The sequence below is a fragment of the Saccopteryx leptura genome, chromosome 2, assembly GCF_036850995.1.
Source record: "Saccopteryx leptura isolate mSacLep1 chromosome 2, mSacLep1_pri_phased_curated, whole genome shotgun sequence".
Lineage (NCBI taxonomy): Eukaryota > Metazoa > Chordata > Mammalia > Chiroptera > Emballonuridae > Saccopteryx > Saccopteryx leptura.
This window is the reverse complement of record NC_089504.1, coordinates 332742519-332865264: the sequence shown is the minus strand read 5'-3', so window position 1 is coordinate 332865264 and position 122746 is coordinate 332742519. Positions and strand designations below refer to the sequence as shown.

Here is a 122746-nt window from a genome sequence, read left to right as displayed (position 1 = left end):
CCTTGACCTTGATTGCATGATGTGGGGTGGTGCACTCTCATGAGGAATCCCATTATGCCTCAGATAAATGACTTTGTATCAGAGACTTCCTTGTTTGTATATTGGATTAAAGGTTTTGATTTCTACACTATAATATGAGGGCAGATTGGGAGCTTACTCTCTCTCAGTTCCTGCTATCACGATTGCAGGGGCCTCCCTGATCCCTTGCCCTTCATGGGAAAAGCAGGTTTTCTGCTTTTCCCTTGTCTTCTCTTGTGGCTTGCCTGTCTTGGTGAGACACCAATAAACAGAATGGCCCACCATCCTCCGACTCCACCATTTCTTTATCGTCTGCCCGAATCCAATGGGGACCTGCATGTGAATGGCTATGATGGCGACTCCTGGCCTTTATAACCTGTATTCCTATAAACAGACTGCTCAGTGCTCTATTGTATTTTGTATGTGTGTGACAGAGACAGAAAGAGAGACAGAGGGAGGGACAAATAGGGATAGACAGACAGGAAGGGAAAGAATGAGAAGCATCAATTCTTTGTTGAGGAACCTTAGTTGTTCATTGATTGCTTTCTCATATGTGCCTTGACCAGGTGTTGGGCAGATAAAATATATTATGCTCACTTTGTTAAAGTGGGCACTGCCCACATGGAAGCCTGTCGCCCAGGTGATATTAATGTGTATTGGGGGCAGGCTGTGGGCAGGCAGGATCCTTGTAGCCTAGGGCTTGGTTTTAGGACTAAGCCTTTCCCACCCTTTTTTTTTAATATATTTATTTATTTATTAATTTTTAGAGAGAGAGGAGAGAGAGAGAGAGAGAGAGAGAAGGGGGAGGAGCAGGAAACATCAACTCCCATATGTGCCTTGACCAGGCAAGCCCAAGGTTTCGAACCAGCAACCTCAGTGTTCCAGGTCGGTGCTTTATCCCACTGTGCCACCACAGGTCAGGCATGTATTTTTCTGGAGGTGGAAATGGGGAGGCAGTCAGACAGACTCCCGCATGCGCCCGACCAGGATCCACCCGGCACGCCCACCAGGGGTGCCGTTCTGCCCACCAGGGGGCAATGCTCTGCCCATCTTGGGGCGCCGCTCTGCTGCAATCAGAGCCACTCTAGCGCCTGAGGCAGAGGCCACAGAGCCATCCTCAGCGCCCGGGCAAACTTTGCTCCAGTGGAGCCTCGGCTGCAGGAGGGGAAGAGAGAGACAGGGAGGAAGGAGAGGGGGAGGGGTGGAGAAGCAGATGGGTGCTTCTGCACACCAGGCCGACGCTCTACCACTGAGCCAACTGGCCAGGGCCCTTTCCCACCCTTTTTGATGTGGGGTGGTACAATCCCATCATGCTTCAGATAAGTGACTTTGTATTAGAGACTTCCCTACTTTGTATATTGGATTAAAGTTTTGATTTCTACACTATAAAATGGGGGCAGAACAGGAGCTTGCTTTCTTGGTTCCTGAGATTAGCATTAGAGAGCAGGGAGCAGAGAAAGGCCACGTGGAGGAGGCCAGAGAAGCAGCCAAGATGGCGGAGTGCTGAGTGAGAAGCCAGTTTGTGCAGAGTTTGTGCAGGGAGAAGGAAGGAGATGGGGAACAGAGGTGAATAAATCTGCTGACCTAGAAAGCTTTGATTCTAGTAAACTCGGATAAGTCAGTAGCTTTGTGAGCACTGAATGAGTGGGTTTTGGAGCCCAGTGTGTGTTTTTACTTGCCTACTGGGTGCAAGCTAGGATTAAAGATGATGGCCCTTGCCTGACCAAGCGGTGGCGCAGTGGATAGAGCGTCGGACTGGGATGCAGAAGACCCAGGTTTGAGACCCCGAGGTCGCCAGCTTGAGCGAGGGCTCATCTGGTTTGAGCAAAAGCTCACCAGCTTGAGCCCAACATCCCTGGCTCGAGCAAGGGGTTACTCGGTCTGCTGAAGGCTCGCGGTCAAGGCACATAAAAAAAAAAGATGATGTGCCTGACCTGTGGTGGCGCAGTGGATAACGCATCAACCTGGAAATGCTGAGGTCGCCGGTTCGAAACCCTGGGCTTGCCTGGTCAAGGCACATATGGGAGTTGATGCTTCCAGCTCCTCCCTCTTCTCTCTCTCTCTCTGTCTCTCTCTCTCTCTCCCTCTCTCTCTCCTCTCTAAAAATGAATAAAGAAAAAAAGAAAAAAAAAAAAGATGATGCCCCACCAGCTTTTGGCTCCGTTGTTTATTTACCAACTGTCCAAATCCAATGTGAACCTGCATGGGCCAGGCGGCTGTGATGGTGGCCTTGTATACTAGCTTTACACCGGGGGTTACAGCAGACCGGGTGACCCCTTGCTTAAGCCAACAACCTTGGGCTCAAGCTGGTGAGCTTTGCTCAAACCAGATGAGTCCGTGTTCAAGCCGGGGACCTCAGGGTTTCAAACCTGGGTCCTCTGCATCCCAGTCCGATGCTGAATCCACTGCACAATAGCCTGGTCAGGCTTCTGTTATTTTGCTGCCCCTAGTTGGATTGCACACATTGCCAGTGTACTGTTTCTAAATTACAACTCTGAGACTGTGACTCTCCTGAATAAAACTTTTAATGGTTTTCAGATGTTAAAGCTCCCAGGTTGAGCTCACAGCATAAAACCAGACCATAGACTCTTATCTTTTTTTTTTTTTTAAGATTTTTATTCATTTTAGGGAGGAGAGAGAGACAGAGAAGGTAGATGAAGAGCAAGAAGCATCATCTCCCCTATGTGCCTTGACCAGGAAAGCCCAGGGTTTTGAACCGGCGACTTCAATGTTCCAGGTCAGTGCTTTATCCACTGTGCCACCACAGGTCAGGAAGATTCTTATCTTAACTGCTTCTACATGAACCTATGTTTCTTCTTTCTGGAATGCCCTTCCACACTCTGGGATCTCAAACTGCCTCTCCTTTGCAGACTACCACATCAGTCCCTCTCTGCATGGACAGCACTATGTTCATATTATCTCCTTTACAGTTCTTACCCAGTGTAGTTTATTTATTTATTTATTTATTTTGCATTTTTCTGAAGCTGGAAACAGAGAGAGACAGTCAGACAGACTCCCGCATGCGCCCGACCGGGATCCACCCGGCACGCCCACTAGAGGGCAACGCTCTGCCCACCAGGGGGCGATGCTCTGCCTCTCCGGGGCATCGCTCTGCCGCAACCAGAGCCACTCTAGCGCCTGAGGCAGAGGCCACAGAGCCATCCCCAGCGCCCGGGCCATCTTTGCTCCAATGGAGCCTTGGCTGCTTGAGGGGAAGAGAGAGACAGAGAGGAAGGAGAGGGGGAGGGGTGGAGAAGCAGATGGACGCTTCTCCTGTGTGCCCTGGCCGGGAATCGAACCTGGGACCCCTGCCCGCCAGGCCGACGCTCCACCGCTGAGCCAACCGGCCAGGGCTTACCCAGTGTAGTTTAATCTTTCATTTACATGTCTGTCTGTGTCCCATACTAGAGCTCCTCAAAGGCCAAGCATCTTGTGTAGGAGGCACCCTATAAATATTTCATAATAATAATAATAGTTTACATGTATTCAAGGAATATTACCTTCCAGGAATAGTTCTGCCTTTCTGTGGATCTTCTTATTTAATCCTCTCAGCAACCTTATGGGTTGGTATTTTACAACTATCTCCATTGAATGAAGCTCAAAGAGCTTAAGTAACTTGTCCAAAGACACAAAACTGCTCAGTTGGGAGGTGAGATTCAAATCCTGGAAGGAAAAGAAAACTGAACCCTCTGCTATATTTTCAGACATCTGGGATAGGAATGGTGGAAGTGGCAGGTAGGGAGAGGATAGCAAAAAGACATTTAAAAGTATTCTCATCTCTCCATTCCTGTCTGTCTGTCCTTGTCTATCCCTCTCTCTGACTCTCTCTATCTCTGTAAAGAAAAAAAAAAGTTTAAAAAAAATAAATAAAAATAAATAAAAGTATTTGCCTGACCAGGCGGTGGCGAAGTGGGTAGAGCGTCGGACTGGGATGCGGAAGACCCAGGTTCGAGACCCCGAGGTCGTCAGCTTGAGCGCGGGCTCATCTGGTTTGAGCAAAAAAGCTCACCAGCTTGAGCCCAAGGTCGCTGACTCAAGCAAGGGGTTACTCGGTCTGCTGAAGGCCCGCAGTCAAGGCACATATGAGAAAGCAATCAATGAACAACTAAGGTGTTGCAACGTGCAACGAAAAACTAATGATTGATGCTTCTCATCTCTCCGTTCCTGTCTGTCTGTCCCTGTCTATCCCTCTCTCTGACTCTCTCTCTCTGTCTCTGTAAAGAAAAAAAAAAGTATAAAATAAATAAATAAAAGTATTAGCCAGCCCTGGGCCCTGGCCAGTTGGCTCAGTGGTAGAGCATCAGCCTGGCATGCAGGAGTCCCGGGTTCGATTCCAGGTCAGGGCACACAGGAGAAGCGCACATCTGCTTCTCAACCCCTCCCCCTCTCCTTCCTCTCTGTCTCTCTTCCCCTCCAGCAGCCAAGGCTCCTTTGGAGCAAAGTTGGCCCTGGGTCCTGTGGGCAGAGCATCGCCCCCTGGTGGGTGTGCCGATGGATCCCAGTCAGGCGCATGTAGGTGTCTGTCTGACTGCCTCCCCATTTCCAACTTCAGAAAAATACACACACACACACACACACACACAAATTAGCCAACCCTGGATTATGGTCTTATATGAATAACATACCTCTTCTGGAACCACTTCACACTTCTGGACCTGCTCTGGGAAGGGGAGGGGAGCAAGAGCTCCTTTCCTGCTGTGATTACTAATCACGGTGACCTTGGCTTAGTCACAGCACGTCAGCTCAAGCTAGCAGCAGAAGCCACCCCGTGAATTCTGCCCTCTGGAAAAGAGAAGTCCCTGCCCCTCATTTCCCAAGGATGGCCCTGCTTTGCAGCAGGACCTTACCAGAGACTGTCTGTGAGGTTCTTAAGTCATGCCTTTAAGCCCCATCCCTAGGACATACGGGCATGAAGGGGGCAGAGGAGGAAGACTTTAAAAGAAGAAAATGCCTGACCAGTAGTGGCGCAGTGGTTAAAGCGTCGACCTGGAAATGCTGAGGTCGCCGGTTCAAAACCCTGGGCTTGCCTGGTCAAGACACATATGGGAGTTGATGCTTCCAGCTCCTCCCTCTTCTCTCTCTGTCTCTCCCTCTCCTCTCTAAAGTGAATAAATAAATAAATAATAAAATAAAAGAAGAAAAAGAAGAAAGAAAAACAGAAAGAGGAAGGAAGGGAGAGAGAGAGAGAATAAATCATAATTGAGCTGGAAAATAAGCAAGGAGATTGGCAAGGAGGGGAGGTCTAGCCCTAAGCAGCTACTCAAGTGTGTTCTTTGGAGCACAGAGAATCTACTAATTCAGAGTACAACAAATAAGAACAGGAGTGGCCTTGGGAAAAGAAGGCAAGCCAGCCCACCCGGCCTCTCCCTCCTTTCTCTTTTCTTCCTCCTCTCCCTTTCATACATCATACATCATGATTTGCATAATGGTGGCTTTTGCCTTCCACCCAACTTCCTCTACCCCATATAAGCCTGAGACATGCCCTACAAAGAATGCGTCATTTTTCCTTAGGGAGGGCTCCTGGTGTTGGGCCGTGGCAGTGGGGAAGGTACCTAAAGAAGAAGCAGAGGTGACAGAGGGTAAAACAGGGAAGGCTGCCCTGTTCAAGTGAAAAACACACTGAAGTTCTTCCTATCCTAACAAAAAAAACCCACATTATTTCAGCAGTGGAAGAGGAAAAGGATCTGCGTGCCTGCCTGCTCTGTATCACGTAAAACGACCAAAGCTTCCTCATACAGATGTGCAGGTAGCATACTACACAACTCTGGGGTATTACATAAACGGAACCCTCTAGAATTGAGCTACTAATACCCACTTTTCCTTTAATTCTTTTCTTTTTCTTTTTTAAATTTATTTTGTGGCAGAGACAGAGAGTCAGAGAGAAGGACAGACAGACAGGAAGGGAGAGAGATGAAAAACTTCAATTTTTTTTTTTTTTTTTGTATTTTTCTGAAGCTGGAAACAGGGAGAGACAGTCAGACAGACTCCTGCATATGCCCGACCAGGATCCACCCGGCATGCCCACCAGGGGCTACGCTCTGCCCACCAGGGGGCGATGCTCTGCCCCTCCGGGGCGTCGCTCTGCCGCGACCAGAGCCACTCTAGCGCCTGGCGCAGAGGCCAAGGAGCCATCCCCAGCGCCCGGGCCATCTTTGCTCCAATGGAGCCTTGGCTGCGGGAGGGGAAGAGAGAGACAGAGAGGAAGGAGGGGGGGGAATGGAGAAGCAAATGGGCGCTTCTCCTATGTGCCCTGGCCGGGAATCGAACCCGGGTCTCCCGCACACCAGGCCGACGCTCTACCGCTGAGCCAACCGGCCAGGGCCTTTTTTTTTTTTTTTTTTTTTAACAGAGGCAGAGATAGACAGGGACAGATAGAGATGAGAAGCATCAATCATCAGTTTCTCGTTGCGCATTGCGACTTCTTAGTTGTTCATTGATTGCTTTCTCATATGTGCCTTGACCGCGGGCCTTCAGCAGACCGAGTAACCCCCTGCTGGAGCCAGCAACCCTGGATCCAAGCTGGTGAGCTCTTTGCTCAAGCCAGATGAGCCCGCGCTCAAGCTGGCGACCTTGGGGTCTCGAACCTGGGTCCTTCCACATCCCAGTCCGACGCTCTATCCACTGCGCCACCACCTGGTCAGGCGAAAAACATCAATTCTTCATTGCTGTACCTTGGTTGTTCATTGATTGCTTTCTCATATGTGCCTTGACTGTGGGCCTTCAGCAGACCGAGTGATCACTTGCTTGAGCCAGCAACCTTGTGCTCAAGCTGGTGAGCCTTGCTCAAACCAGATGAGCCTGTGCTCAAGCTGGTGATCTCGGGGTCTTGAACCTGGGTCCTCCACATCCCAATCCAACTCTCTATCCACTGTGCCACAGCTGCTCAGGCTCCTTTAATTCTTTAATTTTAAAAACAATTATTTTTTGCCTGACCTGGTGGTGGCGTAGTGGATAGAGCATTGGCCTGGGATGCAGAGGACCCAAGTTCGAAAGCGTGAGGTTGCCAGCGTGAGCACGGGGTCGCAGGCTTGAGCATGGGATCATAGACATGACCCCATGGTCACTGGCTTGAGCCCAAAGGTCACTGGCATGAAGCCCAAGGTTGCTGGCTTGAACCCATAGGCCATTGTCTTGAAGCCCAAAATTGCTGGCTTGAGTCCAAGGTCACTGACTTCAGCAAGGAGTCACTGGCATGGCTGGAGTGGCCCTGGTCAAGGCACATATGAAAAAGCAGTCGCCTGACCTGTGGTGGCGCAGTGGATAGAGCATTGACTTGGAGCGCTGAGGTCACTAGTTCAAAACCCTGGGCTTGCTCAGTCAAGGCACATATGGGAGTTGATACTTCCTGCTCTTCCCCCTTCTCTCTCTCTCTGTCTCTCTCTCTCTGTCTCTCTCTCTTATCTAAAATGAATAAATAAAAATAATTAAAAAACAAAAGAAAACATTTAAGAAAAAGCAGTCAATGAGCAACTAAGGAGCTGCAACAAAGAATTGATGCTTCTCATCTCTCTCCCTTTCTGTTTGTCTATCCCTATCTATCCCTCTCCCTGTCTCACACACAAAAAAAGAGTACCATCTCAAAGCACAGAGGTTGCTGGTTTGATCCTTGGTCAGAGCACATACAGGAACATATTGTTCCTGTCTCACTTTCTCTCTCTTTCTCTCCCTGCCTGTTGGTCAAATAAGTTTGTAAATATGATATATAGGTTTGCTCGCTTATAGTTTGCATTGGGTGTGGGGGACAGGCTGTAAGCAGGCAGGGTTGTTATACCCTAAGACTTAGTTTTAAGACTAAGCCTTTCCCACCCTAAGTGACTTTGTATCAGAGACTTCCTTGTTTATATATTGGATTAAAGGTTTTGATTTCTACACTATAAAATGGGGCAGACCGAAGCTTGCTCTCTCTCCCGGTTCCTGAGATTAATTAGCATTAGAGGAGACAGCCGAAAAAGGTCACGTGGAGGAAAGGAGAAGCCAGTTTGTGCAGAGTTTGTACAGAAAGGAGGAGATGGGAACAGAAGCGAATAAGGCTAGTGAGCTAGAAACCTTTGATTCTAGGAAACTCGGATAAGTTAGTAGCTTTGTGAGCACTGAATGAGTGGGTTTTGGAGCCCAGTGTGTGTTTTTACTTGCCCGCCAAGTAAAGTACAAGCTAGGTGTTGGGCAGATAAAATATATATATTATGCTCACTTTGTTAAAGATGGCGCTGCCCACGTGGAAGCCATCGCCCAGGTGATATTAATGTGTGTTGGGGGTGGGCTGTGGGCAGGCAGGATCCTTGTAGCCTGGGGCTTGGTTTTATTTATTTTTATTTTTTTAAATTATTTTTATTCGCCTGACCAGGCGGTGGCACAGTGGATAGAGCGTCGGACTGGGATGCGGAAGACCCAGGTTCGAGACCCCGAGGTACCCAGCTTGAGCGAGGGCTCATCTGGGTTGAGCAAAAGTTCACCAGCTTGGGCCCAACGTCGCTGGCTCAAGCAAGGGGTTACTTGGTCTGCTGAAGGCCCGTGGTCAAGGCACATATAGGAGAGCAATCAATGAACAACTAAGGTGTCGTAACGAAAAACTGATGATTGATGCTTCTCATCTCTCTCTGTTCCTGTCTGTCCCTATCTATCCCTCTCTCTGACTCTCGCTCTGTCTCTGAAAAAATAAATAAAAATTAAAAAAAAAAAATTATTTTTATTCATTTTTATTTATTTATTTATTAATAGGGTTTTTGTTGTTGTTGTTGTTGTTTTTACAGGGACAGAGAGAGAGAATCAGAGAGAGGGATAGACAGGTACAGACAGACAGGAACGGAGAGAGATGAGAAGCATCAATCATCAGTTTTTCGTTGCGACACCTTAGTTGTTCATTGATTGCTTTCTCATATGTGCCTTGACTGCGGGCCTTCAGCAGACCGAGTAACCCCTTGCTCAAGCCAGTGACCTTAGGTCCAAGCTGGTGAGCTTTTCTTATTTTTTATTTTTATTTTTTATTTTTTTGCTCAAGCCAGATGAGCCTGCACTCAAGCTGGCGACCTCGGGGTCTTGAACCTGGATCCTTCTGATTCCCAGTCCGACGCTCTATCCACTGCGCCACTGCCTGGTCAGGCAAATTTTTTTTTTATTCATTTTTAGATAGGAGAGGGAGAGAAAGAAAGAGAAAGCAAGAGCAGCGGGGAGGAGCAGGAAGCATCAACTCCCACATGTGCCCTGACCAGGCAAGCCCAGGGTTTCAAACCAGCGACCTCAGCACTCCAGGTAGACGCTTCATCCACTGCGCCACCACAGGTTAGGCTGGGGCTTGGTTTTAGAACTCAGCCTTTCCCACCTTTTTTGATGTGGGCTGGTACAATCCCATCATGCCCCAGATAAGTGACTTTGTATTAGAGCAGGGTTCCCCAAACTTTTTACACAGGGGGCCAGTTCACTGTCCCTCAGACCATTGGAGGGCCGGACTATAAAAAAAGCTATGAACAAATCCCTATGCACACTGCACATATCTTATTTTAAAGTAAAAAAACAAAACGGGAACAAATATAACATTTAAAATAAAGAACAAGTAAATTTAAATCAACAAACTGACCAGTATTTCAATGGGAACTATGCTGCTCTCACTGACCACCAATGAAAGAGGTGCCCCTTCCGGAAGTGCGGTGGGGGCCGGATAAATGGCCTCAGGGGGCCGCATGTGGCCCTCGGGCCGTAGTTTGGGGACCCCTGTATTAGAGACTTCCCTATTTTGTATATTGGATTAAAGGTTATGAATCTACACTATAAAATGGGGGCAGAACAGGAGCTTGCTCTGTTGGTTCCTGAGATTAGTGTTAGAGAGCATAGAGGAGAGCAGAGAAAGGTCACGTGGAGGAGGCCAGGAGAAGCAGCCAAGATGGTGGAGTGTTGAGTGAGAACCCAGTTTGTGCAGGGAGAAGGAAGGAGATGGGGAACAGATGAATAAGTCTGGTGAGCTAGAAACCTTTGATTCTAGAAAACTCGGATAAGTCAGTAGCTTTGTGAGCACTGAATGTGAGTGGGTTTTGGAGCTCAGTTGTGTGTTTTTACTTGCTCGCCGGGTGCAAGCTAGGATTAAAGATGATGGCCCATCAGTTTTTGGCTCCGTTGTTTCTTTACTGACTGTCCGAATCCAATGTGAACCTGCATTGGCCAGGCGGCTCTGACGGTGGCCCTGGCTACTGGCTTTACAACTAGCGTGAGTGTGGAATCATAGACATGACCTCATGGTCACTGGTTTGAGCCCAAAAGTCACTGGCTTGAAGTCCAAGGTCACTGACACAAGCCCAAGGTTGCTGTCTTGAGCAAAAGGTCACGAGCTCTGCTGTAGCCTCCTAGTCTTGACATAGGAGAAAGCAATCAATGAACAACCAAGGAGACTAAGGAGACACAATGAAGAATTGAAGCTTATCTCTTTCCCTTCCTAACTCTCTGTCCATAAGTTTCTGTCTTTGTTTCTCTCACTGAAAAAATAAAATAAAATGGCAGCCCTGGCCAGTTGGCTCAGTGGCCCAGTGTGTGGATGTCCCAGGTTCAATTTCCAGTCACAGCACAGAGGAGAAGCGACCATCTGCTTCTCCACCCCTCCCCCTTCTCTCTCTCTCTTTCTCTCTCTCTCTCTCTGTCGCACTCCAGCAGCCATGGCTCAATTGGCTAGAGCTAGTTGTTCTTGGATGCTGAGGATGGTTCCATGGTCTTTGCCTAAGGCACTAAAAAATGGCTTTGCTTGCAACAGAGCAATGACCCCAGATCAGCAGAGAATTGCCAGGTACAGGGCTTGCTAGGTGGATCCCAGTCAGGGTGCATGTGGGAGTCTGTCTCTCTGCCTTCCCTCCTCTCATTTAAAAAAAAAAGGCAAATAGTCCTGACCTGTGGTGGTACAGTGGATAGGGTGTCAACCAGAATGCTAAGGTAGTTGGTTTGAGACTCTGGGTTTTCCTGGTCAAGGCAAATAGGAGAAGCAATTGTGGGTTGATACTTGCTGCTCTTCCCTTCTGCCTGCCTTTCTCTCTCTCCTTTCTCTAAAATCAATAAAATAAAAGTTAAAAAAAAAAAAAGCAAATAGAGCCTGACCAGGCGGTGGCACAGTGGAAAGAGCGTTGGACTGGGATGCAGAGGACCCAGGTTCGAGACCCCGAGGTCACCAGCTTGAGCACGGGCTCATTTGGTTTGATAGCAAAAGCCCACCACCTTGAACCCAAGGTCGCTGGCTCCAACAAGGGGCTACTCGGTCTGCTGAAGGCCCGCGGTCAAGGCACATATGAGAAAGCAATTAATGAACAACTATTACTAAGGTGTTCCAATGCGCAATGAAAAACTAATGATTGATGCTTCTCATCTCTCTCTGTTCCTGTCTGTCTGTCCCTGTCTATCCCTCTCTCTGACTCACTCTCTGTCTCTGTAAAAAAAAAAAAAAAAATTAAAAAATTTAGAAAAAGCAAATAGATGCCTGACCTGGCGGTGGCGCAGTGGATAGAATGTCAGACTAGAATGTGGACGACCCAGGTTTGAGACCCCAAGGTCGCTGGTTCAAGCAGGGGGTCACTCAGTCTGCTGTAGCCCCCGCCCCGGGTCAAGGCACATATGAGAAAGCAATCAACGAACAACTAGGGTACTGCAACGAATAATTGATGCTTCTCATCTCTCTCCCTTCCTGTCTGTTCCTCTTTCTGTCACAAAATAAATAAAATTAAAATGCTTTAAAATAAATAAATAAATAAATAAGCAAATAGCCTGACCTGTGGTGGCACAGTGGATAAAGTGTCGACCTGGAACGCTAAGGTTCCTGGTTCAAAACCCTGGGCCTGCCTGGTCAAGGCACATATGGCAGTTGATGCTTCCTGCTCCTCCCCCTTCTCTCTTTCTCTCCCCTCTGTATCATGAATAAATAAAATTTTAAAATAAAAATTTTTTTAAAGCAAATAGAAAAATTATTTATATCGAGATGACAAAACTTGTTATGTAGAGAGAAAGCTGACAGTATCACCTAAAATGTGTGTGAGAAAGAAAAGGTTGGTGAGTGTGTGCAGGTACAGGTCTGTATTAGTGGAAAAATACATATCTGCCTTGTTCTCATTTATGTATGGAGACAAAGAGAGAAAGAAAGGAGACAGAAATTTCAAAGTTTCTGCTGTAGCTTCTGGACCAGGGGTTCCCAAACTTTTTTACACAGGGGGCCAGTTCACTGTCCCTCAGACCGTTGGAGGGCTGCCACATACAATACTCCAGTACACTGACCACCAACGAAAGAGGTGCCCCTTCCGGAAGTGCGGCGAGGGCAGATAAATGGCCTCAGGGGGCCGCAGTTTGGGGATGCCTGTATCTGGACTATAAAAAAGAGAGACACTTGTGCTCGCTTCAGCAGCACATATACTAAAATTGGAACGATACAGAGAAGATTAGCATAGCCCCTGCACAAGGATGACATGCAAATTCGTGAAGCGTTCCATATTTTTAGGATAAAAAAATTAAAAAAAAAAAAGAGAGAGACACCTCACCTCCAGTCGGTAGCCCTTAGTTTTGCAAAGACAAGGACCAGTCTTAAAATGTGCAAAGATGCCTGACCTGTGGTGACACAGTGGCTGGGGCATCAACCGGAATGCTGAGGTCTCTGGTTCAGAGCTCTGGGCTTGCCTGGTCAAGGCACATATGGGAGTTGATGCTTCCTGCTCCCCCCCCCATCTCTCTCTCTCTCTCTCTCCTCTCTAAAATGAATAAATAAAATCTTTTAAAAACATTTTTAAAAAATGTGCAACGATAGGATCTGGAGGCAGACACTAAGGGAACACTTTGGGGAGATGACTCCAAAGAGCCTTGAGGGAAGAAGCGTGTGCTGGGAGCCAAGGCAGGAGGCCAGACCTTCCTGGCAAGGTCAGTGAGATGTTCCCAGCAGCAAGGTTTGCTGTAGGACTGTTGTGAATGAGTTGTCTGCTTTGCTGCAAACCAAATCCTCCTCACTGCCCTCATCCTTTAGGAGAGCTGCTCACGCAGGTGCTTTTGTGGGGAAGAATCCAGAAGCAGGTGCCAACTTTCATGACTCCATCCTCAAGGAGCTGAGAGAATCCAGAACTTCTGAGGGAGGTGAAATGCAAATCCACCTATCTTCTGTCTCCTTTTCCTACCCTGCTCACTCTCTCCCTGGCCCCACTGACCTTTCTTTTTCTCTAACAAGCCTCCATGCTTTGCACCTGCTGTTGCCTCTGCTAGATATCCGCAGTCACTCCCTCATCCCCTTCAGGTCTCTGTTCCAGTGTGGCCCCCTGCAGGAAGGCCTTCCTTCACAGTTCATTTGAAACTGAAAAGTGCACACCAACCTTCCCTCTCCGCCTTCTCTGCTTTATTAATTTTTCTTTTTAGCAAGAGAGACAGAGACAGAAAGAGGAACAGGTAGGGACAAACAGGAAGGAAGATGAGAAGCATCAATTCTTTGTTGCGGTACCTTAGTTGTTCGATTGCTTTCTCATATGTGCATGGGGGGCTACAGCAGAGCATTTGACCCCTTGCTCAAACCAGTGACCTTGGACTCAAGCCAGTGACCATGGGGTTATGTCTATGATCCCGCGCTCAAGCTGGCGACCTCTGTTTCAAACCTGAGTCCTCTGAGTCCCAGTCCAACGCTCTATCAGTTGCACCACTGCTGGTCAGGTTGCTTTATTTATTTTTCTAACACTTATCTTCTTTTAATCTATTATATAAAATTTTACTTTTTTTATTATTTATTTATTTATTTATTTAATTCATTTTTTTTTTTACAGGGACAGAGAGTCAGAGAGAGGGATAGATAGGGACAGACAGACAGGAACGGAGAGAGATGAGAAGCATCAATCATCAGTTTTTCGTTGGGACTCCTTAGTTGTTCATTGATTGCTTTCTCATATGTGCCTTGACCGCGGGCCTTCAGCAGACCGAGTAACCTCTTGCTCAAGCCAGCAACCTCGGGTCCAAGTCAGTGAGCTTTTTTTTTTTTTTTTTCTTTTGGCTCAAGATGAGCCTGCGCTCAAGCTGGCAACCTCGGGGTCTTGAACCTGGGTCCTTCCGCATCCCAGTCCGATGCTCTATTCACTGCACCACCACCTGGTCAGGCTATTTTTTATTTTTTTAAGAGAAGGGTAGGTCCTGGCTAGATGGCTCACTTGGCTGGAGCATTGTCTTGCAATGCAGAGGTGGCTGGTTCAGTCCTTGGCTGGGGCACATACAGAAACAGATCGATGCTTCTGTCTCCCCCTTACCCCCCTTCCTCTCTCTGGATTCAATAAAAATTAAAAAAAATTAAAAAATAGAAAAAAATAAAGACAAAAAAAAGGCAACAGAGAACATTAAAAAAAAAAGAGAGAGAGAGGGGTAGGAGTGGGAAGCATCAACTCATAGCAGTTTCTTCTTGTATGTGTGTTGAACAGGCAAGCCTGGGGTTTCAAACTGGCAATCTCAGCACTCCAGGTTGACACTTTATCCAGTGTTCCACCAGAAGTCAGGGTATTTTACATATTTTTTTTCTTTTTTTAGCGAGACAGAGACAGAGAGAGACCAAGAGAAGGACAGACAGGAAAGGAAAGAGATGAGAAGCATCAATTCTTCATTGCAGCACCTTAGTTGTTGGTTGATTGCTTTCTCATATGTGCTTTGACTGGGGGGGCTCCAGCTGAGCCGGTGACCCCTTGCTTAAGCCAGTGACCTTGGTTGGACTCAAGCCAGGGACCATGGGGTCATGTCTATGATTTCACACTCAAGCCAGCGACGCTGCACTCAAGCTGGATGAGCTCTCACTCAAGTTGGTGACCTCGGGGTTTCTTTTTTTTTTTTTTTTTAATTATTTTTATTTATTCATTTTTAGAGAATAGAGACAGAGGGCAGAGAGAGAGAGAGAGAGAGAGAGAGAGAGAGAGAGAGAGAGAGAAGGGGGGAGGAGCAGGAAGCATCAACTCCCATATGTGCCTTGACCGGGCAAGCCCAGGGTTTTGAACCGGCGACCTCAGTGTTCCATGTCGATGCTTTATCCACTGTGCCATCACAGGCCAGGCAAACCTTGGGGTTTCAAACCTGGGTCCTCTGCATCCCAGGCCTATGGTCTATCCACTGCGCCACCTGATCATACTATTTTATACATTTTTTTTCTTTTTCTTTTTTTATTTATTTATTCATTTTTTTTTAGAGAGGAGAGGGAGAGACAAAGAGACAGAGAGAGAGAGAGAGAGAGAGAGAGGACAGAGAGAGAGAAGGGAGGAGCTGGAAGCATCAATTCCCATATGTGCCTTGACCAGGCAAGCCCAGGGTTTCGAACCGGCGACCTCAGCATTTCCAGGTCGATGCTTTATCCACTGCGCCATCACAGGTCAGGCATTACACATTCTATGTATTGGTTTTTCTTCCTCTCTAGAATGTGGATGCCATAAAAGTAAGGATTTGAGTTTTTGTTCCTGCTATATCCCAGGTGTCATGGTTATCCGAGAAAGCCTGGCACACTAAGTAAACATTGGTTGCATGTTAAGTTGGGTGGGTGGAGGTTCTAGTTCAGTATCAAAATTAGCTTCCTCTCTCTCTCTCTCCCCTCTCTAAAATTAATAATAAAGTCTTTTTTTAAAAAAGTTAGCTATTAAAAAAAAAATTAGCTTCCACCCTGGCCAGATAGCTCGATCAGTTAGAGCATTGTTCCAAAGCATAGAGGTTGCCAGTTCGATCCTTGCTCAGGGCACACACAAGAACAGGCCAATGTTCCCCCCTCTCTCTCTAATCAATAAAATAAAAATTGATTCAAAAAGCCCAATCTGCCTGACCAGGCGGTGGCGCAGTGGATAGAGCGTCGAACTGGGATGCAAAGGACCCAGGTTCAAGACCCCGAGGTCGCCAGCTTGTGCGCAGGCTCATCTGGTTTGAGCAAAAAGCTCACCAGCTTGAACCCAAGGTCGCTGGCTCCAGCAAGGGGTTACTCGGTCTGCTGAAGGCCACGGTCAAGGCATGTATGAGAAAACAATCAATGAACAACTAAGGTGTTGCAACGCGTAATGAAAAACTAATGATTGAGGCCCTGACCTGTTAGCTCAGTGGTAGAGCGTCAGCCTGGCGTGCGGAAGTCCCGGGTTCGATTCCCAGCCAGGGCACACAGGAGAAGTGCCCATCTTCTTCTCCACCCACCCCTCCTTCCTCTCTGTCTCTCTCTTCCCCTCCCGCAGCCGAGGCTCCATTGGAGCAAAAGATGGCCCAGGAGCTGGGGATGGCTCCATGGCCTCTGCCCCAGGCGCTAGAGTGGCTCTGGTCGCAGCAGAGCGATGCCTCGGAGGGACAGAGCATCGCCCCCTGGTGGGCGTGCTAGGTGGATCCCGGTCGGGCGCATGCGGGAGTCTGTCTGTCTGCCTCCCCGTTTCCAGCTTCAGAAAAATACAAAAAAACAAAAAAAACAAAAAAACAACTAATGATTGATGCTTCTCATCTCTCTGTTCCTGTCTGTCCCTGTCTATCCTTCTCTCTGACTCACTCTCTGTCTCTGTAAAAAAATAAAATAAATACATTAAATAAAATAATTTTTAAAAAAACTTTTAAAAATTGATTCATAAAGCCCAATCTGCCTGACCAGGTGGTGGTGCAGTGGATAGAGTGTTGGACTGGGATGCCGAGGATGTAAGTTCTAGACCCCGAGGTTGCCAGCTTGAGCGCGGGCTCATCTGATTTGAGTAAGGCTCACCAGCTTGAGCCCAAGGTCGCTAGTTCCAGCAAGGGGTTACTCGGTCTAGTGAAGGCCCGCGGTCAAGGCACATATGAGAAAGCAATCAGCCTGGCTGGGTGGTGGTGCAGTGGATAGAGTGTCGGACTGGGATGCCGAGGACCCAGGTTCGAGACCCTGGGGTCGCCAGCATGAGCGCAGGCTCATCTGGTTTGAGCAAAGGCTCACCAGCTTGGACCCAGGGTCGCTGGCTCGAGCAAGGGGTTACTCGGTCTGCTGAGGGCCGCAGTCAAGGCACATACATATGAGAGGGCAATCAATGAACAACTGGGATGTCGCAATGCGCAACGAAAAACTGATGATTGATGCTTCTCATCTCATCTCTCTGTTCCTGTCTGTCTGTCCCCTCTCTCTGACTCTGTCTCTGTAAAACAAAACAAAACAAAACAAAACAAAACTAAGTGAGAAAGCAATCAATGAACAACTAAGGTGTTGCAACGCGCAATGAAAAACTGATAATTGATGCTTCTCATTTCTCTGTTCCTGTCTGTCTGTCCCTGTCTATCCCTCTCTCTGACTCTGTCTCTGTAAAATATAAAAATTAAAAAAATAATAATAAAAAAATTAGCTTCCTACAATTGGCAGCTATCTCCTGGAAGGCACTGCACTTCCTTCAGGATGTTAAGCTGGGGGTACAAACCATTCTTGGTTACTTCTCAAAAGCTCAGGGTCCTCAGTGGCATCTGGGTTCTGTCTACGACATCCCTCTTGCATGCATACAATTGGCTAGAGAAAGGAATGTTGTTACAGTTGTAAACTGGTAATTGCACCTAACAGGTATGTTTATCTTATCTGTTGGCTTCTTAGAGACACTGTTAGTACTGATAGAGTGGACAAATTATTGTGGTGCTTTCATTTTTCTGTAAATTAATTTGAAGGTGGTGTCAAAATCCAGCTGTGCTCAGATTGTGTCATAACATGCATGGGGTCTTATTCAATGAGAACTTCTGCCTTTAGGGATGAATCTAAACTCAGCAGGTAGCCTGACTCTAAACTAAAACTTTTCTTGCCTTTCAGGCCTGCCATTCCTTCTGCCCACAATGCCCCTCCTGCTTAGGACAGCGCTTAGCCATCTGCTGAGTTCTGCGGCAGCAACTTGCAACACTCATTCCCTTTTTTCTGGAGGCAACACTTTCTTTTGGGAAGTCATCTGCCCCCATTCTTGGTCTTTGCGGTTAGGTATAGTACATGCCACTTGTTTTGGGGGGGTGGACACATGACACAGGCCTGTCAGGCACACTGCAGAATAAGCTGTCCTCCCTAACTGCAATGACTGGGTCAGGGGAGAGCACCTCATTCAAGCTGTACACTGAGAATTGGCTCAGAGACTTATGAATAACGTACTCAGAAAGAGGCACTTTTTCTCTCTGCCTCTGATGACAACTTTATACAATGAATGTCTGGAGCTTGTCAGTGGCTGTTGCTGCCACCACACCACAAGGAAAGGCTGAGCCAAGAGATGGTTCCAGACACATCTGTGACATTGTTGTCTGAGTGCCTGGGGGCAGCCCAACCCTGGGGCTGTTAGTACGCAAATGCTAATAAAGGTTCTTTTCTTCCCAAGCCAGTTTGGATTGGGTATGTCACTTGCAACTGCATTTGGAGACTATCCTATCCTTGGAGACCTACCTCAAATGTCATCTTCTCTGTGGTTTGCAAACCTCCCCCATCCCACCAGAAGCTAGTCAGGAGTTAGTCTTTGTGGGTCTGCCCGGTGGCGCACCTGCACTTCCCACACTGGGATGCATTTCTGTGCCTCAGCCCTGAAATGTGTGGGATGCTTACCTCCCCCCAGCCCACTGCACTGAGCTAGACTGAGCAGCCCTTCTTGGGCAGTGAAAAAGCAAATCCATGTTGCAGCTATTGGTCACACCTGTCCTTTTCCCTGGGGAAGGAGCCCTGCATCCTTCCTTCTGAGGACAAGGCCAGAATATTAACACAGACCCTTGGCTGCCTTCCAGGGGTCCTCTCTCTCTTTCTTTTTTTTAAATTTTTTTTGTATTTTTCTGAAGTTGGAAACCGGGCTCCCGCATGCGCCCAGCTAGGATCCACCCAGCATGCCCACCAGGGGGCGATGCTCTGCCCATCTGGGGAGTTGCTCTGTTGCAACCAGAGCCATTCTAGCGCCTGAGGCAGAGGCCACAGAGCCATCCTCAGCGCCCGGGCTAACTTTGCTCCAATGGAGCCTCGGCTGCAGGAGGGGAAGAGAGAGACAGAGAGGAAGGAGAGGGGGAGGAGTGGAGAAGCAGATGGGTGCTTCTCCTGTGTGTCCTGGCCGGGAATCGAATCCAGGACTCCTGCACGCCAGGCCGACGCTCTACCACTGAGCCAACCGGCCAGGGCTCTCTCTCTCTCTTTCTTAACCTTCACAAGGAGACCACTGTTGGCAAACACATATTGCTTTATTTAGTGTTTCTCTGGATTGCAGAAGTGTCAGCAGTGGGCCAACACCCCAGAAGGGCAGAGACAGCTGGGCAGCCCCTAGGCCCTTTGGGGAGGAGGAGGGAAGCAGCAGAAAGAAGTGATGCCCCTGCAGCTCCTCCCAAGGCCAGCCCCTTCCCCAGGGAGCAGTTCAGGGCCCAGGAAAGTCCTCACATCCTTGGATTGTAGCCAAAGTTAAGTGAGCAGGGTTACCTGTCATCCTAAGGCATGGACGCAGGCAGAAGTACTTCTACCTGGTGGCCCCCACAAGTGATTGCTGGTCAGGGAGCCACATCCACCCTTGAGACATGAGCCTGTTTTGTGGGGCTCCCTGTCCCTGAAGAGGCAGTGAGGTGTGCTGAGAGGACAGGGCTGCAGTCCTGGTACTGCCCCAACCTGCTGGATTAAGGGCAAGTCCCTTCCCCTCTTTGGGCCAGTCTCCTGCTCTGTCACACCAGGAGACTGGACTAGATGATCTCTCAGTCTTCCAAATTCTGTGGTCTAAGACTCCTTTCCCCACTCCAGGATGCCCTCAGGCTTGGCTGATGATATTGAAAGGGCATTTTTAAGGCAGGAAGAACAGAGCAGGCAAGGATGGTCTCAGCCCCCAAGGGTATGTTGGGAGTGGGCTGCAAAGGGTATAGACAGGCAGGCAGACAAGGTGCCTAAGGAACAAGGAGGACAGAGAGGGCTGGGCAGGGAAGAGGGCACCGGGTCCCAGACTGCTCAGCCTCTGAGCTACACTCTCTGCCCTGCTGGACTCAAGGAAAACACATCCAGTGTGTCTTGAGGTGGGAAAATAGCTTAAAAAAAAAAGTTTCCTATAAAGCATCAAAAAATCTCAGAGAAAACCCAGCAAAAGTTCCCTTCTCTCAAATATTTGGCATTGGCAGTGGGGCTGCCATGTCTGCCTCTGGCCCTGGCTTCCTATTGCTGTGGCCCGGCCTGGCCCACTCCTGGTGGCAGCTCCCTCAAGACAGGGGCGAGCAGGAGGCAGTCTGTCGGTGGACTTTGAGGTGTCCCTGGGACCGTGCCTGGAAGCTCGAGTCTTTGGTAACTGGGAAGGGGAAGGAAGGATAAGCAAAGCATTGGGAGGTGGGAGGGTCCAGTGAGTGCCTTCATCACCGAGAGTTCAGCCGTGGGGCCACCTGTAGGGGCAGAGGGAGAAGCCCAAGTCACGAGTGGGAAGCAGACAGAGGTGCCTGAAGCACTTGTCTTCAGGGGTTAGGAGCATGCAGCAGCAGCCTGGCCCTGGAGACTGATCCAACCCCACAGGACTCCCTGGCCTAGCCAGAGTGGGCCTCTGCTCCCACCCAGTACACCTCCAATTGCCCTGGAGACCCCACCTCCCCGTGCTGCCATCTTTATGACTCTCTGCACTGTGGGGGCTCAAATGGCCCTTCTCTCTGGCCTCCAATGGGCAACGGGATGACAGTGTGATATGGCACCCAAGCACTGCCAAGGAAGCCTTGGCCACTGGAGACTCCAGCCTAGTCCTACGGTCATTAGCAAGGAAGCAGGTGTCGCCTTCCAAGTCCCACTCACCACAGCCAGGTGACCATTCTTGGCCTTAGTGATGAGCAGCTCTGAACCAGGTGTGAAGTCGATAATGCCGTCCCTGCCAGGGCCCCCTGCAAACGTGATGCTGGAGGGAAGGGGGTGTGTGAGGACTGCCCACACGTGTCCATACGGCCCCTCACCACCCCTATCTGCCTCACCTGCCCTGGTTGATGTTGATGTTGTTCACACGGTCAGCACTAAGGGCCGTCTTGGTCAGTGTCTCTATCACATGGTCACTCTGGAGCACCACGTCCCCCTGGGAGGCCCAGGCAAGGGGAGGGGTCAGGTTCTGCCCAGAGCTAAAGAACCTACCCCACCCTGCCTCCCAGCCCCCAAAGGGGTACCTTCTGCTTATTGTCCTCACGCTGCACATGCAGCACAAAGAGACTGTCACTCAGGCTGCTGACGGAGATTCCTGAGGGGGAAGGGCAGAGGTCAGGGATCAAAGGTCAATTAAGGGGCCCTCCCTTTGTAGCCCTGGACTCTGGTTCACCAGTCAGGTTGGCGTAATCAATCCTCTGCTTGACTTTGGCGTCCTCCACAATGACCACAGCACTGGGCGTCAGCAGCAGTTGCCGGGGTCGGGGCTTGTAGCCCTTGCGGTCATATTTCACTACAGGCACTGCATACTGAGGACAGAGGGCAGGGGAGGGGCTAAGGGGGTTCCAGGGAGAACCCCCTCACCCTCTGCTCAGGCCCTGACACCCCATGCAGCCCTTGGGCAGCAAAACTGTGGACTGAGGGCTGCAGGCAGGGCCTCACCTGGATGGGCTCAGTGCCCAGGGCCTGCAGCACTTTGGGGCTGATCTCATCTGTACCTGCAACCCAGAGTGGGGAGAGAGAAGTCGGAGGAGGGGAGGGGACTGGGACAGTGACGGAGGGTTTGAGTGCTGGACAGTTAGGGGCTCACCAAGCCGGGTGCTTATGAAGAGCCTGGGGACGCTCTGGGGGTAGTTGTCCTTCTTGCCCTTGAAGATCTCACTAGCCACGGCTTTCTGATGCAGCTTGAGGAGACAAGGCCAGGGAGGAGTGTCAGAGAGTGGGGACGATCACAGTGGGGGACAGGCCAGCCTCAGAAGCTCAGACAGCCTTCCTCACCCTCTCTCTGGACCCAACACCAGGAGGCTGAGCTCAGCCACCGACACTCCCATTAGCCCCTCCTCTGCCTTACCCCCGGCTCCTCCGACCAAGGCAGAGTTCCCTAGAAGGGTCATGACAGCATTGCCAGGGTGCAGGCCCAATTTTGAAGATAAGTCTCTGTATCAGGCCCTAGAACCCCCAATATTCAGCTTCAACATGGGATCTTGAAGCTGGCTGATTGTTACCAGAGCCGGGTGGGTCCTTTAGCATCACCTAATATTGAGTTGGCAAATACAAGGTACACTGGCCACCAATGTTCATTTCCCGAACCACGAAAGACATTACCAGTCAATTAGACTGGTTACAGCTTTTTCAACACAGTGCTCTGGGCAGCCTACACTCTTCAGTCCTGTGGAGTTGGCCCTGAAGATGAGCCCTATTTTCCATCCACAATCTACTTCAGCCTCTGCTTCATATGTGATGCCCAAGAGCAGCTGGGATCCAGTTGAGGTCATATGGTAAATCAGAGGTAAGTGCTCCCCAGGCCAGCACTCTTCAAGTGGGGCCCACTGGCTTGGCTGGCCCACACCTGCCCCCTCGCTCTCCTTACCTGCTGCTTCCACTCGGGGCTGATACTCCGGCAGTACTTCCACACCATGTTCTTCATACACAACTCCCGCAGTAGCTCCGAGGCCTGTGGGCACGAGCAACATCAGGGCACCTATGCAGCCTGGCTCCTTCCCTCTGAGGACAGCAGGCATATGCCCACCACTGGTCTTTGGCCTAAGTGACACCCCTCAATCTGGACCACCCTTTCCATTCCTAACTCCTCCTCCATGGCCCAGGTCCAGTTCCCCTGCCTTGGAGCCCTCCTCGCTGCTCCGCTGGGCACGTGATTATTGGGCTCCTCCACTGAGTGCTTTGAAAGTCCCTAAATCAGCAGGGAGAGCCCACAGACCTCACGCAGAGCAGGCGGTGGCGTGGGCCAAGAAGAGTCCAGGACATTTCGGGGCAGCTGTCGCCGCAGGTTGAGCAAAAAAGAGGTGCGTACATGGTCCAAGAAGAAGGTATTTTCAGGGCAACGGGGTGCATGGCGCAGTATAAAGCCTCGAATAAGCCTGGGGGTGGGAGGCCCAACACAGATGGGGGTGAAAAGTCTGACAATGGGTCCCTACAAAAGCCCTGCTCGGCACCCCTGCACGGCACACCAGTGCTTACCTACGGATTGTCTGTGCCGCCCATTTCCTCTTGGCGGCCTTCCTCCGTCCCAGCGTTCCCCGCCACCATGACTGGATGCAGATGGCTGTAGACAAGACAGATGACTGACCTCTATCTCCTCAGCATGGTGGTTCACCCTAGCCCCAGACCCTGTCCCTCCTCAAGAACCCTGGCTCCCAAACCTGATCGCTTCACCCTGAGGAACTTCTGCCTCCAATGAAAGCCCCTCCAGGCGGCCTGGATCTTGGTGGCTGTGGTTGGGAAAGAAAGTCCATTGGCCAGAGCTCACTTAGTGCATGAATGAGTGAGAGGATAAATAAGGGAGTCAATTAAAGCAAGTAGGAAAGAACAAAAGAATGTGGGAACATGATCAGAGTTTGTACCCAGGAGCAGGACAGATGGTGGGTACTGGGTCTGCAGCTGGTAAGGAGGGCAGCTGAATGTGGGTGAGGTGGACTTCCTGAAAAAGGAGCCCAAACACAGTGATTTATTTCCTGCTCCCCAGAACAGACCCCACTGGGACAGGAAGGGTGGGGCCTCTCTTACCCAGGCTCTGCCTCCGGACCTCCAGGGCATCCTCTGTGGCAAACAGGGTCTTGGGAAAGCGGATGAAGATCTTGGTCCTGGAAGGACAGTGGTGATTAACCCTTGGTTGACACCCTTAAGGCCCCCAGGAGTGGGCACCACTCACCTGCCCATCTTGTACTCTTCAGGCTTGTAGCCAAGGTGCCTGACCAGTACAGCCACCCCATCCTGAGGCCGTCCTGCCCATGTGGGCCATGTCTCTGGGCACAGCGACTTATACCTGGCGGCAAGAGCAGAAATGATCCCAGCTCCCACCCCAGCCAGCTTCCTTCTCTGGAGACTCAAACCAGGGCACCTGCTGGGAGGTCCCCCTAACTGGTAGCTCACAGAAAGCCTGGGAGGTGGCTCTGTTATTCCTGTTGTATTTTACTTTCAATTTTTATTTTTTTATTTAAGTGAGAGGAGGGGAGATAGACTCCTGCATGTGTCCCAACTGGGATCTACCCAGCAACCCCTATCTGGGCCAATGCTCACAACCAAGCTATTTTTAGAGCCTGGAGGAGGTTCCACAGAGCCATCCTCAGTGCCTGGGGCCAATATGCTTGAATGAATCCAGCCATGGCTATAGGAGAGAGAGGGGAAGAGAAATAGAAGGAGAAAGGGGAGGGGGAGGAAGAGGGGAGGAGAAGCAGACGGTCGCTTCTCCTGTGTGCTCTGACTGGAAATCTAACCCAGGACTTCCACACGCCGGGTCAATGCTCTAACACTGACTCAACCGGCCAGGGCCTATTTTTAATTTTTTAAAAAAGATTTATTTATTGATTTTTACAGAGAGAATGGAGAGAAAAAAGGGAGGAGCAGAAAGCATCAACTTGTAGCTGCTTCCCACATTTGCCCTAACCAGGCAAGCCCAGGGTTTCAAATTGGAGACCTTAGCATTCCAGGTCAATGCTTTATCTGCTGTACCACCACAGATCAGGCTGTTATTCCCATTTTAAAAATAAGGCAATTGAGGCCCTGGCCGGTTGGCTCAGCAGTACAGCGTCAGCCTGGCATGTGGAAATCCCGGGTTGGATTCCCGTCCGGGCACACAGAAGTGCCCATCTGCTCCTCCACCCTTCCCCCTCTCCTTCCTCTCTATCTCTCTCTTCCCCTCCCACAGCCAAGGCTCCACTGGAGCAAAGTTGGCCTGGGCGCTGAGGATGGCTCCATGGCCTCCGCCTCAGGCGCTAGAATGGCTCCCGACGCAATGGAGCAATGCCCCAGATGGGCTCAGCATTGCCCCCTGGTGGGCATGCCGGTGGATCCTGGTCGGGCACATGCGGGAGTCTGTCTGACTGCTTCCCTGCTTCTAACTTCAGAAAAATCTCTCATACACACACACACACACACAAGACAATTGAGGTATTCTCATCTGCCCAAGGCCATATAGCTGGACAGTAGCAGAGGTGGAATTCACACCTAACTCCCCAGGCCCCTTATGCAGGAAAACCACATAGATGCTCTCTCCTTTCTGAGCTGATCAGAAACTGTCCTTCTCATAAACTTATCATTTCTCCTGGTGACAGGTATGTGGACGCCTGCCTCGTGGACCAGGCGTTCCATGAGGGCAAGGGCTGGGGGTGGGTGGAAGGCTGGTGATCTACCAAGCTTGATATTAGGCCTGCAGCATGAAAGGGACCCTAGCATGGGTTCCAGAGGCTCAGCATCCTGTCTCTGAAATGGAGCCCAGAATCCCCATCCTCCCTCCCAGAATCTAAGGGGCTCCTACCCTCTGGACCCCTTTCCTTGGCACTGAGCCAGGCCCCACCCCCACCTCTGCAGGAAAGCCTCGTATTTGCGGCGATAGGCAAAGCCAGCTCTGCGCACACGCAGGTTCTCCATCAGCCCCAGGTATTTCACCTGGTGCCGGATCAGCACCTCATCAAAGCGGCCTAGAGGAGGGGTAACAGGGTAATTAGCTGACTTACAAAGACAGATGGCCAGTGGCCGTTCCCCAGAGACTCAGCCCCCACAGGCCCATGGGTGGGAGGGGCCTACCAGGCTGTTTGGCGTCATTGGGCTTGATGCAACGGATATAAGCAGGCTCCTTAGACTGCAGTATCTCTACCAGCTGCAAGAGGCTCATCTTGAACTGTGTAGCTACCTGGTGAGCCAAGGTGAATGGAGGTTGGCTGGAGCTGGGCTGAGGCCGCTGATACCAGGCACAGCCCCTCCCTGGACAAAACAGCAACAATTCCCACAACTACCCCCTGCCCTGCTAGGGCCTTTTGTCCCACCACCCCTCCCTCACAGGAGAGGAAGGAGACAGACTGCCCACCTACATCACTATGGCTTGGCTAGAGACCTAAGTATAAGAATCTCACTGGGGTCTAAAAATCCTGCTCAGGTCTCAACGCAACCTCAATCCTATCTTCCTTCAGCAACCACTCTCTGGAATTTCAAGGCCATGTTCCTAAACAAGGCCATGTCCTACAATGTACACTACTCTACAGGACCTTCAAGCAGACCCCAGCAGACTTGCAATCTGTTGTGGTCCTATTAGTGGCAGGGGTGTATGCCTGTCATTCTGGGAGCACCAAGGGGCAGCTAATCCAGTCTGTGGGATAGCAAGTTCAGGAAAGGTCTCCCAAACATGACCCTTCAGCTAAGATTTAAAAGATAGATATGAAACAGCTAGAAGGAAGAGATGAAAGAAATGCATTCTAGGCAGAGGCTTTACGTACACAGGGAGCTATAAGCAGAACATGAATCCAGGTGGGAAGCAGAAAAGAGGGTTAGAGGCAGGCAGAGAAAGGGCAGGACTCCAGAGTCACATTAGGGAGAGTGAATTTTATCTTGAGGGGATAAGGGAGCCACTGAGGAATCTGGAGTGAGGGAATGACAGGAACAGATCTGCATTTTGGAATACCTCCACAGCAGATACGTGGAGGATGCTTGGTAAGGGCGGATGAAGAGCCAGGAGACCAGGGAATAGGCTAGCTGGCTCAGCTAGAGAACAAGGACTGAAATGGAGCAGTGGTTATGGGCGGAGGAAGAGTTGAGAAGGATTCAGGCAGCAGAAATGGGCAAATCCAGTGGCTGCATGGATGAAGGAGATGGGGAGACTGATGGGTCAGGGATACTGCCCAGGTTTCTGGCTTGCAGGTCTGGGTGGAGCATGATCCCTGTCCTGAGTGAGGCACTCAGAAGGAGCAGGCCTGGGGGACTGGGCAACCCAGGCCCATTATAGAGCTACGGAGGTTGGGGTGCCTGGGGGCCACTTGGAGGATATCACTGGATATAGGAATCAGCTTCTGGAGAGACCTGGGCAGCACATTAGCGGGTGTCCTCATGGGGAGATACTGAGGCCTGAAGATGAAAGTGCTGAGGGAGAAAGGAGGAGAGGGCAGCATCCCAGGGAGTCAGACCCTGGGCACAATGCTGCCTCACTGCCTTCCCTGACGAACACGCCTCAGGCCACAGCACTCTGGCCTATCCTTCTCTACTGCCCGTGTTCCTCTAGCCCTCCTCTTGCCAAACCCAACAGCTCACTGGAAAACTCCCCACGTCTGGCACTACTGGCCAGACCTGCCTTTCCCAGCCTCTTTGCTCAATGATGTCACTCTCCAGGTCCTTTTTGGACTCTGTGTATATTGGGACCTATTGGTGCCTACAGTGCCCTCCCATAGGTCCATCTGACAAGCACGTACTCATTCCCATTATCATAAATGCTTCTTCCTCCAGGAAGCCTTCCCTGACCCCCTCACTCTTTCCACTCCCTGTATATACATATGCCCACACATAGATGCACATACACAGAAGTAGACATAGAAACATACCCACAAGCAGCCTTCTAGACCATACAGATGTGCACACAGGCACCAACAAATACACTAGCTCACGTGCACATGGCCACCTCCCAGGCTCATGCAGGCACTCATCCCTGTGCACACACACGACTCCCAGGTCCCACAGCCTCCACACCGTCTCTGGCCGTTTCTTGTCACTGAGCTCGCTCCGGTCGAAGCACCGGCCCATAATGGGATTCTGAGAGCTGCACATGGTCTGTGAGGGCAGAACACAGGACCAAGGTGTTAGTACAGGGGAAAGCAGGACAGATTCCTGGGGCATAGGTCATTTTGGACCAAACCTGGAGTCCCCCTCACACCAGTTCTCCTCACCTCCTTCAGGTTCCGGAAGAGAAGGTCATTGTTTTTATCCAGAAACCCTGGGCAGGGAGAGCAGACATGAGGTGAGGAAGAGCCCTTGCCCTACTATGGGGACCCAGCCCAGGATCCTCACCAGTCACGCTGTAGGTTACTTCCCCAGCATAGTGCAGAAGGCGGAACTCCCCACGGCCCAGAGATTTCCTGGTCCGCTGGTCAGCCAGCTTGTGCCTGGGGAGTGACAGGGAGAGGAAGCTACAGATTGCTGGCCTGAGCCATGCTCCCTGCCTGCTGAAGAGCTTTCAGGAAGAGAAAACAGCCATCCAGTGAGGAGCGGGCATGCCCAGAGCCACCCCAGAGTCCACTCTGCCTCATGGTAGACAAAGCAACTCATCAGCCTCCCTACAGAGGTGGCCACTGAGTCTTATGGCGTTGCTCAGGGTCACACTGTGCCAAGACCAGGCTCTGGGTCTTTGCACTTTCAGGGCACACTGGGCGGAGGGCTGCTTTCAGTGCCTCTAACTGCTGCGTGCCTGTTCAGAGGGGGAGCACTGCCCACTACATTTTAAGAATGGAATCTGCCCCAAGAGATTACTTATGTCTGAGGCATGTTTATATACTTCAGCCCACTTTCTATTTTTAAGAACTATTTCAAGCAACTAACCAGAGACATGGGCGGAGATTTAAGGCACAGAGATGTTTGTGGCAGTCTTATCTAGCAGAAACCCAGAACTGGCCAGGAGCCCCCAGGGGCTGGGTGAGAGCAGTGGGGAGTCTGTGGGTGAGAGCCATCACAGGAAGTGTTTTGAGGAAATTTTTATGTTTGATGATACAGAAAAATACTCAGGATGTAACATTACCCTGAGCCTTCTACAGTAAGTCCTCACTTAACGTCGTCAATAGGTTCTATGACTTTAAAATGATGTATAATGCAAATAATTTTACCATATGATAATTGCTATAAACAAGCGTGAATTTCCCATGGCATCTCATCAACACTATAACAAAACAACAGTAAACAAAATGACATTATCTGAAGACCTGCTGTACAAAGTAAGTTTTTTGTTTTTTTTCTTCACAGAGTCAGAGAGAGGGATAGATAGGGACAGACAGACAGGAACAGAGAGAGATGAGAAGCATCTATCATCAGTTTTTCGTTGCGACACTTTAGTTGTTCATTGATTGCTTTCTCATATGTGCCTTGACAGTGGGCCTTCAGCAGACCGAGTGACCCCTTGCTCGAGCCAGCGATCTTGGGTCCAAGCTGGTGAGCTTTGCTCAAACCAGATGAGCCCGCGCTCAAGCTGGTGACCTCGGGGTCTTGAACCTGGGTCCTCCGCATCCCAGTCCAATACTCTATCCACTGCGCCACCGCCTGGTCAGGCAGTAAATTCTTAACTATGAAAAAAAGTGTATAGGAAAAGGCAGGTGCCTGACCAGGCGGTGGCCCAGTGGATAGAGCATTGGCCTGGGATGCTGAGGAACCAGGTTTGAAACCCTAGGTCGCCGGCTTGAGTGCAGGCTCATCTGGCTTGAGGATGGACTCACCAGCTTGAACATGGGGTCTCTTGTTCAGTTGTAGCACCTCCCCCCCATCAAGGCACATATGAGAAAACAATCAATGAACAACTAAAGTGCTACAATGAAGAATTGATGCTTCTCATCTCTCTCCCTTCCTGTGTGTCCCTATCTCTCTTGTGTGTGTGCACACACACTAATAAATGAATAAATAACCCTTTAAACAGAAAAAGGCAAAAAGGAAATGCCTCAAATTGTTAACAGTGATGACCTCTGGGTGACTGGACTGCAAGTAGTTTCTGTATTACACTCCAGCTTTTCTCTGATGAGCAACATTATTTTTATAATCAGAAAAAGAATTTTAATATATTATTAAGCACAAATGCTTAGGGCTTTGGCATTTGCAGCCCCGGAACCAAGTCCCAGATCTGTAACTTATTAGATGTGAGATAACCTTGGGCAAATGACTTCTCCCCCCCTTTTTTTTTTCATTGTGGCACCTTAGTTGTTCATTGATTGCTTTCTCATATGTGCCTTGACTGGGGGCCTTCAGCAGACTGAGTGACCCCTTCCTCAAGCCAGCAACCTTGGGCTCAAACTGGTGAGCCTTGCTCAAACCAGATGAGTCTACGCTCAAGCTGGCGACCTCGGGGTTTTGAACCTGGGTCCTCAATGTCCCAGTCCAATGCTCTATCCACTGCACCACCATGTGGACAGGCCCTTTTTTTAAAATTATATATTTTTTCTTAATTTTTCCATTGATTTGAGAGAGAGCAAAAGAGGGGAAGGAGCGGGTAAAGGGAGAGAGGGGGAGAGAGAGAGAAAAGTATCAATTCATTGTTCCACTTAGTTATGCACTCATTACTTGTCATATGTGCCCTGAGGATTGAACCTGTGACCTTGGTGTACCAGATAACACTTGATCCAACGAGACACCTGGCCAGGGCCAATGACTTCTCTTTGAGCCTCAGTGAAGAAATGGAGACAGTACCACCACCACCTCCTTCAGGGGCTGCTTCAGGTTAGAGAAGATGATGAGCACGACTGTGCAGACAGAGCTGGGACAGAGGGGCTTGCTTCTTTTCTCCCTCTCCCCACTTTAGGGGATGCCTTAAATAAAAAGCAATTTTCTTTCTTTTTTTTAAGCAATTTTCAAATAAGGAAGCTAAAAAAAACCTTAGCAAGTTTCATTTTCAGAAAACAGTAAGGAGGAAACCATGCTCCTGCCTTCTTCTTTTGTGGATCTACTGTGAGCTGCAGCTTCGTGCACCTGTCCCAAACTGAGCGCCTCCGCTGGTCTCATCTTGGGGTTGTTGTTTTATTGATTGTTGGGGGATCCCAGGCTTCCACAGGTTCTACCCCGGTGAGCCCTGCAACCCCACTCACGTCAGGAAGTGCGGGTGGTGCTTGACCGTGTCTTCTAACTTCTCTAGGAAGGTCAGATCTGTGGCCTCCCCGGGGCGTAGACATTCCTCATCCTGGCGGGGGCGGGGGGCACAAAGTGATGAATGTATCAGGGGAGGGGCTAGAGAGCACAGGAAATTGAGGAGGCCCAGACACAGGGAAAAGGGGTATAGCACAGGGGCTTCCCCGAGACAGCTTCCAGATCCCCTCAGGCAGGGCCCTGCCCTGCCCCCGCTCAGCCCCAAACCCTGGCACTCTGTGGACTAGCCTGGAGAGAAAGGGGAAGGAGTGACATCCTCCTACCCAGTTCCCCGCATGAGGCTTCAGAGGAACAGAGGACTCACCAAAATGGAAATGATGCCCTTGAATTTCTCCTCTACCAGATCACAGATGATCTTGTTGTTGAAATACTGGACAGGCTCCCACTGAGGGGTGGAGTGAAGGAGTGAATCATTATGGGGTCCTTGGTGCCTCTCCTGGGACTGATGCCCAGGCTTCCTATGGTACCTGGGGCCACCTGCAGGCCTGCCCTTACCGCAATGCCCTCTGCCTCATACTCCTCCTGTTCCGACTTGAGGGTGAGTTCGATGAAGAGCTGCTGTAGCTTCTCATTGCAGTAATTGATGCAGAACTGCTCGAAGCTGTGAGGAAACCAAAAGAGGCCACAGGAGCTCAAGGGGGACACAGGACCAGGAGTAAGGGGAAGATGGGCAAGGCCCCTGAGAAGCCATGGGAAGAAACACTGATCAGGAGCCTGGATGGGTGGGGAGTCACTGACAGGAATGAGAGAGCAGGGGGACAGAGGAAAGGGACCGGGACAAAGAGACGAGAGGAGAAACAGGCAGGAGGAAGGGGGTTCTGACCTGTTATGCTGAAACACTTCAAAGCCATAAATGTCCAGAAGCCCAAGGACAGTGGTGCTTCGCCAGCTGGGGCCCTCAGCATCCTAGTCAGTCATACAACCGAGAGCATGGGTCCCCATGTCCGCCAGCCCCCACCCCCAGGCCTCCCCAGAATGCCTTCCCTGCTGCCTTGACAGCAGCCTAGACCACACTCTCACCTTGGAGGCCAACGACCTGTTGATCTTCCCTACCAGCCAGGTAAAAGTCCGACTATACACCGCCTTGGCAAGAGCATCCCGGGCATATGCAGCCTGTTCCAGGTTCAATGGGCTCAGGAGCTGCAGGTGTGGCATGAGACAAGGAGATGGATACTAAAGACCCTTTATTATTTTGGGGAACCCCCGGCTTCCACAGGTTCTACCCAAGTGAGCCCTGCAACCCCACTCATGTTTGGGTTCAGGCTGAACACAGGAAACTATGCCTACTCTGCCCTCCCTGCTCAGGGGTGTGGGGGACACACAAAAGAGGACACAGTTGCCACACCAGAGGGAAGGTGGCATAGGAACAAGAGGCCTCATTCCTAGAGGTAGGAATCTTGGTTCCAGCGTGACTCTGTCACTCTCTTCCTATGTGACCTTGGCCAGCTCCCTGTGCCTCTCTGAGCCACCTGCCTTATGTCTTTCTAGCATTGCTGAAAGGATCAGCTGGAAAGACCAGGAGAAGGGGCAATGATGAGAATGGAGGCTACCCTGGAATACCTGCATCCCTTACCCCACCTCCTAAGGCAAAGGCTCGGCCTCACCTCTTCTCCCTTGGCGATGATCTTCCTGTGTGTCAGGGCTTCCCGCAACGTTGAGCCATCCACACCAAGGAGCTGTGGCGGGATGGGGGTGGGAGGTTGGTGAGTAACAAACCTCCTTTCCCCTAGCCCAGCTACTCCGCCCCGCCCTCTGCTCACCCCGCTCACCCTCGTTAGATACTTGAGCTGATTCTCGGTGGTGACTTGGGCATTGCTCTCCTCATCAGCAGCAAAGTGAATGTTGCCCAAATGCAGGACACTGGCCACAATGCTCAGCAGGTCCTGGGGGACAGGCAGGGGCAGATGGGGGTCACAGGAGGGGCTGAGAGTTCCACAAGGGCAACCAGAGGATGGTCAGAGGGAGCACGGATTAGGAGGTGAAGCGTCTGAGAGGAGGAGGAGGATCTAAGTGGAAACGGGCTGTGAAGGTGGACTGAGATTTTCATGGTGTCACAGAGGACATGGAGGCTCCCCAGCAGAGGCCTCACCTCCACTTCATCCTCAGTGAAGTTGATGACAGTGAGAGCCTTCCTGACGACCTTCCAGTCATTCTTGTCATTGATGGAGGAGACTTTGGCACACTGGCCCTGCAGGAGGGGCAACGCCGGGTCACCAGCCCTGCCGCTGTGCTGCTCCCTGGGGAGCACCCACCCTGCCCCAGCTGCTCACCTTCACCAGGTACAGGTAGTTCTGGGGGTTGCGTTCCAAGCCCAGCCGGCGCAGCGTTTCCTCTTCACCCCCCTCCAGCAGCTGATAGAAAATGTGGAAGTTCCTCTCCCCGTGATTTTGGTGGACCACTCGGGACTTCTCCAGGAGGTAGCTGAGGATGTGGCCACCCACAGGGGCCCCCTGTGGGCAGGACAGGACATGGTGACTGCTCAGGGGGACTGGGGAAGGGGCCCATTTTCCCTTCTCGCCCCTGTACTCCTGAACTCTAATTCTAGTCCTGCCACCAACTGCATGGGCTCAGGCAAGTCACCCGCTCTGCCTCAGTTTCTTGGTATCAGAAATGAAGCCATTCAACCCTCTTTATTTGTCAGCTCCACTTGGACATACAACAGGTATCTTCAACTCAACAGGCCTGAAACTGCACTAATCTCTTCCTCCTTAGGCTAGCTCCTCTGAGTGTCCTGCATCTTGGTCATGGTTACTTCATCCTTCTAGGTGTTCAGGTTAAGAAATCTGCAGTCCTCTCTCATCCAATCAGAGAAACAATCCTGCCACCTTAACCTTCAAAACTCCCAGAATCCAACCACGGCTCACCACCTCCAGTGCCACCATGCTGACTCCAGCCACAGTCATCTGTCACCTAGATTATCATAACAGCTTCCTAACTGGTTTCCCTGCTTGGCCTGATTCTCCGACCAATTCTCAACAAAGCAGCCAGAATGATCTTTTTACGATGAAAGTAAGACCCTGACACACTTCTGTTCCAGATCCTCTCATGGCTCCCTTCCACTCAGAGTAAAAAAAAAAAAAATAGTTCAAACAAAGACCCTCAAAGCCCTGCACTGTTCGGCTTCCTCTCCTACTCCTCGGCCCTTCACTCTCTTCTCCAGCCACTCTGATATCCTTGCTTGAAAACACCAAAGGCCTGCCCACCACAATACCTTTGCACTGGTTATACCCTCTGCCTGGACTTTCTCCCCAATGTGCCTGCACAGCTTGGTCCCTTGCCGCCAGCAAAGCTTTACCAAAATGCGACCTTCTTAGTGAGGCCTATTTTATCTGCTTTATTTAAAAGGGCAACTGCCCCCACCCCGTACCTCATTTTATTTTTTGGCATTTGTTACCTACATTACATTTTTCTGTTTATTGTCTACCTCCCCTGAAGGCTGGATTTTTATGTTTCACTGCTGTAGCACCAGCACCTGGAACAATGTCTGGCACACAGTAGGAGCTCGATAAATATTTACTGGTGCCAAGGACCTGACTGGTGGGTGCCCACTGAATGGGAATCTCACTTCCTGCCCTGGCATACCACATGTACCTTGAAGTCAAACTGCACATCCATGTACTTCCCAAACCTGCTGGAGTTATCATTCCGGAGGGTCTTGGCATTTCCAAAGGCCTAGAAGCAGATGAGGTATAAGGAATGCTGGCCGCCTCCCCCTGCCCTCCCTCCTCTCAGATGCTGCTGGTCCCTCACCTCCAGCACAGGGTTGCTCTGTAGCAGCCGGTCACGCACAGCACCACCCCGCTCAGGGGCTGGACAGGTCTCAGCATAGAACTGCAGCAGCCGCTTGGTGGCCTCGGTCTTGCCTGCCCCGCTCTCTCCAGAGATCATCACTGCCTGGTCCCGGCGCTCCGTGCGCAGTGCCCGGTACACAGTGTCGGCCACTGCGAACCTGAAGCAGAGCCTAGTCAGGAGCTCAGAGGGTAGGAGTTTGAGCAGCTGCAGGTAGTGGCAGACCCACAGGCAGGACTGGGAGAGGGCACTGCCATATCTAGTTAGAATTCACTTCTGTGTGGGAGCTGCAAGTACCCTTGAGGATGGGGACTGGGGGACCCTCAGGAATGTGGGTAAAGGGAGTCTTCACAGCTGTGGATTTGGATCACTTTCAGATGAAAGTGGAGGGGATCACTCATGAATGGGGTTGTTACAGGTCACTCAGGTGGAGTGTGGAGTCACTCATAGGTAGGGGTCAGAGAGTCACGAAGGTTAGGAGCCATGCCAGGCAGAGTTGGGCAAATAAATCATGAGTATGAGTTGGGGTGGGAGCCGGGAAGGTCCTGCCCAGATGGAGCTGATTCATCTCGGATGGTGAGAGGAGTCAGTTCAGGGTGAGGGACTGTGGGATTCCTCACAGATGTGAACAGTGATTCATCTCAATTAGGAGGTCAGGGGTCATTTTAGAGTGAGGGTTGGGTGGGATCATCTCAGATGGGGGTGTCACTCACAGGTGGGGTGGCACCTCATAGAAGCTGACGCCACGGTAACGTTCCATATGCTGACGGCTGTAGATTTGGAGGTCCCGGTAGGGGTTGACAGAGACTAGAACTGGGCCAATGTAGGTCTGGGGGTCAGAGAAAGGGTCAGAATTTTCTCCCCTGATGCCTCTTTTCCCCTCAGTCCTGCCTCTGAACCCCCCAGGACTCGCACTGTCTTCCCACTTGGGCCTCACGTAAATGAGGTTCTCCCGGAACCGTCGCCGCAGGTTCTCGATGAAGGCTGCTTCACTGGTGAAGTTCTCCAGCAGCACAAAATCCTGGACCCCCACCCGGTCACGGGCGGTTAGGGCACTCTCCATGGTCACCCGCACCCCGTCACTGCCCAGGGCCTGTTGGGAATGAGCCACAGGAGAGGGTGAGGGCCAACAGGGTAAGGTAAGGCCACTTCTTCCCCTCTACCATAGACTGTGGGATTGAGAGGGCAGCCAGGGGCAGAGGGACACAGGAGACAGAGAACATCTGGGAGATGGACTATGCTGGGTACACTGGGCCTGGTCATAGGAAGTGGGCACATGGGACCTGGAGCACAGAGGACCTACAGGACATAGGAGCAAAGCCACCGAGTCCAGGGAGGTGCTAGTTTTGTGTAGAGAAACATGGGTGATGAAAAGAAATCCCTGGAATAACAGAAAAAAAGCTCTGTTGACCTTGGACAAATCCTCTCCCGTTTCAGGGTTGCTTCCGCCTCAGGAGGAGGAGTTGAGTTAGACCAGGTGATTTCAGGTCTCTTAGCTCAGAGCCACGTGTGACAGGTGTTTTGGACAAATGGCTCTGAGTGAATTCTGCAGGCAGGGTGGGGGCATCTCTCTCACTCCCACCCACCAAAATCTCCAGTGGGACAGTGTCTACGGACCAAGCAAGAGGCCGTCCCCAAGCCATATGAGAAGGGTCTCCCAGAGAACCTCCGACCCCAGTTGGACTCAACACTCACCCTTCATAAGGGGGGCCTCCCTCCCATAGCTGGGCTGCACCCTCTCCATCAGCTGCCAGGCTCCTCAGACACCCTCCTCCACTGAGAGCCCTCAGAGGCCTCTAGGGGGGTGGGGGTTTTACCAGGGAAAGCCCAGATGCCTGCCTCCAGCTGCCTCTGGGGCCTACCAGAGGGTCGAGAGGGACAGACTCGGTCAACAAGGCCCTCATCCCATGCCATACTCTTCAAAAAGGGTCTGGAGGCTCTAGGAAATTGACACCAAAAGTGCCATGGGTCACAGAGGAGCAAGGTGGTGGTGGTGGGGTTTAGAAACCAGAGAGGCCACCAGGTTTTCTCCAACCACAAACCACCCAGAACTCTGGTCAGGGACACCCCTCCGAGTCTGACTAGGTGCCTGCCTCTCCCTGGCCTGTCCCTCACTCCCCCTTTGCTCCCATCCTGCCCTAGAGCTACTAGCAAATCGGGCTGAAGCTCCCGCCCCCTATGCCCTCTAGGTGACGGGTCTTTGAGCTTTCAGCTTCCCGGAGGGCGACTAGCTTGGCCGCAGGTCCGTGCACCTCGCGGCTCTCCCAACTTCGGCCTCCTCTGGCTGCAACTTTCCGGGACGTTGTGCCACCCGAAATTCCTGGGCCGCGCCCGCTTCCTGGAGGGGCCTAGGCGCCGCCGCGAGGGAGGGAGGGACGCCCGGGACCCCTCGCCCTGCCCCCACCCTGCTCACCGACGCCCGGTAGCGCATCCTGCCCGGCCGGCCTGGCGCTCTGCTCCGTTGCGGGTGTTCTCCGCCCGGGGTTCGGCCGCCGCGGCGTCAACTAGGGAGGGGCCGACCCGCCCCCGCGCCGCCCCCTCCGTAAGCCTGTGAAGCTGGGGACTCCCCGGCCGCCCCTGCTTCCTTGGGGCTCCGACTCCGGGGTCCCTCTCCAGCTGGGGGTGGGGTAGGTACTAAGGGTGCTCTCGGGGCGGGGTGGGGGCGGGGCTCTCGGACGGGCTGGGGCTCCGCCTGAGTCAGGTTTTCCAGGAGGGACGTCGTCGGTTCCAGGGTGGGGCCCGGAACCCGCGCGGCCGCCGCGTCTACACCGACTTGGAACTCACTTCCGGGCTTGTGTCTACACTACACACCAGGCCAGGCGCGGGAACACGGCTGAGTCCCGTGGGTCGCGGAGGAAGCAGGATTTCCCTCTCCCTTCCCCCCAACCTCAAGTCGGGGCAAAGTTAAAAATAGAACGAAATGTCCAAATACGGCCCGAGTGCCCAAGCAGGCGGAGCCTCCGTACCGGACACTGTCCACCCTCATATTCTTTCTGGGGGGTGGGCCCCGTGTCTTTAAGCCCTAAGAAAAATCTCTTTAGGTTCCCGCGTGAGCACAGAGCGCGTGCCCACGGGACAGGAATGGCCACAGAGAACCTTTGCCTAGAGCGGTGTGTGCCTGGCTTCTATGAACGTCTGTTTCCCATACTGGAAACCCACGTCCGACTTGCAGCATTTGTGTCCAATACTCTTCTTCCCTATCCTGGACACCCCAACTAGGGCTTCTGTGCCCCAGGGTCTCCTTACCTTTACCTCTCTCCCTCCTCTGAAAGGGGTTCCCTCTCTGGTCCACTGGATATGTCCATACTTTCTGCCCAGGGTACCCTCCTTTTGCCAAACCAGCCCGCAGAAGAACCACCCTGAGGAGCGAACTTGAGTTCCGACCCCACCGTTGGTGGAGTGGTTATGGCTAGTGTTTGCAAAAGACTGGAGTGTTGATTGCAATCTGTTTGCGAGCGAGTCACTTAACTTCTCTGAACCTCTTCTTCGTCTTTAAAATGAGCTATATAATACCTGCCTGAAAGGGTGGTAAAACGGCTAAAATACAGCCCTAAGGCACCTCCCAGGCCCTCAGTAAACACCACTCCCCTCTCCCGGCCAGACATTCATTCCACACGTGCTTAGGGCAGACCTACTAGGAACCAACCAGGCCCTGGGCCAGACCTCTTATCTAGTGGGGAAAGCCCCTCAGACCTATCTACTAGTTACAAAGAGCTCTCAAGAGCTTCACCTGCTCCCCCCCACAACTGACAGATAGGGAATGTGAGGCGCAATACTGGGGACACTGACACATTCTAGGGGGAAGAAGGCAGAGCCTGGACCCAAAGAGTGCGCCTCACCCTCGGACCCGGGCTCCCCAGGGAGCGGGTGAAGTTGCGGCAGGTGCGGGCTACAGCCTCGTTGATAAGGTTCATTATCTCGAGAACAGCCCGGACGGAGCCGCGACCCGGAGAACCCCGCGGGGCGGGCGCCAGATGGGAGATAGGTGGGAGCGGAGGGGTAGTGGTGGTATGAAACGCCAACGGCACAGGCGGGCCAGGGCAAGAAGGGGTGCATTCCGTGGTGCCACCAGGTTTAAACTCCACATGGGGAGGGAGCGGGGAAGGGACAGCCTCTAGCCCACCTGGGCTGAGGGAAGAGTGCCCAGCGAGCTCCACCAGGAGCGCGGCTCCCCGCGGTAAGCCCGAAGTGGGCTCCCAGATCCGAGGGGAGGAGCCGGAGAGGGGGTGGAGCCTCGCGGTCCAGTGTCTGCCCTGACGGCAGCCGCGTCAGGCAGCAGGAATGAGGGGAATCCGAGTGCGGAGGGGTCTGGCCGGCCATTCCCTACCCGGAGCGGCACCGCCGCATTCCCGGGATGCCCTCTGGCGCCCCGATAGCCGCCTCCCGGCGGCGGAAGGAGGGGCGTCTGCAGTGTCTCACCGGCCTAAGGGCAGGCTCCCGCCCAAGCACCGGCCCCCGGCAACCCCCACCGGCCTGCCCCGCCTCCTAGGATGCAGCGCCAGCCCGGGAGAGGGTGTAGAGAGAGAGTTTGAGAGTCAGGGTAACCAAGGATACGGCGGGCGCCAGGGGCATCCTGGTTTCTGAGCGGTGTTTTAGGTTAATGCTCCCAGCCATGAATCTATATTGTTAGCCCTATTCTACAGACTGGGAAACTGAGGCTGGTCAGGTAAATGACTTAAGAGCTCAGGACTCAGACCTGGCCGGGTTGCTCAGATGGTGCGAGTGTCCTCCCTATATACCAAGGTTTCAGGTTCCATTCCTGGTCAGGGCACATAACTGAATCAAACAATGAATGCATAAAAAGCTGGAACAACAAATGGATAAAAATCGATGTTTCTATCTCTACCTTTTCCTCTCTCTCTCTCTAAAGTAAATTAAAAAAAAAAAAGAAAAAGATCTCAGTCAGGACTAGTAAAAGGAGGGGTGGGATTGGAACCAAGAAATCTAGTGCTCACTACTCCTTCAGGGCTGCCCTGAGGGAGTGAGACTCCAAACTTCTCTGTAAAGGTTAACAGCTACCCTGTCAGGCTGTGACCTTCCTCAGTGACCCCATGACTGCAGTGCCCAGTACACAACCCTATTGGTGTATTCACAACTCTGTTGGTGTGCTACTATTGATATGTAGGCTTTAGAAGTAGCAGTTAGGGAGTGTGGACCATGGCCTTTGGTCCCGACCCCCAGCATGGCCCTGGACCTAGGGGGTAGGGTATAGCCATAGCCTCTAAGTGACCCAGGACTTATTTCCCAAGGCTCCTTCTTGTTCTCCTCCCACCTGGAGAATGTTTCCAGCAGACCTGAACCATCCACTGCTATTTACTTAGTATGGGCTGACCTCTGGAGGAGTGGGGAGGACAATGGGCAAATGTTTCGCCAGCCCAGTGACAGGTACATGCAAATATGGAATGGAGTGGACATTCTGAGGACTCCTCAGATCACTGCTATAAGCTGATTTTTTACTGAGGCAGCCACAAGGCCTGTTGGGGTCAGCAGAAAGAACCATAGCCTATCTTACTAGCAGTGCAGTGCTGGGAACAGAACAGGTGCTCAATTTATATTTATCAAACATATTTCAGGTCTGGGTCCAGGTGGCCCAATGAAGAACTGTTCCAGACTCAAGGGAACTGTTAAGAGGGGGAAAGGGGAGCAATGGTGGTGACCTAGGGGGTTCTACCTGATTGCTCACAGGGCCCCAGTCAACTCTAGCTCCAGAACCATGGCCTTTGGCCTTCCAGAAACCTCTGCCTGGGGGTCAAGCAGAAGTAAACAGAGCACCTTGAGCCCTAACCTACCCTCCTTGCTTAATATCCTGTATGTAGAGAGGAGGGAGGCACCTGGCACACAACCACCTAGCATCAAACAATCTGCCCTCCTCTCACCACTCCTCACACCAAGGAGTCACCACTTGTTAAGATCTTTACTCTTCCATCATTGTTCCACTCCTGGACTAAGCAGCAGCTTCCAAACAGGCCTCCTTGTCCCATTAAGCCATCTTCCCACAGCAGCCTGTGGTATTTACAAATGCAACCAGATCAATTAACATCTGAAGTGAATACAGTGAAGGTTTATAGGGCACCAGTCCATGTGCCAAGCCTGTAATTCAGACTCACTGCTTCTGCTTCTTTATTATTATTATTATTATTTTATTAATTGATTTTTAGAAAGAGAGGAAAGGAGAGGAAGACAGAGACAGAGAAAGAGGCGGAGAAAGAGAGAGGGAAACTGATTTGTTCCACTTATTTATACATTCATTGGTTTTTTTTCCTTCATTCATGTTGCAGTAATATAATGTGATTAAATATATATAAATATGGAGAAATATGGAAGAAATATAGAAATAATTAATATATAATATTAAAAGCAATTAAGGAAATTAAATAAAGTTATGCCACCTGGATAGAAATTAATATATTGTGTACAGATATGATAAACAGACTCTGCCTTTCGTGCAGGGCTCAGTTAGTGTGTGTGTGAAATATATAGATAAGAAGTGGTTTGACATCATAACTCTGTAAGTTAACATAAACAAGAAGCTTCCCTAGGAACACCTTAAAAATCCTAATGTAACATTTCAGTAGATTAACATAAAAAGGGCTCCCTGCGAGGAACTCCCAAAAAGATGGTTTGAGGTGATAGTTCTGTATATTGACACCTGTTAGGAGGCATTGGCCAGAAAAGGTAAAGCTAAGGGGGCCCCTGCTGCAGTGGTCGCCCAGACTTCAACGTTGACATGGACTGTCTCCACGCCACTCTGACCAAAGAACAGAAAGGAGCATGCCAACAGGGCCCTCCCTCTTAAGCTGTACCAGAAACGCCAAAAGGATTTGTGAGTAATAAACTGCCTGTGTGATTCTTGCAATTAACTTGTGTGTTGGTTGTGTCTTTCCTTGGGTGGTAGTAGGTCTCAGCACTGATAAGTAGAATTCTCATAGCTGCCTCAAGAGTAGTCTAAAAGAGGCTGCCAGCCCTGCTGATAAGCAGGAGTGTCCCACTGTGTGGGGAAATTGAATTGGGGATGCCTGATCGATGTAGAGCTTGGGCTCTACTGGGACAATTCACACCAGATTTGATTTTAGAGAGGGACAGAGATAGAAAGAGAGAGAGAGTCTGGAACAATGATCTGTTTCATTGGTTGATTCTTTTATTTTTTTTCCAGAGACAGAGAGAGAGTCAGAGAGAGGGATGGACAGGGACAGACAGACAGAAACGAAGAGATGAGAAGCATCAATCATTAGTTTTTCGTTGCGCGTTGCAACACCTTAGTTGTTCATTGATTGCTTCCTCATATGTGCCTTGACCATGGGCCTTCAGCAGACTGATGTGACCCCTTGCTCGAGCCAGAGACCTTGGGCTCAAGCTGGTGAGCTTTTGCTCAAACCAGATGAGCCCGCGCTCAAGCTGGCGACCTAAGGGTCTCGAACCTGGGTCTTCTGCATCCCAGTCTGACGCTCTATCCACTGCCACTGCCAGGCCATTGGTTGATTCTTATATGTGCACTGACCAGGGATTGAACCCACAACCCTGGTGTATGGAGATGATGGTCTAACTGAGTGAGCTATCTAGCCAGGGTACCACACCTACTGTTTCTTGCCAGACCTCAGCATATGGACTCCAGAGACCCCTCTTTGTCCTCAGTTTACCCTACTGCTCCTGCATTCCTGTGTGACCACAGGAGTGGCCCTCTCCAGTCCCTTCTTTTCCCATGCCTTACCAACACACATACCCGGTGTGAGGGGCTCCCATTCTAGCAACCAGCCACACGTGGCTCTCTAAGCTTCTTGCCTTTGCACCTGCAGTTTCTTTGGCCCTGAGCACACTTCCCCTCCCCAAATGACTGACTCTTAGTCATCCTTGAAGATTCAGCTCAGGTATCACCTCCTCTAGAACCCCTTCTTGACTCCCTCCAACACATAGTCTCCTTATCGCATTACATACGCTGTAGTGGCTGGCTTCCTGGTCAGTCTCACCCAGAGATTGCTCCTGCTTGGAGCATACACCCAGCCTAACACAGTGGGGGCTCAATAACCCCTTGTATCTGCCTGTGTGAATGAATGAATCACAGAGCTGACAGTGTAAGCACGAGGCCAGAGCGTGCTGGCAGCTAAATAAGGCCGTAGGCCAGCCATTCATTCTCCCATTCTCTCGAAGCCCCCCCATCCGCCACACTCTCACCGGTCCAGGAGCGTTGGAGCCCCTGGCACTTCTGGCCCAGGGGGCGGGGAATGGGAAGGGGCGGGGCTCGGGCAGCTTGTCCGGAACCTAGAGGCAAAGCCCGGCCAAAGGGCGGGCTAGGTGCCTGGATCCCGAGACCCCAGCCAGCCTCTCTTCCCTGCCCCCACGTTACTCACAAGTAATCTAAGTCTCCACCAGGCCAAGCCCTGATGCCGTCGGGTCCTGGGACTCCGCACGGGTCGGGCCAACCTACCTCCTGGCCCCAGCGATTTCGGGGCCGATGACCTCCGCTTCCCGTACGGTAGCTTTGGGGTAGTTTCAGCGTCCCGCCGCCTGCCCTTTACCCCATCCTGCCCGCCAGCGGAGGCCTCCCGGGGCCTTAAGGCTGCTGCCCGCCCCGTGCCCGCACCCAACGTACCCACCGGCTCGGCTCTTTCGCTGCGCGGGTGGGGGCCAGGCTGGGTGGCGTGGCCGGCTCCGGAGTCCGCGGCCCCAGCGCGTTCTCCCCGCCCAGGACCCGCCCGGGGCCGGGCCGCTGCTTGTCGTCATCCCGGGCAGGGCCCAGACCAAAGCGCGCGCGCGCGCGCGCGCGTACCCTCCCGGCCCGCCCCACCCCACCCAGGACCTAGCGGCCCTGGCCCTGACCCCCGTGGGCGTCTGTGGAGATTTGGTGCCGCACACTCCACAAAACAGCTTCCAGGACGAGGCGCGTTACATTCGTACACATACAGGCGCGCGCGCACAAAGACACCTCTCTCTCCAACCCCCTCCTCCAGAAAAGCAGCGAAACCCTGACCCCCGTCCGCATAAGTGGGGACTTGGTGTAGCACACTCCGCAACCAGCTTCCAGGACAGGGCGCGTCACAGTCACACACACGCACGCACGCACCCTCCTCCAGCGAAGCCCAGTGGTGGATAGGTGGGTGCATCTGATAAGGTTCTCCTCTCCTTCACCATCCTAAGGCCTCTGTCTCCACAGAGCAAACCCGACCCTCCTCTACATGCTGGGCCTGGTCGGTTCTTCTTCATTTGTGGCTACCTCCCTCCCTTCACCCTCTGTTATTCCCAAACTACTGCTCCAAGCCGGCCAGTCCCAGTTCTTTGGGCCCACCGGGAAAAGGGAGGCATTAACTGCGCCTGTACTAAGTGCCTGGAGCTTTACTTGCACTAGTCCTTTGAGCAGCTCTATCAACTACCCGTGTTATTATGTTCAGTTCACAGCCCAGCCCACTGAGGATCAGGGAGCAGGAGGAAAAGAGATTCAAACATAGATCCCCACTTTCGAAAACTCTGCTCCTAGTGATAGTTAATAGTGGTGCTTAAAACCTTACCCCTTCCTTCCATTTACCCCTCTGTTCCAGTCTGTTACTGTTTTACCAAGGATCAGAAGCCCTCCCCACTGCTCGCCTCTTTCCCAAAGGGTTTGCTTGAGAGAGAGCTGGGGGCCCTGGAGAGACACTGCCACCCTTCCTCCCAGCCCCGAGCATCCCAGCTTACAAGCTTGCAGGGCCTGTGAGGATGAACCACGCGAATGATCTCCCCAGTGGGGATCAGCTCTACTTGCAGCGCCATTCCACCTGTGGATTGCCAGTGTGCTGAGCCCTGGGGCCTCTGAGCAAAGGCCTGCTTCCCAGTGCACTGGCTGTGGCTGCTCCTGGAGCCAGGAATCTGGTCTCACACTGCGATGGCCACTTGGTTCAGCTTCAACTTCAGCCCCAGGGGATGTGTCTGGTCCAGCTCAGGACACAGCTGGAGCAACCCAGGTCTGATTGGGAGGCCTCTTGGCCCAGAGGGTTGGGGCAGGAAGAGGAGGGGCTGAGTGATGGAGGAAATGCCTGTTGTCCCAGGTAACCAGAGCAGCCGAAAGAGCTACCCATGGAGTACCCTGGGCACTAGGTCAAAGGGTAGGAGGCCTTTCCCCCTAGCAGCTCTATGACTGGGCCTCTCCTCCTGCCCACTCACTGGTGTCAGCTGGAGAGCACAGTGACCACTCCCCAACCAGAATGCACATTCTGTCCTAAACCAAGAGGATCCATCAATAGACACCGCCCCTCCTGCAAGCACCCCCCAAAAATTTACCTGCCACTCACAACAGCAGGTGAACCCCTTGAGTGAGGGCTGCTAGGGGCTGGCCTTGTTGGGCAGAGAAGGTTGGTTGGCTAGAGAGGCAGGAGGGCACTGTGAGGAGCTAGCTCCTTGTCCCACCCTCATCTGGACACAAACACTTGGGACAGTGGTCCCTGGGTCCTTTGGCTGTGGGCCGCTTTAGCCCTGCTGGCTTCTTACTTTCCCATTAGAACCCTATGTGCCCCCAACCCCGAATATTCCTGTTTTTCTATTTTTATTGTTGCCAAATCATAGCTGACACTTTCCTGGCCTGGGATTGAGCCCTTGGGTCTCCAGCCATTCCTTAGAGGAAGTAAGAAGGGGGAAGTAGATGCAGGAAAGTGACCTTTCCAGAAACACTGGCATGGGAGGGGTAAAGTCCAGAATTGGGCAGTCACCTTCCCCCAGACACTCTTCCCTTCCCTCCTCACCGCTTCCCACGCCCAGGAAAGACCAGCAAAGCTTCCTTCCTTCCTCCAGGAAGCACATCTATCCAGGGCAGGCTCATCCCCGGCAGCCACACAATGGCCCTTATCAGCCATGGAGCCAGGCACAGACCCAGCGCACCAAGTCTCACATATTTCCTGTTTCCACCCAGCGGGTCAGGACTGGGCCCAGAGCAGCCATATCCTGACTGGAGCCAAGAAGAGGGAAAGCACTCCCCCTTCCTTTTCCCACTGCCTCTCAATCTCTGCTGGACTCACCCCTGCCAGGCTAGGAGGGGCTCTGCAACCAGAGGGAGGGCAGGGGTAGGGACGAATGAAGACTTACTGAGAAAGGGGAGAGGTGGGCACGCAGAGGACAAGCATGCTCTGGGCGCATGAGAAACAAGACCCCTGGACTCAGAGCCCTGGGGCTACATTAATCAGAATGAGAAGGTAGGTATAGTGTTGTATTGCTGTTTTGTGTTGTGAATAGGTGCCTTATTTGTATTTTACAGACAACTGAGACTATGTGGAACTCTAATTCAAACTCAGGTCTTGACCCAGTTCCTGTGTTTCTGGTCCTGCATGATACCACTACCACCCTATCATGCCACTTCTGAGCTGTGGTCTAACAAATGAAGGGTGCTTTGTGACAGCGCCCACAATGGCTGTGCATGAGAGATGGAATGAAGTGGGTAGGCGCAAGGATTCAGGGTTCTTTAGATATATGTATGTACTGGGGGCAGTGATAGAGGTTTCCGTGGGGACTTCTAGGTAGGGGGTACCTGGGGCAGAAAGAAAAGATGGTGACATTTTTGGATAGTTTAACTCAGGACCAAGTCTCAAGATTAAATGGGAGTGGCAGGTGAGGAGGGGTGAGCCAGTGAGAGCAAATTAAGCGCCTTTTCTGAGTTATCAGTTCTAAGAAAGCCATCCTACTTAGCAGCAGAGTAAATTAAGTACCCAACAGTATGCCTCAAGTGGACAAGGGAGACAGAGGGCCACTATTCCAGACCCTCATTCCATTTCCACCTGGGCAACATCTGTCACTCTCAAAGTCTAGTCTGGATCTAGAGTCTAGCAAGGGCCCATCCCCATACCCCTTCCCACTATCATGAAGGAGTCACACACAAGTGTAAAAGCCACATTTCTAATTATCCCCCAATGTAACAGACAGAACACAGACCATCAAGGCCTGCTAGAAGCCAGGGGGACAGTTCTTAATGGTACACAGCTCCCAGGGTAGAATATGGAACACACAGCAAATGGAGTGTTCCTGAATTTCAGGTTGTAGGACTAGTGTGACAGTCACAGAGCAGGCTCCCTGAGGTGTCTTTTCCTGGAAGGACTGTTGAGTCACCTGTGGCTGGAGGCAAGTGGTAGAAGTAGACAGCCATGTCCACACAGCACTTGGAGAATGCTCTGAATATCCTCACAGGCCCAGATTCTCCAGAATTTCTTGATTCCAGCCTTCCTCTCTGCTAGCCCCAGTTCTAGGTTCCAGAGTTGTCTAGAGAGAGGGCAAGTTTCTGGCCAATAACTGTAGGCAAAGGTAGGGGCAGATGAGCTCAACTGGGCAAAGACCACCCAGCAGAAGTCTGTGGCCACAGCTCCTCCACCACCTACCAAACCATTACAAGGCGGCAGGCTGTGGGCATAATCCACCAGCAGAAGTGAACCTGGGTCCCAATTCTCTGCTCAGGTACTGAAACTTCCTGGGTAACACTCCACGGGGGCAGTGGGGCGCAGGCAGGACACTCAACCTACCCCCAACCCCTACATAAAAGCCTCTGTAAAGGGGCCCCTCCATCCTTCCTACTCAGTCATACTCCTTCTGCTCAAAGAAAGGATCCAAGACCTTCTTCCCATCCCGCAGGGGGACAGGAAATGAGACGCCAAGTCCTGGAACCCAGAGCAGCTTGCATCAACCAATCTGTACAAATGTGAGCATCTCCCTCTCCTAGGCAGCCTGAGGCCAGGATGGTGTGACAGGAATGCAGGCCCGTGCCAGATGGGGCATGTGCCTGGCAGGCCTGCTTGGGCAGGACTAGAAGTGTGGAGGGGTAAAATCAAGAAATGAGATGTAGGCTGAGGAGCCTTCCCACATCCGGTGGACTGTCCCCAGGTCTGTACTGTTGACAAACTAGCTGGTTTCACTCACATCTCAGCAGCAGAAACCTGTATTTAAATGGCTAATTCCAGAGATGTGGACTGGAGAGAGCAAAGGAGTGTGGCTAGAACTCCCCTTGGGAGATGAAGGATAATTGCTGCCTTCTCGGGGCTGGGCCAGGCCCCCAGCGCTCCTGGAAGTGGTGAGCAGAGCTGGCTGTCAGCTCTGGCCTCCGCTCTGGATTCCCCCTCATGTAGGCTCAGATCTGTGGCTGGACTTCACCCAGTGGGTCCTCCTCCAAGAAGGCACAAGGCTGGATCTGCGAGGATAAAACAGGCAGTGAGCAGAAGGGGAAAGGGCAGGTTTTCCTCCGCACTGTTCCATCGCTGCCCCTCTCCAACTGCTGCAGAGCCAGGTATGGGTTGGCTGCTAGGTCTGTGGCCTGGGGGAATGGATGAGGGGCTCAAGCTCAAGTCCTCTGTGTACCCTTCCCCTTCCCCCACCACTTTACCTTGAAAGGATTGCTTATCCCCACTATGGAACGTAGACTGTTGCTATAATAACAGAGGAGAAAGTGATCCGCAGTCTCAGGAATATCACTGATGTTGATGTAAACCTGGAGGGGAGGATGGGCAGAAACGGGGTCAGCTCCACGGCCCTGGGTCCCACCCAGCTCTTAGTGACAAGTTATCCAGCAGGCAAGCCCACCTGTTGGAGATGTGGAATATCTATCTCAGGAAAGGGGACAGGTACCTGGTTCAGTTCATCGCTGAAGGAGACCTGGTTGTCCCCGACCCAGACATAGCACACGTAGTCATTAATGTGGCGAAACCCCACCTGCAGGAGGGGAGATTGGGTGGTCAGTGGTCTGGGAAGACACAGGCCCTATGGCATCCTAAGGAGAGGATGGCCTCATTCCTAGGTTTGGCTGTCATACTGTATGCCCTCCCCTTCACTGCCAGCCCCTAAATGAGCTCTTTAGTCTCTGTGTCCAGCTTCTGTGAGCCCTCAGGATAGATAAACCAGAGGAGTACGGCTGCCAGACTCCCTGCCTCGCCCATCACATCACCTTGTATAGTCCAATCCAGTCCCAGGAGCTGCTGGGGAAGTTGGGGGTCAAGAAGTAGCTGATCAGCATGTCATTCTCCATGGTCCACAGGCCCTCTGGCATTAGGGTGATCAGTGGGGCAGATACCAATGGCTTCAGCTACACACAGGGATGGAAAAGGGGTTGAACACTCATAGCATCATTCCTTTCCCAGAGATAAATGTTCTTACTGTGCCTTTCCAACAAGAAAGGGTCAGAGGGGGGAGGAGGGGCCCCAGGACGGTAGGCACAAAATGCTAGGCTGCCCTGAGAAAGTAGCAGACCTTGACTGCCCAGCTGGAAAGAGCAAGGACCAAAGGCTTGTCAGGGGTGCTGGCCCGGGCAGGAAGGACAGGGCTGAGGGCTGGGTGGGTAACCAAGCAGAGAGCCCAGTGCTAAGGGGTGAAGGTGGGGGAGATGGAGGAATTGCCAACAGGTTTAAGGAGCCAGGACTGTTCTCATGCCTCCAGGGTTCTTGGCGCAAAGACCAAAATTCCGTTTTCAGGGGAAGGGTACCTGTGATAAGAACAGCGATAGGCAAGTAAAAGGAACGAACAGGAGGTATACAGACAAACCAGTATGAAAAACAGAAGGCTGAGGCAGCCGCAGCCCCAAGGTTAACACCGACTGGGTCATTAGATGGTAAAAGACAAGGACTGCAACCTGATGCAGACAGGTTCAGTACAAATTAAAGGAAGTCCTCCTTCACATAGGTAATAAGCATAATGGAACTCAGCCCCCAGGGACAGTACCAAGAGGAAAGGGAAACCTATTCACAGAGGGTCTGAACAGGTTTTTGAAGGGCAGAGCCATCAACAGCTCCTAAGAAGAGCTGCGATATCTGACCTGGAAGGAAAGGCAATCATATCCTCCTAAAGGTCTCCCCTGGGGGATATGTTGATATTAGAATCCAGGACTGGAGGGTTTGGGGACCTGGCCCAGCATGGAGGCTCCTCTGACAGGTGCAGGGCAGCCCAGAAGTTCACCTCCAAGTCAAAGGTGCCGCTGACAGGCTTATGGTCACTGATGGTGTACACCATGTGGCTGATGTAGCTCCTCAGAGACAGAGAGAAGTGGGGGGCTGGCAGCTTGGGAGTGCAGGAGCCAGGATGGGGCTGTCGCTTCAACCTCCACAGGATACGGTCGGTCCATGCAGGCTTGCGTTTCTTCTCACTGGGAATGGCAGAAGAGGAAGAATGGGGAGAGAAGAAAGCACTGGCTGGAGAGCAGTAGCTCCCCATGAGCTTGCTGGAGCCCCTAATACCAGGGTCTATCAGCAATCATGAGCCCCCTGGGCCAGAGCTGAAGCACGGCCTGGCAGTAAGAAGGAGGGTACCCAACAGAATCAAAAGTGACCTGTGTTGGCAAAGTGGATAAAGCATTGACCTGGAATGCTGAGGTCGCTGGTCAAGGCACATACAAGAAGCAACAAGTTGATGCTTCCTGTACTCCCCTCCCACCTTTCTCTCTCTCTCTTTTTAAGATCTTATTTATTCATTTTAGAGAGAAAAGAAAAAGAGAGAGAAGGGGGGTAGGAGCAGGAAGCATCAACTCCCATATGTGCCTTGACCAGACAAGCCCAGGGTTTCAAAACAGAGACCTCAGCCTTCCAGGTTGACGCTTTATCTACTGTGTCACCACAGGTCAGGTTCCCTTCTCTTTCTAAAATCAATAAAAATCTTAAAAAAAAAAAAAAAGTCAAAAGTATGTTGGCCTTTCTCAGACTCAGCCAAGGACCCTCAGTCTATTCTACATTTTTTTAAAATGTTTTTTTTTTTTTTTGGTATTTATTTATTTATTTATTTAATCTTTTTACAAGGACAGAGAGAGAGTCAGAGAGAGGGATAGGTAGGGTCAGACAGACAGGAACAGAGAGAGATGAGAAGCATCAATCATCAGTTTTTCGTTGTGACACCTTAGTTGTTCATTGATTGCTTTCTCATATGTGCCTTGACCTCAGGCCTTCAGCAGACCAAGTAACCCCTTGCTCAAGCCAGTGACCTTGGGTCCAAGCTGGTGAGCTTTTGCTCAAACCAGATGAGCCCGCGCTCAAGCTGGAGACCTCGGAGTCTCGAACCTGAGTCCTTCCTCATCCCAGTCCGACACTCTATCCACTGCCTGGTCAGGTTAGTCTACATTTTTATGAATCAAATTATGACTCAGAAACATTCTATTTCAAAGCTTTTCTTATTTCTTGAACAAAAGCAGCAGTAGATCGAAGAAGCTAAGGTTTGGGTTTTGGAGGTAGCTCCTGAGCTGGAATTTGGCTTCTCCCTTACTAAAGGTACGACCTTAGGAAAGGAAAGGGAAGCATTTAGGGAATGCTCACTACATGTCTTTGATCAGTAATGTTTATTTCACTCTTTATGGGTGGACAGATTGAGTCTCAGAAGGGAAATAACATATGCAAAGTCACATAGCTAGAGTGGTGGAGCCAGGACTCAAGGCCGGGCAGCATGACCACAGCACATGTGCTCTAAATCACCTGAAACCCCGCTTAGGCAAGCTTCCTCATCTGTAAATTGCAGAAGGTAACAGTAGTTAACTCATAGAGTTGCTGAGATGATTAAATGAGATAAAGCATAAAAAATGTTTAGCACAGTGCTTGGTATAAGCTCTCTGTAGACACTAACTATTATGGTTCTTTGTTCTCAGAAGTCAGCTGAGAGGCCTCCCACCTGTTCTTCCCTTACCAGTTTTCCTGAGGTGCATGAGAGAGACCTGCAACATGGAAGCAAGTGTTTTCCTCCCCTACATAACTGCTGCCCAAGATAGGCAAGTCTCTGACTCCTAACCCAGCTCTCTCAAGCAGCTACTGGGTTTTCTTTAAGATATGCTGGGCGCCTGACCAGGCAGTGGCACAGTGGATAGAGCATCAGACTGGGATGCAGAGGACCCAAGTTCGAGACTCCAAGGTCGCCAGCTTGAGCGTTGGCTCATCTGGTTTGAGCAAAGCTCACCAGCTTGGACCCAAGGTCTCTGGCTAGAGCGAGGGGTTACTCGCTCTGCTGAGGGCCCATGGTCAAGGCACCTATGAGAAAGCAATCAATGAACAACTAAGGTGTCACAACGAGAAACTGATGATTGATGCTTCTCATCTCTCTCCGTTCCTGTCTGTCTGTCCCTATCTGTCCCTCTCTCTGATTCTCTGTCTCTGTTAAAAAAAAAAAAAAAAAAAAAGATATGCTGGGCACCCAGGCCCCACCCTCCAAATGAAGACCTTGAGTCCTGCAATTGGGTGGGGGAATAGTTGATATTTCTGGGTTACTCCCCCTTGGTTTTGAATGAACCATTGAGTAGTAAAGCTTGGTTCGGTGAGTCAGATAACTTCCTACTTTAAAAATTTTTAAGAAGTTTCACTGCCTCAAGAATACAGCTTAAGTCCCCAAGTACAGCTTTCTCGGTGCTCAGGAGTCTGATGCCCCTGCTTTTAGCTCTCACCGCTGCCCCAGACTCACCTCACTCTGGATATTCTCTCAAGCCTCAGGACCTTAACTCTATAAGTTTCTGCTGCCTGGAACACCGTTTTTCACAGAGAATACCCCAATACCTCCTTTTTAAAATTAATTTATTCATTTTTGGAGAGAGAAGAGAGAGAAGGGGGGAGGAGCAGAAAGCATCAACTCCCATATGTGCCTTGACCAAGCAAGCCCGGGGTTTCAAACCACCAACCTCAGCGTTTCAAGTCAATGCTTTATCCACTGTGCCATCACAGGTCAGGCAATAGAAGCATCATTCTTCATTGCTGCATATTAGTTGTTCATTGATTGCTTTCTCATATATGCTTTGACCTGGGGGCTCCAGCCAAGCCAGTGACCCCTTGCTCAAGCCGGCGACCTTTGGGCTCAAGCCAGCGAGCCAGCGCTCAGCTGGTGAGCCTGTCCTCAAGCCACATGAGCGTGCGCTCAAGCTGGTGACCTCGGGGCTTCGAACCTGGGTCGTCTTTGTCCCAGGCCAATGCTCTATCCACTGTGCCACCACCTGGTCAGACTAAAAAATGTTTTTAAAATTTGATTTGAGCCCTGACCAGATAGCTCAGTAGGTTAGAGCATCATCCCGAAGCATAGAGGTTACTGGGTCTATCCCTGGTACGGGCACATACAATCAATGTTACTGTCTCTCTCTCCCTCTCTCCTATCTTCTCTCTCTAAAAATCAATGAAATAAATATTAAAAAAATTTTAATTTGAGAGAGAGAGAAACATTGATTTGCTCTTCCACTCATTTATGCATTCACTGGTTGACTCTTTTATGTGCTCTGGCCAGGAATCGAACCCGCAACCTTGCCATATCAGGACAATGCTCTAACCAACTGAGCTACCTGGCCAGGGCGCAGAATGATGTCTTCATGGTGAACTCCAACTCTAGAATCAGAGACCTGTGGGGGGAAGGTTCTGCTCTGTTCTTTAAGAGCCATGTGGTTCTGGGCTGGTGAGCACGTGGCGACTGGGGAGAGTGGCCGGCCCGGAGAGGGCATGGAAGCTCCTGGCTCTCCCTCTCCCCCTCCCCCTGCCCTGTGCATCTCTTCTACTTGTCTGTTCTAGAGTTATGTCCTTTTATAATAAACCAGTAATCCAGTTTTAAAGATAAACAGGCTACATGCCCTTGGACAAATGACTTCATCACTCCAAGCCTTGCTTTCTTCAACTCTAAGATGGATTGATAATAGTACTAACTTCAAAGAGCCTTTGTGAAGATTAAATAAATTAAGGCATGCCAAGGGAGTGGTCCAAAAGTGGTAACTGGCTAAACCACATCTGCTTGGGCCTCCTTGGATTGTTTCAGCTGTTCACTCTTCTGAGGAGTGTTCAGAGAACATTAAAATGTGGTATTTCCGTCCCAGAGACTACAGACACTGAGTCTGAATATTCAGCACCTAACAATGCTTAAAACTTGGTCATGAACCTCAAGAATATACCACTCTCCCTTTCAAAGTATTCCCCTCCCCAAATTCCCTCATCGCTAAGAGCCCAGACTGCTGTCATGTCAGAATCCTTCCAAGGCTGACCATAGCCTGTCTCTCTTCCCTCCTCAGTACCTCTCAGCCTATCCCTCTTTTCTACTTGTCCATGGCCTGGTCCAGGCTCATCCCCGGCCACTTGTAGTACTCATTCTTTCAATGAAATGTACTGAGTCCTTATTATATGTCAGGCCAACTGGGGAATCTGATAAATGAGATTGGCAAGGTCCTCAAGGAGCTTGTTTGACAAACAAAAGACAAGTAACAAATAAGCAAAATAAGTGTACGAATCAAATATTACATATATCCCCGCAGTTCTCCATTTCTAATAAGAATATAGTGAAATATAGGTCATTCTATGCATTGGGCACTGTGACAGGTGTTTCACAGACTGTTCTAATCCTTCCAACACTGGAAGAATGTTACAGATCACATTTTTCTACTACAGGACACTGAAGTTCAGAGAGGTCACCTTGTCCAGGTGGAAGCTGGATGCTTGCCCAGGTCTGCTGACTATAAAGTCTGTGTCCCTTCTACTGCCCTCTATGGTCTCCTTCAGGTTGGCTAGTTGTGGCCAATTCACAGCTGCCAGAACGTCCTACAGCGTGCGTTACCTGAACCAGACCTCACTAATGCTTTCTGGCTGAATGGTCATGACTGAATACAAGAATTGTTCCTGGAGATTAGTATGTCTTTACTTTCAAAAAACTAAAACCAAGTAGTTAGCTCTGCAGGATTCTCTTGGTTTAAGAACCTAAACTGAGCCTGACCCGTGGCGGTACAGTCCTAAAGCATTGACCTGGAAGGCTGAGGTCGTTGCTTTGAAACCCTGGGCTTGCCCGGTCAAGGTACATATGGGAGTTGATGCTTCCTGTTCTTCCCCCTTTTCTCTCTCTCTCTAAAATGAATAAAGTCTAGTGTGTGTGTGTGTGTATATATATATATATAAAAGAACCTAGAAAACTGAGCCAATTTACTGACCCAAAAGTAGGGATATGTTCCATTTTGGGGTCTAAAAGCTCTTTTTACTCCAGCTCCCTGTAGATGGCTTCTAAGTGTCTCACTGAACTCTGGACACTAGTCTTGTCTAGACTGATCACAAGAGCCTCTGCTCATTGCCTAGCAGAAAGGTTGACTGGGTTCATGTAACAAAACTCCATTGCAATCCCTGACTTTAACAGGATTTCCCGCCCTCAGCCCTTTCACCCTCCGCTGTAATGGAGCTGACCTCGGTTCTCATTACATCTTGGCTCCGGTCACTGCTGTGGCTGGGCAAAGCTGCCTCCCATGCCCTGCACTCAACTTGCTCAGTTACTCTGTACAGCAGGGCCAGGCTCCACTCAAGATTCTTCTCATCAGTGCTGCTGAATGATTGGAATGCCTGCCCTTCTTTCGGCAAAACTCTGCTGCCTTCTTGACAACTCTGGTTGACTCCTCCTGGCTTCAGCTGCTCCCCTCACATTCTCTTCAACCTCCTTTGACACTTCCACATAGAGTTCTGGAAACTTCGATCTGCCAACTCCTGGACTTGACAGTGTTTATCTGGATCTCTTGCTATGGGTGGGTCCCTCTACTAGACTGGTTGCTCCTTAAATATTGAATCTTTTCCTTTGGGCCTTTCAGGCTCTCCATCTAAACATATACCAGGCACTATAATACATCCCTGGAATGGTCATAAATCAGAGCCCATCTTTTCTTTTCTTTTTTTTAAAGATTTTTTTTTATTCATTTTAGTTATGAGAGAGAGAGAAGGGAGGAGGAGCAGGAAGCATCAACTTTCTTTTTTTTACAGAGACAGAAAGAGATTCAGAAAGAGGGACAGACAGGGACAGACAGACAGGAACGCAGAGAGATAAGAAGCATCAATCATCAGTTTTTCATTGGGACTCCTTAGTTGTTCGTTGATTGCTTTCTCATAAGTGCCTTGACCGTGAGGCTACAGCAGACCAAGTAACCCCTTTCTTGAGCCAGCGACCTTGAGTCCAAGCTGGTGAGCTTTGCTCAAACCAGATGAGCCCACACTCAAGCTGGAGACCTCGGGGTCTCGAACCTGGGTCCTCCGCATCCCAGTCCGACGCTCTATCCAATGCGCCACTGCCTGGTCAGGCCAGATCCTATCTTTGAGTTCTGGGCATTCACAGTACAGAAAGAAAAGCACACTGTGTCCTAAAAGCAGAATGGAAAGTATGGTGTATATAAGGCTATGGCAGTATAAGGGCAAGAGAGAAGAACTCTGAGACGAGGAAGAGTGGGTCAGGGAAGACTTTCTAGTACAGATGGTGTCTGAACTGGTTTTCAGGGATGAACACCGGTTTGAATAGATAGGACTTTCTCAGCTCCCTATGTGTGCAGGCCCTGGCCACTGCAGGAACTTCCAGTTGCCTCTGGACCCTGGCCCCAACTAGCAATTTTTTAGTTATGATGTCCTCCCATCCCCTGTTCCTAGTCACTCAGACACACAGACTCAATTTCAAATTCTTACTTGATCACTTATTGTTACTATCCTACTTAGACAGTCCAAGACTCAGTTTCCTTATTTGTAAAAAGTCAGTAACAACAGTGCCTAATAAGGACACGGTATGAATTAAGGGATGTAGGCAAAGCCGTATGCACAATGCCTGGCAATAAAAAGTGCTCAGTAATGTCGACCACAATGTGGACTGTATCTATGATGTGGAAATAAGTATCTGCCTCCTCCTTAGCAAGACTCTGCTGTCCTGATCCTTTTCTCCTTTTTTGCTGCTGCTGGCAAAACTAGCTGTGAATTTAGAGGTACTGTGGAGTAGAAGAAAGCACTGTGAGCCAGCGTCCAGAGAGTCAGGTATGAGCCCCAGCTCCACTATCATTAGCTAAGCCACCTGGGGATGTCCTTTACATCTCTCAATCTCTCTACCCATTCTTAGTTCCTGTCAACTGCAGCCTAGACCCAGATGTTTGCAATAACTTTCATCCGGTTTCCTGGTCGTTTCCCTCCATACCTGGGGATGGGGCAATGGGACATCTGGCTACATGCCCTATCAGCAGCTCTCTTCCTGATGACAGAAAGGTTTTAAAGTCAATTGGTGGGGAGGAAGAAAGCAGACAGCTTGGTTGTGAACTCCCTATGAAGACGAGAGCAGCCCCTAGGAACTGAGAATGGTCCCAACCAACAGCTAGCAAGATAATGGCTCCTGACCTGTGGTGGCGCAGCAGATAAAGCCTTGACCTGGAACATTGAAGTCATTGGTTTGAAACCTTGGGCTTGCCTGGTCAAGACACATACCAGAAGCAACAACTACGGGTCGATGCTTCCCATTCCTCCCCTATGGTCTTTCTATGTATCTCTCTCTCCTCTCTCTAAAATCAATAAACAAAATCTTTTTTTTTTTTAATGTAAGCCTCAAAGAAGGTGGGGGTATTTTTCTTTCTTTTTTTTTCAGAGACAGAGCGAGAGTCAGAGGGATAGATAGGGACAGACAGATAGGAACGCAGAGAGATGAGAAGCATCAATCATCAGTTTTTCGTTGTGGCACTTTAGTTGTTCATTGATTGCTTTCTCATATGTGCCTTGACCGTGGGGCTACAGCAGACCAAGTAACCCCTTGCTCAAGCCAGCGGCCTTGGATCCAGGCTGGTGAGCTTCGCTCAAACCAGATGAGCCCACGCTCAAGCTGGCGACCTCAGGGTCTCGAACCTGGGTCCTCCATATACCAGTCTGACGCTCTATCCACTGAGCCACTGCCCAGTCAGGCAATAAATAAAATCTTTAAAAAAAGAAAGAAAAGAAGCCTGACCAAGTGGGGGTGTAGTGGATAGAGTGTTGGACTGGGACGCAGAGGACCCAGGTTTGAGACTCAGAGGTCGCTGGCTTGAGCGTGGGCTCACCAGCTTGAGTGTGGGCTCACCAGCTTGAGCATGGGGTTGCTGACTAGGCCGTGGGATCATGGACATGACCCCCATGGTCGCTGGCTTGAGCCCGAAGTCGCTGGCTTGAGCAAAGGGTCACTCACTCTGCTGGAGCCCCGGTCAAGGCACATATGAGAAAGCAGTCAATGAACAACTAAGATGCAACGAAGAATTGATGCTTCTCATCTCTCTCCCTTCCTGCCTGTCTGTCCCTATCTGTCCCTCTCTCTGACTTTCTGTCAAAGAAAAAAGAAAGAAAAGAAAATGAGGACCAGAGTCACACACAAGGAAAAGAACTGTGTCAACAACCTGCATCAGCACAAGCCAGCACCCGAGTGCAGCCTGTGAAAGCAGAGGATCCAGCTAAACAGTCCCTGACTCTTGATCAACAGGGAAACTGCCAGATAATACAGTCAAGCTGTTTTAAGACTCTATGTTTGGCTTGATTAGTTATGCAGTAATAGAAAACTAATATATAAACTATCCCAAATTTTTTCCTAAGGTAGGTGTAATATAAATAAATAAAATATGGAAGCAAAAAGGGACAAATATACGATGACGGAAAATGATTTGACTTTGGGTGATGGGTATACGACATTATCAACAGTTCAAATGCTGTAGAAACATTTACCTGAAACCTATGTACTCTTGTTGATCAATGTCACCCTGCTAAATTTAATTTTCTAAATAAAATAAAATAAAATACAAATAACCAATTATGACTACTGTAAAATAAATAAATAAATAAAGTCAACTGAAGGGTCCCAGCCCCCAAGGCCCCAGCCTGTCCCACCAAGGCCTTATAATTTCCACGACTCACATTTCCAATGGATGGCTAGGGAGACTGGCAGGCAGTCTCCCTACAGCTGTGGACCGGGGCCAGCTGGAGACTGCCCTCTTACCTCCTTTCTGGCCTGCTCTATTGCCCTGGCTGAACCCTGTTTCCAGTGCTCACGGCCTCTTCTTGTGTGCACTGCCCAGGCCATGACTCCATTCCGTCTTGCTCCACACTCCGGAGATGGCTCGCTGCCTTCCCACTCCTTGGCGGGAACACTGTGGCTCTGCATGCCACTGCTAGCACTGGGCCAGCAGTTTTGCCCCTCTCCCTGGCCTGGCTGTGGAGATACCTATTCACCCCCTAAGTCCCAGAGGCCTGGATTGCCCTAGAGGACCTCCTATCTCCTTCAGAAGACAGTCCTGATAGGAGTAAATGAAGGAGCTGTTCCAAGTGAACCAGAAAGCCCCATAATGTAAAAGGTTCTCTTCTATCTTTCCTCGCCCTAAGTTGGGCCATGGACCTCTTACCAGAGCTGCTTTTGCTCCTCTCCCTAAGCCCAAGGTTTAGGTGGTTACCTGGCCATTCTCAGCTTCTTAGAAAGGTTTTCAGTAAAACTACCACCCAAAGACATGAATCTAAAAATAATAGCAGTTATCACACTGCTTACTGGGTGCCAGGCACTACTGGGCTATACATATTCAAGGTCTCATTCAATCCTGAACCCAGGTGGGTACTGTTATCACCTCCACTTTAAGGACAAAACTGAGCCTTAAATACCAAGATCACGTAGGTGTGAGCTGTGCTTCTAACTACTAGATGTACTGTCTCTATACTTTTCCCCATAAAATTCTCCACTGATGACTACTACTTCACCTTCCTAAATAGTACTGGACCCACTCACAGTTAGGGCAGGGATACTTAATACCAGTATATGGCTGAGCCAGGCCCCTATCTGGGGAGGACCAGAGAGCCCTGGAGAATGGAGGCAGGATTTCCCAGAGTGCTGAAAAGCAGCATCTGGTAAGTCAGCAATCAGCTGCCTCCACTTGTTCTCTGGCCCTGCGTGCCTCACTGCCCACCTCCCGTCCCTGCCAGCACTGGCTCCCCACCTGCTTTCTCTGAGGACAATTTGGGAAAGCTCCCACAGTCAGCACCTCACTGTGTGTGTGTGGGAGGTGCCACTCCTGAGAGGTGATGAGGTGATGGCTGGAACTATTCCTGCTTCCCTAACACTTGTATTCCGAGGCAGCTCCCACTGCCAAGAGGGCCAGCAGCCTGACTTCCCAGGCCTGCTGGCTCCTCATGTCCTCCTCACAGGCTAATTCCAGACCCAAGATAGGCTAATTCGCTACTGGTGGAGCCCCCTCACCTGGTGTCATAGTTGTTGGAGTTCTTATCAAACTTGTAGGTGGGCGGGAAGAGCAGGGGGCCCTCCTGGAACTCCCGGAGCAGTGGGGTGCATCTCTTGGCAATGCTGAGCTGCAGAGAAAGGCACAGTCCCATCTCCCAGTGGTCCTGACCCCGTGGCCCAGCACCACACTCCATTTAACGGGTCAACCATCAAGATGAGGTCAGAGTCAAGCAATGCCACTTCACTTCTCACAGCCCCAGTGGCAGCCCCAGCACCGCACCCCACCCCAGAAGAGCCGACTCCTTTTGCAAACATTACCCCACAGTGCCAGGGGAGGCAGCTGCCTGCCATTTCCCAATCCTTGGACTACAGACCCAGGCTTTGAGTTCCATCTGTTTGGGAGCCACTGGCAAACCTGTGCCAGAGAGGAGGCTGGGGTAGGCAGGGTTCCCCAAATGGGTGGCACCTCCTCCTCTAGGAGGCAAGCAACCCTGGGGATGGGAAACACGACAGGAATACAAGAAGGTTGGTGCTCAGCAGCCAAAGCCCTTCTTGCTCCCTGTGATAATGCACACCCAGTAACTACACCCTGGGTTCCTCGAGGACTGGCTGCCCCGTCCCGGGGCGGAAAGTCCTATTAGACTCCTCCCTGGTTGGGAACAGGGCTTCCAGGACTGGGAAGGGAGGACAGGCACTAGGGAACTTGAGCAATGCTCCGCATATTTCATGTTGGCCCTCCCTCCACCACGGGCTCACAGCACCCCTTTGGATGACCCCTTGATACCTGATCCTTCTCCCACAGCTCACTGTAGCTCTGACTTTTTACAGATTCACGAACAAAGTGCAACCCAAAGTCCTCGATCCGAAAATTCATGTCTCCAAACCAGACAATGAGGCTTCAGAAAGAAAAGAAGGCAGGCTGAGGTTTGTGATGAGGACAGAGACGGGAGGAGTAACAGGTGGCTCAGGCTTGCTCATTCCAGGGGCTGCAGGTAAGAAGCCAGATGCAGGAGAGGCCAGGTGATGACCAAGGCATAAGCCCACAGGACTGTTCTCATGGCTTCTACCCCACAGTTTAAGCCGAACAGACCAGTCCCAACAGGAAAGAGGCAAATACAAAGCAGGTTCTAGCCCTCCCTCCCTTTCCTTCAACTGGCCACCAGGCAAGGCTGAGAACCAGCCCTTTCGGTGACCTCAGGAACCATGGGATTCTTGACCAGGGATGTTCAGAAGTGTCTAGGGCTTCTAGGCAGGGCAGAGGGGCCAGGGAAGGGGTCCCAGACCTCAGGCAGACAAAGCTGGATGAGAGAGCAGATGGGGTGTCAGGGATGAGGCTGGGAGAGGGTAGGAGAGTAGCACAAACTGCCTCTGGCTCAACAGCAGACACTGGGCAGAGGACGCTAGCCGGGCTGCTGAGGGAGAGCGGGTAGGGGTGGCAGTTTGTAACTGGGAAAAGTTTTCAATTAGCAATAATCGCGCCTCGGATAAACCTCATTGGCTACGATACTGCCACTGCGCAAAGCTTGGCAGTTTGTAACTGAATGCTCACTCGTGGTCCAGGATGTTGGGGACATCAAGTCCCTCAAAATTCTGCATCTCCAGGATCCGGTCAAAGTGCTCCAGCCGCTGGTCATTGTTGGCCACGTGGGGGGGCAGGTGGCAGTTGATGATGCTGACATAATAGCCATAAAGCTTCAGGCAGATGTTGACACCTCCCTTGTTCCCCTGGTAGAACAGTGGGCAGGAGGGTTGGAAGCTGCTCTGGGTGGGACACACCTCTTTTCCCATCATAGGCCCGAGGGGAGATAGTCTCTCCTCCCTCAGAGCCAGATTTTCGGCTTCCCAGGGCGAGCTCTCCCTCCACAGAGCCCAGCTCACCCAGCCTGAGGCCTCAGGAGGCAGGAGAGTACGTATGCACGGCTCTAGCCTGGCCAGAATGCCAAGGCTCATTTTATCCCTTTTTCCATTTTCCAATTTCCCAGCTCTAAAGCCCACAGCCCTTCCCTGCCCAGTGATAAGAGGCTCTCGGCTCAGACAAGACTTAGTCCTTACCCAGTACCCGAAGAGGCCAGTGGGTGTGGATTTAGTAGAGAGAATCTGGATAAAGGGCAAATGCTGATATTTGGCAAAGACCAGTAAGAGGAGCCCCTGCATGCGGACATAAGAGACCTGTAGGACAGGGAAGAACAACGGTCATTCATTTCCCTGTACAGATCGAGTGTGTCCCACCAGGCCCTGTGCCACATAAATACCCTCCTCCAGCCTGACCTGTGGTGATGCAGTGGATAAAGCATTGACCTGGAACGCTGAGGTCGCTGGTTAGAAACCCTGGGCTTGCCATAGGCACATACGAGAAGCAATGAAGAGTTGAAACTTCCTGCTCTGCCCCCCTCCCCCTGCCTTCCTCTCTCTCTTTCTCCTTTCTAAAAATCAATAAATAAAATCTTTAAAAACAAACAAAACCAAATGCTCTCCTCCAGGGTCTATGTTAGCTCAAGTCAAGTCTCAGAGTTTCACTCCCTTTAGCTGCCAAGTGATGCATTGTGAGAGCCGAACAAGTTCGATTCTGTTCCTGAACCTGGGGTTTGAGGACAGAGAAGGCAAGGCTGCCAGGGCACCCTGCCATCACCCTGCCATCAGGAGGGCACTGGCCCTTCAGTCCCAGCCCCATGCATGCCTATGTGTTTCTCTCACTGATGCCTTCCTGAGGTCCTCTGGGTACTCTTAGGCCACTCCCCCTGTGGGCCAGGGCCTCAAAGAGGAATGCAGCTGTATAGGGTATAGGATAGTGGCTAAGGGTACTGACTTTGAACTTAGCCAGATGTGGTTCACATCCTAGCTCAGATCCTTAGGATTTGATGATACTGGGCAAGTCTCTCAGCCTATTACCTCATAGAGCAGGAATATATCAGAGAGATACTGGAAGCATTAACTGGCAGCTATTATTTTTAAGGAATTTTTCTTTTTTTTAAATTTTTTGTATTTTTGCTTAAGTTGGAAACGGGAAGGCAGTCAGACAGACTCCCGCATGCGCCCGACCGGGATCCACCCGGCACGCCCACCAGGGGGCGATGCTCTGCCCATCTGGGGTGTCGCTCTGTTGCAATCAGAGCCATTCTAGCGCCTGAGGCAGAGGCCACAGAGCCATCCTCAGTGCCCGGGCTATCTTTGCTCCAATGGAGCCTTGGCTGCGGGAGGGGAAGAGAGAGACAGAGAGGAAGGAGAGGGGGGAGGGGTCGAGAAGCAGATGGGCGCTTCTCCTGTGTGCCCTGGCCGGGAATTGAACCCAGGACTCCCGCAAACCAGGCCGACGCTCTACCACTGAGCCAACCGGCCAGGGCGAATTTTTCTTTTTTGAGAGAGAGAGGCAGGGAGAGAGAGAGAGAGACAGGAACATCGAGCTGCTCCTGCATGTTCACTGACTGGGGACTTGAACTGGCAACCTCTGTGCTCCGAGCTATCTGGACAGGGCTTTTTATTAATTTTTAGAAAGACAGAGAGAGGAAAGGAGGGAAGAGGAGAGGGATAAAGGAAGCATTCATTTGTTGTTACACTCAGTCATGTATTTTTTGGTTGCTTCCTGTGTGCCTTGACTGGGGATCGAACCCACAACCTTGTTGTTTCAGGAGGACACTTTTTTTTTTTTTTTTCTGTATTTTTCTGAAGCTGGAAACAGGGAGAGACAGTCAGACAGACTCCCGCATGCGCCCGACAGGGATCCACCCGGCACGCCCACCAGGGGGTGACACTCTGCCCACCAGGGGGCGATGCTCTGCCCCTCCGGGGTGTCGCTCTGTTGCGACCAGAGCCACTCTAGTGCCTGGGGCAGAGGCCAAGGAGCCATCCCCAGCGCCCGGGCCATCTTTGCTCCAGTGGAGCCTCGGCTGCGGGAGGGGAAGAGAGAGACAGAGAGGAAGGAGAGGGGGAGGGGTGGAGAAGTAGATGAGCGCTTCTCCTGTGTGCCCTGGCTGGGAATCGAACCCGGGACTTCTGCACGCCAAGCTGACGCTCTACTACTGAGCCAACCAGCCAGGGCCCAGGAGGACACTCTTAACTGATTGAGCTAACCAGCCTGGGCTTAAGGATTTTTAAAAGTAGATGCAGGGAAGGAACATGAGAGAGGTTTCTAGGGTACTGGAAATATTCTAACTCTTGACTAGACTGGCAGTAACATGGATATAGATACACATAAAAATCCATCAAACATGCAGTGACTTTCTGCCTATGTTATATAGCTCAGTGAGAAAAAAAAAATTAAGAAAATAACTATAGCTTGACCAGGCAGTGGCACAGTGGATAGAGAGTCAGCCTGGGACACTGAGGACCCAGATTCGAAACCCCAAGGTTGCCAGGTTGAGCGCGGGCTCACCAGCTTCAGTGTGGGGTCATAGACATGACCCCATGGTCTCTGGCTTAAGCCCAAAGGTCACTGGCTTGAAACCCAAAGTCACTGACTTGAACGAGGGGTCACTTGCTCTGCTGTAGCCCCCAGTCAAGGCACATATGAGAAAGCAATCAATGAACAACTAAGGTACTGCAACTATGAGTTGATGCTTCTCATCTCTCTACATTCCTGTCTGTCCCTCTCTCTATCCCTTTCTCTCTCACTAAAAAGAAAAGGAGAAATTACTATAGATGGTGGGCAGTTGGAAGTTCACAAAAGCAGTGGAGAGGGGATGACAGCGAGTACAGAGGACATGTGTTCGCAGGTTGGGGAGAACAGTTAACATCTACTAAAGTGCTTCATATCACATTTAATCTTTACACTAACCGTGTGAGGAACAACTGTCCCTGTTTTTCAGATGAAGGACTGAAGCGAAAGGAGACTAAGGAACAGTAGAACTGCCTGGTAACATCAAAGAACAGTACTGCCAAAACCCCTGCTGTCTGTGGCCATGGAGGTGGGCGGGCATGAGAATGGATGTAGCTAGTAACCTCCATCTCAGTGTCAGGCCGTCTACATCCACCACTCAAGTAGCTGTTTCCGGAGCATGAGGTGCAGAGGCCAAGGAGGAAATCCCCGGGTGGGGAGCGTGTACTAGGGCCTTCCAGGAATTATGAAACTTGATCCTGCAGGCCAGGAGCTCTGGCACCGTGGAAGAGTCAAAGCAGGGGGAACCCCAAACCCAGGATTGAGGGAGGTGTGAGAACCTAGGGTTGGGCAGTCGTTGCTACAACTGTCTCCACAACTCCACCATCCCCACCCCCAGCCTTGGTTTCTACCCTTCACATGTACACAGGATAGTAATAAAAGTAGGGGGAAGGCTGGACTATAAAAGACTGACTCTCAAGGGAAAGAATAAAGATTCAGTAAGAGTTTCAAGTCGCTCCTGGGGGGAAGGTGAGTTGGGGGAGGTGGAGGAGGGCATGGGATACATGCTGATGGCTGGAGATGGACTTGGGGGGGTGAACACACCGTGCAGTGTACAGATGATGTGTTGCAGAGTTGTGCACCTGAAACCTATATAATTTTGTTGACCAGTGTCATTCCAATAAGTTAAAAAAGAAAACAAAATGTTTAATTCTAATGCAGAGTTGATTTGGGCCACTGGGGCTCCACCACAAAGGCGCCAATCCGCTTTGTGAAGGAGCAGGGACATGGGGGGGGGGGCAGGAAAGTCTCAGAAGGGGAGAAAGGGTGTGGCTGTGAAGAAAGGCAGGAGATTTGTAGGGAAAGTTCTAGTTTAGAGGAAATGATGTGGGCGGGGCTGAGGACTAGAAAGGAGGTGACTGGAGTGGAGCCTGCAAAAGAGGCAGCCTCAGGCATCTCAACCTACTCCTGTCCAAGTAACAGGCTGCAAGTACTCACCCCTTCACTTCAATTTTTGGCTGGGGGTAAGAGGGTCGTCTGCTTTGGGTGCCTGGCCCTCAGGACGCAGCAGGGGTAGAATGGATTGTGTCCCTGCCACAAGCTGAGCTAATTTCCTTGACTCAATTCCATTCTACCAATCACTTGCCAGTTAGCTGAGGTGCAAGGAAGCCTCCAGTCTTGGGAAGGGAGTGGGTGGTGAGAGAAGTGGTTCTGCCCTCTGAGAGATCTAGTTTCTTATCTGCAGGAAGTGGCCTGAGTTTGATCTGGAGGGAGCCAGGGCGTGGGGCTGACATTTTCTAGCCTCAGTAGCAGGACCAAGTCATGTATTCCCACCTCCTGGCTCTGCCCTCCTTGGGAAGAGTCACATTCCTTGCCTTAGCATTCTTTTTTTCTTTTAGATTTTATTTATTGATTTTTGGATAGAGGAGGGAGAGAGAGAGAGAGAAAGAGCGGGAGAGTGAAAAAGATGGAGGAGAAGCAGGAAGCATCTACAAGTAGTAGTTGCTTCCTGTATGTGCCTTGACCAGGCAAGCTCAGGGATTTGAACCGGTGACCTCAGCGTTCCAGGTTGACGCTTTATCCACTGCGCCATCACAGGTCAGCTAGCTGCCTTAGCACTCTTAAGCAAACTAGGGTAACAATTAATTCTAAAGAAACTAGGGCAATTCTGGTATTTTCAAGCACTACATTAGTTGTTTCGAACAGGAGTGTGTTTCATCCCTCAATTATGCCAGGCAGAAAGGTGAAGATCAGCAATTTAGAGCCTGCTTGACCTGTGGTGGCACAGTGGATAAAGCACTGACCTGGAATACTGAGGTCACCAGTTCAAAACCCTGGGCTTGCCTGGTCAAGGCACATACGACAAGCAACTACTACGAGTTGATGCTTCCCCCTAATCACCCCCACTTCTCTCTCTAAAAAAAAAAAAAAATTTAGAGCCTTTCTGTGGATTCTCCTATGATCTAAAGAATCCCCAAAGAATACTGGCCCTTCAGATTGACAACCCTTTTCTCCACACCTATCTCCTTTCCTAACCTCTGGGCTCCTGAGAATTTGAGGTGCATGACCCCTATAATTAGAGGACATCTTCTGATACCTGCAGGTTAGCCATGGGACACCTGTCAGCCTTAGAGTTCACCAGTATTGCAATAAAGTTAAGTAGACTACAAGATCTGGATTCAAATCCCAGAGAGCCTGTATAACTTCTGAATCTTAGTTTTATCTGTAAAATATCCATATTCAAGAGAGTTGTTAAGCTTTTAAAATAATGTAATAAAGAACATATTTTAATGCTTAACGCCATGTAAGAATTTGATAAATGGTAGCAATTATTCTTATACTCAGAGACTGCATGTGACATACGTGAGGAGAGACTGCCTAGGGATGGGGTAAGCTCTGAGGCATTAGTGAGCCCTGCTGCACCTCCTCAAGGAATTCTCCTAACCTGAAAAATATCAAGGTGTAAACTAACCCTTGGGGTCCCAGCTTAGCTCCAGCTACCTTGGAAAGGCACCAGGGAGCCAGGTGTAACTGAGGTTTAGGCCTTTAAATAAATGGGAAACAACAGGAGAGCCGAGTGGGAGACAAAAAGACTGGGGGTTAGCGACAAGAGGTAAGACACATTTCCCAATTTCCCATGAACTTGAAAGTTACCTTGACGAAGCTGAGAGGGGAAAGCACATCCATGAAGAAACTGCTCCATGGGTCTTCAAAGGCAGTGTCAGAAAGGAGGCTCATGATCCCACAGTTCATCTCCTGCAAACTGCCCATCCGAGGTCAGAGGTTCCCCCCAGGCCTGGAGGGTACTGCCTCTGCCACAGGCATTTAGTACTACCCTTAGCTGACTCTTAAGCCTTGGGTTCTCATGGCTATGATCTCTGCCTTCCCTGGCTGTTGGTCACCAATCCCTTGCCATTGCTGACCCAGGAAAAGAGACACTGGCCCTGATGCAGGCTGAAAGCTCCTAGCCCTCAGACACAGTGAGGGAAGACAGATGACAGTGTTTCCCAGGGGACACCATGGGACTGGTCAGGCTCACCTGATCTCAGATCCAGGGATGGGTGAGGGCCCCTGCAGACACCTACCCAATGATATACATGTCAAGATTCAGGTTCTGGTTGTTCAGCTGAAGGAGATGATCGGGGTCTAGAGAGGGTGCTGCGGAGGCCACATTCCATGTCACAACATGTATGCTGTGGAAGGGATGAAAAGTAAAGTCTTGGAGGAAGGAGGATAACACCTTGTCCAGGTAATGGATGGGATGTAGGTCTGCTGATGACTGTACCACAATACACTGCAATCATAGTGGAAAACATGAGGCATTGAACCACAAGCACTTCATCTTCACCTTTGTCCCCTGAGGCAGGAAACGCCCACCCTGGATTGGCTCCTTCATGCAGACCCTCAGATGCTCACATCTGGCAGCACTGGTGCTGCTGACGTGGGCCCAAAGGTTTTGAGGTCAGGCAAGGGAAGGGGTGGATAGTAAGGAATTTATTAATGTCACCAGCCATTCACACTGCAGCAATCATCTATGACTCAGTCAGCAACTTTCAGTCTTCAACCCAAGGGTTTCTAAGACCATCAGAAAGATACTACTGCAGGTTCAGTTTTCACCTTGTGAGACCTCAGAACCACAAGACAGGGAAATTTCAAAAATAACAGTAATAATGCCATGTTTCCTTCCTCACTCATTCCTATGGCTATGACCCCTGGAGCACAACTAATTCTGTCAGCAGTTAAGAGAGCCTAAGGAGAAGATTCTAACAGGTTTCTCAACATCTGTCTCAAGAGTCTCTTTTTTTTGGGAAAAGTCATCAGTTGGATAACATCCTCCATCTCAGTTTCAGATGAGCTTCATAGGGAAGCAACAGAACTAGATCAGCAGCTCTCATCTCAACTGATTAGTTAGAGCAACACTCCAAGGAAGCCACAGACTGTGCTGAATCCAGACCAGGCAATGGCTACAAGCTCTGTGGAGAGCAAGCACAGCCATAAAGCCTTGGGTGAGTCCTAGGTACACCACTGAAGAGGACCTGCAGCAGCCAGAGATCTAGAATGGGACAGGGTTAGAAAATGGCAGGATATCCCAAAACATCTCTTCTCCACCAGACCCTGTTCTTAGAGTTCTATAATCTAAAAAGCATAACTTGAAGAAATTCTTGGCGGGTTTATAGCAACTTCCTGCCCCTTCCCGTGAGCATCAACAAAACAACACACACACAAAAAAACACCTTCTCGTGCATTCAGAGATTCTGTGCTTAGTTTGTTTACGATCTCCCCCTGCTGTCCAACAGAGGATTAAGAAAGGTAGCCCTTTTATTCCAAAGCGCCTTGTTTTTCCAGGGGATTTTTCTAAGTGAATGGGAGCAAGAGTTGGGATTTCTTGCCCAAATTCTCAAGTCCGACGATTAGAGGCAAATCCTTGCGTCGTGACTTGCACTAAGTTGGTGATTAGCATTGTTCCTTGTTCAAGAGCAAGCATGAAACCAGGCTGTACCACTTCACTAAAGGATCTTATATAAATCTGATTTTGGAGTTTAGGAGGTCACGACGGGATCAGGCAGACCTCATGATGTAAATGCTGATTAAAATTAAGAACAGATTTCCACTCTAGAGCTGAGAGGAGAGTGCTCTGTTATGTCTTTAACTTCAAACAGCCCAACACTGCTGCTTCCTCCAGAAGTCAACTGGGCATCTGCCTGGGGCGCCCAAGTGGGAACGAGCTCCGCGGCTCGAGTTTGGAAGGGGCGTGGGACTTAACACAGCTCGCTTGACACTAGAAAAATTTGCGAGGGCCTCCAAACTAGAAGCAGTCCTGTACACCTGGTCCCTTCTCTCTGTCTGGTTCTACCCCAGTTCCGCAGCCCCGACTGGGTCGGAAGCAGTGATCCAGCCCGGAGCGGGCCTTCCTCACCTGAGCTTCCTGTCTTTAGGTTCGGTCGGCTTACACGGGTTCACGGTCGCCATCGTCCCCACGCGATCGCCCGGCCGACTCGCCCCAGTCGGTCCTGGACCGCTCAGCACTCCTCTGACAGCAGGTCTCTGCCGGCGCAGTCCCGCCCGACTGTTTTTCTTCCGGATTCTGGTCCTACGCCTCGGCGCCCGTAAGAGGCGGGGCTTGAGCACGGAGGACTCTGGATGGTGCAGCCCGGAGAAAGAGGCGGTACTTGCAACAAGCGCGAAAAGGTGAAAGGCTGAGAGGAGACGAGCTTAAGGGCCCAAGACGTGAAAGGCGTGTCCTATTGTCATCAGAACCCGACGTAACACTGCACCTCCCAAGCGGGTGCGGCTGCCCGCCCTCGCGGTTCCCGAGGCTCCCAGACTGCCCCGCGCGAAGCCTGCAGTGGTGGTGGTGGGGCATCTTCCGGCGGAAGCTGTTGCCCGCGCGTCCCTGTACCGGCAGGTTTCACTGATAACCAAAATGAGGTCTCTGACTTCTGTACTGCCTCCCCCACCCAGCTTCCCAAAGCCCAGAGGCCCAAAGAGCGAAGGAGAAAGGGGGCCGTCCAGCCACTGTTTTGCTTTTAGTCCAGTCTTTTCCCACCCTGCTCCAGGTAATCTTTCTTATGTTGGTCGTTGGGCTCCTCCATTCTTACTTCTCCAAGCCCACATTCAGGTGTTTTTTGTTTTTGGTTCTTCAGACTCAGGTTACCTAATACATACACATTGGACATTTGGGAGTTCTTGGACTCTAAGAAAATTAGCCATCAACGAATGAAAACTACATCACTGCCTCTATTTTACTACATAAAGAGGAATGATTGTTTTGCCAAAGATTAATTTTCATCAAGTCACTGGTTCTTAATATTTGGAGGCCGGACAGTCATGGGATTCCTTTGAGGATCTGGTAAGAGCCATGACTTTCCCCAGAAAAATACAGTTTCACAAACAAGCTTCAGGAGGTTCACAGACCCTAAAGCAAAATTAAGAACTATTTTAGCCTGACCAGGGGTGGCACTTGGAATGCTGCGGACCCAGGTTCTAAACCCTGAAGTCGCTGGCATGAGCTAGGATCAGACATGACCCTATGGTCAGTGGCTTGAAGACCAAGGTCGCTGGCTTGAGCAAGGGGTCACTGGCTCAGATGGAGCCCCCCTTCTTGTCAAGGAACGTATGAGAAAGCAATCAGTGAACAACTAAGATGCCGCAGCAAAGAATTGATGCTTCTCATCTTTCTCTCTTCCTGTCTGTCCCTCTTTCTCTCACTAAAAGAAAGGAAAAAAATCCTATTTAAAATGTTTTACTTGGTAGGATGGGAGAAAGAGGGAGACGTGAAGAAAGGAGAGAAAAGCAAAAAGGAAATATTGTCAGTAGGAAATGGCCAAATTCCTTTCAGATATGTGATGTTTGCATAAGTAAAACGAAAAGGGGCTGTTTTAATTTACAGAAATCCACCTGCAGAAATTTTCAGAGCTATCTTGTACCTTTCCTAATCCTTCCCTGGTAAGATAAGGGACACCAGCAAGAGTTTGAGGACATGGAAGTCGTGAAATGACATAAGGACATCACCAATAAGTTCGACTCCAGAAAGCTCTGTCTAGGATTTTATTAGACTGCATTTCTCCCCAATATACCTGTATTGGAAGATTGAGACAAAAAGGCACAAACTCACATTAAATAAGGTAATCTAATCAAGTCTACAAAGTGTATTTTGTAAAAGAAGTAGCACTAGGAACCAGTCAATTTAAGTCAGGGAGTCCCAGCAGGGACTGTAAGAGAACTTGGGAAGATATACACATGCCCACAATTCTGACCGTGTCCCTGACCTCTCTGTGAAAAGGCCAGAGCCCAGCACCCCTTCTACAGAGGCACTGCTGCTTGCAGCTGGGACTGTGACCCTGGAAGTCTAATGGAAGCAGTTAATCTGAAGGGCCATTGCACATCCTCAGGTACTACCCTGGAACTGAGCCGTTCATTTAAGCCCCTCTAAGTGCTAGCCAGTTTGGGGGGCTGGGGGTGAAGAGGGAAGGGGGATACTTAAAAGGCTACACTGTTGCCCAGCAGCAACACTATCAGTGGGGATGGACTAGAGCAGGGAAACCCTCATTTTTATGTAGGCTGAAGCCCCAGATCCAACTGACTTCAAATTCTAGTTCAGCTCAAGTGGATGCTTTCAAACTGGGGCAACAGGTGAAGACTGGAGGAACCAAAGAAAAGGCAGATAAAGAGCGAGCCCCCACCAGAGCTGGAGTGATATGTGTAGATCTCAGAAGAGCTGAAGGAAGGAGACTAACTCTGGCCCTCAAAGCACCTAAGCAACTGTCTGCTTAGAATATTATCAATTGTTTCTCCCAGGATAACCCACATCTTTACTTCACTTAGTGATGAACAAAGAAGGGAGAGCATTAAGCACAAATATAATTATAGATAATACAGAGTTTGTAGGAAAACATTAACATTTTTCTCCAGTAGGAATGCCTCTTAAACCTTCCCAGTTAAATAAATGCTACTAGTAGTTGAGATGTTAATAACTGACAGAACTGCGCCAGATCCATTGCTACTACAGACCTCACGAGGTGGAGAGACTAAAAGAAAAGTGTAACTGGACATCTGGTCCCAAAGAGGCCTCGACGGTTGGAGCTAACCACGCTGAGGGGTATGAGTCCGTCTACCCTTGCCCCAGGAGGGCCACAGGGAAAGCAGCCTTCCGGATGTTACAGGTACAACCTGTGAGCAACTCCTTTATTGCACTTAGAAATAAGGCAAAACAAACCGACAGAAACATGAGGAGAAATTTTCTCATCCTACTTCTCGCTTCCCAACAGAGATTTGGTTTCGTTAGCAGCTGCACCCAGGCTAGCATGGACTTGGATCACTGTGCCCAGGAACACTATCCATGGGGATGGACCAGAGCAGGGAAACCCTCAAGTTTATGTAGGAGGGAGCCCCACTTGGCCAACATACTTCACATGTTTTGGGAAATGTTAAGTGACACTACAGCTATCTCATATTCTCCCATCCAGAAGGCATACCCAGGTTCTTCCAAGTCGAAGGAAACGGAAGCGCTCAGCAGCTTCTATTTCCCCGGAGCCTAGACGCTCTCACCGGCCTACTTTGGTCGAGTTCTGTACTACAGTCTCTACTTGCTAATGATTGTCCAGGACAGAACTCAGCCTGGGGGCAGGACGAACTGAGTTCTAGATTCCCAAATCCTTTCCAGAAACTGGAGATGAGGGAACATGTTCTGTTGGAAAAAAGCTTTTTGCATGCTCATTTTGTGCAGCATGAAAAGATCAGGAACCTTGTGTCCTGACCAGCCTCAAACAGAGAACAAGAATCTAAGAAAGCACAGAGAAAAGATTATTGCTGAGTGACAGCACCAGCCCAAACGGGAAGAGGAACATGGACATACAGAGCTCCTTGGGTGCAGACTAATTAGTATATATGGGGCAGACTCAATTCTAAGGGCCACACTGGACAGGCCCCTCCAGGGAGACCTGACCCTGGCATGTTATGGGCTCTGCAGAGATGCAGACAGAATAGGCAACAGGAGGGCTGAGAAGCCATAGATAGTTCTAAGACTAGTGACCAGAGATGCAATGCCTGGCACAGGGGTTATTTGTATTTGTTAATTTTTCAAAACAGAGACTGGCTGGGCCTTGGTTATTTCCTTGGTGCTTAGAGTACCCTAACCATGGATTATTGGGAGCAGAGGTCAGAGTCATGAAGCCACGTTGCTGTTCTGTGGAACTTGGGGAAAAAAACTCTTATTTCTAACTCATCCCCTCTCCCCAGATGAGCACTCAATTTGCAAAGATCTGCCCAGGAAGCAAAATACCTCAGTTTATCCCAAGGTTGAAAACAAACAAACTTAAATCATTTAAATCACCACATCACAAAGGCAGCTATTTTGAAAGACTAAAAATATCACTTGAAAATAAAGAGGGGGCCACACAGAAATGGGTTGAGAACACAATGGCTGGAGTATGAGGAGCTGTAAATACAGCAGCTTACATGCCACATCTCAGAGGAGCAGGTTCCTGTGTACATGGGCTTCATAATACCAGACGGTCTATTTGTTCACAATATTAAAGGGCATCTAGAATTAGCTACAGTAAGGGATCGAAAGTTGCCTGAAGAATGGGCACAGAAAGGCTGCGTCCGAAGATGGCCTGTCACTCAGGAGGGTGGAGCTGCTGGGCCTTCCTGTTGACCACTGTCTTGCAAAACTAGAAGAGAAATACAATTATTAAGGAAGCAACAGAGGAAAACATGACCATTAAATCATCAATTGGAAAATTTCAAAAGAACGATGTCAGTGTAGCAGGGGTGACTGAGAAGCTGGCATTGCAACAATCTACTTAATCCTAACCTTTATTTCTCGGAAATTCTCCTCAAGCACATAGGGCAGGGAGAGAGTGAGCAGAGGTTTGCATCACTGCTGGTGAGACCCCAGGCCTCCTTGGCTCCTAAGTGCTAGTGGACAGCCAGTTTTTATTTGATAAAATAATCTCTCAGGGCCTAATGGGGAGCAAGGCCTGGTTTTTCATTCTATGACCAAGACCACTCTGAGCTGCTGGGAAAACAGCAGGTCTGGAGGTGTGAAGAGCACTGGGAGCAATTAGAAGGATGGAATTAGGCTGACCAGGTGGTGGCACAGTGGATACAGCATTGGTCTGGGATGCTGAGGTCCCAGGTTCAAAACCCTGAGGTTGCTGGTTTGAGTGTGGGCTCACCAGCTTGAGCACAGGCTCACTAGCTTGAGTGTGGGGTCGCCGCCTTGAGTGTGGGGTCATAGACATGACTCCATGGTCTCTGGCTTGAGCCCAAGGGTCACTATCTTGAAGCCCAAGGTCGCTGGCTTGAGCAAGGGGTACTGGCTCAGCTGGAGCTCCCTCCCCCAGTCAAGGCACATATGAGAAAGCAATCAAAGAAAAACTAAAGTGTTGCAATGAAGAATTGATGCTTCTCGACCCTGGCCGGTTGGCTCAGCGGTAGAGCGTCGGCCTGGCGTGCGGGAGACCCGGGTTTGATTCCCGGACAGGGCACATAGGAGAAGCACCCATTTGCTTCTCCACCCCCCCCCTCCTTCCTCTCTGTCTCTCTCTTCCCCTCCCGCAGCCAAGGCTCCATTGGAGCAAAGATGGCCCGGGCGCTGGGGATGGCTCCTTGGCCTCTGCCCCAGGCGCTAGAGTGGCTCTGGTCGTGGCAGAGCGACGCCCCGGAGGGGCAGAGCATCGCCCCTGGTGGGTGTGCCGGGTGGATCCCAGTCGGGCGCATGCGGGAGTCTGTCTGACTGTCTCTCCCCATTTCCAGCTTCAGGAAAAAAAAAAAAAAAAAAGAATTGATGCTTCTCATCTCTCTCCCTTCCTGTCTGTCTGTCTGTTCCTCTCTTTAAAAAAAATAAGTAGCCTGACCAGGCGGTGGCGCAGTGGATAGAGCGTCAGACTGGGATGCGGAAGACCCAGGTTTGAGACCCTGAGATTGCCAGCTTGAGCGTGGGCTCATCTGGTTTGAGCAAAAATTCACCAGCTTGGACCCAAGGTTGCTGGCTCCAGCAAGGGGTTACTCAGTCTGCTGAAGGCCCGTGGTCAAGGCACATATGAGAAAGCAATCAATGAACAACTAAGGTGTTGCAATGTACAACGAAAAAACTAATGATTGATGCTTCTCATCTCTCCATTCCTGTCTGTCTGTCCCTGTCTATCCCTCACTCTGACTCTCTCTCTGTCTCTGTAAAAAAATAAAATAAAATAAAATAAAATAAAAAAATAAGTAAAATAAATAAATAATAGCCTGACCAGGCGGTGGCGCAGTGGATAGAGCGTCGGACTGGGATGCAGAGGACCCAGGTTTGAGACCGAGGTCTCCAGCTTGAGTGTGGGCTCATCTGGTTTGAGCAAAGCTCACCAGCTTGGACCCAAGGTCGCTGGCTTGAGCAAGGGGTTACTTGGGTCTGCTGTAGCCCCCAGTCAAGGCACATATCAGAAAGCAATCAATGAACAACTAAAGTGCCACAACAAAAAACTGATGATTGATGCTTCTCATCTCTCTCCCTTCCTGTCTGTCTGTCCCTATCTACCCCTCTCTCTGACTCTCTCTCTGTCTTTAAAAAAAAAAAAAAAGAAGGAACAGACTAGGGAAGAGCAACAATATGAAACAAGGGACATCCTATCCTGGTCCTATGTATGACCTGGGAAGAAATACTTTCCAGGCTTCTGAAAGATGCTGTCTCTGATGAGGACAGTTACTTAGTGTGGTATCAGGGGGTATAAAGAGGAAGGAAAGAAGCACCAGATACAACAATAAATGCCAACAGACTTTCCTGGGTTGGGGGGGCAGGGGATGTTATCAGTCGGGAGTTAGGAACTGGGGTCCTGGCATGGGGCAGGGTGTGGGTATAGAGAGTGCCCTAGAATCCCAGCTTCAACTTGAAATGGCTCAAGTTAGAAGAGAAAGAGTTAAGTAGTTGCAGATAAGCTTTAATCCTACACCCCACCCCCACCCCACTCTGTCTTACCACCCTGTCCATGTCTCTGTCTGGGTAGTTCTTTGTAAAATTACATGTCCCTGAAATGCCCTAACAGTCATAATTTCTTTCAATGGAAGCCCAAGAGCATTATAAGCCTGTTTAATTAGCATGGCAGTCATCATTATTACTAGAGGGCAGGATGAGAAATAAAGCCAGTTTTCAGACTCCACAGTAAGCTGCTGAGGCCTTGAGGACCCACACTGATTTTGGCACCTATGAGAAACGGGTACATACAGTGCAGAATGGGGAGGAGTGGCCTTAATCATCCGCTGTCATTCCTTTCACTGGGTCCTTTTGTCTCATCTGAAACAAAAAGCAGAAAAAATTAAAGGTTCTTGCTGCTGATAGAACTCTACTACAGATACGTCCTGCAATTACAATCTGCCAGCAGATAGGGTGGAGCATTTTTTGTGCATAAAGTCCATCAGAAGAATAGAATTCTGCATGAATTGAGCCAAAGCCATACCATTTACAACCCAGTGTCACTGTCTTACCATCCATGATTCCCGTTTCTCTCCTATGTCCCAGTGCTGGCATTTTTAAGTTTCTGTTTCTCTCTTTTTCAATCATTTAACAGATACTTATGAAGCATCGTTTTTGTGCTAGGCACTGCTACAGGCCTGAGGATTCAGCAGTGAACCAAAACAAACCAAGTCTCAACTCAAGGAATCTGCACTCTGGGGACAAGGTGGGGGGAACTAGCAAACTGTATGTCAGATGGGGCTGAGGACTGATGGGATGGAGAACAACTGTGGGGAGCTGGCCATGGAAGGCCTCTGTGATAAATGACATTTCAGTAGAGACCTGAAGGAAGTGCGTGGGAGAATCCTCTGGTTCCCTGGAAATGAGAGGACGGGACGCAGTGTTCAGGCAGAGAGACTAGCAATCCCCTCTCCTGAGCTCTGCTTAGAGGCTTTGCACAGTCAATCGGGTGGGCACAGTATGGCACCAGGGTTTGGCACAAAAACATAGGTAGAGAGTACAGGGGGTAGATCTCAGCTTAAAAGAAGTGTTAAGCTGCTGAAAAACAGGATAGGGTCTTTGGAAGCACTGAGTGGTACCTGTCACAGGTACCGTCCAAGAGTGGACACAGGATTTGTTGAGGTGCTATGGAGGTGATCCCTCTAAAATCCTTTCCGATTTGAAGTCTATTTGCAGAATGTCTATAACGTGTATTTTTTAATTCCCATCAGATATTTCATTACTATCTATGAGGGTTTTTTTTCCTTAGTTTTTTTTGTTTTATTTATTTATTTATTTATTTATTCATTTTTTAGAGAGGAGAGGGAGAGAGAGAGAGAGAGAGAAGAGGGGGAGGAGCTGGAAGCATCAGCTCCCATATGTGCCTTGACCAGGCAAGCCCAGGGTTTTGAACTGGCGACCTCAGCATTTCCAGGTCGACGCTTTATCCACTGCGCCACCACAAGTCAGGCACTATCTATCAGTTTTATACTCAATTTTCATTCTTTATTCATTCAACAAATTTTGAGCATGTAAGAGCATGACCTTTGGAATCAAACTGCTTGGATTGTATTCTGGCTCCATCACTTATTGTGAGAACTTGAACACATTATTTCACTGCTTGCAAAGCCTCAATTTCTATAATAATAAAGTAGAGATAATAACAGCACATATGTCACGGAGTTGTGGTGAAGATTAATAAAGATAATTCATGTAGAGTACTTAGCAGAGTACAAGCAGAGGGCGTGGCACAGACCCTGTTATTTCTTTGTTGCAAACACTGTCCTGTAGCATGTGTGTGTACACAAGCTCTGAAGAATCCTGACTTTTAAGCTACAGCCCTCCTCCGAGTTATGTTCCATTCACTAAAATTTTAATACCAGCGGCACACTTTGCAGAGATTCTTTTTTTTTTTTTTTTACAAAGACAGAGAGCGAGTCAGAAAGAGGGATAGACAGGCAGGAACAGAGAGAGATGAGAAGCATCAATCATTAGTTTTTCATTGTGCGTTGCAACACCTTAGTTGTTCATTGATTGCTTTCTCATATGTGCCTTGACCACAGGCCTTCAGCAGACCGAGTAACCCTTTGCTGGAGCCAGCAACCTTGAGTTCAAGCTGGTGGGCTTTTTGCTCAAACCAGATGAGCAGGCGCTCAAACTGGTGACCTCGGGGTCTCGAACCTGGGTCCTCTGCATCCCAGTCTGAAACTCTATCCACTGCGCCACCGCCTGGTCAGGCTGCAGAGATTCTTAACAGTGATAGTTCTCCACTGGGAAACATTCTCAAAATACACTTCCTGCCACATTTCAAACCTATGTTTCATGTTCACACACAAACACCCAGTGAGTTCATGCCGAACATGAGCATGGTAAAAAAAATCGTCCTCCCCAAATAGGCCAGAGTTTCCTATATGATCAAAATAATTGCTTGGGGTAGTTGTAAACTCTTGGGTCCCAGACCTCATGAATCAGAATCTGTAGGAGATGGACCATAAGTAAGCCATACAGTCAGCCTGACAAGTCTCACTTTCCATACCCTCCACCAAAAATCCTCTGCTCTGAACAGGAAAGTCTATTTTCAGACACTGACAAGTCCCAAACCTTTGAGTAGGCTCTTAGCTCCACCTGGAAAGCCTCTAGATTTTACTCAAAACTCACTTTCCTGAATGATATCTTTTTTTTTTTTTTAATTTTTTTTTATTTTTTTATTTTAGAGAGGAGAGAGAAAGGGAGAGAGAGAGAGACAGAGAGGGAGAGAGAGAGGAGAGACAGAGAGAGAAGGTGGGGAGGAGCTGGAAGCATCAACTCCCATATGTGCCTTGACCAGGCAAGCCCAGGGTTTCGAACCGGCGACCTCAGCATTTCCAGGTCGACGCTTTATCCACTGCGCCACCACAGGTCAGGCCTCTTTTTTTTTTAAAAAAGATTTTATTTAGCCTGACCAGGCAGTGGCACAGTGAATAGAGTGTTGAACTGGGATGCAGAGGACCCAGGTTCGAGACCCCGAGGTCGCCAGCTTGAGCATGAGCTCATCTGGCTTGAGCAAAAAGCTCACCAGTTGGGACCCAAGGTCGCTGGCTTGAGCAAGGGGTTCTTGGTCTGCTGAAGGTCCATGGTTAAGGCACATATGAAAAAGCAATCAATGAACAACTAAGGTGTCGCAACAAAAAACTAATGATTGCCTGACCAGGCGGTGGCACAGTGGATAGAGCGTCAGACTGGGATGCGGAGGACCCAGGTTCGAGACCCCGAGGTCGCCAGCTTGAGCACGGATCCATCTGGTTTGAGCAAAAGCTCACCAGCTTGGACCCAAGTGCACTGGCTCGAGCTTGGTCTGCTGAAGGCCTGCGGTCAGGGCACATATGAGAAAGCAATCAATAAACAACTAAGGTGTCGCAATGCGCAACAAAAAACTAATGATTGGGCCCTGGCCGGTTGGCTCAGTGGTAGAGCGTCGGCCTGGCCTGCAGATGTCCCGGGTTCGATTCCCGGCCAGAGCACACAGGCGAGGCACCCATCTGCTTCTCCACCCCTCCCCTTTTCCTTCCTCTTTGTCTCTCTCTTCCCCTCCCGCAGCCGAGGCTCCACTGGAGCAAAGATGGCCCGGGTGCTGGGGATGGCTCCTCGGCCTCTGCCCCAAGCACTCGAGTGGCTCTGGTCACAACAGAGCAACGCCCCGGAGGGGCAGAGCATTGCCCCCTGGTGGGCATGCGGGTGGATCCCAGTCGGGCGCATGAGGGAGTCTGTCTGACTGTCTTTCCCCGTTTCTGGCTTCAGAAAAATACAGAAAAAAACAAACAAACAAACAAAAATTAATGATTAATGCTTCTCATCTCTTCGTTCCTGTCTGTCTGTCCCTCTCTCTGACTCTCTCTCTGTCTCTGTAAAACAACAAAAAAAACCTAATGATTGATGCTTCTCATCTCTCTCCGTTCCTGTCTGTCCCTGTCTATCCCTCTCTCTGACTCTCTGTCCCTGTAAAAAAAAAATAAATTTTTTTTTACTGATTTTACTGAGAGAGGAGAGAGGGGTGGAGCAAAAAGTATCAACTCATAGTTGCCTCACTTTAGATGTTCACTGGTTGTTGTATGTACCTTGACCAGGCAAGCCCAGGGTTTTTGAACCAGGGACCTCAATGTTCCAAGTCGACATTCTATCCAATGCACCATCACAGGCCAGGCATTAACCACATCTTTAAATTATTATTGCTCCTGTAACTTTAGTTGTCCATATTAATTAATTCCTGTTAATATGTTACTTCTCAAGGGTTTAACAGATTCCAGTTTCCAACATAACAGAAATTTGTTAAGGAGAAGGGCACTGTCATATTTATTTATTTATTATTTTTTATTTTTTGTATTTTTCTGAAGTTGGAAATGGGGAGGCAGTCAGACTCCCGCATGCGCCCGACTGGGATCCACCCGGCGCGCCCACCAGGGAGCGATGATCTGCCCATCTGCAGCGTCGCTCTGTTGCTACCAGAGCCATTCTAGAGCCTGAGGCAGGGGCCACAGAGCCATCCTCAGCGCCCAGGCCAACTCTGCTCCAATGGAGCCTTGGCTGAGGGAGGGGAAGAGAGAGACAGAGAGGAAGCAGAGGGGGAGGCATGGAGAAGCAGATGGGCGCTTCTCCTGTGTGCCCTGGCCGGAAATCGAACCCAGGACTCCTGCACGCCAGGCCGACACTCTACCACTGAGCCAACCGGCCAGGGCCTGAAATTCTTTAAATTATTTTAAAAAAGATAAAAGCATACTTATTAAATGTCAGCTCACTAATGACCACTGACATAAATTTTCAATAAGCACAGAGAAAAATAATTTCATATCATGGGAGCAGTTTCTTGCGCCTCAACAAGATCCTTGTATATTCTGAGAGTTCACTGCTAAAGCAAAGCTAGGTCCTGTTTTCTTACTGGTTGATATAAGATGCAACTTCCTATCAGGCAACCTGACAGCTTCCCCTACTCTCAGAGACAAGGTGCCCCAGGGTGCCACTGAAACAAAAATGCATTATTTCATTCTTATAATGAGATGCTCGAAGAATGCTTATTTCCTATTTCCTGGGGCCTAAGTGACATGAGAGATTTTATCAGAAGTCTGTAGTGTTTCTTGGTTCCAGCTACTGCAGGATATATATAAATATACATATAGTTGAGGAATATGAAAATAGAAACTCCTAGTTTGTTTTTCTTTCATAGTGGTTTCCTCTAGGAATGAGGCCAGGGGTTAGAGGAAAGGGGCTTTCATTTATCTACTTTATTTATTTATATGAACTTGGAGTTTTAATATTTTTTTATATCTTTTGAAAATTGTTTTGCCATTAAGTATGAAACACTCTTTTGACTTAAAAAATTAGTAAAAATATGACCCTGACTGGTTGGCTCAGTGGTAGAGTGTTGGCCCGGCGTGTGGAAGTCCCGGGTTCGATTCTCGGTCAGGGCACACAGGAGAAGCGCACATCTGCTTCTCTACCCTTCCCCCTCTCCTTTCTCTCAATCTCTCTACCCCTCCTGCAGCCAAGGCTCCACTGGAGCAAAGCTGGCCCAGGCGCTGAGGATGGCTCCATGGCCTCTGCCTCAGGCACTAGAATGGCTCTGGCTACAATGGAGCAACCCCCCAGATGGGCAGAGCATCGCTCCCTAGTGGGCATGCTGGGTGGATCCCAGTCGGGCACATAAGGGAGTCTGTCTGACTGCCTCTGTGCTTCTCACTTCAGGAAAAAAAAAAAAAAAGTAAAAATATCAATATCTGCACCTCGTTGTGATATTATACTAGAGTTTTACAAGATATTGCAATTGGAAGAAACAGATCTCTATTATTTCTTATATAACTGATGTGACTATTACACTCAACCCAAAATAAAAAGTTGAATTAAAATATAAAGCTTGTTACAAAAAATCAGTTTAAGACACTGAAAGTAACTGCAGACCAATTTCCAAAGGAACACAGACATGAGGCACGTGTGGAATTAGTTTTCAAAATTCTTTAGAAAGTTTCTCTATAAATAGGTTCAGTCCTTTGGGAAAGCAATTTGGCAATAAATAACAAGAGTCTTAAATTCTCTAATTCCATTTGTAGGAATTTATTCTACGGAAATAATCCTAATTACCAAAATAACTGGGTGCATAAAAAATTTTCATCACAGCATTATTTAAACAGTGAGAACCTGAAAACAACATGGAGGAAAATTCAACACAGGGTAATGACAGAATACAGAGTAGTATGTTTGTTGCAGTCTAATGTATGTGAAGTTTGTTTAGTAGGAAAATGCTTCATTACATACTGTGTCTCAGCCTTTTGGCTAAGATCAAATGAAAATGCTTTGTTATAATGTTCATACAAAAAGGTAAGATAAACCACCTGGCACATGTAATACAATCATAACTAAATAAAAGTATGTAGAAAGACTTAGAGGCCTTGGCTGGGCAGCTCAGTTGGATCGAGCATCGTCCTGATATGCCACGGTTGCAGGTTCAATCCCAGGTCAGAGCACATATAAGAATCAACCAGTCAATTTATAAGTAAGTGGAACAACAAAGTGATGTTTTCTCTCTCTCTCTCTCAAATCAATCAAATAAATAAAATGAGAAATGCAGGAAAATGTTTCTAATGTTTGTTCTTAAATGGTACAAGTACAGGCTTGACCTATGTTGGCTCAATGGATAAAGTGTCAACCTGGAACCCTGAGGTCACTGGTTCGAAACCCTGGGTTTGCCTTGACAAGGCACATATGGAAGTTGATGCTTCCTGCTCCTCCTCTCTTTCTCTTTCTCTCTCTCTCTCTCCCCCCTTTCTAAATGAATAAAGTCTTAAAATTTTTTAAATAAAAAATGGTGAGAGTACAATCATTTTCTTCTTTCTACTTTTCACTATTGTCCCAAAATGTTTAATACTTACATAGTACTTTAATATTGAAAAATGAAACTGCATTTAAAAAGAAAATAAAGCACCCTGGCCGGTTGGCTCAGCGGTAGAGCGTCGGCCTGGCGTGCGGGGGACCCGGGTTCGATTCCCGGCCAGGGCACATAGGAGAAGCGCCCATTTGCTTCTCCACCCCCCCCTTCCTCTCTGTCTCTCTCTTCCCCTCCCGCAGCCAAGGCTCCATTGGAGCAAAGATGGCCCGGGCGCTGGGGATGGCTCCTTGGCCTCTGCCCCAGGCGCTAGAGTGGCTCTGGTCAGGGCAGAGTGACGCCCCGGAGGGGCAGAGCATCGCCCCCTGGTGGGCAGAGCTTCGCCCCTGGTGGGCGTGCCGGGTGGATCCCGGTCAGGGGCATGCGGGAGTCTGTCTGACTGTCTCTCCCCGTTTCCAGCTTCAGAAAAATACAAAAAACAAACAAACAAACAAAAAAAAACAAACAAACAAAAAAAAAGAAAATAAAGCTACTCCCATATTTCAAGATGTTATGCAGTGTTTTGGGTGGTCTGTCCTGGGGTCAGCCACTGCCAGACAGAAATTATTGAGATTTCACAGGACAGCATTATCCTTCAAATATAGGGATCCCACAGCCTCAAAAGATAGACCTTCTATAGCCTGACCAGTGGTGGTGCAGTGGATAGAGTGTCCACCTGAGATGCTAAGGTCCCAGGTTTGAAACCCAGAGGTTGCTAGCTTATGCGTGGGCTCATTCAGCTTCAGCACAGGCTCATCGGCTTGAGCCCAGAGGTTGCCGGTTTGAACCCCAAAGTTGCTGGCTTGAGCCCAAGGTCGTTGGCTTAAGCAAGGGATCACTGACTCGGCTGGAGTCCCTGGTCAAGGCATGTATAAGAAGCAATCAGTCCTGGCCGATTGGCTCAGTGGTAGAGCGTCGACCTGGCGTGCAGGAGTCCTGGGTTTGATTCCCGGCCAGGGCACACAGGAGAAGCGCCCATCTGCTTCTCTACCCCTCCCCCTCTGCTTCTTCTCTCTCTCTTCCCCTCCCGCAGCCAAGGCTCCATTGGAACAAAGTTAGCCCGGGCGCTGAGGATGGCTCTGTGGCCTCTGCCTCAGGCACTAGAATGGCTCTGATTGTGGCAGAGCGACACCCCAAGATGGGCAGAGCATCGCCCCCTGGTGGGCATGCCGGGTGGATCCTGGTCGGGCGCATGTGGGAGTCTGTCTGACTGCCTCCCCGTTTCCAACTTCGGAAAAATACAAAAAAAAAAAAAATAGTAATAAAAAAAGAAGCAATCAATGGCCTGACCTGTGGTGGCGCAGTGGATAAAGTGTCGACCTGGAAATGCTGAGGTCGCCGGTTCGAAACCCTGGGCTTGCCTGGTCAAGGCACATATGGGAGTTGATGCTTCCAGCTCCTCCCCCCCTTCTCCCTCTCTGTCTCTCTCTCCTCTCTGTCTCTCTCTCTCCCTTTCTCTTTCCTCTCTAAAATGAATAAATAAAATAAAAATAAAGAAGCAATCAATGAACAACTAAAGTGCCACAACTATGAGTTGATGCTTCTCATCTCTCTCTCTTCCTCTCTGTCTCTCTGGCTAAAAAACAACAACAACAACAAAAACACAGAACAAGAAATGCTTTAAAATGTTTTAAATGCAATAGAAGAGAGAAAATTTAACATTGGAAAGTATCTCCTAGAAAGCAGACAAAAGAGGCAAGATAATAGGAAATTAGAAGGTTGATTCCTGAGGTCCAGCTTCTAATAAAAATTCCAGAAAGAGAGCAAAGAGAGGGGAAAAAATTCTAAAATAGATAATACAAAAACATTTTCCAGAATTGAAGAAATCTTTAGATCAAAGTGTTGGCCCTGACTGATTGGCTCAGTGGTAAAGCGTCTACACAGCATGTGGAGGTTCAGGTTTTGATTCCTGGTGAGGGCACACAGGAGAAGTGACCATCTGCTTCTCCACTCCTTCCCCTTCCCTTTCTCTCTCTCTCTCTTTTCTTCTCCTGAAGCCATGGCTCAAATGGTTTGAGCTCATCAGCCCCAGGGGCTAAAAATAGTTTCTCTGCGAACATGGCCCCAGATGGGCAGAGAATCACACCAAATGCGGGTTGCTGGGTAAATCCCTGTCATGGCGCATGCTGGAATCTGTCTATCTCCCCTCCTTTCATGTGAAAAGAAGAAAAAAAAAGAAAAGAAAAATGAATGAACCCGAAGTTGTGATATTGGAGGATGGAGAGAGGAAGAGTGTGAATGGTTGGTTGAGTGAAAAAACTAAATTGTCCTTAGGAAGAAGATGACAGTTAATATCAAAAGCTGAAAGACTTGACCAGGCTGCGACACAGTGGATAGAGCATTGCCCTGAGACACAGAGGACCGAAGTTCGAAACCTCGAGATCACCAGCTTGAGCACTGACTATCTACCTTGAGCGTGGGCTCATCAGCTTGAGTGCAGGGTTGCCGGCTCGAGCATGGGATCATAGACATAACCTCATAGTCACTGGCTTGAGCCCAGAGGTCACTGGCTTGAAGCCCAAGGTCGCTGGGTTGAGCCCAAGGTCACTGGCTTGAGTAAGGGGTCACTGGCTTGGCTGGAGCCCCCTGGTCAAGGCACATATGAGAAAGCAATGAGTGGACAATTAAGGTGCTGCAACAAAGAACAGATGCTTCTCATCTCTCTCCCTTTCTGTTTGTCCCTGTCTACGTGTCTCTCTGTTTTCCCTGTAACCATGGCTCAATTGGTTTGAGCACACTGGCCTGGGCACTGAGAATGGCTCCATGGAGCCTCCGCCTCAGGCATTAAAAATAGCTCAGTTGTGAGTATGGCCCTAGGTGGCCAGAGCATCGGCCCAGATGGGGGTTGCCAGGTGGATCCTGGTCCCAGAGCATGCAGGAGTCTATCTCCTCTCTTCTTACTTGGAAAAAAGAAAAAAGAAAAAAGAAACATCTGCCTTTAACAGGATCTCAGCATACCACTTAACCAGTGAATCAACCCAGGAAGTGTGATCCTGTAGGTAAAAACAATTCCCAGCAGGGCTCCAGAGGAAGGAAGAGCTCCTGGGCCCTGCAGCATGGGGCACCACAGCACCCAGGCCTGGGTCTCATCTGAGGCCCTGCTGGAAAGCCAGGCAAGACCATGGAAAGCAATGTCTGCCTAGACAACCAGGCTCTGCTAACCCACCCAAGGCAAGAAGGGAGAAATGGATGGCAGATCTTATGAAACAACTTTATCCCTTATTTTTAGCCCCAAGAAAGCAGGAAGCTCCAAATGGCATTTAGAGGGAGAAGAGGCTGTGTGATTAAGAGCTACAGCTTTTACCCTGACCTTATCTCCAGCAGGCTGAGTGATCCTGGACACACATTGAACTCTTACAGCCTCCACTTCCTTATCTACAGTATTTCTCCATGTATAAGATGCAACCTTTTCCTGAAAAATGTGTGGTTTAAAAACTGGATGCGCCTTATACAGTGGTGTAGATTTTTTTTACTTGCATTTCCCGTTTTTTCACGCTGTTGTGTTTGCACTTATTTAATGATGAATAAATCTTGAGTCCAATAACTTTATGTAATACAATTTTTTTCAAATTTCGTCCCCAAAATTAAGGCGTGCCTTATACAAGGGAGCATCTTTTTATTTTTTATTTATTCATTTTAGAGAGAGGAAAGAGACAGAGAGAGGAGGGAGGAGCAGGAAGCATCAACTCCCCTATGTGCCTTGACCAGGCGAGCCCAGGGTTTCGAACCGGCGACCTCAGCGTTCCAGGTCGACGCTTTATCCACTGCACCACCACAGGTCAGGCCAAGGGAGCATCTTATACATGGGGAAATACGGTAAGTGTGGGGATCATAGCGGTGTCCACTCATGGGTTTTGTGAGACTCACAGGAGACAGTGTACGTAAAAGCCCTCAGAACAGTGCCTTAGACACAGTGAGTATGTGAATGTTTTTCAGGACAATCTCCTCGAGTGAGCCTCGCAAGAGCATCTCCAACAAAGCGGGGGAATGTCAGGTCTTCAGGCTCCCCTGGAGCAGAGAGCTCTTCTTCTGGGAGTCATAGTCATGCCAAGCACCCCCCCTTCCCAGAACTAAGGCTCTAAACTCAAAACCACCTTCAAGTTAATTGTGTGTGCACTGTTGTGTCCTCTGTTGGCCATGCATATGGTTCAAGGTTGGTCCAGCCTGCCTCCTCCCAGGGTCACCTCCATCTCTGTAGCCCAGCACAATCCCGCCAGCCAGCTCTAAGAACCACTGCAGCACCTGTCTTACTCACTTGCCATTCAACACGACTGCCAGATTTGTCTCTGGATATGCCAAGACCTCAACTAGACTGCAAATTCAAGAGCACAGGCAATTTTCTTCCTTAGAGTTCCCAGGTTGCCTGGCATTAGATCTTACCCACAGGAGACACTGACATGTTCCTAGAACCACAGACCAGTGCCCTCAGCGAACTAGTCCAGCACGACCGAACCCTTCCCACGTTTTTCTAGTTGAGAGCCCCAGCGTCTCCTCTGGGCATCCACTTACCTCATCCAGCTGTCTCTTCGTCTCTTCTTCCATCCTTCGAATGTCGTCCATAGTCAGGTCAACCCACTTATCAAGCCAACAGAACAGCTGCCTGTGGAAGTTTGTAAATAGACGCTTCTCTTGCTATAAAAAGGATAGAACCCAGTTAGAACCCAGAAGTTGAAGGCCACTGTTGTGGCTCCCCTCCCCAAGATCTCTGAGACTTCCCCCCTTCTCAGCGGGGAAGTGGGAGAGAAGTGATGCCTGGCTGGCTTGTCTGGGTCGGCCCTCCAGTCCCATACGTCAGTGACTTTTGCCTTCACATGTCTAATAGGTATGGCTCCAACTAGGAGCCTCCAGGAGAAAATGGGTATCTAACTCACAGCTAGGCCCTATGTCCAAAACGCTAACAAGACAGGCAACGCATGAGCTCACAGCTAAGCCAAGGCCCCAAAACAACTGTGCCAAGTTTCCTCCTTGTCTCTAGAGCCTAAAGCCAGGTTAAAACTGGCCAGCAATTACAAAATGCAGCCCAAGAGTGAGGCTCTAACAGAAAAAACTCCTTATATTTGTCTAGTTCCATAATTTGAGGACACTGGAGAATTTGGCTTGCTGCCTCTAAGCCTTTTGGCTTAAAAAAGAGAGACTAAGTTTTATTTGTATTTCTTTATTTCTTCTTCTTCTTTTCCAAGCGAGAGGGGAGACAGACTCCCACATGCGCCCCAACTGGAATCCACTGACAACCCCTATCTGGGGCCGATGCTTTGCCCATCTGGGGCCATGCTTGCAACCAAGCTATTTTTAGTGCTTGAGGAGGAGGCTCCACAGAGCCATCCTCAGCACCCGGGGCCGATGTGCTCGAACCCACTGAGCCATGGCTGCAGGAGAGGAAAAGAGAAAAAGAGAGAAAGGGGGGAGAAGCAGATGGTGGCTTCTCCTGTGTGTCCTGACCGGGAATCAAACCCTGGACATCCATACGCCAGGCCTATGCTCTACCACTGAGCCAACTGGCCAGGGCCATTATTTGTATTCCAATCATAGCAAACATCTTCCTGTTTCCTGTTTTCTTTTTGCCTCATTTTCCTTCCCTGTCACAGGTGGTGCCCTTGGATGGACAGCACTAAACTGTAAGAGAGTTAAGTACAAGGACAAGTGGGGGTCTGGGAAATCAAACTGAAATATTTGAATGTCATCTACCCTAGGATACAAGTTACATGGGTTTTATGATCTTCATTTGTTGGGCAAAACACCCCACCAACCCGTAAACACTAGGAAGGCCTCGCCCTGGTCACTTACCTTATGTATAAAGTTTTCTACTTTGTTCTGCAGGCCCCACCACTTGAACTTGACAGTAACCAGTTTGTATGCACACATGTATGGGCAGTCTTTCTGATTTACAAGTTCTTGCTGCATTAGAAACATACCCACAGGTAGGTAACTAACAGGGTAGACCTCTGACTCTCCCTTAGCCCACACCCAGGCATTCTCTTCCTCCACCCATGGGGTGACACCCACCCACACTGTGCCCACCCCCTGGGGGTAAGAATGTGAACTGCACCTTCCAGTTGGGGCCCAAGGGTCCTCGGCCTGTTTTGATAGATTTAAATTTTGCTGGGTCTTCCTCTGCCTTGTAATCCTGAGAGAAGTAGTAGAATTGGGAGGGAGAGAAGAAGAGGGAGAAAGGAATAAAGGGAGATAAGAAAACGAAGGGAGGGAGAGAGGAATCAGATTTTCCATCAGAGTACACTTCATACCAGTCTTCATGCTGCTGGCACAGAAAATACAGGAAAACATTATAAACAAGATAGAGAGCTGTTTACATTTGCCTTGGAGGGGCATTCTGTGGGATTTTCTCTGCCGGGGTTTGTTTTCAATTTTACCATAGTAAAGTGTTACCAGACTGTCTGAGCAGGCACGCATTTCTACTGTCTAAAACAGATTTCCAACCTGGGGTGAGCATCCAAATGACCAGGAATGACTTTTTCAAAATACAAATTTCTGGGCTATTCTACCTAAAACCCAATGACTAAGAGTATCTGCTGGTAAGGGCAGCAAGGAGTTTTGTTCTTTAAACTCTGGAGATGATTCTAAAACAGAGCTGAGAACAACTGGCTGCCATTCCTGAAATCTAATATGTTCTCTCTTGTGCTTTTTTTTTTTTTTTAAACAGGCTTGTTTTAATAAAATCATTATTGAAAAGGTTCAATGTATAGGACATAGAATGTTGAATGCACAGTCTCCTCTTGTGTATTAGTCAGTCTCACTCCACTGATTTATAATGCAGTCAACGCTGTTAATTAACCATAACAGAAGTTTATCTTTAGCTGTTCCTCTGCATTGACCAGGGGCTCTGGAAAAGCCAACTCATTATAGCAAATACTTAACAAAAATAAAAAGAGGTAACAAATCACACACAAACACACAGTCATAAAGTATTTCCCAAAGCAAAGATTATTTACATGTACTCTAAAAAAATAAATCTTCCCTACCTCTGCTTCTCTCTGTTCATACAAAACCAGAGTTGACAAAACACTCAAAGAGTCACACCCTTTGCTAGTATTTGAGAAATATTTGACTATGCATGTTCAGTTTGAGAAAATTGATCAAGCTTATACTTATGATATATTCACCTTGCTATATATATTATACTGTACTTCAATAAAAAGTTTCTTGAAAAATCCATTAACCTTTTGAGGGTGGGAGTGAGATTATCAGGTAAGAAAGCACAAGATGGTTTTCACATCTTTTTGAAAATAAACAAATTGAAACATCTTAAGCATACAGAGTGACTCTAGGAAACAGGTGTCACACCACTGGGATACAGAAAACAAACTTTATTTCTACTAATGGCCAGAGAGCCAAATTCCCGCACCCTGATCCCAGCAGGCCTATCAGATAGGAACAGCGCTGGATGAGGGAGAACTACCCTTTTCTAAACAAATACTTCCTGGGAGCACAGCAGTGAGCAGGGCAGACTTAGTCCTTGCTCTCTGCAACTGTATGGTCAAGCAGTGGACTGTCATCCTCTAGGCACCTAGAGGATGTTTGTTACTCTGAGAAGCCATTACCAACTTCTTGAGGGCAGGGGACTTGTCTTTTCATATACCTGGAACACCCCTTGCCTGGAACACATACAGAACAAAATACTCCAAATAGAACAGGCAGGCAATAAATGTTTCTTAATTACTGGAGTGGAAAAATAAATTTGAGAACTAGTTTCGGGCTCAGTGTCATTTCAGCAAGGCAAATCACCCTTAGGACTACCAATAGTACCTACATTTTCAGGGGCTAAACAGGACACATACCTCTGGGCCACTATATCCCTGGTGGCATTCCCAAGTCAAGACAAAATAATTCTTAATACTAATTAAAAATAAATAAAACAAGTAACACCCAAGAGAAAACTTCCCTTTCAGCCAAGTTGGGTCTGGTTCCCTGGTTTCTCTGACACTAAAAAGTAACTTCTGCATCTCAATGGCCACCCACATCTCTAAACAGTTCCTACCTTGCTAAGTACTTGGCTTCGATCTGCAATGTCTATATATATGGCTTCCACATGTTTCCATGTCTCAGGCTCCAATTTATGCACCTGTAGGAATAAGGAGGACCACTGTGTAGTTTTTGTCAGCTATAAAGAACCCTTTACGCCTGACCAGGTGGTGGCGCAGTGGATAAAGCGTCGGACTGGGATGCAGAGGACCCAGGTTTGAGACTCCGGGTCTCCGAGGTCGCCAGCTTGAGTGCGGGCTCATCTGGTTTGAGGAAAAGCCCAGCAGCTTGAACCCAAGGTCGCTGGCTCCAGCAAGGGGTTATTCGGTCTGCTGAGGGCCCGCGGTCAAGGCACATATGAGAAAGCAATCAATGAACAACTAAGGTGTTGCAATGCGCAATGAAAAACTAATGATTGATGCTTCTCATCTCTCTCCGTTCCTGTCTGTCTGTCCCTGTCTATCTCTCTCTCTGACTCTCTCTCTGTCTCTGTAAAAAAATTAATTAATTAATTAATTAAAAAAAAGAACCCTTTACGTCTGATCAGGCGGTTGCGCAGTGGATAGAGCGTTGGACTGGGATGCAGAGGGTCCAGGTTTGAGACCCCGAGGTCACCAGTTTGAGCGCGGGCTCATCTGGTTTGAGCAAAGCTCACCAGCTTGGACCCAAGGTCCCTGGCTCGAGCAGGGGGTTACTCGGTCTGCTGAAGGCCTGTGGTCAAGGCACATATGAGAAAGCAATCAATGAACAACTAAGGTGTCGCAACAAAAAACTGATGATTGATGCTTCTCATCTCTCTCCGTTCCTGTCTGTCTGTCCCTGTCTATCCCTCTGACTCTCTCTCTGTCTCTGTAAAAAAATATATATATATAAATAAATAAATATAAAAGCCCATCAATAGGTCCTCTGCATCTCAGTCCAACACTCTATCCACTGTGCCACCGCCTGGTCATGCTATATTTATTTCTTTTAGTTATTGATTTTAGAGGGACAGAGTGAAATATCAATTTGTTATTCCACTTATTTATGCATTCATTGGTTGATTATTATATGTTTCCTGACTGGGGAATCCCCAACCTTGACATGTAGGGACAGCAGTCTCACCAACACAGCCACTCAGCCAGGGCTCTGTTTTTAATTTTCTGCTATACAAAAGACTACTACAATGAATCTTCTTGTATATAAGTTATTTCACACACGTGAAAACGTAACTGTATGATAAATTCCTAGGTGTGGAACTGCAGGAGTAAAGGCTAGGTATATATATATTTTTAAAAAGAATAGGTATATTTTATTTTATTATTTTTTATTGATTTTAGAGAGAGAGAGAAAGGAAGGGGTAGGACTGGGAAGAATCAACTCATAGTAGTTGCTCCTCGTATGTGCCTTCACTGGGCAAGCCCGGGATTTCGAACCGGAGACCTCAGAGTTCCAGGTCAATGCTTTATCCACTGCACCACCACAGGTCAGACAAAGATAGGTGTATTTCAGATTTGAGGAGTTTTTGGCAAATTGTGCTCTACAGAGGCTATAATTTTGATGTTTTGAAAATATAGGTCCTCTGTGCCAGGAGTTACATTCTAGACCAATCCCAGTACTACAAAAAGGCCTATAAGAAGGCCCTGGCCAGTTGACTAGGCAGTAGAGTGTCGGCCCAGTATGTAGAAGTCCCAGGTTCGATTCCCGGCCAGGGTACACAGGAGAAGTCCCCATCTGCTTCTCCACCCTTCCCCCTCTCCTTCCTCTCTATCTCTCTCTTCCCCTCCTGCAGCCGAGGCTCCATTGGAGCAAAGTTGGCCCGGGAACTGAGGACGGCTCTGTGGCCTCCGCCTCAGGCGCTAGAATGGCTCCCGCCACAAAGGAGCAACGCCCCAGATGGGCAGAGCATTGCCCCCTGGTGGGCGTGCCGGGTGGATCCTGGTCGGGCGCATGCGGGAGTCTGTCTGACTGCCTTCCTGCTTCTAACTTTGGAAAAATACAAAAATAAACAAACAAACAAAAAGGCCTATAAGGAGCCTTGGAGAGTGTGTTTTGCAAATTAGAAACAGAGCAATCCTATGCTGTTAGGATAGGTCTGTATCTTCCTGGCCAGGAAAACGAAAAGCACAGAAAGAATCCCATGGCAGGAATGGAGAAGCTGGCCCTGACTAGTTGGCTCAGTGGTAGAATGTTGGCCCAGCGTTTGGATGTCCTGGGTTCGATTCCTGGTCAGGGCACATAGGAGAAATGCTCATCTGCTTTTCCACCCCTTCCCCCCCTTCTTTCTCTCTCTCTCTCTCTCTCTTCCCCTCCTGCATCCATGGCTCGATTGGTTTGAGCGCATTGGCCTCAGGCACTAAGGATGGCTCCATGGAGCCTCCACCTCAGGCACTAAAAATAGCTTGGTTATGAGCATGGTTCCAGATGGGCAGAACATTGGCCCCAGACAGAGGTTGCCAGGTGGATCCCACTGGAGGTGCATGCAGGAATCTATCTCCCCTCCTTTCACTTGGAAAAGAAGGGGGAAAAAAGGAATGAAGAAGCACAGGGCAGAGCCTCAATACTCTGCTCTGAAGGTTGGAAGCCCTTGGAGCTCTTGAGAAGTGCTACTTACATTCTCCTGGGTGCCAAGATCTGGTTTGTGCCAGGTTTCAATTTTAATCAGAAAGTCTTCTTTCATGTACTCATTCTGGAAGGGGGGAAAAAATACCTTACGGTCACCAGGCTCAGGGTTGGAGAATAACCATTACTGGATCACGGGCAGTTAAAAAAACTCCAACTTCTGCCCCATAATAACAGCTAACTTTACTGGGAGCCCACAGTATGCTAGGCATGCATTATCTCACTCAACCCTCACCCCAGCCTATAAGGTCTGTAGTAATATCACCCTCATTTTATAGATGAAGAAAGTGAAGCTCAAAAGGGTAAGGTGGTTTGTCTAAGGCCACAGAGATGATGAGAGCTAGACCTCAAAATCAGGTCTGACTTCAAAATCCATGAATTTAACCTCTCTGCTGTATTCCCTTATGCCCAAAGTAGTAATGGTTTATTAGTAATGTGGGCAGAACACAGGAATACTTCCTAACCAACCAAACAAATCTGTCACTGCCCATTCCCCCCAGCCAGACTTTTGCTGAGGCCCAAAGTTCTCTTCTCAGCATATCATACTAACTCTTCATGATAATTACTATCTTCCTCCCTTAGTGCTTTTGTAAAGTTGGAACTACAAGCGCTGGCCAAATAGCTCAGTGGCTTAGAGCATCCTGCTGAAGCACTGCCAGTTTGGTCCCTGGTCCGGGCACATACAGGAAGAGATTGATGTTCCTGTCTCTCTCTCTCTCCCCCCTTCTTCTCTCGCTAAAATCAATAAATAAACATTAAAAATCAAATAAAAATACATAAAAGTTGGACCCACATAAGGGAGGAACACATTAGGCCATTAACTCCTTAGCAGGGATTAGGTTCTCCAGAACTGCCTATGTTGACCAGCAAGGCACTGGATGAGGATGCTGGAAGGTGGAGAGAAGGAGCAATGACATGGGGGTGGTCATGGAAGAAAAAAACCTTGCTGACTTCGTAGTTCTGCCAAGGGTCAGGACTCACTGGGTCAACAGATGTCCAGTGGGAAATCCCACTCAGGTCAGCTGAACTGAAGTTCCGCACAGCCCTGAAAGGCATGAGCTAGCAAGAGTAGGGAAGAGCCTTGTGTGTTCTGCACAAGTGAGACCTAGAGCTAGGATATCATGGTTTTGACTGCTGCACCTCACAGAGCCACACACCAATGCAGCTTAAAGAAAGAGGCTAGTTTGTCAATTAACAGGTTCCTCCTTAGGATTGAAAGGATTAAACCTTAACAGCTCCAAAAGTCATCCAAGAGAAAGAGGAATACCCAGGAACCTCCAGTGCAGTTAGTTTTATTTCTTCTTTTTCTATAAATCGTCTACAATTCCACCCCCCAACCCTTGAAAATACTTACTGTAATAACTGCTCCAAGGCAAGGACATGGAAAGAAGAGAGAAAAGGATTAATGAGGATGAATAAATATCTGCCCCTCAGCCCCAGAGACCATGGTAGCAAAGAGTTTTCTACTCCCTGGGGCTTATTCCACAGTTACCCTCCAAGCCTCAACGAGTGCATTTGGCACCTCAAATGCACCAACCCTCAAGATTCAATCATACAAAATTCCCAGAACACCAAATCTGGATTTAATTAAGAAATGCCACTGTCGCCTGACCAGGCGGTGGCGCAGTGGATAGAGCGTCAAACTGGGATGCGGAAGATGCAGGTTCGAGACCCCGAGGTCACCAGCTTGAGTGCGGGCTCATCTGGTTTGAGCAAAAGCTCACCAGCTTGAGCCCAAGGTCGCTGGCTCGAGCAAGGGGTTACTTGGTCTGCTGAAGGCCCGCGGTCAAGGCACGTATGAGAAAGCAATCAATGAACAATTAAGGTGTTGCAATGTGCAACGAAAAACTAATGATTGATGCTTCTCATCTCTCCATTCCTGTCTGTCTGTCCCTGTCTATCCCTCTCTCTGACTCTCTCTCTCTCTGTAAAAAAAAAAAAAAAAAAAAAAAAGTAAAAAGAACCCCCTGATGATTGATGCTTCTCATCCCTCTCCGTTCCTGTCTGTCCCTATCTATCCCTCTCTCTGACTCTGTCTCTGTAAAAAAAAAGAAAAAAAACAAGAAAAAGAAAAGAAATGCCACTATCAGCTCCTTGAGATTCTTTTCAGCCAGGCAAGGAAAGGGGAGTGGCTCCGAAGAGCTGGGGGACTGGACCCGCTGCTATGCCTCAGTGTTGCCTGGGGTCCCCCTTACTTCAGGGGAACAGAGCAGGGCACATTAGGCCAGGCACTGTCTATCTGCCTTCTGCATCCTCCTCTCACTGTAACCAAACCTCTCATCCTCTATACTCCTGCTCATTGTAATGAGACCCACTCGGAAAACACAGTTCAATTATTTATCAGAGAAAATGACTGCAGCTCTAATGTCACCAGGGAACAAACTAGCTCTCCTCCTGACAACAGCCCAGATCATCTGTTCCCTCTGAATTTAGGACTTACTCAATTTCTGATGGATGCCACATTGCCATGTTTGAACATTTATGGGACTAACAGTGAAACCCCTAAACTCCAAAACTGCAGCAAAAGTTACCTCTGAGACTGAGAAGAGGAAAAGCTCAAATATAAGGGATAAGATCTACCCTGCATAAAAATAATACAAGAGACTGTAAGTTATTTCCCCAAACCCAATGAAAGAAACTTGGAAGAAAGTATAAGATTAAGATTATAACTAAAGGGCCTATTGAAATAGCTGCTCTGTTATTGCTTGTAAAAAACTGTTAACAAAAAGGACATGGTATTAATATTTAGCAAGAGGAAACCCAAAGAGGTCAGTTTGGCAAAAATTCTCCAGGGCGGTCTTAGGAGCAGGGGGCCTGGGCTGCGAACATGGCACGTCTAGCAGCCCCATCGTGAGTGGAGACAGCATTGTCAGGATAGCCTGGTTGGATGACTCAGCCACCAAGATTCTCCAACTAACCACCTGATTCTGAATCCCTGTTCTTCAAGCAACCTTCTCCTTCTAGTTCGGCCTCATATCAAGAAAGAATGTGCTGGGCCAGGCAGTGGCGCAGTGGATAAAGCGTCGAACTTGGATGAAGAGGGCCCAGGTTCAAGACTCTGAGGTCGCCAGCTTGAGCACGGGCTCATCTGGTTTGAGCAAAAGCTCACCAGCTTGAGCCCAAGGTCACTAGCTTGAGCAAGGGGTTGCTCGGTCTGCTGAAGGCCCGCGGTCAAGGCACATATGAGAAAGCAATCAATGAACAACTAGGGCGTCGCAGCAAAAAACTGATGATGCTTCTCGTTTCTCTCCGTTCCCATCTGTCTGTCCCTATCTATCCCTCTCTCTGACTCTCTCTTTGTCCCTCTGAAAGAAAAAAAAAAAGAACGTGCTAATCAACAGACATAAGTGTCTGATAACTTAACCAAGTGAACATTTTCACTACATACTGACATTCTGATTATACTTTAGTTTTTCATGTGGAAGAGGCCACAAGGGCCTAATCAAGTGGTGGCACAGTGGATAGAGCACTGGTCTGGAACTCTGAGGACCCAGGTTCAAAATCCTAAGGTCACCGACTTGAGCGAAGGCTCATCTGGCTTGAGCACACACAGGCTCACCAGCTTGAGCATGGGATCATAGATATGACCCCATGGTCGCTGGCTTGAGCCCAAAGATCACTGGCTTGAAGCCCAAGGTCACTGGCTTGAACAAGGGGTCACTGGCTCAGCTGGAGCCCCCCAGTCAAGGCACATATGAGAAAGCAATCAATGAATAACTAAGGTGCAACAATTACGAGTTGTTGCTTCTCATCTCTCTCCCTTCCTGTCTGTCCCTCCATCTCACTCTCTCTCTCTAAAAAAAAAGAAGAGCCCATAAGGAAAGAAAGCCCTAATCAGCAAACAAGAAGGTCTCGTTTCATTAGTAATTTGGATTTCAACATAACTTAATATATTGGCATATGAGGTTTTTGGCATATGACCTTAATCTTTTTGAGACTCTTAAGAAATAGATCCACTCAGTTCTGACAAATTAGATTTCTGAATCCATGACGATGACCCTCTGTGGCTTTTAATGCCAACTTGGGTGACAAAACAACCTTCCCTAATCTTCTCTAGCCCTCTCTGTTCCTCCAGACACCTCTGCATTCACAGCACTGCCTTTTCTTCAGACTGCAATCCTGGGCACCCTAGAAGTCCCAGGAACTTCTTTGAAAATGAAGCTCTGCAAATAAGACTAATCAGGTACTTTAAAACCTTGGCTTAGTGAGATTATTCAGCCAAGCATTAAGACTAGTGGGAGAGGTAGAAAGAGAAACACTTATTTTCTTCTTCCTATTTTTATTTTATTTTATTTTATTATTTATTTATTTATTTACAGGGACAGAGAGAGAGTCAGAGAGAGGGACAGATAGGGACAGACAGACAGGAACAGAGAGAGATGAGAAGCATCAATCATCAGTTTTCTGTTGCAACACCTTAGTTGTTCATTGATTGCTTTCTCATATGTGCCTTGACCTCGGGCCTTCAGCAGACTGATTCTTTCTATTTTTATTCACAGACCAAACCCCTCTTACTCTCTCCTCACATCCCAACCCATCAGCAACAGGGGAAAGAGACAAAGAGAAATAAGGTAAGACAGAAAGAGCTGATGAGTAGAGTATTCCAGCTCCATTTTCATTCCACTCAGAATAAGGTTAGAGCCTTCAAAAAGGCATGAGGAATTTATTCCATGTTCCTTTATCCATCACATCTCAAACTTTGAACTACTTTGACCAAACATAGATGTCTGTACTCATCATCTTTCTCATCAACCCCCAGAGGGAAATGGTAACTAGCCTTTCTTATTTATTTATCTTATTTTAAAAGAGCAAGCATCTAACTGAACTGATCTAAGATTCAATATATTCCTTCTGTATGATGGCAACTGTGTGAGGTCAGCACCCACTTTCGAGGAAACCTTCCCCCTACCCCCCAACCTCTGTTCATGGAGTATTTAGAAAGTACTTTTATCTTTTTTTCTTTTGGCCAAAGATCAGGACAACATGTGAACAAACATTTAGTGGCTAGAAAAACGCCCATGTCAGCGGCAGCACACTCCCCAGAATTACAGAGGACAGTGGCATCTCTGTCAGCACAAGATATGTACCCAGAACCCTGCCCCAGACAAGGAAGAGTCCATGCTATCAGTTTGCTTCCTTTATGCCAAGTTGGTGAAGGTTCTTGTGACGAATGCTCAATGCAACTCTCTTAGACATCAAGAAAAGTCACCTTTGGCCCTAGACAAGACATACTCAACCACTGTGCACAAGGTCTTTTAAGAAAGTGTGTATATGCCTCTTTTCCACTAATTGAATAGCTTCCTGTCCATTGCTTTGGGAGTAGTGACATTTGCATTTTAGCTACAGCAATAAAACTCTTAAGTGTCACACATCCCAGGTCCTATCAATGATTGTTAATCTCCTGATACAAAGGTCTTGAACCTGTGTAGGACTGTAAAGAGTAATGGCCCTGTGCTCTAGACTTTAATCGTTCCTAAGTTCACAGGATAACGACCACATGGGTGGAACATCCTCATCAGAAACAATCTAGGGAGTGCCAGATTGCCACAAACAAGACAAGTTCAGCAGTCCCTGTAAGGAGGCTGGCAAGAGGACCCAGTGCCAGCCTGTCTGTGAAAACAAATGTGGATGGCTGGGGAAAGGCCACACACCTCACAGACAAGTTCTAGGAACCACCCTAGGATCTGGATCAGTACCATCTTGGGCCTTAGGCAAGATGCACTCTGAAATCCTACAAAGTGAGGAGTCTGAACTACTCAAAAGGGAATCCCAGAAAGTATAGAATAGAAAGTTTTCTGGGGAGGTTCAAATCTTTCCTTTCCAGAAACTTCAGATGGAGACTGGCCAAGGTTAAGAAAATTATTACTGTAGTGAAAACAGTAATTAGGCTGACAGTTATGACCTACAATATATATATTAAAAATTTTTTTAAAGGCTAAATAATTTCTTTTTGTTACAGTTAATGGCATGCATTGGTTTTTAAATTGGAGTTAAAGGGCAAGGACTCTTGGATTGAACATAACCACAAGGCAATTAATGTTTTACAAACATCACTTTTACATAATTGTAGTTGTTTTTAAATGTAAAAAATTATTATCTGATAAAGACACCCTCTTATTTTGTTTAAAAAAAGAAAGGAAGGAAGGGAGGGAGGGAGGGAGGGAGGGAGGGAGGGAGGGAGAGAGAGAGAGAGAGAGAGAGAGAGAGAGAGAGAGAGAGAAAGAAAGAAAGAAAGAAAGAAAGAAAGAAAGAAAGAAAGAAAGAAAGAAAGAAAGAAAGAAAGAAAGAAAATTATTCCTCTCCCATGCCCCCACTCCCATGTTTAACATGCTGGGCCCTGGCCAGTTGGCTCAGTGGTAGAGCATCTACTTGGCATGTAGCTGTCCCAGGTTTGATTCCCAGTCAGGGCACACAGGAAAAGTGACCATCTGCTTCTCCACCCCTCCCTCTCCCTCTTCTCTATCTCTCTCCAACTCCTGCACTTGAGGATGAATTGGTTCTAGCACATCGGCTCCAGGTAGTGAGAATGGCTCCGTGGAGCCTCTGCCTCAGGCATTAATATTGCTCTGTTGAGGATGCTGGTAAGGGTACATGTGGGAGTCTGTCTCTCTATCTCCTCTCCTCTCACTTGGAAAAAAGGGGAAAAAAAAGAACATGCTGGTTTAGCGTAGTCAGGGCTCTTTTTTATTTTTTATTTTATTTATTCATTTTAGAGAGGAGAGAGAGAGACAGACAGACAGATAGACAGAAAGGAGGATCAGGAAGCATCAACTCCCATATGTGCCTTGACCAGGCAAGCCCAGGGTTTTGAACCGGCGAACTCAGTGTTTCCAGGTCAACGCTTTATCCATTGCGCCACCACAGGTCAGGCAGTCAGGGCTCTTAACAGTGACGTTCCTCCTCCTTGCCCCCATCTGCCACCCAAATCTAGCATGCATATTTCATGTGTTATATAACATATTTGAGGTATAGCTGATTCTAAATCCTTTCATCGGAAATTGGGTTTATTTGCATTTTAGCCCAACAACATCAGTGTTTTCTTTGCTATGTTTTCTTGGTGTCCAGGCTTGGCCCTTCCCCAGGGCAGGAAGGTCACCCTACAGGCCTCTTCTATGACTGCTGCGTCCCTCAAGAGTCTCTGGCCTCAACACTGTTTTGCAAGCTAAACACAAATATATCACATTTAAAACTGGAAATTTCAGTATCTAACAATAAAGCAGTGGTTTAAAAAGATCACAGAGGCCCTGGCCGGTTGGCTCAGCGGTAGAGCGTTGGCCTGCCGTGCGGGGGACCCGGGTTCGATTCCTGGCCAGGGCACACAGGAGAAGCGCCCATTTGCTTCTCCACCCCGCCCCCCTCCTTCCTCTCTGTCTCTCTCTTCCCCTCCCGCAGCCAAGGCTCCATTGGAGCAAAGATGGCCCGGGCGCTGGGGATGGCTCCTTGGCCTCTGCCCCAGGCGCTAGAGTGGCTCTGGTCGCAACAGAGCAACGCCCCGGAGGGGCAGAGCATCGCCCCCTGGTGGGCAGAGCGTCCGCCCCTGGTGGGCGTGCCGGGTGGATCCCGGTCAGGCGCATGCGGGAGTCTGTCTGACTGTCTCTCCCCGTTTCCAGCTTTAGAAAAAAAATACAAAAAAAAAAAAAAAAAAAAAAAAGATCACAGTACATTTACACAATAGAATATGATGCAGCCATAACAAATTTTAAAAATTAGGAGACTATGTAGTGACAAGTAAAAGAGTCTTCATTTACTGAATAAAATGAGCAATTTAGTAGTTAATATGATATAATCCAAAATCTGTCTAGGAACTGTGTCTGGATATTTGTTATATGTGTGTACATTTAAGATTTTTAAAAAAGGCTAGAAAGAAAGACACATGTTAACAGTGACTACCTAGGGATAAGAGAATCATGGGTGGTTATTTTCTTCTGTTTGTATATACCTTTTAAAATTTAAACAGAGAACATTACTTTCATAATCAGTAAAAGTGATCAAAATTATCATACCATCCCCAAATAAGAGGTGTTGGTTCTGTGCCATCTCAGGCCATGACTATTTGGTGGTTCTCACCCAGTGGATGCCAAATTGTACTAGACAACACTGACACCACCAGCCTCAGGTCTAAAAGGAGCCCCCAAACTCATCATTCCACTGACCTAAGTTGGAAAATAAACATGGGACACAAAACTCCAATTCATTCCCACCATTGAGTCTATTTGACCACACCCTCTGTCCATCTTGACCACACCCTCTATCTATCTTGAGACCCATCTAGCCAGCTCTGCACTTACCAGTTCTGCAATAAGGGTAGGCATTCCATGCTTTTTCATGTATATTTAGGGCTCCCTCTGGGGCCAGCATTCGAACAAACGTGGGTACTTTGCTATAGTGAGAAAAAGGGGTTATGAAGAGAAATTGATGAATTAGAAGAATTAGGCTTTTACATCACATTCTTCAGGCCACAGCTCCAGCTTCTTCAATGGGGAATTGACAAGTTAATTTCCATGAGATAAGTAGGCTGCATTTGTCTGTGAGAAGCCACCTGTCTGAGCCTGAACCTCCAGCTCAGCTAGCTACTAACATTCATGCATATATTGCCCCACCACCCACCACGGACAAGGCAGGTGAGACTCCGGTCTACCTACCATGGCTTATCAGCCATTACATTATTTAAGCTTTTTTTTCTAGAGCTCACTGGACCCAGGGCATTATACTCCACACTGCAAGGATGATATCTCAAAGAGTATACCAGTCCAGGTTTATGGGCCAGGGAGACTGACTGACTTCAAGTATGGGATCCACGATGATCTGATCTTCTATTGTCAGATCTGGGATGCCAGGAGGCCAAAGGGCCATCTGCCCTCCAGGACAAAATATTCTCTGCTATTTAAGTCTTCTTATCTCAGGTTACAGAACAGCATGTTCAGTAAGAGCTTTTTTTTTTTTAAAAAAGATAAATATATTGCTCTTCCTTAGTTTTTCATTGGTATTCTAAGCAGTCTTTAAGAGGCTCCAATAATCTCATCAGCATTAGTGCCTAAAACCTAAGGAAAAAGAGCTAACCCAATAGAGAGCTAACTCAGAGCAACCCTCTGAGATTCATCCACTGACTGCCTCGCTCATGCAGCTAAGTATTTCCATGTGCCAGGCACCAGGATACATACAGAAACCACACAGACTTGGGTCCTGCCCTCAAGGAGTTGACATTCTAGTGGAGAGTGTAACTAACCAAGCAGAGGACAACAGTGTGCGTACTGTAAGCAGGTGAGCACAGGCTCTGAGGGCAGAGAACATGGTGCAGAGAGCATGGGGCATGGGGAGACTCCTCAGGAGAATAAGGAGTAAATGAACACGAACACATAGAGTGAGGAGGACTAAGCTTGCCCTGCCTGGAAAGCTTGGTTGGTTGGAGCATCGTCCCAAAGCACAGAGGCTGCCAGTTCAATCTCCAGTAGGGCACATCGGGAACAGAATCCCAAGGGCAAAGGAAGGCCATCTATAGCTTTTAAGCTGGGGAGTAACCAATCTGTCTTATAGAAAGAGCACTCAAAACTGTGAATAAGGCCTGACCTGTGGTGGCACAGTGCATAAAGTGTCAACCTGGCATGCTGAGGTCGCCAGTTTGAAACCCTGGGCTTGCCTGGTCAAGGCACACAGCACATATGGAAGTTGATACTTCTTGCTCCTCTCTTCCTCTCTCTCTTCTGTTTATGTCTCTGTCTCTCCCCTCATGAATTAAAAAAAAATTTAAAAACCACAATTGTGTGAATAAATGAAAAGCAAGGTGATCAGTTAGGACCTAGTACAGTAATTCAGGCAAGAGATGATGGAAGATGGCCCTGGCCAGTTGGCTCAGTGGTAGAGCGTAGGCCTGGCGTGCAGGAGTCCCGGGTTCGATTCCCGGCCAGGGCACACAGGAGAAGCGCCCATCTGCTTCTCCACCCCTCCCCCTTTCCTTCCTCTCTGTCTCTCTCTTCTCCTCCCGCAGCGAAGGCTCCACTGGAGCAAAGTTGACCCAGGCACTGAGGATGCCTCTGTGGCCTCTGCCTCAAGTGCTAGAGTGGCTCTGGTTGCAACAGAGCAATGCCCCAGATGGGCAGAGCATCGCCCCCTGGTGGGTGTGCTGCGTGGATCCCGGTCGGGCGCATGCGGGAGTCTGTCTGACTGCTTCCCCGTTTCCAACTTCAAGAAAAATACAAAAATAAAAATAAAAGATGATGGAAGAAAATGGAGAAGTTGGAGGTACTAAGAAAACAGAGTCAACAGAACTTGATTTGATATAAGGGATAAGGAAGAGGGCGGTGGTGAACCTGTGTTCCTGACTGGAGCAACTAGACAGCTGACAGGAAGGCTTTGCACCTCATGAGAAGTGACTGTGGCATTCAGCACTTTTTTTTTTTTTTGCAGCTGTGTGTGTGGCATTAAGGAAATAGAGGTAACAGCACAAAGTTTATAGCCTCTTGTAGGAATAGGGTAAGACTGGTCCTACAGACCTCCTTTCTGCAACTTTGGTTGGACCAATTGAGCTGAGGAACCAACTGGCCCTTTCTACCAACCTCACTATATCTTTACAAAATGCTCTTTAAAAAATACAAATGTGCCTCACCAGACGGTGATGCAATGGATAGAGCATCAGACTGGGATGCAGAGGACCCAGGTTCGAAATCCGAGGTCACCGGCTTGAGTGCAGGCTCACCAACTTGAGCATAGGGTCGCTGGCTTGAGCGTGAGATCACAGACATGACCCCATGGTCGCTGGCTTGAGCCCAAAGGTCGCTGGGTTGAGCAAGGGGTCACTAGCTCTGCTGTAGCCCCCTGGTCAAGGCACATATGAGAAAGCAATCAATAATATCTAAGGAGCCACAACAAAGAATTGAGGCTTCTCATCTCTCTCCCTTCCTGTCTGTCTGTCCCTACCTGTGCCTCTCTTTCTTTGTCTCTGTCTAAAAAAATAAATAAATGGTAAATATGGTTACGTATATTTTACCACAATTTTAAAAAATATTCAGGTTTATTTTTTCCAGTTCTGGAGAGCTTCTAAAACTTGCTTTCAACATCCATTTCAACTTGGTTCAACTTCCATTCAAGCTGGTACCTGTATATACTATTGCTTTCAGCACCCTTTGGGTCAGTTCAGAGTTTGCTGAAATACAGGGTGAGGCAAAAGTAGGTTTAAAGTTATTTGTATGGAAAATGATACAATAATTAATAAATAATGCAAGAATAAACTCTGTGTTTCACGTACTCATAACTGTAAACCTACTTTTGCCCCACCCTGTATTACTGTTTTGGTTAGGAATTCAGCAACTTTGTGTAGTTTGCTATGGATTTTAGTTCACAAATCAGTTCAAAAACTTAAATATTTATGGCTTTGATACAAAGAGAGGTACCAAAATTTTTCTGGAGCTGATTTCACAATATCAGAATTTAAAATACTACCTGATCTAGCAATCCTACTTTTAGGAACATTCACTATTGATTTATACACACAAGTACATCAAAAGATTTGCACAGGAGATTTACTGGAGTACTGTATGTAAACATCTGGAAATGAGTATAAACATACAGCAAGAGCAGGTGAAACCCTCACAGCACATCTGAACAAAATAATACTATGTGTACATCAAAAGAGTAAGACGAGATATGCTGACAGTAAAAGAAAGCTATGACATAATAAGTAGCAAAAGAGCAAAGTCAGAACAGTATGTATAGTATGATCCCATCTATGTTAAAATAACAATAAAGGAAATGAAGACCCATTTACACACACACACACACACACACACAAAGCTATATTCATAGAAAATGAGCATTACTGTGGGAAGGGCCCACAAAAAACTAAACATTAACATCTCTGGGGACTGGGAGCTTGGTTGAACAAGTACTATTTTTATTTCAAAACAAAACAAAAAACACAACCCCCCAAACCTGTATATGATCAAAGAAGTACTACCACCTACACTTACTCTGGTGAAGCAACTTGAGCAACCAGCTAATAACCTGGAAACCCCCAATTATTCACTATCTCCACTTCTAAAGCAGGCTACCTTCAGGTTCTGCTGCACAGCCACATACCTCTGTAGGTGGTAGATCTTGTGCGTGTACTGGCCTTTCTCTCCGTCCTTCTCATAGGGTTCATTCACCAGGACCTCCACGCCTTCACCACCACCCGTTTCATTTTTGCTGGCCTCAGCCACAGAATACAGCTGTCCTACTTGATACTAAAGGAACAGAGAGATGGGAGTTATTGTCAATGCAGACTCTAAACACTTGCACACGGCCCAGTTGCCAGTAACTGTCCAATTAGTTCACTCTAGGGTCTTATCCAAGGAACTCATTCTGAAGTTTTACACAGGGCCTTGTCCAAACCCACCCAAAACCACTGAGAATGCCGCTCCATGGCCTCTTTTCAGCCATCAAATGTGTTTAATTTCATCCTTCCTATTTTCATACCAACATCCAGAAAACAGATTATAGAGTCCAAGGTAGTTTTTGCCCTACTATCAAAGCCTCAAAACAAGACCTGGGGTAAGAGGCTAGAGGTCTATTTATTCCATTCTTTTTTTTTTTTTGTATTTTTCTGAAGCTAGAAACGGGGAGAGGCAGTCAGACAGACTCCCGCATGCGCCCGACCGGGATCCACCCGGCACGCCTACCAGGGGGCAACGCTCTGCCCACCAGAGGGCGATGCTCTGCCCCTCCGGGGCGTCGCTCTGCTGCGACCAGAGCCACTCTAGCGCCTGGGGCAGAGGCCAAGGAGCCATCCCCAGCGCCCGGGCCATCTTTGCTCCAATGGAGCCTCGGCTGCGGGAGGGGAAGAGAGAGACAGAGAGGAAGGAGAGGGGGAGGGGTGGAGAAGCAGATGGGCGCTTCTCCTGTGTGCCCTGGCCGGGAATCGAACCTGGGACCTCTGCACGCCAGGCCGACGCTCTACCACTGAGCCAACTGGCCAAGGCCTATTCCATTCATTTAAACAGATCCTAAGACATGACTTCTTTTTCCAATGGTGGGCCCCTCATCACTCTGCCAGCAGCTCAGAAAACAGTCTTGCAGGCAACCAGACCTGATGCTTTCCAGACTCCTGATGGGGCTGAAGCAAGTGCCCTGCTTCCCATGTTAGATCGCACAGATTCCTACCCCACGGACTGCACTGGCTGGGTACACCCTCTGTGCTGGCACTTACTAGATGGCAAAAGCCTAGTTTTTCTTTATTTGGGTCACATGCCACCCTATCAAGTCACCAGTCAAGATCACTGGCCTCCTCTGACCCCCTCAGGACAACTCAGTGTTAGGGCAAATGACCTGGGCAGTGCTCAGGTCTGGTCCTTTTTCTCCCTTCTCTCTAAAGGAAGCTGTCCAGATAGAAAAATTAAGTGAAAAGAGAATGAACAGGTGTGTTTATGCGGGAAAGTTACCTCTATGCCACAGGATGCATCCTGCCTGTCACTGCTAACCAGGCACAACAATTTAGGAAGTATGAGCAAAAGGCACTTGATTACCCAACATTTTGAGGGGGGAGATAAAGGTTTCCCTTGCCCTCTATGCCCACTCCACAAGGTACTGGCACTCCCAGGAGTGAAAGATGAGAGTATTTTTTCCCTTTGAGATTAAACAGAGAGGTTATGTCTCTGGGAAGCTGTCACTTAGAAGCAAGGAGCAGTCAGTGGCAGCTTCCAGGGCTGTTTCACCTCAAACTAGGATGTTTACTTGACCAGGTAGCTTTGCCCTAAGCACTGCAGGGAAATTCCTGGGCAACGTCCGGAAGGTAAAGCAGCAGACCAGGCCAATTCACAGCTCACCACAAAGCTGAAAGAGCCCTAACTTTCAAAGCAAAAGTCCAGCACGAAATGCCAAGGAAAGGCCCAGGCAAGCAACCAAAGCTCAGTTAATCCCATAAAGAGAAGCACTGGGGTGACAGCCAGTCGTCTTGACCTTGCTAATCCAGAGCAATATCAGTGTTGCTTCAATGCCCCCATGGAACCCCAAGCTGTCCCTGTGCCTTTTCAAGGCCACCCCCTAGCTAAGGCACACATGAAAACCCCTATCAAGTGGGTCAGGGTGTGGCTGAGCCAGGGGTTCCTAAGAAGGAATAGTAATTCTTTTCCAGAGAAGAATCTCAAGAACATCTAACCACTGACTCAGCAATCATAAAGGGCAGCCTGAGGAAAAGGCCTGGTGGCAGGAACTGTGCTGCCTGCTGCTGCTGCTGCTTGGGAGGGGCTCCAAGCAGAGACTAATCCCCTTCATTGGTTCTTCTTCAGTTGCAAGAATGAGAGGGCAGGCTCTAAGAGGATCAGTCTGTTGCACTGGCATCTTCCTCTAATCTCCCTTGATAGTCTGATCCTTTAATCCCAATGAGACAAGTGAAGGCAGTTTTGTTAATCCAAAGGGGTAAGTAAAACTGGCTTCCACAAGCCACAAGCGAGGGCCACTTTCCATGTCCAAGGCTTCCCTTTGGCATAGTGGCTTCACACCCTGGGAAAACAGAAAGCAGCCAGAATCAAACAGGGTGAAGGAAGGAGTGGGGTGAGTCCATCACAAGAGATAAAGAGCCTCAGGAAGACTGGGATTCCAGCCATCTCAGGCCTAGGAGATTTGTTCCCTTGTCCCAAAGAACGAAGACACTCAACTAAGGAAAACAAGATTCTCCACCACTTTGGCAATCTGGAAGTAGGAGCCCAGGAAGATGCTGTGGGTGAGCCTATAACACTGACATTAAACAAACCAGTACAGCTGTCAGTTCCACCCACATGGCCCTGTCAGGCCAGTTACCATAGGAGAATAGTGCCATGCATCTCTGGAGATGAGATGTAAAACAGGCCAGCCCACAGTAGTGGGTGGGCAGCACTGGGCCAGGAACCACTGGTGGTCACACCTGTGTTGAACAGATGGAGCTTTTCCGCTCTGCTGCAAAATGCCCAGAAACCCTGTACAGTGTTAGACCAAAGACTCTGACCTAAAATATTGATTCAGGCCATCAAGATCGTTAAAAAGACATGGTCCTCTCTTTTCTTTCTCCTCTTTTCCCGCTAAATCAGAAATCTCTGAGGGCCTCAAATCATGGCTTCCAAATAGGAAGTGAATCCATCAGTCACACAATAATGGGCTGTTCCCATGGGAACCATGACTCAGAATGGGATTATTGATAAAGACTCTGAGAAGACTGATCATTACTTGTTTCTTCTTTGGCCCCTCATCCAAGATTTTCTTTTCTTTTATTAATTTGTTTTAAAATTTATTAACTTTTAGAGAGAGGAGAGAGAGAGACAGAGACAGAGACAGAGAGGGAAAGAGGAGGGAGAAGCAGGAAGCATCAACTCATAGTTTCTTCCTGTATGTACCTTGATCAGACAAGCCCAGGGTTTCGAACTGGTGACCTAAGCATTCCAAGTCAACACTTGATCCACTGCGCCACCACAGGTCAGGTACCATTCAAGATTTTCTGATCTTCTGGCCTGACCAGGAAGTGGCACAGGGGATAGGGTGTAGGCCTGGGACACTGAGGATCCACATTCAAAACCCTGAGGTTACTGGCTTGAGTGTGGGCTCACCAGCTTGAGCATGGGGTTGCTGGCTTGAGCATGGGATCATAGACATGAAACCAAAGGTTGCCGGCATGAAGCCCAAAGGTTGCAGGCTTGACTCCAAGGTCGCTGGCTTGAGCAGTCACTCGCTCCGCCTGACCAGGTGGTGGCGCAGTGGATGATAGAGTGTCGGACTGGGATGTGGAAGGACCCAGGTTCGAGACCCCAGGATAGCCAGCTTGAGCATGGGCTCATCTGGCTTGAGCAAAAAAGCTCACTAGCATGGACCCAAGGTCACTGGCTCGAGCGGGGGGTTACTCAGTCTGCTGAAGGCCCACGGTCATGGCACATACGAGAAAGCAATCAATGAACAACTACGGTGTCGCAACGAAAAACTGATGATTGATGCTTCTCATCTCTCTCCGTTCCCGTCTGTCTGTCCCTATCTATCCCTCTATCTGACTCTTTCTGTCCCTGTAAAAAAAATAAAAATTAAAAATAAATAAAAAAATAAAAAACATTAAAAAAAAAGAGTCACTGGCTTGGCTGGAGCCCCCCAGTCAAGGCACAGATGAGAAAGCAATCAATGAACAATTAAGGTACTACAGGCCTGACCTGTGGTGGCGCAGTGGATAAAAGGTTGACCTGGAAATGCTGAGGTCGCCAGTTCAAAACCCTGGGCTTGCCTGGTCAAGGCACATATGGGAGTTGATGCTTCCAGCTCCTCCCCCCTTCTCTCTCTCTCTGTCTCTGCTGTCTCTCTCTCTCTCTGTCTCTCCCTCTCCTCTCTAAAAATGAATAAATAAAATATTAAAAAACAAACAAACAAACAAAAAAAACCCACAAAAACAATTAAGGTACTACAATGAAGAACTGCTGCTTCTCATCTCTCTCCCTTCCTGTCTGTCCCTCCATCTCTCTCTCTCTAAAAAAAGAAAAAAGATTTTTCTGATCTTCTGGAACTAAGGTTTAAGTCATCAAAAAGACCAGCTCCTGCTTCAGCCTTAGGCCATACACTGCTTTCTCAACAGCAGTGTCTAGCTGAAAATGGGCTGACCATCACCAGGAAAATAGATGAATCCTACCCAGCACTTACTTCCCCAGCTCCTGCTTAGACTTTCAGTTCTGTTCACCACCACTATTTCCTCAATGCTGCAAAAGAGCCATCACAAGTTAAAACTACCAACTGGCCAACCAGGTGGTGGTGCAGTGGATAGAGCGTCAAACTGGGATGTGGAGGACCCAGGTTCGAGACCCCAAGGTTGCCAGCTTGAGCGCGGGCTCATCTGATTTGAGCAAAAGCTCACCAGCTTGAACCCAAAGTCCCTGGTTCGAGCAAGGGGTTACTCGGTCTGCTGAAGGCCCGCGGTCAAGGCACATATGAGAAAGCAATCAATGAACAACTAAGGTGTCGTGTGGCCTGACCTGCGGTGGCGCAGTGGATAAAGCGTCGACCTGGAAATGCTGAGGTCGCCAGTTCGAAACCCTGGGCTTGCCTGGTTAAGGCACATATGGGAGTTGATGCTTCCTGCTCCTCCCCCTTCTCTCTCTCTGTCTCTCTCTTCTCTCCCTCTCTCTCTCCTTTCTAAAATGAATTAAAAAAAAAAAATTAAAAAAAAAAAAAAAAAGCCTGACCTGTGGTGGCGCAGTGGATAAAGCGTCTACCTGGAAATGCTGAGGTCGCCGGTTCGAAACCCTGGGCTTGCCTGGTCAAGGCACATATGGGAGTTGATGCTTCCAGCTCCTCCCCCCTTCTCTCTCTCCTGTCTCTCTCTCTCTCCCTCTCTCTCTCCTCTCTAAAATGAATAAATAAAGAAAAAATTAAAAAAAAAAACTATTTAAAAAAAAAAAAAAAAAAAAAGCCTGACCTGTGGTGGCACAGTGGGTAAAGCGTCAACCTGGAAACGCTGAGGTTGCCGGTTCAAAGCCCTGGGCTTGCCTGGTCAAGGCACATATGGGAGTTGATGCTTCCAGCTCCTCCCCCCTTCTCTCTCTCTGTCTCTCTCTCCTCTCTAAAAATGAATTTAAATAAATAAATAAATAAATAAGGCGTTGTAATGCGCAACGAAAAACTAATGATTGATGCTTCTCATCTCTCCGTTCCTGTCTGTCTGTCCCTGTCTATCCCTCTCTCTGACTCTCTCTCTGCCTGTTAAAAAAAAAAAAAGAAATTCCCTATGAAAAGAGCCATTTCACTCCTAAATGCCACACTAATGTACTCCCAAGTTCCTGGGAATCTGACTAGGCGGTGGGATCATGCTGTACGGAGAGGGAGTCATTGGACCCCCAAGAGCTGAGTTTCAGGCCCTGGCCGGTTGGCTCAGTGGTAGAGCATCGGCCTGGCGTGTGGGAGTCCCAGGTTCAATTCCCGGCCAGGGCACACAGGAGAAGCATCCATCTGCTTCTCCACCCCTCCCCCTCTCCTTCCTCTCTGTCTCTCTCTTCCTCTCCAGCAGCCAAAGCTCCATTGGAGCAAAGATAGCCTGGGCGCTGAGGATGGCTCTGTGGCCTCTGCCTCAGGTGCTAGAATGGCTCTGGATGCAACAGAGCAACGCCCCAGATGGGCAGAGCATCGCCCCCTGGTGGGCGTGCCAGGTGTATCCCGGTTGGGCGCATGCGGGAGTCTGACTGCCTCCCCATTTCCAGCTTTGGAAAAATGCCAAAAAAAAAAAAAAGAGCTGCTAAGTTTCAGGGAAGGAGACATGCTGGCCTTTCCTGCTTGGCCTCCTGGTTTGGAACATCGTCACTTGCTATTTTTCAGAAAGACCGCAAGGCCCCCAAAGGACGTAGGTTAACAGGGTCCCCCAAGCTAGTGACTGCCGGCCCAAGCATGTGATTCCCAGGCCCCAGGTACCTCGCTAGTGCCTCTAGGGATCACAGTATCTGTCCACCATCCCCTGTCTCCAGCTTCCCCAGCCTTGTTTCCCTTGTCCTTTCCCGTAATGTCCAGATCATGTTCAAGGCCCATCTCTGGCTCCCTCTCCCAGGTCTCCATAGCTTTTATCAGATATGCAGCCCACCACTAGAGACAATCCTCTGGGGCAGTGGTCCCCAACCTTTTTCGGGGCACGGACCTGTTTAATGTCAGAAAATATTTTCACGGACCAGCCTTTAGGGTGGGACGGATAAATGTATCACGTGACCGAGGCAAGCGTCAAGAGTGAGTCTTAGACGGATGTAACAGAGGGAATCTGGTCATTTTTTAAAAATAAAACATCGTTCAGACTTAAATATAAATAAAACGGAAATAATGTAAGTTATTTATTCTTTCTCTGTGGACCGGTACCAAATGCCCCACAGACCGCTACCGGTCCACGGCCCGGGGGTTGGGGACCACTGCTCTAGGGGGCTAATACCTGCCCACCAATTTTGGGGAGTCAAGAAGCTTGGTTATTTGTCTCATCTAAACTGTGTTGTGGGCTCTGCTGGCCTGATTTCATTTTTCAAAGGGTCTATTTCATACTTGAAAGAGATTAGCAGTTATCACAGGAGCTTCCTGATGACACCGCAGGAAAAGGAATGACTGAGGGCACTATACTGGCTGACAAACTTCACCCAAACTTGAGCTGAACTGAAAGTGGGAGTGGGGAGGGCTATGGGTTCAGAAGGAAGCAAAGAAGAAGGCTGTGCCAGGAGAGGAAAGTGGAGGAAGCCGAGAGACAGGGTGGGACAAGGAAGACTCTGTGGCAGTTCCTTGCTGTCCAAGACCAACTCTGAGTCAGCAGGGCCTATAAACTTTCTTGTGGCAAACCCTGCCAGATCCTCAGACACAGAGACAACAGACCCAAGAACCATAAAAGGACAGAGGGCAAGCCAAGCCCATTTGCTATTCCCTGCCCTCCTTTAAAGGAGGGTTCTGGGACTTGGTCTTCCCAGCAGTAACCTAGAGTGTAGCTAGGGAGGGCCTCAGAGATTTCCTGCCCTGCTGGTTTGCTGTACAACCAGAGAGTCAAGCAAACTTCCCAGTCAAGTCATGGAAGTCCCAGAAATGCACAAACTCAATCCCCTCAATAGCATGCCCCCAAACAGGCACAGTCCTAGCAGGTAAAGTGGGCTGGCATGCTAACAACTTGAGGCAGGTTGCACACAGTTGCCCAGATATACAAAATAAGTGCCATCCCTGTTAGTGGGAATGCAGATTGGAGCAGCCACTATGGAAAACAGTATTGGCCCTGGCCGGTTGGCTCAGCGGTAGAGCGTCGGCCTGGCGTGCGGGGGACCCGGGTTCGATTCCTGGCCAGGGCACATAGGAGAAGCGCCCATTTGCTTCTCCACCCCCCCCTTCCTCTCTGTCTCTCTCTTCCCCTCTCGCAGTCAAGGCTCCATTGGAGCAAAGATGGCCCGGGCGCTGGGGATGGCTCCTTGGCCTCTGCCCCAGGCGCTAGAGTGGCTCTGGTCGCGGCAGAGCGAAGCCCCGGAGGGGCAGAGCATCACCCCCTGGTGGGCAGAGCATCGCCCCTGGTGGGCGTGCCGGGTGGATCCCAGTCGGGCACATGCGGGAGTCTGTCTATCTCTCCCCGTTTCTAGCTTCAGAAAAAGAAAAAAAAAAAGAAAACAGTATGACGGGCCCTCAAAAAAATTTTTAAATGAAACTGCATTATGACCTAGCAATTCTACTTCTGGGTATATATCCAAAGAAACCAAAAACACTAATTAGAAAGAATATATGCACCCCTATGTCAACTGATGTGTTATTTACAATAGCCAACATATGGAAGCAATCCAAGTGCCTATCAATAGATAAAAAAAATTGTGGTACCTATATACATACAATGGAATATTACTTGGCCATAAAAAAGAATGAAACCTTACCATCTGTGACAGCATGCATGGACCTAGAAAATGTTATGTTAAGTGAAATAAGTCAGTGGATAAAACTTGACTTGGGGGGTGAACACACAATACAGTGTACATAAATGTGCTGTAGAATTGGACACCTGAAATCTGTATAATTATGTTAGTGTCACCCCAATAAGTTTTTTAAAAAAGGAAAACATCAGAAAAAGACAAATACCATATGATATCACTTATACATGGAATCTAGAGAACAAAATAAACAAAATTGAAACAGACTCATAGATACAGGGAACAGACTGGTGACTGTCAGAGAGGGATGGGTTAGGGGACTGGGTGGTAAAGGAGAAGGGATTAAGAAGTACAAATTTGTAGTTACAGAATAGTTAAGGGGATGTATAGTATAACACCGGGAATACAGTCAATAATATTATAATAACTGTATGGTGCCAGGTGGGTACTGGAAATAAAAGGGGATCACTTCGCAAACTATATGACTGTTTAGCTACTATGCTGTACACTTCAAACTAATACAAAATAATATTGAATGTAAACTGTAATTGAAAAAAACTTGCTTTCCTATCCTCAGAAAAGTTAAATTTAATTTAAAAATATAATACCTAGCCCTGGCCGGTTGGCTCAGTGGTAGAGCGTCGGCTTGGTGTGCAGGAGTCCCAGGTTCGATTCCTGGCCAGGGCACACAGGAGAAGCGCCCATCTGCTTCTCCACCCTTCCCCCTCTCCTTCCTCTCTGTCTCTCTCTTCCCCTCCCGCAGCCAAGGCTCCACTGAGCAAAGTTGGCCCAGGCACTGAGGATGGCTCTGTGGCCTCTGCCTCAGGCGCTAGAATGGCTCTGGTTGCAACAGAGCGACGCCCCAGATGGGCAGAGCATCGCCCCCTGGTGGGTGTGCCGGGTGGATCCCGGTCGGGTGCATGCGGGAGTCTGACTGCCTCCCTGTTTCCAACTTCAGAAAAATACAAAATAAATAAATAAATAAAATAATAATAATAATACCTTCCTTCAACTGAAAGTGCACCATAAAAATTCACATTGAGTACTGATTATATGTGTTAGAACATGAAAACCATACAAAGAGTTTGAGCCATTTAGAGCAATGATCTACAACTATCGATAAAATGACAAAAGACTTACCTCATCTACAGACACAGGCAGGATGACTCGACTACAAGAGAGGGAAAAACAGTAACAACTTCAGGCTCTGAAACCTGCCCAAGACTCTTTAAGCATCATCTTAGAATAGCATTAAACATTTTGTTGCACATGACACTACACTCACTGTCAGATCCCCAGCAGAGAATGGCCCCAGTGCTTTGAGGCTAGGATGCTCTGTGCCCTTCTGGTATCCCATTTAGAGCCCTGTGATTCAGTGCAAACCTGCCCCCCCACCAGCTACTCCGCAGGCAGGCCTCTGACTCACATTTGGAACTGGCTTCTCTCTCTCCTCCACTTATCTTCTCAACAAAACTTGCCTAAGAACCATTAACACATGAGGGCCCACTCCCTCAAACTCTACAGCCAAGATAAGGATTTAGACCCAAAGAATCAGGTCCTGGGGCTTTAGATCTCTTAGGACCCAACCTCCCAACAAGACAGCCCTCAAGGTAAAAGGCTAGGAAGGGGCCATGCTCCTTGGAGGCTGAATCACTCTAAGAGCATGCAACAACCATCTCTCCTCTGGGAAAGGACATTACAATACAAGCTACTGCTAATACAAAGCCACCAAAAGAGGAGGACACTCAACTTGTGTCCTAATCTCCAGAAACTGTCCAAAGGCACTCCAACTGATCACTGTCTTTCCTTCTCCATTTCAATGACCACCAATTATTGGAGGTACCACCATAAACCTGACAGAGAAGCCATTGCCAGCAAAGTCCCCACACTGTTCAGAACTCTGCATCGGTGTGATGGCTAGTGACACTCCTCCAGGTGGGCATGTATTTGTGATGCAGACCAACCGCCAATCCCCAGTTCAAAGCTGTGAGGTCAGAGGGCTGATACAAAAATGTTTGTTTGTATTCATACAAATCAAGCCAGTTTCTAATCTGAGATGTCAGTTCCCAGACCCTAGCTGGAAGCCCCTGGAGCCTCCTGTGTCTTGCATGCTTGGTGAAGCATAAGCTGTTATGTCCTCTGTCCTATGCAGTGGCTCCACCAATCAGGATCCTTGCTCCAGGCTGGTAAATAGTCCACTCACTATTTTCTAGTTCCACAAAGGTCCCCCAGGTAGCAAGAAGAACAAAGAGGGGTCTGAGAAAAACAACATACTACAGGCAAAGTACCAGGCAGAAAAGTAGCAGGAAAAACAAAATGGGCTCCACGTCTTTACTGCCTGCTAACAACTCCCCTCCTCCAGAATGACTCAAATAACGTAAATTCTGCAGGTTATTGGATGCTGCTACTAATGCTCTCCTCCCATTAGAAAAGCCAACGAGGCAGAAAATACTTCCAACTTGGAGGCCACAATTTCAGCACCCTCAGTAGAAACTTCCTAGAAAACAATCAGCCTTTTATCTTCAAGAACAGCATTAAATATCACATCCAAGAATTTGCAGAAATAAAACCAAGGAGAATCCTGTTAGAGGAAGTGTCAGAAAAATCAACAGAAACAACCCTGGACGGATACTAAGCGCGCCCCCCCCCCCCCCACACACACACACACAGGAGAAGGGCATCAGGCAGTTCCTGACAGGATGCTCTGGGGCTGCTTACATTACAGCTGCACAGCCGGACATTTCTCCCTGACTCCTTGGGAGCAAAAGCACTCTAGCAGCAATAGGGTGCAATTCCAAAGGAAAAGGCCACAGAGGCAGTGCTGGGCTGAGACTGGAGCTATGCTCACTTCAGTGTGACCTTCACTCACACCCTTCCCAGAGCTGCAGTGCTGCAGCCACAGCCAAATGTCTAAGATGCCCCCATCTGCATCCCCCTCCCAGGGATGCACACACAAGGCACAAGGCAGGCAGGAAGGAAGGAAACGTACATGCCAGGCAGGCTCTACATCCTCGGCACCTTGGACCTTTCCCTAGCAGGCTTCAAGGGAGGAGAACAAAGAATGGGAAGGGAGAGCCTCTCTTCAAAACTCACTCAGATCTCTCCTGAAGGTCCCTTCCCATCCCTGCCTGACCTTCTTTACAAAACTACAGGCTTCTACAGATTCTTGGATTCATCTGGGAATAGAAAAAAGAATCAGGAGAATGGGAAAAGCCTGATTTCTGGGCACTTAAGATTAGAATCCAAAGTGCACCTCCTGTTGGCATCCTAAGGTTCTGCCTCCTCACCACATAAAGCTCTGAACTCTGGCTGAGTCAACATCAGACTGAATGTCAAGAAATAAAAGAGGGCTTCAAAATAATACTTTTTAGATAAGGTATCAAGCTGGGATGACATCTGAGTTTCTCCTCCCTTTGTAACCAAAGCTCTACTATGTCCTAAATGTCCTAAACATCTCCAAGGAGCAAGTCTGATGGAGTAAAGTGCCTTTACTGACAAAATGGTATTAGCCTTCTGCACACTCGCCTGGCTACCAAGTGAGTTCCACCAGTTGCTCTCTACTTGGACATCTCTCACTTCCAGAATTCCTAGGTTTCTAGCCCAATGCTGTCCACTTGCCCTTCCCTCCAGGGAAGCACAGTTTTACTCTAAGTGCCACACACACAAAACCAACCTCTCCTCTTTGGAAAAAAAAAAAAAGCCCTGAGATGTTTCTTGGAACCATGAGCTTCAGGGATGGGTCATCTTGCTTTTGAAAAATTCAGCAATCCAAACATCCCCACCTATCATCCAATCCCCTGGACCTCAGGAGGAAGCCAATCTTCCTGCAACTCCTCCCAGAAATCACTCGTTTCCCACCCCTCCTCACTAATCAAGAACTCCCTTACGCATACACACAAAAAAAGAACTCCCTCACCCTTCATTGTCTTTTCCCAATTAATGGCCTTATTACCTCTTCAGTTCCTCAAAGCAATTTCCCCATCTCTTTGCACCAAGGCTGAGAATTCCCTAGAAATAGGCTGTCCCTGTTTCCTCCCCCACTCAAACGATTCTTATATTTATTCACAAACTCTTTCCAAACTGTTCTCTACCCTGGTATCATCCTAGCCCTCTCTATCATTCCCACATATCACTTTGGCCCTTGCCCAATATTTTCTGGACTCCTACCCAAGTGTCCCTGAGTTCCAAGCAATCATCTTAAGCTCCCCCGCCCATACCTCCTCTTCTGTACCTACCACTTGGGTACCACATGTCACGCCACCTTAGGGGTAGGTCCTTAGACCCGTCACCCATCACCTAAGCCTGACCCTAGTCCTTTTCCTTTATCCACTTATTACAATCTTTCCCCTCCTGTCTAAGGTTCCCCTCAGCACTCCTCCCATCATCTCAACTCCATTCCTGAGATTGTCTTATCTGATCTATGGAGCCCCTTAGCACTGTGCATGTCCCAAGCCCCTCCCCACCACTGGCTAGCTCCCTGACCCTGCCTGCCCTTGTCTAACTGTTCCTCAGCCCCTCAGACAACTCCTCCTTCTCCCACAGGTCCTCTCGGCCACTCAGCTAGCCCCCACTGTAGAACCACCCCACATCTCATCCAGGGCTCTCAATCCCCTGAGCCTCTCATGCCCTGTCCAGCTCTCACTGTCCCCTTGACCCCTTGTCAAGCCCTGCCGGGTCCTCATTGAACCCTCGGCCTCTCTTCAGGCCTATTCGGCCCTCACTGCCCCTTGGACCTCACCTCAGGTGCTGTCCGTCTCTCTCTATTCCTGCTGGCCCCTCCTCAGGCCCTGTCCGGCCCTCACAGTCCCCTCTGCCCCTGCCGGGCCGCCCAACAGCCCATCCAGCGCTCTCCATGCCCTCGGGCCCCGTCGGCGCTGCATCCCCTCCGCCAGGCCATCAGCCTTCCTGGTCGTCATCCTCGACTCTGCCTTCCTCCTCGCTTCCGCACCCGGTCGGACACTCACTACTCCTTGAGCAGCACCATGTCGCTTCGCGGCTCGGCGGCTGCCCGCTGCCCGCCCGGCTTCCCGCCCGCTTCCCGGCGGCCGCTCTCCCCGTGGCCCGGCCCGGCCCGGCTGCCTGTGCGTCTTCGTCGTGGTCTGCTCCGTCCCCGCCGCTCTCGCTGCGGTCGCTGAGCCGGCTCCGTGCCCCGGCCTCACCGCCTCCCGCGCCGCTGCCGACGCCGCCCAGGGGTCCGGTTCCGCAGAACCGCGCGGGGGCGGGGCGTCTCTGCGGCAACCGGAGCGTCACACGCAGCGGTGCGCGCTGACCTCAGCGCGGAGGCGGAGTCTTCTCCGGCCGGTGCCCTCCGGTCCTTAAATGGGCCACGGTGTCGGAGTCCCAGGTGGGCTGCGGGGCGTGGACAGGAGCCCGCTTGTAGGCTGAGCTGACGCCGAGGTGTAACAGTTCTTCAGCCAGGGCAGATGCGCCTATGTACTTGGGCCCCCAGTGGGGTGGGCTGAGATCTAGGAACAGGTTGTGTCAAAAAATATATTAACATTTACGTGCAAGCGCTCTCCTAAGTGCTTGACTCCTCAGAACAACACTACCAAAATGGTACTATTATTATCCCCGTTTACAGGTCAGAAGAAAGAGACAGAGGTTAAGAGACTTGTTCAAGTCCAAAGCTAGCATGTGATGGGGCCGAGATTTTCACCCGGCAATTTTAATGTAAAGCCATTCATCGCTTTACAAATACAGCAAATACAGTTAGTGTTTGCTAAGTGCCTGCTGTGTACCCAAACCTGTGCTTTTGTTGAGAAAGTGAACAAGGCAAAGACCAAGGATTTGAGAAGGGGGGGGGGGGGGGGAGAAGATGAAGCCAGGCAGTAAGAATGAAAAAGGGCCATGAGAGGTGAAACACAGGTTTGTTGGGATTACAGCAGGAAACGTTGTCAGCCGAGACATCCTGGAGGAAGAGTTTCTAAACTGAGATCTGTAGGAGGCTGGGAGGGGAGTCACTTACACAGTGAATGCGAAGGTGCATTTGGGGGACTGAAAGAAGTGACTGGGGTGCCTGACCTGTGGTGGCTCAGTGAATAAAGCGTCGACCTGAAAATGCTGAGGTTGCCGGTTCGAAACCCTGGGCTTGCCTGGTCAAGGCACATATGGGAGTTGATGCTTCTTGCTCCTCCCCCCTTCTCTCTCTCTGTCTCTCTCTCCTCTCCCTCTTTCTCTCCTTTCTAAAATGAATAAATTAAAAAAAAAATCCAAAAGCAAAAAAAAAAAAAGTGACTGGGGCATGACATTTGGGAGCTGAGAGCTGTAGGCGGGGTGGGCTGGGGCCAGATGGGTGATGATAAGGTGTTTGAAGTCCATTCAAAAAGCACAGACGGGCATTTAAGGTTTTGTGGGGTTTTTTACCTTTTTTTAAAAAAAAATGATTTTGATTTTTAGAGAGACAGAGAGGACAAGAGAGAGAGTGGGAGAAACATTCATTTGTTAGCACATTTAAGGGTTTTAAGCAGGTTTGGTGTTGGAAGGCTTACTCTGATGGCTGGATGGAGAGGGGATGGAGTGGGGCAGAGTAGAGGCAGGGAGGCTAGTTAGGAGGCCTCTGCAGAAATCCAGGCAAAGACAGACTGAGAAAGATAGTGGTGGGAAGGAGTGGGAAAAAGCGTTGACCTGGAACACTGAGGTCTCTGGATTAAAACCCTGGGCTTGCCTGGTCCAGGCACATGTGAGAATTGACGTTTCCTGCTCCTCCCCCTTCTCTCCCTCTCTCTCCCGCGCTCTCTCTCTCTCTCTCTCTCTCTCTCTCCTCTCTAAAAAAAAAAAAAAAAAAAAAAAAATTGACCTGACCAGGCGATGGCACAGTGGATAGAGCATCAGACAGGGATGCGAAACACCGAGGTTCAAGATCCCGAGTTCACCAGCTTGAGCGCGAGCTCATCTGGTTTGAGCAAAGTTCACCAGCTTGGACCCAAGGTCGCTGGCTCCAGCAAGGGGTTACTCGGTCTGCTGAAGGCCCACGGTCAAGGCACATATGAGAAAGCAATCAATGAACAACTAAGGTGTTGTAACAAAAAACTGATGATTGATGCTTCTCATCTCTCTTCATTCCTGACTGTCTGTCCCTATCTATCCCTCTCTCTGACTCTCTCTATGTCTCTGTAAATAAATAAATAAAAAGATAAAAAAATATTGAATTAAAAAAATTGAGGCCCTGGCCGGTTGGCTCAGTAGTGGAGTGTCAGCCTGGCGTGTAGGAGTTCCGGGTTCGATTCCTGGCCAGGGCACACAGGAGAAGCGCCCATCTGCTTCTCCACCCCTCCCCCTCTCCTTCCTCTCTGCCTCTCTCTTCCCCTCCCACAGCCAAGGCTCCATTGGAGCAAAGTTGGCCCGGGCGCTGAGGATGGCTCCATGGCCTCTGCCTCAGGCACTAGAATGGCTCTGGTCGCAACAGAGCATCGCCCCCTGGTGGGCATGACGGGTGGATCCTGGTCGGGCGCATGCGGGAGTCTGCCTCCAGTTTCCAACCTCAGGAAAAAATAAAAAAATAAAAAATAAATAAACATGCAATACCTGACTATTTAGGTACTGACCTCTTTTCCGATTGTGAAATTAAAAAAATAGCTACAGCCAACACAACAATAGCTGTACGGTGTGAATGAATCAGAATGACACCTATTTTTTTTGTCAGATCAGCAAAAAAATTTTTTTGGTTGTGCTGCAGAATTTTAGAAATTAGTTTATGTGTGCCGTGAGATTTAAAAGGTTGAAAATTGCTGCTCTAACCAGAGGCTCTTCTCTGGCCTCCCATCCCCCAGATTCCATCCTCTAGAATCCTGCCTCTGTGCCTTTGCATAAGCTAGTTTCCCTCTGAAGATGCCTGTAGCTCTTTCTAGCCAAATATGGCTCAAATCTCCCTTGTCACTAATGCTTCCTACACCTCTCCAGCCCAGGAGGTTTCTCTATCTCCTAGCACTGTCCTTTGTGTCACACACATTCACCTTTATTGAAAGCTAACTCTCGGCCTGACCTGTGGTGGCGCAGTGGATAAAGCGTCGACCTGGAAATGCTGAGGTTGCCGGTTCGAAACCCTGGGCTTGCCTGGTCAAGGCACATATGGGAGTTGATGCTTCCAGCTCCTCCCCCCTTCTCTCTCTCTCTGTCTCTCTCTCTCTTCTCTAAAAATGAATAAATAAAAAATTTAAAAAAAAAAGCTCTCAAAAAAAAAAAAAAGAAAGCTAACTCTCAAGTCACTAGTTACAGTTTTCTGCAAGTGCAAGGCCTACTCTCCATGAGTTAGTTCCTCTAGAGCAGAGGCTGGTTCTCAGGGATTTTGTTTGTTGTTTTGCCTTTTATTTCCCATAGTGGCCAGCATAGTCTTTCAAACTCCCTGGACTCAACTCTTATTAACTAAGAGCCAGCCTAGCAACAATTCCTCTACTTATTAAAGTCTTTGTCTAAACATTGCCTCCTCCAAGACTCTTCCCAGACCACTCAATTAATAGTGCCTGCCATGGCCCACAGTCACCTTGTTCGGCCTCTTTATAACATTTACTACAACTTAAAGATAATTCCGTATTTGTTTATATTCTGCTTCTCCCTACTGAACAAGGGAAGATGTCATTTTTCTTGATCACCCTTGTATCCTGAGTGCCTAGAAAGAAGCTTAGGACAGGGCCAGGAGCTCGATCAATATTTATTGATTGAATGAGTAAATATATAGTTCGCCCAACTAAACTGCAAGGTCCCAAATGGTAGGGTTTAGTTACTTACTGGAGAGAGCCAGCAAACAGCAGTTGTTAAATAACTATTCATTGATATTATGTGGGGGGAAAAAACAACAACCCTGCACTGGGAGGGTCAGGGGACCGGGCCATTCACTTAATCTTGGACTTTGGGTCATAATATCTCCTCTGTTGGCCTTCTTTCCCAGGGCCTGGATTGAGATCTCTGGGGCAATCCCTGTTCCCGCTCTAGGATTTAATGAATGAGTGGCCAATGTGTGCAATACTCAGGGCTGTCCTGGGGCACCAGTCGTGACTTAACAGCACCCTCCCTTTCCAAGTCCCTATCTTGGGCAGTCCAGCAACCATCACCTGGGTGCCCCTTAAGTCCATCACTGGAGTCACTGTTTCCCCAGTGCAAATCTGCTCTTTTTGTGTTTTCCTAAAGGTAGTACTGTCCACTTATGCTCCCAGGCCAGAAACCTTCTCCCTCTTACCTTCTCAGCCAATTAGTCAACAAGTCTTGCTGATTTTACTTCTTTTTTTGTTTTTTTTTTAAGGCTTTATTCAATTTTTTTTTTTTTTTTGTATTTTTCTGAAGTTGGACACAGGGAGGCAGTCAGACAGACTCCCGCATGCGCCTGACTGGGATCCACCCGGCATGCCCACCAGGGGGCGATGCTCTGCCCATCTGGGGTGTTGCTCTGTTGCGACCAGAGCCATTC

At 49.0% G+C, this 122746-nt stretch overlaps 3 protein-coding genes, 1 non-coding gene and 1 pseudogene across 8 annotated transcripts; 1 reads left to right on the top strand and 4 right to left on the bottom strand.

Moving 5' to 3' along the window:
* The first annotated feature begins 12366 nt into the window (after positions 1 to 12366).
* On the top strand, positions 12367 to 12473 carry LOC136396412 (U6 spliceosomal RNA). Its single transcript, XR_010749700.1, has one exon. It is a non-coding gene; the product is annotated as a U6 spliceosomal RNA (small nuclear RNA).
* Positions 12474 to 19115: 6642 nt separating this feature from the next.
* MYO1C (myosin IC) lies at positions 19116 to 44300 on the bottom strand. Of its 5 annotated transcripts, none has more exons than XM_066363534.1 (32): positions 44102 to 44300; positions 35373 to 35528; positions 35149 to 35264; positions 34397 to 34595; positions 34238 to 34318; positions 32917 to 33096; positions 32736 to 32834; positions 32416 to 32529; positions 32251 to 32322; positions 31667 to 31786; positions 31470 to 31552; positions 31142 to 31247; positions 30951 to 31031; positions 30589 to 30680; positions 27821 to 27915; positions 27700 to 27746; positions 27503 to 27583; positions 25577 to 25682; positions 25353 to 25470; positions 23703 to 23816; positions 23558 to 23634; positions 23194 to 23262; positions 23012 to 23096; positions 22752 to 22911; positions 22404 to 22487; positions 21624 to 21717; positions 21476 to 21531; positions 21207 to 21342; positions 21058 to 21128; positions 20872 to 20969; positions 20699 to 20798; positions 19116 to 20301 (listed from the first exon to the last, which is right to left on the bottom strand). In XM_066363534.1, the coding sequence occupies exons 1-32, from the start codon at positions 44174 to 44176 to the stop codon at positions 20275 to 20277; spliced, it is 3192 nt and encodes a 1063-aa protein (XP_066219631.1). In that variant the 5' UTR covers positions 44177 to 44300; the 3' UTR covers positions 19116 to 20274. The 5 variants fall into 5 exon arrangements, with proteins under 5 accessions (XP_066219631.1, XP_066219634.1, XP_066219636.1 ...); XM_066363537.1 differs by lacking the exon at positions 44102 to 44300 and adding an exon at positions 43027 to 43164; XM_066363539.1 differs by lacking the exon at positions 44102 to 44300 and adding an exon at positions 43023 to 43146.
* A 1969-nt stretch (positions 44301 to 46269) lies between these two features.
* INPP5K (inositol polyphosphate-5-phosphatase K) lies at positions 46270 to 69335 on the bottom strand. Its single transcript, XM_066363533.1, has 12 exons — positions 69034 to 69335; positions 67202 to 67309; positions 66771 to 66879; positions 61358 to 61474; positions 60855 to 61030; positions 60090 to 60201; positions 59324 to 59433; positions 49319 to 49505; positions 48315 to 48452; positions 47999 to 48082; positions 47757 to 47861; positions 46270 to 47564 (listed from the first exon to the last, which is right to left on the bottom strand). Exons 1-12 carry the CDS (start codon positions 69084 to 69086, stop codon positions 47505 to 47507), a joined length of 1359 nt encoding a protein of 452 aa, XP_066219630.1. The 5' UTR covers positions 69087 to 69335; the 3' UTR covers positions 46270 to 47504.
* LOC136396370 (U4 spliceosomal RNA) lies at positions 60747 to 60829 on the bottom strand (annotated as a pseudogene).
* A 1315-nt stretch (positions 69336 to 70650) lies between the features above and the next one.
* On the bottom strand, positions 70651 to 118567 carry PITPNA (phosphatidylinositol transfer protein alpha). The gene is made up of 12 exons (XM_066363571.1): positions 118311 to 118567; positions 114487 to 114517; positions 105092 to 105237; positions 101308 to 101399; positions 94374 to 94381; positions 93012 to 93086; positions 90435 to 90518; positions 88488 to 88565; positions 88226 to 88336; positions 86951 to 87073; positions 75826 to 75894; positions 70651 to 73288 (listed from the first exon to the last, which is right to left on the bottom strand). The coding sequence occupies exons 1-11, from the start codon at positions 118328 to 118330 to the stop codon at positions 75850 to 75852; spliced, it is 813 nt and encodes a 270-aa protein (XP_066219668.1). The 5' UTR covers positions 118331 to 118567; the 3' UTR covers positions 70651 to 73288; positions 75826 to 75849.
* Between the last annotated feature and the right edge of the window lie 4179 nt (positions 118568 to 122746).

Excerpts from the sequence above, each read along its gene's own strand:
- MYO1C (XM_066363534.1), bottom strand. The coding sequence starts at position 44,176 with ATGGCGCTGCAAGTAGAGCTGATCCCCACTGGGGAGATCATTCGCGTG. Across the intron at positions 34,596-35,148 it reads TATGAGGTGCCACCCCACCT|GTTCGCAGTGGCCGACACTG; the intron begins GTGAGTGACACC and ends GCTCTGCTTCAG. Across the intron at positions 32,530-32,735 it reads TCACTGAGGATGAAGTGGAG|GACCTGCTGAGCATTGTGGC; the intron begins GTGAGGCCTCTG and ends CCTGTCCCCCAG.
- INPP5K (XM_066363533.1), bottom strand. The coding sequence starts at position 69,086 with ATGGCGACCGTGAACCCGTGTAAGCCGACCGAACCTAAAGACAGGAAG. Across the intron at positions 67,310-69,033 it reads CCTAAAGACAGGAAGCTCAG|CATACATGTTGTGACATGGA; the intron begins GTGAGGAAGGCC and ends TCCCTTCCACAG. Across the intron at positions 48,453-49,318 it reads GCGGCACCTTTGACTTGGAG|CTGAAGCCATTGGTATCTGC; the intron begins GTGAACTTCTGG and ends CCCTGTGTGTAG.
- PITPNA (XM_066363571.1), bottom strand. The coding sequence starts at position 118,330 with ATGGTGCTGCTCAAGGAGTA. Across the intron at positions 105,238-114,486 it reads TGCCTGTGTCTGTAGATGAG|TATCAAGTAGGACAGCTGTA; the intron begins GTAAGTCTTTTG and ends CTGTTCCTTTAG. Across the intron at positions 88,337-88,487 it reads CCTTGGGCCCCAACTGGAAG|CAAGAACTTGTAAATCAGAA; the intron begins GTGCAGTTCACA and ends TTTCTAATGCAG.